This window comes from Anabrus simplex, chromosome 1 (assembly GCF_040414725.1).
Source record: "Anabrus simplex isolate iqAnaSimp1 chromosome 1, ASM4041472v1, whole genome shotgun sequence".
Lineage (NCBI taxonomy): Eukaryota > Metazoa > Arthropoda > Insecta > Orthoptera > Tettigoniidae > Anabrus > Anabrus simplex.
The window spans coordinates 817,246,609-817,390,787 of record NC_090265.1 but is presented as its reverse complement, the minus strand read 5'-3'; the positions used below and the strand labels follow the sequence as shown (position 1 = coordinate 817,390,787).

The window sequence follows — 144,179 nt, the reverse complement described above, 5'->3', positions numbered from 1 at the left end:
GTACAGTTCGTCGTGATGTGTAGAGCGCAACGCCCACACCTTGGACTTGTCGCCCTACAATGTTTTTCCACATGTCCATATCTTTGGCATTTTTTGCAAGTGTTAGGGGCAAAAACATATGGTTCAACTAAATGTACCTGGTACAGTGAAACATACTGAGGAAGTTTCTGTGCCCTAAAGACAACTTTAATAGATCCCATTGGGACATACTTGTTACCCTCTTGGCTAACAATCCTACGATTCAGACGTTCAACTGATTTTATAGTTGCCGTAGACTTTAAATGTTGTAATATAGTAGCATCAGTTAGGGTTTTCTCTACTCCCCTTATAATACCCACGCGCAATACATTGGAGCTGGGTATATACACCCTGAGTTTAAGTTCAGCTAATAAAGAATGCTTAAGGAATGAATTCGCTTGTACGGCATATACAAATTCCAGTTGAACTCTGTTTCTGCCCTTTCGTGCCACAGATTTGATCCCCGGGATTTTATGTTCATAAAAAATTCTACCCAAGGTCATGGGATGCATATGACCAACATTTTGGGATGTGGTAGACTCCACGAAAATAATAAATGTGCCATAATGTGTACTAGGGTAAACTTCTTGTGGCTCAGCCTTCGGAACCTGATCACCAAGGTCTTTATCCTCACACCTATCTTGCCTGTCAGCATTATTCACTTTATCACTATTTTCACTTGAGCTATCTTCTGTATCTTTCTCCATTTGAACTGTTTCTTCACGCTCGATTATTAACTTCGAGGGGTCAGGAGCCTCCTCACCTCCACTGTTCGCTGCCATAGCCCACGTCTTACACTCGTACTATCACACGTCAAGGACGTCCACGGCACCTCGTCACAGCGATTATCCACTCGACCACACGCTATCACTGCTGAGAGGGAACTGATAATAATGAACAGGAGAACTGCCCATCAGAAGAAATGCTCGAAACCGTGATTTCAATTTATTTTACAGAAGTTCGTTCGGGATCTCTGGTGACGAGTCTGAAGGCCGCTGGTGGCGCTGTTATCAACTTGTGCACGTCAAAACAGGGAGAGATGATTCACGTCAGTACCAAAGAGGAGGGTCAGTACTGAGAAGGTGTCTGTACAATTTCGTGACATCAGCTGCAATGATGGCGAAGCGGATTGACCCTTACTGGGAGAGCTACATAACAGCCCTTCTTGGTGCTAAATATAGGTATCCTGCAATCCATGAACGTGCAAGAAGCGGGATCAGTGTTGTATTGAATAAAAAAGGCAAATGCCGACTGGGCTTAATTCCGAAGGGGAAAAAACAGGCAAATCGACGACCAGCCACCAGCCGTACTCCAGAAGTGGTGAGGAAAGTGAAGGCCCTTGTCTCAGTTGGTAACCCTGCCCCACAAAGACCTATCCCACGTAAGTTGGGGCTGTCTGTTTCAACAGTTAACACCATAACCAACAAGAACCTGCAAATAGAAAAGCGGCAAAAGTGCCGAGTTCACAAGCTGTTGCCTCGTCACATTTCGGAACGTGGCACTAACGAAAGAAAGCTGTATGAGGGTTATTTGGCAGGGGACAGATGGAAAAGTGTGGTGACATTAGACGAAGCATATGTGATTTACTACCGCCCTAGAGACAAAAAAAAAGTTGTCAAACATTGTCCAATGCCAGGAACGTTTTCCAGGGGGTTGCATGATCATCGCTGGATACTCCTACATTGGCAAGTTAACCATTCGCCGTGTCACCTAATAATGGGGAGGTGAACTCTACATACTATTTGCAAAATGTGTTAACACCCTTTACAACACACATATCCCAGCACTGAATGGGAGGGCGAAAAATCCGTTATGGCTAAATCAAAATTAAGCATCCAGCCACACGTCTCGTTCGACTCGTCTTTCCTTAGAGAGAATGTAGACGAAAACTGGAATCCTTGCAATTCCTTTTATCGACATTCCGGTGAAGGCACCCGATGTTTCGCCCATGGACTTCTGCGGATTTGAATTCCTAAAAACGGCCTTAAATAGACGTCCACGCACTATCATTGGCCTCTAGGAAGCCTGTCGGAAGGAGTGGGATAAGATAGACATGCTAGCTCTGCGAAAGTTTGCTGCAATGGAAATTACGTTTTCGAGCTATAGCTAGAAATGCTGGCTTTCCAATTGAGCATGATGGTTGGTGGAGACATGGCTTTTCATAAGCTAATTACCCTTCAAACATCGTCTCCAGAGATCCTGAACGAACTTCTGTATTGATTTAGACTGGGTGGCCGTAGCAATAATGTGAGAAAGCTGTATTCTAGTATGGAATATTTAGATTCATATATTTAGGTAAGCAACTGTCAAAATTATAGTGTGGCCCTTCCATTCGTCTTTCCATCAAACCAGGACAGAAATATTGGGAAGATGTCAGTAGTTTTCTGAGATGCATTTATTATTTTATTTTCACCCATTGTGTCAGTTAGGTTTAGAAATAAATAAAACTATGAAATTTATAAATAAAAACTTAACAAAATGTATTTATGAAATAAAATCATTACACGTATAAGTCAACAATAACAAAACAACGGGAAGGCGGTGTGGTTTTAGTGCCCCTTGTGTACAGGGAAGTCAGCGTACCAGCCGAAAGCGCCGTGGTGTCCAGTATGTGCTCCATAGTCGACGTAGTCATGACCGTCTCCACCGCCACCTCCGTGGTGAGCGCCGCGCTCGAAACGTCCTCCGTCACGGTCCTCCAACTCCTTGGCAACTTGCCGCGCGACTCTGACGAGGGGAGCGGAGCCAAAGTCTGCTACCTCCACTAGTTCGATATCCTCCAAGGGGATGGCCAGGAACCGGGGGCGAGCGCTAACTGCTACCACACACACTGCTACAAGGAGGAGCTGCAAAAAAGAAAACGACATTGAAATGAGATTACCGTATGGCTGCCGTAAGTTGGAGGACATATCATAAAAATTAAATAATAGTAAAACTAGCTGGACTACTCGTCCCTGACGGCTGTTGAACAGTTTACAACCGTAGGTTTAGCACAACAACTGTCTCCAATTAACTCGTTACTATGACGGCAGAGAAATATTTTCACATCGGTAATGGTCGCCATTAATGGACTTGGAAAATAAAATATTAGCCTATAGCTCGTCCGGTAAATACTATCATAGAATATAATATTCCCATTCCCTAGTTCCTGTTCGGCTGGAACCGGGGATAGAGTAATAATTTATTGCAATCCAAATTATTTTTGGTACATGCATGATTTACACGTTACATTTAATTTATCTACATATTAGTACATTAAACATTACAATAACGCCTAATCACTATTTAAACCCGTCCAGATCCATAGCTAAGTGGTTAGCGTGGTTGATCACATGGGTCCCGGCTTCGACTCCCGGCAGGATCCGGAATTTTAACCATCATTGGTTAATTCTGCTGGCACGGGGGCTGGTGTATGTGTTGTCTTCATTACCATTTCATCCTCATCACGACGCGCAGGTTGCCTACGGAAGTCAAATCAAAAGACCTGCACCTGGCGAGCCGAACATGTCCTCGGACATTCCCGGCACTAAAAGCCATACGCCGTTTCATTATTTAAACCCAATCTCTAAATTGTACTTTTTAACATTTGATTTATTTTTGTCCTAGACGTTAACAGTGTTATATAATCTAGGACATGATGTATCTCACCCTTATCAATTTATTAGTGTAAGTATTTATTTATGCCAGGGGCTGCCTGGCCGAGGCGGTAAAGGCGTGCTCGGTTCGCCCGGCAGGACGTGGGTTCGAATCCCCGTCAGGAAGTCGCAAAATTTAAGAAACGAGATATCCACTTTCGGAGGTGCATATGGCCCTGAGGTTCACTCAGCCTACACCAAAAATGAGTACCAGGTTAATTCCTGGGGGCAAAGGCAGCCGGGCGTAGAGCGAACCACTCTACCCCATCACGTGCCGAGGTTAACAATGGTGGAAGCCTGTACCTTCCACTTTTCCAAGGGCCTTCATTGCCTGTACGGAGGTGACTTTGCTTTGCTTATTTATTTATGCCCCAATTCTGAACAAATGTATCTTTAACTTACAATAGACATTAGAATTAATGACTGAATGATGAATGAATTGCATGACTAGATTGCGTTCGTGCATGCATGAATAAATAAACACTCGTCTCTCCCAGTCACGGATAGCCGCCAACTGAACAGAAAGCGTTCATTAATGAATGAGAGATTGAATGCTGAATGAATTTACTGCTCTCAGCGTACATCTACAGAACTCCAGCAGATAAGGAGAGAACATTTCAGTGTCAATGAATGATTGAATGAATGAATTAATGAACTGAATTGATGCATGAGAAACTAATAATAATAATAATAATAATAGTAATAATAATAATAATAATAATAATAATAATAATAATAATAAACTGAGTAGACGGGGTTCGATTCCCATTTCAGCCAACCTCGAAGTGTTTCCCACTTCTCCTCCAGGCAAATCCGGGATGGTACCCAACTTGAGGCCATGGCCGCTTCCTTCCCTCTTCCTTGTCTATCCCTTCCAAACTTCCCACCCCCCTACAGCCCCCTGTTCTGCATAGCAGGTGAGGCCGCCTGGGCGAGGTTCTGATCCTCCTCCCCAGTTGTTTCCCCTCGACCCAAAGTCTCACGCTCCAGGACACTGCCCTTGAAGCGGTACATGTGGGATCCCTCGCTGAGTCCGAGGGAAAAACCAACCCTGGAGGGCAAACGGATTAATAAAGGAAGAAATAATAATAATAATAATAATAATAATAATAATAATAATAATAATAATAATAATAATAATAATAATAATAAATTACATCCATCCTAAATGCTAGTTCCTGACAGACACCAGGGTGTCGAAATTTTGTACCGCAGGAGTTTTTTGACGTGCCAGAAGCTAACGACACGGAGGTGTTACCCGTAAGGGAACAGTGACAAAAGTGTACATGTTTCGTTTAAGGGTTGTTGCATTATTCTGTTCTGTGTTGTACGTCTTGGTTATTTGCATTTTACAGGATTTTTCACGTTTATGAAAGTATTTCCGCAGAAATAGGATGACTGGAGTAACAAGCCGAATAAATCATAATTACCTTATTATTCTGAAATGAGTCACCGGAGACCACGGGTCCCTTATACCAATACACTCAGAAGGTACTTATCCCTGAACAACCTCCAATAGTTTGTCGGTGGAGTTCGGCTTCACCCTGTATGTGGAAGTTAGTAAAAAATGTAATAATCACTAACATCTTCGTTTTTATTCCTCGAACGGTAAAAAATCATGGAATGGAATGGATCGAAAATTATATTTTTCACAACTTTTACTGCGTGTAGGTTTTTGAAATAGTTAATATTAACGTAGAAATTTGACATTTTCTGTTTTGATCCCCACGCCACTGCATCATCGATCAAATAATATACAGCCTGGGGCAACCCGGCTATCCCTGACCTTAAATGCCGAGTTTCGACAAATTTCCTCCAGCAGTTTTCCCGTGATATATCCACAAATATACACTGAAAAATCGAGCTGGACCTATTTTAGGCTTTCGTCATAACATCTAACCTGTGTGATATATCATTATGATTTACCCCCCTGAAATTCTTAGGTATAATGTCAACCAAACTGACCAGAATCATGTGCCTAGGGTTGATAATTGTTTGGTTAAAAAGTATCTGTTTGCAAAAATTTGACTAAATATATGTTGTATTGAAGTGACACAAAATTAAAACTATTGATTTAGGAAATATATTTGTGGAAGTGGCCAGTTTTGTGACTGTTGCTTTAATTAAAATATCATTGTGCAAATATATGAATAAATTGTCCAGTTATGAAGTATACGGTGAATATCAATACCTGAACAGCCGCTATTTTGAATAAAAACTAGTGAGTTTGATAATGCCTATGTCAGTACTGAAATTTGTGATTTTATTGTAAACATGTATTTTTTTAATTTAAAAAGTTTCGTTTGCTGTACGTGTAGTAGTGGACTGAGATGACAAATATTTAATATTTAAAATGGCTGATGTTTAAAGGTTGTAACATATTTATAGCAATTCATTTAAACTAGGAATAGTATGGATGTACTATTACGACAATAGATTATAATCTATTACTATACCTTAAGGATGAAGATAAAAAGTAATTCTTCGTATTTTCAGCTTAGAGTGGATATTATGATACACGAATAGCAGATAATTGAGCTGTATTAACACTATGAAGCATTAAATTACAAATAAAATGATGTTTACAGTCATGAAATTCTGATTATCTTGGTGGTTAAGGTATGAATGAAACTTATCCTGAAGAGCGAAAGTCGAGAAAATCGATTTGAAATAAAAGTGAGTTGTACAGTAGAAGAGAAAAGTGCGTAGTTCATTAGGAGCACTTATCGAAAATGACTGGTTAGTTGATTACTCAATTTACTTTTTTCTGATGGATTTCTTTTTTGTTACAATTCATTTACGTCGCACCGACACAGGTAGGTCTTATGGCGACGATGGAATAAGAAAGGTCCAGGAGTGGGAAGAAAGTGGCCGTGACCTTAATTAAGATACAGCCCCAGCATTTGCCTAGTGTGAAAATGAAAAACTAAGGACAACCATCTTGATGGCTGCCGACAGTAGGGTTTGAACCCACTATCTTCTGGACGCAAGCTCACAGCTGCGCGGCCCTAACCGCACGGCCAGCTCGCCCGTTTCTGGGGGATTTAATGAAATATGTAACATCCTATTGAGAAAATTTCTAGGGAAAAACATCCGAAGAAAATAGATATTTGCCGGATGTTTGTCAGTCATTAAGAGAGAGAAATACTTATGATTTATAAAACTGAACTGACATTTCGCCAATTTTTGTCACTGTATTTTGTTCTCTGACCTTATTTATTTATTTATTTATTTATTTATTTGTTTATTATTTATTTATTTATTTATTTATTTATTTATTTATTTATTTATTTATTTATTTATTTATTTATTTATTTATTTATTTATTTATTTATTTATTTATTTATTCCCTTCTGGAAGTCTAGGTGAACTTTTGGAACAGTTGTTTGTAGTCGTGTATCCTCTACTACCTCAAGAACCTTGAAGTTATGGGACCTATAGTTGGAGTAACGATTATGTCTTTCTCAGACTCAGAATCAGCAAAGACATCACCTATGACGTTGCCCTCATAGCGCTGAAGGGAGCCATTCGGATGTTGAGGAACCATTAACATTGATCCTTATATTAACGCACTCAATGGACCTCAAATCACAAATTTATTTATTCTACATTTAAATTTCAGTTTCTTTGATCATAACTGCTGTAGGCTATTCGTTTATAACTCTGCTGTAGGATTTTGGGTTTACCAAGCGAGATGGCCGTGCAGTTAGGGTCGCGCAGCTGTGAGTTTGCATTCCTTGAATCCCACTGTCAGCATCCCTGAAGATGGTTTTCCGTGGTTTCAAATTTTCACACCACGCAAATGCTGGGGTTGTATATTAATTAAAGCTACGGCCGCTTCCTTCCCACTCCTAGCTCTTTCCTATCCCATCGTCGGCGTAAGACCTAGGCCAACCTATGTCGGTGCGAAGTAAAGTAAATTGTAGTAGTAGTATTTTGCATTTCTGCGGTCACCTGTGATTTTACGCATGTTCGTGAATTAAATGCTTTTAAAATTGGCTTCAAGGGAATGGAACATAATACAGTACTGAGAATGTTATTATACGAGGTAAATGTATTGTAATTGTTCCGTCAGTAATAACTTACGTCTGAGAAAGTGAATATTACCACGGCTGCCATTATATTACCCTTGATTTCTTGTGGATTGAGGATCGAATTCATTGCGAACTTTCCATCTCGAATACGGAAATAAGAGTCACTACTTTCAACAGAAAATTATGAACTAATATTAAAAGTCCTTTCACTGTGCCATCGAACGCTTTCGTAAAATTAAACTTTTTCCTCAGTCACACTTTTGTTTACTTTGTATAATTTGAGAGGCTGAGTACATATTTGAATGTCCGGCCCCGCGATGTAGGGGCAACGCGTCCGCCTGTCACCCGGCGGCCCTGGGTTCGATTCGCGGCCGGATAAGGGCTTCTTAATTGTAGATTAATATACCTGGCTCGGGGATTGGGTGTTTGTGACGTCCTTAATCTTCCTTTCCTCACACACAACATTCCACACTACCACCATTCCAATTACACGCAGGTTACAATATGGTGCCAGTAGGGGCAAAAGATCCAAATGGGTCGACGCCCCGAACAAATAGGAAAAAAGCATTTGAATATCGGCCTCGTGAGAACGTGTTTATTAATAGTATATTTTAATAATTCGTATCTAAGCACACCATGGCGTGAACTATGATATTTTCCTGCTGTTTGCCTGGAGAAAGTTTAAAACTCAGGAGTATAGAACCACTTGGGAACAGCCACACTTAAGACAGCCCTTGAAACTCATCGAGGCTTGGCCTTGCCACATAAATGTTGTGGAGCATGTGTTACAGCACCTGCCTCTGAAGAGTCCTGAGTAGAAGCTTTACTTGAATGCATTTCTGCAGATTTTCAATGTTTGGGGGATTTATTCATCCGACATCAACCACTTGCAGAATTCAAACGATTGTTTCTTCTAACTCTAAAACAAAAACGGTCATCTCCGTAGAGGCCACGAAGACCGTTGGAGTAGTGGAAGGTAAAGGCTTCCACTGCCAGTCACCTCTGTACTAAGAGCGAGAGAGTGGTTAGCTCTAAGCCCGTCCGTCTATGCCAGCAGAAATTTACCCGGTGCTCATTTTTGGTGTAGGCTGAGTGAACCTCAGCTCCATAACCTTCCCCAGAAGCAGAAATTTCGTTTCCTAATTTTCGGTTTCCTAACGGTAATCGAATCCACATTCTTCCGAATGAACCGAGAATTCACAGATATTCCAACATTTTAGAGATTCTTGGAAAATGACACACAGATTCCAATTCCTCATTTTTAACATTTATATTATTAGCTTATATTAAACTTCGATCCTCCATTCCACGAATCAGTTGTCGTACTTCCCATTTTGAGGAAATAATACCATGCATTTTTGCCCATTACCATTCCAGTATTCTTGATTTTGAAATGACTGATTCTTGCGAAGAGATGTGTTTCTTATTTACATAGGCTGCACACTGGATTCATTGGCCATTATGGCAATAACACCTCGTTTAAGTCAGCCAAGAAATGATATCCCACAAGGAATCTAAACAGCCTCAGCTGCATTTTGCAGGAGTTTTGATTTGACGTTAATTAGGTTGTCTACATGTGAATTTCGACGTTTTGGTTTACTATACTAGATGGTAGAGAAGTCAGAATTCTATTGAGTTGCTCGTTGCAGCGTTTTTTTTTGTGTGTGTGTGGTAAACAATGAATATGTAACTTTTGTCAACATCGTACCACATGAAGTGCAGAAGGGATCTTTTTTTGCGCCTTCAAATATCTCACTACCTGGAGGCTGACATTCTACCACTGATTCACAAAGGGAGTTTAGATCTGAAAGATTCATGCAAACAGTGACAGAGAAGTAAAATGATGCCAGTTCTTTTTAATGGTTCTATTGTGAAAGTCAAATTACAGGGGAATGAAATCGTCATTGAGTTTTGTCATTGGCATACGTGTTACGAGCGATATGGGTGTAGCATTTACTGGAGTCATTGTCTTCGGCTTTCCAGCGCATTAAGGAACTCACGCGGGACAAAATTCCAATATCTCCGCGTCTCCCAAAAATCTATTTGAAATAAATTTGTGAATATTATTACTTTATTGTTGCTAAGTAACAGCAAATACTTAATAACAGTGACGCAGGGTGGTGCATTTTTTTTGTTAATTCAAACTTTTTAAGGTGGTTATGAAAGTACTCAAACATTAGTGGACACAAAATACTCCCAACTTCGCCCTTGCCCCGTTCATAACTTACGTAACAATTGTTTATTTCATACTGTTGCTCTTTGGTTTCTAACAACTATGTTGTAGATTTGTTTCTGTTTTTCGTAAGAAGGGACGTAAGCTTAGGCAAGAATGAGAACAAATATCGTGATTTTTTTTTCAGCAGATTATTTTAGTCAAGAATAAAATTCGCCCCTAAATGCCAGAAAATATTTCATTGGCATACGATTATTTCAAATAATGTTAGTCATTTAACAATAGCAACTCGGCTATCATTCTGTCCGGCTACATGGCTGAGTGGTCAGTGTCTTGGCCTTCGGTCCTCGGGGTCCCGGGTTCGATTCCCAACCGGGTCGAATGATTTTAATTTTAAACGGTTAATTCCCTTGACTCGTAGACTGGGTGTTTAAAATGTATCCACAATTCCTGTACCATACTTAGACAAGGTTTCCTATACCCAGCAGACGCCTCCTTCCCTGGCCGGAGGGTCTACCTCTTAAGTGCTGCACCAGTCGAACAATATCAACACGAAATATTCTACCGCCAACAGCTAACCTTGTTGGGAATACTCAAAATATAATGCTGTTCGTCTTTAGTGATTGGTTCTTCTGAATGATCCGTAATGTAAACATTATACGAGTTATTAACCTCAGTACAACGGAGCGAAACCTACTTACCACACACTTCATGATGCTGTTGGTTGTTGAGACTCTAGGAGTGTAATACCTCGAAGGCGACAGTCTTCTCCTTTATACGCCTCCCATCTCCCACTTTCTCCAAACATTCGCACACAAGAAACGGAACCAGGCCGATGCGCCTAAAGACGAACAACATTATATTTTGAGTATTCCCAACAAGATTAGCTGTTGGCGGTAGAATATTTCGTGTTGGTATTGTTCGACTGGTGCAGCACTTAAGGGTAGACCCTCCGGCCAGGGAAGGAGGCGTCTGCTGGGTATAGGAAACCTTGTCAAGCAGTGACAGGGCAGGAACAAGCTGTTCTTCTGTTAGAGATGGAATTAGTCGCTTATAAGAAACACTAGTAGGACGCTTTCCTTTTCGTATCGGAGTGATCACTGCTGACAACCAAACGAGATTCCGTACTCCATCTCCAAATTCGTGGGAACTTATTCACCGACGTTAGATTGGACGATTAGTTTATAGCAAGAATACTGCATTAGAATTCAAGTTATTCGCCCATTCAATAATAATAATAATAATAATAATAATAATAATAATAATAATAATAATAATAATAATAATAATAATAATAATAATAATAATAATAATAATTGTACCGGGCGGTACACCTCCACGCCGCTAATTTAAAATTTGCGCCAGTTGAAACTCCTCTGCTGGAGGAAGTCTGAACTTTATCGACGGTATTAATTTTCAAGTTTCTCAGAAGATGTCACTACTTGGAAAGTTTGGAGTTTTTGAACTGTGCCACTTTTGATGTATTTTTGTTTTACCGGTAGTAAGACGTGTGAACTTTCTCTTCTAGAGGACACTACCGAAAAACTGCAATGGTGCACCCTAGTGCGATGTGAAAGAACTGTTTTTTGGAGAAATTTTTATTTCAAAAGTTTGTTTCTTGTTATATTTCTTTCTGTTATTGTTTAAGTTGGCTGTATACCCCTCTCTTTCCCCTTGTTTGTATTTAGCCAATCCCGAATTTCTTTAATTAATTTCTGACCAATCTGATGTATCTTCCCCCAACTTGAATATGCTGCTTATCCCTAACCAATAAAGTTTTGGTGGGAGGGTGTTCTCATTCCAAAAACGCCTCGAACTTTCCGCGAGAGTATATAAACTGCTGATTTTTGGGTCTCTGCGCCACTTCTGTTCCTTCTTTTAGTGTGTAAAGTACATAGCAGGAGGCGGGAAGCGCCTCTTTCTTCGGCAACGGTCAACAACAAGGTAATGACCGATTAATAACTTCTTTCTTTGCTAGCTCAGCAGTTTAACTCTCGGGGCGGGTCCGAAGTTTTTCCATAATGTAACCTTCCTTAAAATGTAAAGACACTTGGTATCTATTCTATCTTTTAAACTGCATATCGGGATAGAGAGTGCTTAACCCTCTCGAGCTCCCACTCCTATTGTTTTGAGGTGAATTTTTTTTCTCAACCTATTCTTCTTTAACGTAATGTAAATTGTTCCTTTCTAAAGTCACCTCTTTAGTATGGGATTAGCCCTTGCATTAGTGGCCTAGAGCCAAATTAGGTTTTAAAACAAATACATTAGGAGTGCAGATCGCCTCCTCTCAAAATGTTATTTTAGAGGTCATGTAATTAATCCTTTTCTCACTTAATAGACCTCAGTAGGTTGGGTATTTTACCCCTGTGTCTATGTCCTGAGAGGACAACTTGAAGGTGGAGTTTGGTATGGCCTTTGAGAGGCTTAAAGTTTGAGAGCGAGTGGCTCTTTCTTGAAAATTGAGTGTTGTATGCCTCGAGGAGGCTTTTCTGTGTAATTTGGAGCAAGTGCTCCTGAGCATGAATGGGGTTTTCTGCCCTTCTGTTAAAACTTATTTTGGAGTAAGGTTGGGCTGATTGCCCAAGAATTGTGAAGTCGGGGCGCGAAGCCCAAATCCGGTAAATATTGTAACTATACTTTTGTTGCCTTGCTACTCTGTACCTGCCATGCTTGTTATTTCTTAATTTTGAAAAGAAAATATAACCTTGTTTAATTTTACATTAACCTTAATTTCGTAGTTTGAGACCCGTTCAAGCCCGCACCTTCTTTCACCTCTACCTACCGCAAAACACGGTAACAATAATAATAATAATAATAATAATAATAATAATAATAATAATAATAATAATAATAATAATAATAATAATAACGTGTAACCTCTGGAGAAGACTGGCGGTTGTCTTTCCAGTTGACGCCTGTATGTGATGATGATGATGCTTGTTGTTTAAAGGGGCCTAACTTCGCAGGTCATCGGCCCAACGCCTATAGGTGATTTGGGTATCTGTGAGGATGGGGCTCTAACTAAGATGAAATATAATGTTGAAGACAGCACAAACACCCAGCCCGCGAGCCACAGGAATTAATTAATGAAAGTTAAAATCCCCCTCCCGGCCGGGAATCGAACCCTGGATCACGTGGGCCAAAGGTCAGCATGCCAACCATTTAGCTGTGGATCCGGGCTTTCATCCAGTTAATCGGTGTGGTGTATAATAATAATAATAATAATAATAATAATAATAATAATAATAATAATAATGTCCGCCTCTGTGGTGTAGTGGTTAGTGTGACGTCAGGAAGGGCATCCGGTCATAAAAACCCGCCACGACAGGTTCATCTCACCTCATACCCGAACCCGTAGAGAACGGTACAAGTGTAGTGTAAGTGAAGTGTGTATTATATAGGTATCAGTGTGTTTAGCTGATCTTGTAAAGAGAAAGGGTATTTCGGCTCGTAGCATTAAGCAGCGAAGATATTGTCAACCATAGTCTTCTGTGTTACAGTGGATTATTTTCAAGCAAGATGATGGCTATGCATGCAGAAGAAGGAAGTGCACTCCCACATGTTAATGCTGTGATTAACATGGAGTAAATCCCTCAATCAGCGGGGATGTAAGCTGCTATCCGGGTATCTCGAGAGTCGTCGGATGGCATTCAGTTAAGATGCATGTGTTATTTATGGCATGATATGTAAATTATGTTAAGGTACTAGGGCAGTGTAGATAGAATTTTTAACTTCATGTAAAGTAAGCCTGACGGCATGTGTTTGTTTTAATTTGTTACTATGATAGATTCGGATACGGGAATAATGCATGTTTATTTTATTTTCATTTTGCTTTATGATTAGATGATTGGGAAAATGAGGGATTGATAGGATTAGTTGTTGTTTATTTACGCATGTTACTTAGTATAGGATATTCCGTTTTTTCCTTATATATATGCTAGAAGGGCTAGATTGACAGGTTCATCTTTATACAATGTTCAATACGTATTAGTTCATTTCATTTCGGTTATTCAGAGAGACAGGTATAGATATTTTGCATGACGCATGATTTTATGGAAGCTGACTGAAGGAGCTGCAGAACGTCGTTGTTAAAATAAGATCTTTGAGTTAAGTTGGATTTTATTTGCCTGATGGTCTGTAAAGGTCATGAACTGAGTCTCATAATGTGCAAGGCCAATGGGATTTATGAGAAATAATGAGATAAAGATTGCATGCTGAATTATAATGTATTGATGCAGGTTGATTGTATGCCTGACAAGAGAAAGAATATTGTGCAGATGTGTGTGCCTGCTAAGTGTCTTCTGAGTGTATATTGTGATCAGAATGGACAGTATTAATACCAGACTGTTGAGTCTGATGATATTCAATGGTAAAAGCATGCTAAGAAGGAATGAATATACGCGAGTTTTCGTGTAGCCGGCGAAAGGCGTTATCTCATGGCAAGCTGATTTCTGGTCTGTGTTTATCTAGGCGTGAATGAGATGATAATTCCTTGTGACAGCCTCGGGAGACAGAATCTAAACTTTAGCATAGTGTTGAGTTCAACATTTCTTTTCAGCTCGTAATCTACCCGGAAGTACATGACGGATGACCGCGCAGTTGAGCGCTCAAATGCAGCAGACGGAGGCAATGTTGCCCATTGCTTTCTTCATGATATCAAGGGTTATTTATATGTCTTTCCCTTACAGGATGATGTTTTACATTGTTATTTGTGATTGTATACCTTGTCTCGTTGTTTTAAAGGGAACAGCCCGAGTGCTGAAGCATTGGTGGTTTATCTAGTTCTGTCTAGATCTTTTGCAGTGAACCGGGATTCACATTAGAATCTGTGTAGCATTTAAGACTTTACTCGATATCCGATGTATATAAATGTGTTTAGTTTGATTATTTAAATTGTTGTAAATATAGTGTAGGATATGCCCCTAGTATTTTACATAACTTACATAGCGTCCCATTGCGTCTTAATTATTTTCCTTTTCGTCGTAACTTTTCTTTATAATGTAACTTTTATTTATCGGTTGTATTTCGGCGACTCTCGTTTTAACTTAATTTGGAAACCGTATCGTTGTGATGCGATAGTGTGTAACTCCATACGGAAATACCACATGTCAGTGTTTGCGTATACTTGTTGCCATACAATATAAACATTGGACTATAAGAAGAAGCTCAGTCTTGATGTATATAAATGTTCTTTGTTGAACTTGATTTTTGATTTCAAATTTTGTATTATCATTCAAGTAACGTTTTAATTTCCATTTATTTTCTATATTTTGAATTCATTTTGACATATTATTTTTCCTTGATCTTATTGTTTTCTCGTAATATGATCGGGGATATTTATCAATAAATCCATCTTACCCCCTATGATTGTTTCTCATTCGTGTTATACCTCCATTTCCTGTCATTGATTGATATTTTAGTGTAGAACTTCGACTTTTTATCCTGGCCCAACCGACAACCAACCCACACTCTGCCCAACCCTGAATTAGTCGGATGTTCATACAGGAATGGAGGCATCGTCCTAGAGGGTATTTACCCTTGGGTACGGTACACGGCCGTCCAGCCACCCTCGATGACCGTGACCGGCGACATCTGAGACGGATTGTCAATAGTGACAGACGGGCAACCGTGCAACAAATCACGGCTCAACACAACACAGGCCGTGCTAGACACGTCTCCCAGTGGACAATCCGTAGGAACATGGGTTCTATGGGGTATGGGAGCCGGCGCCGCACACGGGTGCCACTGTTAAACTAACGTCATCGGGCACAACGACGCGCATTTGTTGGCAGTCACCAGGGATGGACACTGGAACAATGGCGTAACGTGATATGGTCGGACGAATCACGAATTCGACGGCACCATGCCGATGGGAGGCAACGTGTATGGCGCAGACCACATGAAGCGATGGATCCCGCCTGCGTCGAAGGTGTGGTCCAGGGCGCTGCGCTGGTGTCTCTATTATGGTCTGGGGTGCATTTTCCTGGTATGGAATTGGCCCCCTACAGTAGTTGTTCTGGAAGAGACTTTGAATGGTACGCGCTATGTTGAGCTGCTCGGAGACCATCTCTACCCATTTTTGGCCTTCCAGCGCCCAGACGGTTCTGCGGTGTTTCAAGATGATAACGCGCCGCCACATCGCTCCAACGTCGCACGGGAATGGTTCCAGGAACATGCAGCGGAGGTCCATCGACTGCCATGGCCACCCAGGAGCCCCGATATAAACCCTATCGAGCATATCTGGGATGTCCTGGAACGCAGGCTCCGTGCCATGGATCCTGCACCCAAGAACAGACCAGCATTGGCGGCCGCTCTGCAAACGATTTGGTGTCAGCTGCGTCCAGAGGACTACCAGGGACTTGTCGACTCACTTACACGGCGTCTCACTGCAGTTCGCAGGGCCAGAGGAGGCCCCACACGCTATTAGGTGACTATCCCATGACATTTGCTAAGTCAGTGTATATAATCGATTATTACCTGTAAATGTGATATATAAATCCAAGGTAATGTTCTGTAATACAGGGTAATAGTCTAGAACAATGCACATTTGTCATTCGAGTTTTACAGAATGTTCTATCCATTTGTACATAGGTTATTGGAGACTCGAGAAGATATGGGAAAGAATGTTGTGTCATACTTTTCCAAAAGCCTGGTCAGACAAGATATATAAAGGACCGTCTTGAGTTGAGTTGAACTGTTAGCGAAAGTCGTTAGTCGAATTTAATGTGTGAACTCATGTTGTGATTGTGTTGTGTTGGTAGTTGGTTGACATGCAAATGCCACAGTCTTCTTCTTCTTCTTCTTCTTCTTCTTCTGCGATTCAGTTCAAGATGGATGTTCATTAATGTGTGTGTATAATGTGTAGATAATTTGTACACAATTGACAGCATTTAGTGTGTGCGTCTTTGTGACTACGATATGTATAGGTTAATCCATTTTCAACAGATAAATATAGTATATATCGTGAAGTTCGTATTACCTGTATTAATCCAGAACCAGAAGACGACATTTACGATTCTGGTAGCTTAATGGACTGTTCGCTGCCAGGTAACGTTATTTTTTATGTTTTAATGTAATATAACCCCATGTGGGTACATACATCTTATACGTAGTAGAGTCAGAACTGGCCGTCTAATGTAGCTGTGGTGCACTACAGCCGAGAGTCTGTACAACTGGATAGTGCCGTGACAGTTCTCCGCTAGTCCCAGCAAGAAGCAGTTGCGTGCTTACAGTGTAAGCGACCGAGCTCGATAGCTGCAGTCGCTTAAGTGCGACCAGTATCCAGTAATCGGGAGATAGTGGGTTCGAGCCCCACTGTCGGCAGCCCTGAAGATGGTTTTCCGTGGTTTCCCATTTTCACACCAGGCAAATGCCGGGGCTGTACCTTAATTAAGGCCACGGCCGTTTCCTTCCACTTCCTAGGCCTTTCCTCTCCCATCGTCGCCATAAAACATATCTGTGTCGGTGCGACGTAAAGCAAAATAGCAAAACAAAAAAAAAAGTGTAAGCGGAACCATGCTCTCTGTTGTGAAGGGTAGTTGAATGTGAGCGCCGGAAATTAAGAATGTCGTAGTTTGAGCAACATGCAAATTACAAGTTCTGCCAAAAGTTACGCAAATCCGCTAGCGAAAAGTTCGAGGTTATGAAGCCGAAAGCGTCCGTATCACCACGACGGGAAAAAGTTGCGAAAAGGCAGGTCAAAAGACTATGTGATCCTTGAACTGTTAGCGCCTGTCTACCAATATATTGACTGCAGTACATGAGTGTAGCCGTGACGCCTACATTGTAGGCGCCAGTCCACGAACTTATTAACTGTAGTAGTAAGATCTTTCATAGCAAGACACGAGCAACAAAACAAGAACACGTTAATGAATGGATCAAACATGGACGATTTGCGTCGCGACGAATTAAAATTGTTTGTAATTAAATTCATGTAATTTAAAATAACGTAATTCACCATAGTATTTAATAAAATATTGTATACAGCAACCACTAAAGTGATAAGTTTACGTTACTCGTTTCGAAATTCCGTAAACACCTCACTCGTAACGTAAAAGATCACTTTCCGTACCTAATGGGTTAATAATTATTCCCGTCGTGGGTTTAAACTCAATACACCGTCCAGCTCCATGGATAAATGGTTAGTGTGGTCACAGGGGTCCCGGGTTCGATTCTCGTCAGGGTCGGGAATTTTAACCATAATTAGTTCATTCCGCTGGCACGGGGGCTGGATGTATGTGTCATTTTCATCAACATCACGACGCGCAGGTTGCCTACGGGTGTCAGTTCTAAAGACCTTCACCTGGCAAGCCCAACTTGTCTTCGGACGCTCCTGGCACTAAAAGCCATACGCCATTTCATTTCATACTCAATACCCACAAAATTACCTCACTCATTTGGACATAGTTCTGGTTGCAGATTGTGAATGAGTTTCTTCGTATCGTTGATTGTACTGTTAAGTTTATGATACCTACCTTTTTCAACAATATATCTATGTGAAAGTTGGCTTTCATCCATGGTGTACCTAAAATATAAGCACCGCAGTAAGCTAAATTTAGAGCCGGATCTCCAGTCGACAACCACACACCAGAAAAATGTGTAGAGCCATGCAGCCATACCCTTGTCACTGAAAACTTTGATGGTACACAAACTCTCTTATTCGGAGGGCGGGCGAGTGAGGAGGGCGAAGACCCCAACCCCCGCTTTGAGCAGAAAAATTACATTTTTATTCCATTTTAGCCACCTAAAACTACGAATTGTAAAAAATATATACAAAACCTGTTGTCTTATCACCTAATTTTTTTCTTTAAATATTAAAGAGATACTTAGTGGAAATACGTACAAAATATCATTCGACGTAGCTAACCGATTCGTACAGCACCACAAGAAGACGTAGCAGAGACTCGCGCAGCAGCGTGTAGAAGTTCGGTTACTATCTGAAGGCACAATACCTTAGTTGCGCATTAAATGAGTTTTGTATTCGGACGAGTCCATGTGCTGTAGTGTCAGTGAGAGAGGAGGACCGTTCACCTTGCTGGTTCTTTTCTTTTTTTACCGCTTTCTTTTGCTATTTTGCTTTACGTTGCACCGACACAGATAGGTCTTATGGCGACGATGGGGTAGGAAAGGCCTAGGAATAGGAAGGAAGCGGCCGTGGCCTTAATTAAGGTACAGCCCCAGTATTTGTCTGGTGTGAAAACGGAAAACCACGGAAAACCATCTTCAGGGCTGCCGACAGTGGGATTCGAACCCACTATCTCCCGGATGCGAGCTCACAGCTGGGCGCTCCTAACCGCACGGCCAACTCGCCCGGTTTACAGCTTTTTCCACAGCTGTGGGGTGTCGGGTGCGATCTGTATCACACATGTGGATTTGGCCCTGTCTTACGGCCGGATGTCTTTCCTGACGCCAACCCTATATGGAGGGATGTAATCACTATTGCGTATTTCTGCGGTGGTTGGTAGTAAGTGAGTTGTCTGAATATGAAGAGGAAAGTGTTGGGACAAACACAAACACCCAGTCCCCGGGCCAGAAGAATTAATCAAAGGCGATTAAAATCCCCGACCGGGCCGGGAATCGAATGTGGGACCCATTGAACCGAAGGCCTCAACGCTGACCATTCAGCCAAGGAGTCGGACAGTGTATAATATTGAACCTAAGTCTCGAAAAACTATTAATACCACAGTTAAGTGTTAAACTGTCAAAATTTATTTCTCTGTCGATATTAGCTCACAGAGCATCAGAAACTTACCATATTGTAGCTCTTTTTCCAATTTTGTTGTCTAACCACCCTCCGCTCCATATCCCCCAGAACCCCGGTACTGTTTGTTTCTATACATTTTTACTTCCCTTCCCCCCCGCTACTGGTGTTGGTTATTGTTTTGAGAGGAAGAACAGCTGGGCTACCATCCTCTTATTAACACTAATCAGAGGCAAAAGAGGAAGGTGTGTGATACTTCGAAAAATGAAGATATCGGCCAAAGAAAGACAAGGGCTATGAGGGGTTGGAAAATAAAATACCCCTAGGCCTCGCGAAACTAATACCATACGGGTAGGAAAGGAACAAGAGTTGATCAAGGGAAGTCGGATAGGATAGATGAAAAACCTGGCACAAGTAGAAGCAATTTCAGGACTAAGCTGAGGACTTCGTTGTCGCAAACCCACGCTCCCAAGTTAAAAGCTCCAGGGGATATTCGATAATGAGGCTAACGTCTTGCGGATTATGAGCTTTCGCACAAACAGGAAATGTTGTGTTGTTTTATAACTATTGCACAATACTGGATACTGACACAAACTTAAAATTATGGGATGTTTTATAAAATTCACATTTCCTTTCACAATCTCATCTTGTTAATCACAGTGTATTCTTAAAAGAGCCGATTAAATAAACTAAAATTTGCCTTAATATTTCAGGTAGTAATATTTTAAACCTATTATTTAGGGAGATTTTATCGTGGGGGTACATCAGACTTTTAGTTGTGGGTGATGGGTACAGTCTTCAAAATGTTTCAGATATTATTCAAAAACATCCAGATATCTCTGAAAATATTAGTTCTGTATTTAAACATTCTGGGAGATTTGATTATTATTATTATTATTATTATTATTATTATTATTATTATTATTATTATTATTATTATTATTATTATTATTATTATTATTATTATTATTATTATTATTGCAATTTATATGGTTTACGCAAAGAAAACTAAAGCATTCCTCGTCGGGGATAGCTGTACAACAGGAAAATTTCAGAATTACAACAATAGTGCATTATGTAACAAGCCTATAATGGCAATAATTAAGACACGAGTATGTTTACGAAACGAGCGAAACGAGTTTTATAATTTCCATACGAGTGTCTTAATTACTATTATAGGCGAGTTGCATATGACTGTTTATGCTCGACGATAATTATAACTCTATTTTTTAAATATTCATACATTTCTGTCGAGATGTCCCTTGACAGTTGAGTTTACTGAACAGAGCGCATGCGCTGGGTTATTGATTTTTGTGAGTGGATCAGAGACCTTGACAATGTCATATGTTTTCAAAGCTTTGATAGAAGGTTATCATAACCTAGCTTTATTTCAAATACATATTGTTTATTGTACAGTGGTGAAGTGAATTTGCGGGGATGTGCCGTTTGGTTATGGAATATTGGAAGTAGAAGCTGCATTGATGTTAATATGTGTATCCGACATGTTTGATTTTTGAAACAAGTGCGAAGCTAGTGCGTTGAGCGCAGGTCCGATGCTATCCTTACCTAATTGATCAAACAGTTGTATCATAATGAAAATCTAAACTCTGATTGGCGGAGAACCTGTATCATAATGAAAATCTGAACTCTGATTGGTGGCGAATCTGTACCATAATGAAACTTGAAATATAATGAGCCTCATTAAGATTCAGTTCTCTGGCATATAATATTTATATTTCGGTATCGTCGAGTATAAAATATATTAACTAATTTTATCCTATAATTATTGTATGCAAATTTGAATGACATCACAGTACATTACCATCACTTTAATGCTGTTACCTACAGTACACATTGTTTTAGGGCAGCTATGTCTTGTGGATTTTCTCTCTCTCCAAGAATAGTTACAGAAAATCTCATTTCCATGATAATAGTGATTGTTGTGTCCGACTCGTTGGCTGAACGGTCAGCGTACTGGCCTTCGGTTCAGAGGGTCCCGGGTTCGATTCCCGGCCGGGTCGGGGATTTTAACCTTAATTGGTTAATTCCAATGGCACGGGGGCTGGGTGTGTGTGCTGTCTTCATCATCATTTCATCCTAATCACGACGCGCAGGTCACCTACGGGTGTCAAATAGAAAGACCTGCACCTGGCGAGCCGAACCCGTCCTGGGATATCCCGGCACTAAAAGCCATACGACATTTCATTTCAGTGATTGTTGTTAGCTGAAAACCGTGTTGTCCTTAGCCCCTATTGATCAAAATGTAATGAATGGTGACTATCAAAAAATATATTTTTGCTAGTTGTTTTACGGCGCACCGACACAGATAGGTCTTACGGCGACGATGGGACAGGAAAGGGCCAGGAGTGGGAAGGAAGCGGTCGTGGCCTTAATTAAGGTACAGCCTGGTGAGAAAATGGGAAATCACGGAAAACCATTTTCAGGGCTGCCGACAGTGGGGTTCGAATCTACTATCTCCCGAATACTGGATACTGGCCGCACTTAAGCGACTGCAGCTATCGAGCTCGGTGACTATCAAAATGATAATTAAAACTTGAAGGAGCGATCGCTGGGACAATGAGGGGAAAAAGAGGGGGTGGGGGCTTTGAAATCCCTATTATTGTCGATCTGGATGAAAACAAAATGTTATGACCTACAATTTCCCAGCATTATTACAAGAATGATTGAAAATTGTTGCCAGTTCCTTCTACTCCCACTCGTCTTCGTTAGATAGCACTACTGGTGCATTTACAAGAACTAACCCGTCAACGATGGGTATACAAGAGGAAATATAAATAAATAAGTAAATAAATAAATACATAAATACATAAATAAATAAATAAATAAATAAATAAATAAATAAATAAATAAATAAATAAATAAATAAATAAATAAATAAATAAATAAATAAATCGTTCGTCCCTTTAAGGGGACGTAGAATGCTCCATCTCACAGTTGTTAACATTGTTGATTGTCCCTGCAGCTGTGAAATCTCTGAAGATAAAACTTTCACATTTATAGAGCTATCTATTGAAAATTTACTGAAGTAAAATTAAATGCAATGTATAGTGAACCCTTGAGGTCCATATTGAGGGATACCTACCTTCCTTACCTATCAGCAAAGTTCATGAGATCTGTCTCTTTGGTCGTATCGGGTTCTTCGTCACTTGCTGAGGTAAAGGTAGGGTTCAGTAATTCTAATCTATCTACGGGAATGAAAGGTCTATTTAAAAGATTCCTATTTATTCAGGAAAATTCTGAAGCAATCTGATATGTCAACGGTATCATAGAAGTCAACTGTGTCCACTGGACACCACAATCATTTTAACATAATGGTCAGAACACTGGTGTGAGACTTTAACGTAACTGCCTGATGGGCATTCTTACTAGAAACCATTGTCTCAATTATTAATTATTTAAGAAGGGAAAGTCTGGAAATCCTTAAATTCGGCTTCCATGTGAGACCACATGCACCATCATAGTGATTCGTTATGGTCCAGCCCTCGTAACACGAACTCTGGACTCTGGGTATAATTAAGGCAGTCCAATTGGTGTGTGCCACACAGTGGTTCTACGGCATGGACCCTTAATTGAATCGATGTGACCTGCGTCTATGTCATGGACCGACATCTAAACTTCTAAGTTACTTTAAAGTCATTGTGGATGATGACCGCAAGGAAAATGATGCTACAATGGCATATGGACCTAATCTAAGTCACTGAGGTTGATGACCCCCTGACCATCCAAGTTTCTAGGCTGAAGACTAAACACGATTAAGTTACATCGGTTGATGACCCAAGTTTCCACTTTACTATCCCCAGCACATTCACTGCTCAATCAATCAAAGTTCAATAATTACAACAATAGCAATGCTCACAAACTTTGTGGCAGTAAAATCCATTTCCTTCGGATATGTCCCCTTAATCGTTACTTTATATTTTAATATTCCCCCAGAAAAACAAACTAAAATTTCCAGAATGCATCTCCAAGTCATTCGCTTGATTAAAGTTATTTCAAAATGCGGTTTCACTGAATTTAATAATTAAATACATTTAAATGATTTAACGAAATGTTAAAGAACCGTAAATTTTATCTCCGCGGACTCTGGTTTCTTCACAAATTCCTACGCAGCTGTGATGTGAATTCAATCTAGTGATATTTATCTGGCTGGAAAAGAATTGTTACATAATTCATGTCTAGTTTTATATCTTGTCTCATGATTTCACACTTTAAAATCTAATCTAGTCCTAACCGTTATTAACACTTGGATATTCTAAGAATCTACGTACAAACCAAACAACACGCCATATAATTACGATGTCATATATCGTCATACCATTTATGAATTTTGCCCACCCCTCACAGACAAACCAATCATCACGACCATCGCTCTATATTTTGGACAACCCTGAATTTGGTTACTCTGTTCCTTATACTCAAAGTTCGTGATTTCAAATGTTCATTACGTCCACAATTAAACAAATTTTACAGTATTTCACAATGCTCATATCATTACCGGCTATGAATTTCAACTAAATCCAGCATTTTAACGTTTTCCCCGGCCGAGAATACAGTACAATCTCAATTCCACGCCTGTCCCGTTATCACAGCTGAGGCCTCTCGTCCCCAAGTTCGCTTGGCAGTAACCTGAAACACCTGGTTTATTCCAGTTGACTGGCTTCTCAAAACGCTCATCTTTTAAACTCTGCCGACATAAGTAAACAAATACGATATTCTATCCAACAAAATGCACAGATTAAGCTTCAAGATGCCCACACTAATTATACGCGTCGCCAATTAATACCGCTATGGATTTCTATGAATTTCTTTCCATTCCCAACATTATAAAATATACCTCGGGCTATCGTGTCCCGGCTTCAATGACAGGACTCTAACCTGATTCGCACATCTCATCTCAACTCATATAAAACATTCCTCGGGCTTCCGTGTCCCGGCTTCAATGACAGGTCCAACCCGATTCACAAATCTCATATCAACAAAACTAACCTCTGTTTCCCAGCTCCACAATTATCATCGACAAAGAACTGGAATAAAATCCTCACTAGAAATCTCGACGTCTAATATCGCACAATGCATTAATCATGAATAACTTCGCATAAATGATATCGTATTTAATAACTTGATTTTTACGAACAAAATGACTGAAACATGCTACTAGATCTTTTATTGTCAGTCAGACACAGTTTAAAATGGGCCTAGAAAAACGTTTCTCTCAGTGACCAAATTCATCACCCTAGTTTCTCACCCGACAGCGCGCTTCCACTCGATTGAAAATGAGTAACCATGGATTCCTAAATTATTAACGTCAAATTGCAGACAGAAAAATTTTACGTCGAATGAACATCTTAATTTGACATCACAAAATATAGGCAGTACACTCACACGGATGACGTTCTACATTGGACGTGATATCACTTCGAAACCCTATTCAATAACTTTTACAACATTATACGGCACTCGCAAGACTTCAAAAATTTATCCAAGTGGGAAATAAAACAAATGACTCTTTTAGTCGTACTCTCACATTTATAAAACTTTTTAGGGGTGACCACTGCGTCGTATATCCCCATTCAAATACACTTTTAGAGATCATGAGACAAGATATAAGAGGTAGTAAGATGGAAAGTCACCCACCTCATGTAGTCACACCATTGTTCATCATAGGGCTCACCTGCGACCCTGGCATTTTATTTAGCCATTTTTACATTCATTGCTGTACAGATCATTATGTTTCTTCAGGTTTCCTGGAATAAAGCATAAAAAAGAAAATACCCTTCACTTGTTTGCTGAGCGCACACGATGGACTATAATTATTTCCGCACACTTAATCACATTAGAATTTATTCAGTACTTTGACCGTCCTATCTGGTACAATTATTTCACTCAAGAAAACTATCTCCTCATGGAGACAAGACCTAGCCACAATGGCTAAAATCTGCAGTTGAACTCAGTCTACTTTCGTTGGTTTGATTTCGCAGAGCAGCTCAACAATTTTTCGTCCGCTTTGTATCACAAATGCCGGAGAAGGAGACTTCGTCACGGCGTCCCTTCATATTTATAGCAGTTACCCCCTCTCTTCGGATATCTCCCTTTGCCGCCAAGAAAATTTCTATAAATTTTCTGACTTAACTAAACTGTAATTTCAAGAGTTTTGAAAGTGACTACATGCTTGCTACATTTCTGGCGGTAGTGTTCATGGACATTTAAAATTTTTACGGGTTCGATTTGTGAGATGATTGACCCCCTTTGATAGGCACTATATTTTTTGACTTGGCTTGGGTCACGCCATGTACACGCGCTTTGAAATAGTTCACAAAAATGACTTGAGATTCTTCCGCCGTCGACACGTGTGGCTGACGTCACGTACCCCAGAGCGTGGGACCGAAGGTAATCACCCCCTCGTCACGTGTCAAATCCATGCTATCAAGAATCCAACTTTTAGTTTAATTGTTAATTTATGCATAATGTTCTTAGGGCACAAAGGTCATGGGTTCAATAGTTTTAGTTAGATTTGTGTCGTTTTGTTTACTTTACAAGAAGTTGAAGGACAAATACCAGTGGAGTCAAGACGTAACGGAACTTTGGCTGGCTCCGCCTTGCTATATAGCAGGGGTGGCCACTAACCTTAATCTGGGGAGCCGCAAATTTAGGAGCAAATTTAGGAGACAAAACTGGGAGCATGTTTAGAAAATGGTTTATAAAATGAAGAGACGTTTTTCGTTTTATAACAAATGAAGGAACTTTTATTTTCTACACTACACAGAACATTATTGTTCAGGTACACATCAAGGAATGAAAATTTACTTTTGAGAAGTGCTTTTTTGAGTGTTCATTTTTGCTGTTAGTTTTGTTGAAATCTGGCTGATAACTGGTAAGCCCAGTTCGCACAAGTTACTTAAGATCGATATTTAGATTTAATGAATTTAAGCGTTGAGTACACTGATTCGCGCACACATGTAGTCCCAAAGATTGAGATAAGTCTCTTAGCACACTCTTTTGTTAGTGGGTATTTTTCTTCTGGAGCATTCTTCAAAAGTCTATGGTAGAAACGCCACTTCGTTTGAGTCCTTTTAGTCCAGTCCTTCGTCCTCTTGCATTTCTAGTAGCTCCAACTCTACAGCTGCTGTATCCTTTTTTATTGGTGATGAAACAGGACAGCCATCGCCCACAACAGAAAAAGGGTTTTCCAGGAATGAAAATGAAGGTTTATGTGATCTCAAATCATTAAATAACGTTAAGCCGCACATCGCTGCTACTGACTGCCGCCGGCCGCGAGATGATGTTAGTTTTCATTAATTATATAAATTAACTTTACTCTAAGCTTGGTGTCAAGAGCCGCACGAGACTGACTCAAGAGCCGCATGCGGCTCGCGAGCCACGTTGTGGCCAGCACTGCTATATAGCCTAGACAACCGTGTGGAGCAGGACCTCTCAAACGTCCAAAATCTCACGCGTGCAAACTGTGGCGCAGAGGTCCTGTGCACAGTGCATCGGTCCCACTCGGCTCAGCTCGGACCAGCGTGTCGTCTCGAGGCGACTCGGCTAAGCTCGGCTCAACTCGGCTCGGATTTGGAACGCTATGGAGCGAGTGAGGAAGAGGGAGACAGGCGGAGCGAGCGAGACAGGCTTGGGGAAAGAGAGAGACAGCGCTATTGCTCAAAATCGAGGAGTGGGGATCTGCACTCTGGTCAACCAAGCGAAATCGTCTTTTGCACCGTGCATCGCGCAATGCACCGGTGCATGCACCTTGAGAGGCCCTGGTGTGGAGTATTGCCTGTCCCAGGGGAAAGGGAAAGGTCGTGCCTGAAGTGTTTTTCAATATCCAGTGACTGGTATATTTCGAATTCAATCCTGACGGTGGAACTGTCGCTTGGCGTCTTCGTGATGGAGTGCGGGGAGAGTGGCCTTTTTCTGTGGCAAGGACAGAATTTGGTGCTCCGTCACGACAACGCTCCATTACAACAGTCGCTCCAGGCGAGCGAATTCCTAGCAGAGCATGACATGCCTCTCCTTCCTCATCCTCCGTATTCTCTAGCGCAGATATCGTCTGCTAAGAGCGAAATACCTTAGGAGTGAGTCTTCTCGGCGTTCTGCAGAAGCGGGAGCAGTTCAGTGAGGAACGGAGACTAAGTTCATGGCGTCATACGTACCAATGCTCAGTGGTTAGAGATTTAGAGTTGCTTTACGTCGCACCGATACAGATAGGTCTTATGGTGACGATGGGGTAGGAAAGCGGTGGTAAGGAAGCGCTCGTGGCCTTAACACTCCGTTACCCGCAGGGCGGGGATTCCCCGCTGTTTAAACTTTCTCGTGAATTTTGATTTTTAATGAGATACGTGAAGGGTTGTTCTTCAGGACATCATCCGCGCACATCGTCCGCGCACAGTGGAGTCACTGTTAGTCACTGCCGGACCGTGTGACTATTGTAAGTTATATTCTTGATTTTCGTTGGTGTTGCTCTTGTTATACCGTCATCTATTACCCATCGTTCTTTTTTATATTCCTTTTTAGGAATGGTACGCTTTAGAGCATATTATGTATTTTGAAAAGGAAGAACAACGCATCAGGGACATGCTAGCTGGGTTAGATGGCGATGAAGATGGACCGATTGTGTTACATCCAACATTTGGAGCAGAAAATTCTGAAGTCAGTGATGTAGATGAAGAGGAACTGAGAAACAATATAGCACAGGGCAGCGACTCGGAGAAGAGCCTTTGTAGTGATGACGAAAATTCTAACTTGGCTGACGGTCCCACATACTTGGGGAAAGATAATATCAGTCCATGGAGTTATGTACCGATGAAAGGCAAAGATCGAATCAGGCAGTGTAACATTGTTACAAAATTACCAGGGCCAATTCGAGGGGCGCGGAATGTGAAAAGTGTGTTAGAATGTTTAAAATTGTTTTTTTCCAGATAATATGGTGAACAAGATAGTAGAGTATACTAATATCAAAATAAGATCTGTTTAGCGATCCTACGTTCGGGAAAGAGAAGCAAAGGAGACGGATTTCGCTGTAATGGCGGCCTTCCTAGGTCTTCTCTATCTTTCAGGAGATTCACAATCACCCGCCACAACCTACAGGATTTATGGAGGAAAGATGGACTTGAAATTGAATTATTTCGTTTAGTTATGGGAGTAAAGCGATTCAGATTCTTACTGCAAATGATTCGCTTTGATGATACGTCCGATCGTAACAGGCCGCAGAGGAAAGAAGTTGACAAACGATTCTGTGTGAGAGAAGTGTTCGAAGACTTTGTGCATAACTGTAAATCTAACTATAGCGACAGTGCTTTTATGACTGTAGATGAGATGTTACCAAATTTCAGAGGCCGTTGCAGCTTTCGGTTGTTCATGCCAAACAAACCGGGAAAATACGGCATAAAAATTTGGGCTTGCTCTGATGTAAAGATATTTTATACCTCTAACATGGAAATTTTCGTGAGAAACCAGCCTCCAGGTCCATTCCATGTCATCAACTCAACCACAGCTGTGGTGCACCGGATGGTCGAACACTTGGAAAATACTGGACATAACGTGACCTGTGACAACATTTTTTTACATCGGTTCCACTGGCAGAGAGCCTCTTGCAATAAAACCTCACACTGTTAGGGACAATACGTAAAAACAAGGAGATTCCGGAATTTTTTACCGTGAAAAACAAAGACAGGAAATTTCCCAGCCCCATATTCGGGTTTTCTAGTTCAACTACCCTTGTCTCATACAAACCTAAAAGGGACAAAGAAGTTGTACTAATCTCGACTATGCACGATGATGACAGCATAGATGAAACTAGTGGTGATGCTGAAAAACCACAGATGGTCACTTGACATACCAGCACAAAAATTGGAGTAGATACGAGTGACACTTTACAGAAAAATATTTTGTTGCCAGAGTGGCAACCAGATGGCCTCTAACCATTTTTTCTTCATGTTGAATGTAGGAGGTGTAAATGCATTCGTGATTTCCGGGCACAATACATAAGGCAAAGACTCAAGGAAAGACTTTTTATACAGTCTGGGAAAGGCACTGGTGTCTGTCCATTGCAAGCGCAGACTGTATGAATCAAATATTTCAAATACGATGAAGACCAGAATATGTGACATATTTTCTTTCCCAAGGAAACGAGCTCTGAATGAGCCTGAGACAGACCAGCAGACACTGCAGGATGTGAGATGTCACTATTGTCCTTCAAAAAAAGAACCGGAAGACTAAAACTGGATGCCGATCTGCAGGGAACACACCACAACAACAACCTGCAAACAATGCATTGAACCCGGGATGGATGATGATGACTAAATGCAGCTGAGACCATAGCGTGTGTTGCTAGTTTTATAAAGTATGAAACAAACTGTTAGTGGTCTCAACGAATATGAGAATAAATTACAGTGTACATTTTTTTAGTTCTTTTAGCTTTGTGTATTTTACTTTTACTAACTTAGTTTTACTATTTTTTACTATTTTTACTATTTTACTTGTTCTTTATTGATGTGAATTTTACTATAGTGTTTATTACACATTAAAAAACTTGAAAAATAGAAAGGTGTTGTAAAATGAACTCTGCAGGGAATCCCCGCCTATGCTTGTAAGGACGTATAAAATATCAGGAATATGAGTGATAGAATATTATTTCTTATTCTCGTTTATTTTAATTCAGGCCATAACAAAAATTAAATAACTTTAAGGAAGATTTTTAGGCCCTTTCTCCTTCAATAGAACAAAAGAGACACAATTTATTTACTTATGTGTGCATGATAAGGGAATCCCCGCCACGCGTGTAACCGCTATACACTTATTACGCTTGTAACGGAGTGTTAATTAAGGTACATCCCCAGCATTTGCCTGGTGTTAAAATGGGAAACCATGGAAAAACACATTAACGGCTACCGACAGTGGAGCTCGAACGCAAATCTCCCGAGTGCAAACTCACTGCTGCGCGCCCCCTAACCGCACGGCCAACTCGCTCGGTCACCATGGAAGAAGGTTGAAATATATGTTCTTTTGATATTAAATAAACAAATTAAAAATTTGTATTTTCTTGAAATAAATGACAAATGTTCCAAAATCATAGTCTGTAAACGATAGAGAAAATATTATATAATGCTATATTTCTCCTGTATCTGTGAATAATGTTCTTGCCGCGTTATATTCTTTAATCTGTATCATATTCGTCTCGCATAATAATAATAATAATAATAATAATAATAATAATAATAATAATAATAACCTGTACAAACTGATTCATATGATAGCATCACCCCACTCCGTGCATGAAACCTGTCTGCTACTCCATCCTACCGACTGCCGCTAACGGAGCAAATAGTGCCTCCTCCCTACAGCACGAGTTGATAACTTATGCTCCAGTGGATTACTGCCTCTTTACGAAAGTCAATACCCAGCTCGAGGGGCGGAGGTGCTCCTTGGCTGAAGAGGTGATGACGCGAGCCCTGAGGGAAGTCACCAAAGGTGGACTGCAGGACTACTTAGAAAAGCGGCGCGGACGTTGATAGAAGTGTGTCACTGCACAAGGGGCTTACTTTGAAGGTAGTGTTGTGCAAATAAGTTTCATGCCCTCCGTAATAAAAGTTTCTAGACAAGTTCGATTACTTTTTTTGTTACTCTACTGTTATTACGTGTGTTTAACTCGAGAGGTAAGTAAGATTTCTTTGTGATTTTGGTTCAGTGGCTTTTGTTGTCCAATCTGCGAATTTAAATTATCGGTTCAGTAATTCGTGTACAAGTGATAAATAGGGCTCGGAAGTTAAAGACCTAAAAATTGCCTAAAAATAACCTATAAAAATACCCAAATATGTACAAAAATCAGGGCATAAAACTGGCAAAAACGACGTAAAAATGCGATCCAAATTCAAATAATTTTAGGTTTAATTACATATTTAAAGAAGGAATATGTTTGTCCAACTCTTGTACCGTTTCTCTACGGGTTCGGGTATGATGTTAGATGAACCTGTCGTGGCGGGTTTTTATGACCGGATGCCCTTCCTCACGTCAACCTCATTAGAGGAGTTAATGAGATGAAATGTATGACGTGGTTTGTGGTAGTAGGAAGGGAGAGGGTGAAATACGGTGCCGGCATATAGCCTACTCCTGTAGAATAGCACCAAGGGGTCTGCTCAATGCTTAACGTCTCCCTCGGACGGACGAATCACCATCAACAGCGTCATATACCCTCACTCCATATGAGCACTGCGGAGAGGTTTGGAATTTAATCCAGGCTTTTGGCACGCTATCTAGTAATTGGAAATTGTATACCACCACCTCTCCTACCCCGCCGGCCAACATTCTGATGGTGAAATTTTTTTCGACCAACGGGACTCGAACCGGATAACCACTGTGTCAGACCGTTTAGATTTCAACGCCTTAACGATTATGGCCACCACGAGGGAATATAATGTTTAAAAATGCAAAATTCTGGTAGTATGCAACATACAGTGCAAAAATATACGAGTGAAATACTTCTTTCAGGTCCGACTCATTGGCTGAATGGTCAGCGCACTGGCCTTCGGTTCAGAGGGTCCCGGATTCGATTCCCGGCCTGGTCGGGGATTTTTAATCTTAATTGGTTAATTAATTCCAATGGCTCGGGGGCTGGGCGTGTGTGGCGTATTCAGCATTAGGAATCATCCTAGCTAGGGCCCTCATCTTCACAGACATGCAGGTTGCCTACCTGGCCGTCTACGAGAAAAAGACCCGCAGCAGGCCTCTCCGGAGGCCATACGCCATTATTATTACTTCTTTCAGACAGTATATATTTTAAGATTAACATAATTTAAAAAAAAGGAATTCCGTGCTTGTTAAGTAAAGTACTTGCAGAATTTAGAATGAAATAGTTTTTCCACCTAGAATGAGTTCAGCAAACCCTCAATGGATATCATGTACAAAGAAATTGAAATTAGTATAACTGGAATGATATTTGGCTTAACCACAATAGGGTTACAGAAATTGAAATTCCTAAACCTTACATTACTTGGCTTCTCAGTACATCACAATAGTCATCTCCAGGTTCTTAGGTATAAAGGATCGTCAGTTTTCAGACAGCACGTTGCGAAACATCGAGAAACTTCTCTCCACATCAACGGATGTTAAGGGTTCGTATACTGGAAGCAAGTGAGATCTACCTCTTCAAAAACACACCCACACTAAATGTTCTCCTTGCAGTATTTCATTTACCTTGCACATAATTTGATACTCGTGGGTTTTTCAAGCACTAGTTTCATTGTTTCATTTTATTTTATTTCGTTTTTATTTCCTCTCTTTTTTTTTTGCAAGTTGCTTTACGTCGCACCGACACAGATAGGTCTTATGGCGACGATGGGATAGGAAAGGTACAGCCCCAGCATTTGCCTGGTGTGAGAATGGTAAACCACAGAAAACCATCTTCAGGGCTGCCGACAGTGGGGTTCGAACCTACTATCTCCCGAATACTGGATACTGGCCGCACTTAAGCGGCTGCAGCTATCGAGCTCGGTCCTCTCTTTTTAGATATAGTCTAAATACTGTATACGTATTTACTAGAGAGAAGATGTTTAAGAGGTGACAGATGAATTAATGGTGATTCGAATTGAGAAAGGGCAGTAAAAAATGTAGAAGGTGAAGTTGCAAAAAAGGCTACTAAAGGACCAATAATACAAAAACCGCCGAAAGAGGAGAAATGAAACCCACCCACCATTTTCTGTCCTACAATGATCCAGAATGAACATAAATTATTATGGGCCTCATCTTCGGACAATCGAGAAAAAACCTCAACTTCCGAGCCCTAGTGATTATTAATTGCGTATGACTTTCGGTGAAGCCTGGTTCAGGTCCTTCATGCTTGCATCCATGGGCGACCTGCGCGTCTGTGAGAAGAAGGCCCTACCTAGGATGAAATCTAATGTTAAGTACTGGACAAATATACAGTCCCCGAGCCAAAGCTAAATCGAAGTTACAATTCTGACCCGACCGCAAATTAAACCCAGAACCCCTTGGGCCAAAGGATAGCACACTAACCATTTAGCTATGGAGCAGAAGAGTAATCTGTGTGATGTAGGGACACAATACATTAAGGATATCAAATGCTAGACACTGAGATCAGAGTATCTTAAACGTGAAGCTTCTACGGTGTACTGACGACGGCAAACTGTACGGAAGTTAGAGAAAACAACAACACGGTTTAACACGGAAGAAGAACTGAATAAGATCAGAGAAATGTAATACGAAAACACACAATATAAACCACTGAATTGTAGTCCAAATACTGAACTCCAGTCGGTCCTACTTAGTATGACAATATTGATAACTTATGAAATGAACTTCACACTACATATTAGCGGAAAGGTAGCTTTAGAAGTACAGGGTGGGCAAAATAAAACTCGTCCGAAAAATATCTATAATAAGACTGACGCGGAATTGTCTCTTCTTAATGAACATCACAGGAGATGCTAGAAATAGCCTCATCTGATGAAATGAAAAACTGAATATCCAAAAGTCCTAACTCCATTTAACTCAGAAACCACCGGCAGAGCTCAACGCGTGAAGGTTCGTCCGGACGCTTTAACGCATGTACAATAGTACATTTGTAAGGATACAGATGCAGATCTTTTTTGATAATGTCTTGACACAACGATCTCTTCATTCCCACTAGAACATATAAACTGCGTTGAGATTTCGTCGGACTTCGTTCCATGCTTTCCTTTACTCGAGCAATGTTTTCTGGGGTTCGAAATCTTTTAGGATAGTTACAGATTTTATTCGCTACAGAGCCCGTTCCACGCCATTTTTCCACCAAGATTTGCATTGCACACTTTGCTGGAGGTTTTGCAAAAACACTTCCAGTCTTAAACTCTTGCGCAAGAAGTTCCGCGCAGGATTTCCACGAATCGTGTTTCGTATAACACTCGACAATGAACACGCGGTGTTTCATCGTGAGCACCATTTTATGTTATATTCAACTGGTCACTAAACACGTCTAATTCTCTCACTCACACGTTATGACACAGAGACGCACTCGGGAGATGCGGGAGATGCGGGAGACGTGCACGCGCATACATGTGACAGCAACAGATTTGTGCATCGAAATCACGGTTTCCAGCATTTCCTGTGATAGACAGTTCTCCTGTACGTTAACAAGGGCCAATTCTGCGCTAGTCGTATAAATGTTTTCCGGGCCAGGTAGAAATGTTTCAATATATGCATGTCAAATGAGGGGTAAGTTTAACTCAGTAATCTTAAAAACGAATAATTATTTTAAAAGGTTTCTAAACAAGAAATACGGCATCTTAATAAGAAAACGCTCCCCTTTGTTGATTAGTGGTAAATTTTTGGGCCCTGGATCCCAAGATCGCACGTTCAGACCTTTTAGAGTCCGCATATTTGAAGAACTGAAGGAAGTCCATTTTGTACTCCATGCCTTATGGTGTGCACATGTCAATGATTTCTGATGATGATGATGATGATGATGTTATTTGCTTTACGTCCCACTAACTTCTTTTGCGGTTTTTTGACGAATTTCGTCCCGCAGGAGTTCTTTTACGTGCCAGTAAATATACTGACACGAGACTGACGTAATTGAGCACCTTCAAATACCACCGGACTGAGCCAGGATCGAACCTGCCAAGTGGGGGTCAGAAGGCCAGCGCCTCAATGATTTCTAGTGACACTTTCAGGGTTTTTCCCACAAAATTAATTAAAGATCAGCTATAGATCGTCCAACAGAAGCGTTTCTCGGTCATGTAGTAGAGTAACAATAAATATCAAAATTAACACTCAGACAGCTTAAACGGATTGAAATAAAACTGATTGCACACGGTAGTTGAGGTTTGACGGTTATTAGGTCTTACGGCGATGATTGAATAGGGCTAGGAAGAAAGCTACCGTGGCCTTGATTAAGATCATAATTTGAGTGGATGAACATGGGAAAACACGGAAATTCATTTTCAGGCTTCCGATAGTGAGGTTCCAACCCACCATCTTCCGATTGCTAACTTATAGCCATATGACCAGAACTGTTCGGTGCAGCCATCCCGATCGATTTTTTTATTTTTTTATTTTTTACAATTTGCTTTGTCGCACCGACACTAAGGTTATGACTTTTTTATTTTTTGCTCAAAAGTAATGAAAAAGGCCCCAATTTCCTTTAGATTTTTAATAAGTTACCCCAAAACGAAATTTGTAAAACCGTAGTTCAGTCACATGTACAAGATACATCCCTGTTATTTTCCTGAGCCCTGTCAAATTTTCTTCACACACCTCGAACTATTTGGAACTTTACAAGAGTATTCTGGATGTTCGTAAAACTCTCTGAAGCCTCCTAGGACAGTATTGAACATTCTATAATTTAATAGAAATGTCCATAAATTTATAGAATAATCACTAATTTTAAAACTATATAACTATACTAGCAGTTACCCATGGCTTCGCTCGCGGGGATTTCGTAAAATAATAAAAGTAATCGTTCCTCGGTACTGTACTAAGACATTACCTGAAAATCCCTAAAATATAAACATTCATCGACAAACTGAGTTTCATTTACCCCGGAAACTCTTTTTAAACCACGTTTGTGTTATTGCCTTTGGGGCTAAGATGACCATGCAACGTAGAACGGTACATATGAGAAACAGTCTTCTCTCAAATAGAAAAAAAAGTTTATTTTTAAAGCAGATTCCAAATATCTATCTCCACGTCGTAACATTTTCAGTTTTTGAGATAGGCTATAAGATTCCAAATACTAATTTTCGCGTCTGTAACTTCATAAGTGTGTGAGATATAAGTATCCTCATTAAAAAATATTCAGTTCTTTTTTCACTTCTTTTCACCCCCCGTTAAATGCCTTTTCCAAAAACAAAATGTACGTGTTCCTGTATTTTTAAAGGACTTTCCAAATACCAAGTTTCATGTCTGTAACATGTTAAGTTTTTGACATATACTGTAGAAATACAGGTACTCATTTACGAATTTCACCCACTTTTTCAATTCTTTTCAACCCCTTATGTGGATTTTCTGAAAAAAAAAGGACTTGTTTCTTTATTTTTAAAGGAGATTCAAAATACAGTACCAAATTTCACGTCTGTAACATCTTCAGTTTTTGAGATATAAGTATCCTCATAAAATGAATTCAACTTTTTTCCACCCTTTCTCCCTTTAAGTTGACATTCCGAAAACAAAAAGAATGTGTTTCTTTATTTTTAAAGGGAATTCAAAATACCAACATATAAGTATCCTCTTAAACAGAATTCAACTCCTTCTTTACTTATTTCCACCCCTCCTCCCCCCAAGTCGATTTTCCGAAAACAAAAAGTACGTGTTTATTTTTAAAGGAGATTCCGAACACTAATTTTCACGTCTGTAACCATTAGTTTTTGAGATATTAGTATCCACATAAAAATAATTCAATTTTTTCACTTCCTTTCACCCTCCATACTTAAGTGAATTTTTACAAAAAATACGTTTTTATTTATAAAGGAGCTTCTAAATACCCATTATCACGACTGTAACATCTTCAGTTTTCGAGATATGTGTCCTCATAAAAAGAATTTAATTCCTTTTCACCCCCTCGCCATAAAGTTTATTTTCCCCCTAAAACTCACGTTTATTTTAAAGGATATTCCAAATACCAATTTTCACGTCTGTATCAACTTTAGTTTTCATAAGATATAAGTGCCCCATACAAATAATTCAATCAATTTTTCAATTCTTTCACCCCCCTTCATTGGATTTTCCGAAATCAACGGAGTGTGTGTTACTTTACTTTTAAAGGAGATTCCAAACACCAATTTTCATGTCTGCAACATCTATAGTTTTTGAGATATAAGTAGACTCATACAAATAATTTAACTAATTTTTTCAATTTTTTCACCCCCGCCTAAGTGGATTTTCCGAAAACAAAAAATATGCATTTCTTTATGAGATTCCAATCACTAATTTTTACGTCTGTAACGTCTTCAGTTTTTGAGATATCGGTATCCTAATACAAAGAATTCAACCCACTTTTCAGTCCTTTCTACCCGCCCCTCCCCTTCTCCCCAAGTGGTTTTTCCGAAAACAAAAAATACGCGTTTCTTATTTTTGAAGGATTAAGAGTACCAATTTTCACTTCTGTAACATGTTAAGTTTTTGAGATATACTGTAGATATGCTCATTCTAAAAATTCATCCCTTTTTTGTTCCCCTTAAGTGGATTTTCCGAAAAAATTATGTACGTCTCTTTATTTTTACAGGAGATTCCAAGTACCAGTTTTCAAGTCTGTAAGATCTTAAGTGTATGTTATATATTGTAGGCCTAGATATATATTTTTTAATTTCACCCCGTTTGTCAGTCCCGTTTAACCCCTATTCATTGGATCTTTCTAAAACAAAAAATTCGTGTTTCTTTATTTTTAAAGGAGATTCCAAATACCAATTTTCATGTCTGTAACGTCTTTAGTTTTCGAGATATAAGTATCCTCATAAAATTTATTCAACCAATTTTCTCCCCTTTTTCACCCCAGCCCCCCTTAATGGGCTTTTGCGAAATCAAAGAAATACGTATTTCCTCATTTTTAAAGGAGATTCCAAGTACCAAGCTTTACGTCTGTAAACTTTTAAGTTTTGGAGATATAGATACACTCATTTTAAAAATTCAGCCCCCTTTTTACCCCCTTAGCGACGGAATATCCAAAAATCGTCCCTTAGTGAGCATCTGCATTGTAATATGAATGTATTCCGAAAACTTTCATTCCTTTATGTCCAGTAGTTTTGGATCGGCGATGATGAATCTGTCAGTCAGGAGAAGTTATTATATATATATATATATATAAGCTTGTGCTTCTCTGAATAAATGTGCAATGTAGCAAATCCCTTGAATAACTGAAGAAGTCATTTTATTACCTAACTTACGTAATGTGAGATGGAATTTCCGAGATCTTTTGTCTTATATTCTTTTAGCAGAAAGAAGAACCTCACTGTTCAAATTCGGTAGATTTATCTCTTACAGTTTGGCAGATCATTGATTTACTGACTAAATGTACAATGCTGATTATTACCAGAAGCTATGCCGCACCTTGCAGGGCCAAGAAGAAGCATTAAATAGTGTGAAAATATTTGGAATCAAGAACCTTCAAGACTGGAAATTTCCAGATCAAATCAGTGTGCAAAACGGGCAGTCAAGTGTCTTCAAGACCTTTATGACATCTGTAAAAAGGATGATAAGCTAGAGTTTAGATTAATTTTGTCTAAAAATTGATTTTACATTATGCTAGCATTATGCTAAATACTCATTTTTAGCCATTACAGCTGAATACAACTATTGTCACTTGTAGAATCGATATGTAAGATTGTGATTTTGTGATTATGTCTAATTTTGTGTGTTTTTCTAGTGTATAATAATACATTGTTAATTGCTTCAAAACTACGCGTTATACAATCATATAATTTAAATTTAAATATATACCTGCTAAAAATGTTTTGATTTTGTTACCTTATACGCGTGTATAGTAAAACTAAATTTTGGTCTGGGGTGACCTTTTTCAAAATTAATTAAAAATAATATACTTTTCTTTTTTGGGCAAAAGTTCATCCATTTATGGCGTAGGAACATGGGGTCAAAAAAGTAATAACCCTAACCGACACAGGTAGGTGACGATGGGATAAGAGTGGGAAGGAAGCGACCGTGAAATTAAATTATTAAGGTACAGCCCAAGCATTTGCGTGGTGTGAGAATGACAAACCACGGAAAACCATGTTCCGGGCTGCCGACAATGAAGTTCAAACCCTCTATCTCCCGAATGCAAGCTGATAGCTACGTGACTCAAACCGTGCAGCCACCTTTCTCGAACTGATCGGTATTATTATTATTATTATTAGAAATATCTTAAATTATTTTATGAGATCAAACGATAAAAATGGCAATAGTTTTGAATTTTATCATTCCATTTCTCCATACCGACTTGTATAAAATTATTAACTCCCTTCCTGGGAACAAGACTGAACGGAAATGTCAGCAGCATGTTTATTCCATGTGGAGGTGATGTGCTTGGGAACAATTGTTTTCATATATGAAGCAAGTGTATAGCCAGTCAATCAAGGTAGGTCAGCTGACGAGCTGACTTTTGACAAGTACTTGCCACTCTGAGTCATTATTAGAGGTCGATTTTGTAAGTGAAAAGCACGTTCTCTTTTTATATATTTAAAGGTATGCGGTAATGATTTACTTTGTAAATCACACCCTCATAGACATTTTGACCGTTTCAGGTTGCATATACTGTAAATGTATAGCATAAATTTTTAATTCAAATGTTTTCTCTAGAACAGAAAGAATAGTGTCCGCCTCTGTGGTGTAGTGGTTAGTGTGATTAGCTGCCACCCGCGGAGGGCCGGGTTCAATTCCCGGCTCTGCCACGGAATTTGAAAAGTGGTATGAGGACTGGAACGGGGGCCACTCAGCCTCGGGAGATCAACTGAGTAGAAGGGAGTGGTTCGATTCCCATCTCAGCCATCTTCGAAGTGGTTTTCCGCGGTTACCCACTTCTCCTCCAGGCAAATGCCGGGATGGTACCTAACTTAAGCCCACGGCCGCTTCCTTCCCTCTTCCTTGTCTATCCCTTCCGATCTTCCCATACCTCCACAAAGCCCCTGTTCAGCTGCGCAGGAGAGGCCGCCTGGACAAAGTACTGGTCCGCCTTTCCAGTTGTATCCCCCCGACCCAAAGTCTCACGCTCCAGAACACTGCCCTTGAGGCGGTAGAGGTGGGATCCCTCGGTGAGTCCGAGGAAAAAAACAAACCTGGAGGGTAAAAAGATTAAGAAAGAAAGAAAGAATGAAAGAAAAATAGTAATACTGTATAACAATCCACCTAGTCATTACAATTACATCAATTTATAATTTTAAATTGCAAAAACTTTATTAATTAGGAGATGTTTCGTCCTCCATCGGCCATCTACAGCTACACTATATAACATAAAGGGAAGAAATGTACATATTTTCTAAACATTCTGTATATACCGAGCGAGTTAGCCGTGTGGTTAGGGGCGCGCAGCTGTGAGCTTGCATTCGGGAGATAGTGGGTTCGCATCCCTCTGTCGGCAGCCCTGGAAATAGTTTCCGATTTTAACACCAGGCAAATACTGGGGCTGTACCTTAATTAAGGCCACGGTCGCTTCCTTTCCACTCCTAGCTCTTTCCTGTCCCATCGTCGACATAACACCTATCTGTGTCAGTGCGAACTAAAACCAAGAGTAAAAAACACAATAAAACAATGAAAAACCCATAAAAGTATTTTCACAGATCTACAATCGCCATAAGCATGAGCTTACCCTTCTTGATTCGGTCCTCGAACATCAGATGTACAGTCAGTATTGCTGGTGTACAGGTCAATTGAGGGGGTTTCAAAAACCTTAACATGTACAAAATTATCAATTTTGAGATATTGGTGGATCCATATGTTTTAGCTCCAGCTGAATTCATTGGCGTAGTCGAAATTTAGCTAAACTTAACATCTGGTGACATAAAAGGTGGATAAAGTTTTCACAAAACTTAACATTTGCCGGCAACGGTTTTTTTAAAATACAAAAGTGAACTACACTGCACTTACTGAAACTTGATACCTATATATTTAAAACGCAGGGCGGGTTTTATTTCAATTCTTGGTAGAGACTGACAAATATTTGATTTTAAATCTAAATCTCAGGAAATTTTGACGAAGAAGCTTCCATTCAAAATGACTGACATTCGTGTGTGTTACGATATAAGAAGGGACGGGTATCCGTGAAAAAAACATACGCAGGGTCCAGTATTTGAAGTTCTTAAGCCGACAATAAGTAATCCAAAGACCATTGATACAGCTGTGAAACTTCCATTCATAAATCACGTTAGTTAAAAAAAGTGCTGACATAAAGGAGTTACTGTAGTACTTCGATGTGTCTTCACAAGAAACGTTCACATTTATGAAGACGTGTGCCGGGATTGTCAGAAGAATGGTGAGGCGTCTGTGTATTTTGATGAAGAAACTTCACATTAGTTGATAATAGTGTGTTTATTAGTCAAGTGCCCTGTTATTTTTAGGACTTTATCATTGACAAAGATGGCGTAATCGCACACATGGCAAGGTCAAGCAAGTCACTTGGCATAACCAACTAGTCGTAACCCACAGTTAACAGTAAGTTGTACCAATCAAGTCACTGTACTTAAGACATCGAAGTCTCTCGATCTCACAAGCTCGTGCAAGCCAGCTGGCGTAACACAGTGTCTGTCTTTGTTTCGGTGAGTGTGTCTCATTTAGTTGTCACTAAAATTAACTACATAATTCAGCAACAGTAATTTTTTCATACGATCTATAAATATGTAGGGACCTATTGGTATACGATGCCAATTCAGTTTCGCTGTGAGTTACAGGCCAAATGGCGAAAACCACAAAAAGCAAATTTTTCAGGAGAGACGAAAAACAGTTTACAGGAGGGTAATTTATTTAAATAAATCAGGATGTAAAATTTGTGTTTTATGATAGTTTTCTTTTTTTTAATGATCATTCTTTCACATAATATACAACTTACCGTTGTTATTATTATTTGTTCCAATCAGAGTAGTCGAAAATATACATTATTGTAACCAACACTGAAGTTATATCAATCCCAGCCAAATGGCGTAACCCTCAAATTTCACGTTAAAGAATTAATTTCAATAAGCTGTATGATCCCACACCACATATTCCAGTAGACTGCAATCTAAGATGCATTATATAATTCAAATAAACAATAATTAAGATAGATCAATTCCTGTGGTGGGATGCAAACTGTTTTTGTCTCTCCTGAAATATTTGCTTTTTGTGGCTTTCGCCATTTGGCCCGTACACCATAGATAAAGTTCCTACATGTCTTCGTAAGCAAACGTAATCTTTTACAAATTCAATTCGAAATCGTCTATGCATTCTTCTGTAAATAATTCGCAGTAAAATTTTACACGCCTAGAATACAAAACTAGGACATCTACGAGGCAGCATTCATTTTTTGAAATCAAAGTATGAGTACAAAAAGTAAGAAGTCAGCTGCTCGACTAAGCGATGTGTTCCGAGATGTCAATGGAGAGATGGCTTGGAATGACATTTTATTAATGCTATTTGTTCGGGATGGTTCATGTTTGTGGGTTACTGTAGTCACGTCCTAGTTCGTGAACCATGGGCAACGGCTGAGTGGCCTAGTTAAGTGGTCCTGAGAGTTAGGATACCAGTTGCTATGAAATGGGAGTGGGCATCTCGGACATATTCTGAGTCATGGCCCTCCTTGTGCTCAGGCGGCTAGGACTATACAATTCAACGGTGGTCCATAACCCGTTAGAGGAGAGATCCTCACTTGGACTATGTGCAAGTAGGGTAGCATCCTGATTCATGACTTTACCGAGCTCAGAACTTTTTAAGCAAGCCTCGGAGCTATGGGAGTAACGAAGTCCCACTCCCATTTGACAGGCGAGGGACACCTTTAAACAACTTGGCGAACGAAATGGAATTCGATGGGGAGCTATCAATATTAATGGTGCTTATGGAAGAAAGAAAGTAGAACTGGCTGAGTCAGCAAAGAGGATGCATTTGGATGTGCTAGGAGTAAGTGATATTCGGATAAGGGGAGATAACGAGGAAGAGATAGGAGATTATAAAGTGTACTGGACGGGTGTTAGAAAGGAAAGGGCAGAGTCTGGGGTAGGGCTCTTTATTAGGAATACCATTGCACGCAACATAGTTTCTGTTAGGCACGTAAATGAGCGAATGATGTGGGTAGATTTGTCAGTTGGAGGAATCAGGACTAGAATTTTCTCCGTGTATTCACCATGTGAGGGTGCAGATGAGGATGAAGTTGACAAGTTTTATGAAGCATTGAGTGACATCGTGGTCAGGGTCAACAGCAAGGATAGAATAGTGCTAATGGGCGATTTCAAAGCGAGAGTTGGAAATAGAACTGAAGGATACGAAAGGGTGATCGGTAAGTGTGGGGAAGATATGGAAGCTAATGGGAATGGGAAGCGTTTGCTGGACTTCTGTGCTAGTATGGGTTTAGCTGTTACGAATACATTCTTCAAGCATAAGGCTATTCACCGCTACACATGGGAGGCAAGGGGTACCAGATCCATAATAGACTATATCTTAACAGACTTCGAATTCAGGAAATCTGTTAGGAATGTATCTGTTCTGTAGTGAACTAAGTATCTCTAGGCCTAGGGTAGAGAAAGTGAAATCTGTCTGCAAACGAATAAGGGTAGAAAATCTCCCGGACGAGGAAATTAGACAGAAGTACATGGATATGATTAGTGAGAAGTTTCTAACAGTAGGCAGTAAGCAGGTTCAGGATATAGAAAGTGAATGGGTGGCATACAGGGATGCTGTAGTAGAAACAGCAAAGGAATGCCTAGGAACAACTGTGTGTAAAGATGGGAAAAGGTGAACATCTTGGTGGAATGATGAAGTGAGAGCAGCTTGTAAACGTAAAAAGGAGGCTTATCATAAATGGCTCCAAACAAGGGCCGAGGCAGAAAGGGTTGGTACGTAGATGAAAGAAACAGAGCGAAACAAATAGTTGTTGAATCCAAAAAGAAGTCATGGGAAGATTTTGGTAACAACCTGGGAAGGCTAAGTCAAGGAGCAGGGAAACCTTTCTGGGCAGTAATAAAGAATCTTAGGAAGGGAGGGAAAAAGGAAATGAACAGTGTTTTGAGTAATTCAGGTGAACTCATAATAGATCCCAGAGAATCGCTAGAGAGGTGGAGGGAATATTTTGAACATCTTCTCAATGTAAAAGGAAATCATCCTGGTGGTGTTGCGAACAGCCAAGCTCATGGGGAGTAGGGAAATATTGCTGAAATTATGCTGGAGGAAGTGGAAAAGATGGTAAATAATCTCCATTGTCATAAAGCAGCAGGAATAGATGAAATTTGACAAAAGCAGTAATTGCACCTATCTATAAGCAAGGGAACAGGAAGGATTGCAACAACTATCGAGGTATCTCATTGATTAGTATACCAGGCAAAGTATTCACTGGCATCTTGGAAGGGAGGGTGCGATCAGTCGTTGAGAGGAAGTTGGATGAAACCCAGTGTGTTTCAGACCACACAGAGGCTATCAGGATCAGATTTTCAGTATGCGCCAGGTAACTGAAAAATGCTACGAGAGGAATAGGCAGTTATGTTTATGTTTCGTAGATCTAGAGAAAGCATATGACAGGGTACCGAGGAAAAAGATGTTCGCCATGCTGGGGGACTATGGAATTAAAGGTAGATTATTAAAATCAATCAAAGCCATTTATGTTGACAATTGGGCTTCAGTGAGAATTGACGGTAGAATGAGTTCTTAGTTCAGGGTACTTACAGGGGTTAGACAAGGCTGTAATCTTTCACCTTTGCTGTTCGTAGTTTACATAGATCATCTGTTGTAAGGTATAAAATGGCAGGGAGTGATTCAGTTAGGTGGAAATGTAATAAGCAGTCTGGCCTATGCTGACGACTTGGTCTTAATGGCAGATTGTGCCGAAAGCCTGCAGCGTAATATCTTGGAACTTGAAAATAGGTGCAATGAGTATGGTATGAAAATTAGCCTCTCGAAGACTAAATTGATGTCAGTAGGTAGGAAATTCAACAGAACTGAATGTCAGATTGGTGATACAAAGCTAGAACAGGTCGATAATTTCAAGTATTTAGGTTGTGTGTTCTCCCAGGATGGTAATATAGTAAGTGAGATGGAATCAAGGTGTCGTAAACCTAATGCAGTGAGCTCGCAGTTGCGATCAACAGTATTCTGTAAGAAGGAAGTCAGCTCCCAGACGAAACTATCTTTACATCGTTCTGTTTTCAGTTCAACTTTGCTTTACGGTAGCGAAAGCTGGGTGGACTCACGATATCTTATTCAATAGAAGTAACAGACATGAAAGTAGCGAGAATGATTGCTGGCACAAACAGGTGGGAACAATGGCACGATGGTACTCGGAATGAGGAAATAAGGGCTAATTTAGGAATGAACTCGATTGGTGAAGCTGTACGCATAAACCGGCTTCGGTGTTGGGGTCATGTGAGGCGAATCGAGGAGGATAGGTTACCTAGGAGAATAATGGACTCTGCTATAGAGGGTAAGAGAAGTAGAGGTAGACCAAGACGACGATGGTTAGACTCGGTTTCTAACGATTTAAAGATAAGAGGTATAGAACTAAATGAGGCCACACCACTAGTTGCAAATCGAGGATTGTGGCAACGTTTAGTTAATTCACAGAGGCTTGCAGACTGAACGCTGAAAGGCATAACGGTCTATAATGATAATGTATGTATGTTATGTATGTATTTGTTCGGGGCGTCGATCCGTGTGGATCTTTTGCCCCTACTGGCACCATATTGTATGAACCTGCGTGGAATTGGAATGGTGGTAGTGTGGAATGTTGTGTGTGAGGAAATGAATATTAAGGACGTCACAAACACCCAGTCCCCAGGCCAGGGATATTAATCATTACAATTAAAATACCCTGACCCAGCCGGGAATTGAACGCGGGCCGTCGGGTGACAGGTGGACGCGATGTGCCCTACACCACGGGGCCGGACTGGAATGACGTTAGTAGACGAATAAGCTTGAGTGGAGTTTTAAAAGAACATAAGTGGAATTGGGGCAGATACTCCTTTTTAGAAAGAGAAGTTAGGGATAAGAATAATTTACCACGGGGTATGTTCGATATATTTACATTTCTTTGATATTGGTTAAGAAAAGATTTTTTTTTTTTTTTTTACAATTTGATTTATGTTGCACCGACACGGATAGGTTTTATGGCGACGATGGGACAGGAAAGGCCTAGGAAGGGGAAGGGAGCGACCGTGGCCTTAATTAAGGTACAGCTCCGGCATTTGCCTGGTGTGAAAATAGGAAACCACGGAAAACCATCTTCATGGCTGCCGACAGTGGGGTTCGAAACCACTACCTCCCGAATGCAAGCTCACAGCTGTCCGACCCTGAACGCACGACCAACTGGCTTGGTAAAAAACAAAATACTTTGTAAACGAACGATAGGGAATCTTCCATGTGGGCGACAACGCTAAATGCAGATAAGCGGTAACTGATTTTAATTTTGATTGGTTTTGATTTGATAATATGACCACCACCGAAGACATGTTTCAATAAGGAACAATTTTTAACTGACTTTTTATCTTACAGGTTCCTCACCATGGCCAGCGAGAGGCTGAGCGTTATCTTCCGACATCTCCATGGGAACGTGCACAACTGGAATATTGTATCCTTACTCTGAATTATTTGAGTGCATGTCGTACGATTGTACTTTATTTTCTACTTTAGCACAATATACCCCAGATTTTTACTGATACTGAAAGGAAGAAATGCAAAGATTGGTTGTGTGATTCATTAGTGCAGACATCATCCTGACATAACGGTTAACACATATATCCGGATTTATTTTTTTAATTTACTTGTATTTATTTTATTTATTTATTTATTTTGCTATTCGTTTAGCGTCACACAATCAGGTCGAAGGTTTTCAGTGACGCAAGGGTGAGAAAAGGCTAGTATTACAAAGAAAGCGGCCGTGGTCTTTTTTAGGGTATAGCCCCGAAAACGAATAACCACGGAAAACCATCTTCAGGACTGCCGACAGTGGGGTTCGAACCCTCCATCCCCTAAATGCAATTTCAAAGCTACGTGACCCAACGTGCTCGGTGGTAAATTTGCATTTGAGTTCTGATGTTGATCATCTTTCTGTCTTTTTTAAAACCGTTTACCCTCCAGGGTTGTTTCTCCCTCGGCCTCAAGGCCAATGTCCTGGACCGTGAGACTTTGTGTCCAGGGTATAAAACTGGAGAGGAGGACCAGTACCTCACCCAGGGTGCCTCACCTGCTATCCTAAACAGGGGCCTTGTGAGGGTGGGGAGATTGAAGGGGATAGACAAGGAAGAGGGAAGGAAGCGACCGTGGTCTTAAGTTAGCAGGAGTAGTGGGAAACCACGGAAAACCACTTGGAGGATGGCTGAGGTGGGAATCGAAACCTCCTCTACTCACTTGATCTCCCGAGGATGAGTGGACACCATTCCAGTGCTCGTGCCACTTTTCAAATTTCGTAGCGGAGCCGGAAATCGAACCCGGGCCTCCGGCGGCGGCAGCTAATCACACTAACCACTAAACCACAGAGGCGGAATGTTGATCATATTTTCACAATTTATACCTTAAATTATGACCGCTTTCAGACTGTCATCTATTTCTAGTTCTATGATTCGTAAATTTAGCGTGTGATGTTCTAAAAATATACTGGCACAGCAAATTGGCATCGCCGAGTGAAACCAGAATACTTCTTCTTCTTTTATTATTATTACATCCACATAACTATTTTTGACGATTTTCGGAGAGGCCAAGGTGCCGGAATTTTGTCTCGCAGGAGTTCTTACGTGCCAGTAAATCTACCGACACGAGGCTGGAGTATTTGAGCATCTTCAAGTACCACAAGACTGAGCCAGGATCGAACGTGCCAAGTTCGGGTCAGAAGGCCAGTACGTCAACCGTCTGAGCCACTCAGCCCGGCTATTTCTTATTTTAACTTACTGAGTGTTATTCGGTATAGGCCTACTATCTGTTAGGTCATTAAACCGAAGGCCGGTTGGATCTTCAGATAGCACTACCAAAAGTTGCAAGGAAACCTCAAAAACCGATCGCTGTCCCGAAATGTGGTGTATTAGGCAAGATGAGTGAGGCAGTTTGTCATTGTTTTCCTCACTGAGCCAGAAAGTACTATTATACTGTAGCACGGCATATATACGCTACTCGCAGGGTAGGGCCAAGACAATAAGAAATGAAGACATCATAAGCAGTCAGCAGAAAAGCTGCATTGTCACTCGACGTACATACGAAGTGTCGCGCCTGGTGCCAAAATCTGTCATTATCTCGAATAGTGATGTTCTCACTGAATGTCAGGCTAAAAATATTAATGAAAGTAAAACTGAAAGTGTTCAAATGACGAAATAAATGTTGTACCTTTAATGCTGATTTATAAATATATGTACTGTAGATATATTTTATAATCAAGCAGGTCCATATCAATTTACATACTTCTATTCAGTGATTCTCTTGAATTTAAACAGGAAAATGTAGCAGTTGAAAGGTTGATATTTTAACACCCGATTCCCCATTGCAAAATATCACTTCCAAAGCAAAACGTACAAAATGCTAAATGCTAACATTAATAATGCTAGACAGTGCTAATATTTTTGAACGCTAAAACTAGAGGACTCGTGCTGCTCCGCAGTATTCGTTATAAATAGGTCAGATAACTCGTCTTGAAATGCCTGGCGTAGTCATATTGTTTTGCCTGCCCTTTTCAACAGTTTTATGAACATTATTAAGAAGCGCGTTATGGTGTGCCGCAGTTCGTAGTCAGAATTCATCCAGCTTGGCATTGTGTCGCAGAAGGCAGTGGTATTTTAAATCGCAGTTCTTCCATATAGAACGGTTTTCTTGTGAGCTCATAGGTTAGTCTCGAAGAAGCTTTTTTGCCAGGCAGAGAACTTTCTTTTAATATACATGACTTTCATTCTATTGCAGCTAGGTTTTCCTTCGATAGGTGTTCCCTGATAATGTCTAAGGCGTATGTCATGATGGGATCGGTTTGTACGTAGAATTTTTTCTCTTAGCAGCATGTAAGTTATTATAAAGAAAGCTCTGCCATCTGTTGAATATATTTGGATGCTGGGAAAGGTTATAGAATCAAAGAGTATCTAGCAGGGAATAATATTCTTCCGTGATCAAAGGAAGTGTATACTCTCTAGCTTACAGGTAGTAATCAAACATGGCTGCATGCAATGGCATTACTAAGGATGAAAATCAGATATTAGACTATTAGCAACCTGCTAAGTACTGAATGTATTGCGGGTTAGCGTAAGCCTTCGCCTGCAATTATTGGAGTGATCATTTAATGATTTGATTTTATGATTACTCAACGTTGGTTGAACTTGCATTCCTGTATGTGTAGCTTAAGTGTCCCATAATATCATTTTAACCATGTGTACTCGTGCTGATTTCGCTGTTTCATTTTTTTTTCAGCAGCATGTGCCCCTTCCCTCATGCACTAATTTCATTTTTTTCTCCCACAAGCTTTTTATAATTGTGAATAATTTTGATAGTTTCCCTGGCCTTCTCCATTCCCTGTTTATTAATTTGACAAGAGTATAGTACTCAGATTCTCTTTCCATTTTATTTATCTCTTCCGCTTCCAAGTATTTAACCCGTAATGCTCTTGTACTTTCACACTGTCTCAAGAAATGTGCATTTCCTAACTCCTTTTCACACAATAAACATGTATTTGCAACTTCTGTAAATGCCTTATTTTTATAAACTCCCATCAACCACCATATCATTCCCCTGTATTCTCTTTTGGTTAATTTATCATGTATTATTTTCATACCTGGGTATATATTCATGAATTCCTCCAGAGTTCTCCTATTATTACCCTCAGCTCTTAGCCTTTGTATTTCTATATCTGCTACCCTCTGTGCCACTCTCCCACAGACTTTTCTTTCTTCTAAATCGTTGTCCCAATAGTTCCCCATCCCAATTCCTTCTAGTATTTTCTTTAAGTTGCCCGCCCAGTACCCATCCTGATACCTCATTTGGTGTCGGTAAGCTATATCTAGAATTTCTCCCCCTCCTCCCCTTTTTAATCTATACCAATATTTTATTAATCTCTTGATTATATCCACTTTTATATTAATGTCAGTACACATTAATCTTGCTCCACTATTCGCTGTACATATTGGTAAGCCTGTAATTATTTTAATAAATCTACTAGTGACTGAATCGAGCATTACTATTTCCTTTTCTGTGCCCCATACTTCTGAACCATATATCATTTTAGATTTAATCACAGCGTTGTATACATTTCTTTGTACCCTAAAGTCAATATTAGGCATCCTGTTATCTAATATTCTTATACTAGCTAGGGCTGCTGCACCAATCAGTTTTGCTCTCTTGACGTGTTCAGACCAATTTCCATTTCCTGATATGATAATTCCTAAATATTCTAACTTATTAACTACTTCCAGATTTACTCCTTCAAGATACCATTTTTCCTTTTTTGCTAATTTGTTCCCGTTTTTGCACACCATTACTCTAGTTTTCTGTGCGTTAATTTTCATATTCCACTCTTTACAGTACTTCTCGATACCATCAATACTTTTTTGCATTGCAACTGGCGTTAGTGTGAACAGGAGTATGTCGTCAGCAAAGACAAGACCAGGAATATCCTGATTTTCTAAACACGGCAGTGCTAATCTTTCCTCAACTTCAAATTCTAGTATATCGTTAATGAACAATAAAAATAAAATCGGTGACAATTTACATCCCTGTTTCAAACCCATTTTAGAAATAATATCTCCTACTACTACTCCTTCTCTGACTCTCACAGCACACTTTACTTCAGCATATATCTTTTCTATAGCCCTTATCATTTTACATGACACTCCTACTTGTCTCAATCTAGTAACGACTGCCCCCCTGTTCACAGTATCGAATGCTTTTTCTAAATCTATTGATGTAATATAGAGCTTTCCACGTTTTTTCTTTACATATTTGTCAATAAGAGTTCTCACAATAAAAACATTATCTGGTGTTGTTCTCCCTCTTCTGAAGCCACTTTGAAATTTCGAGAGGATTGAATGCCTCTCTGCCCAGTTCCTTAGTCTATTTGCTAGTATACCCGTATATACTTTCCCCAATGTATCTAATAAGGTTATTCCCCTATAGTTTCCTGGATTTAATCTATCCCCTTTATTTTTGTATATAGGGCATATAATCCCCTCTTTCCAAGCTTTTGGAAATATCCCTTTCTCGAATATCTTATTGAATATCTTTGTCAAAATTTCCAACATGCCGCTTCGTTCTCCCACCTCTTTCCAAAATTCATATGTGATACCTGAAATAGCTCCTGATTTTCCCTTTTTGGCTCCTTGTAACAGGTTCCTTATTTCATGAGTCGAAATAGCCTCATCTAATTCAGGCAGAGTGACACTCAAACCCCTCGAAACAGTAATCCCCTCATGCTGAGCTCTCCATTTGTCTTCTTTATTCAATAATTTCTCGAAATACTGGACCCATGTACTATAACTTATATTGGTCCCCCCAGAGCCCGACTTCTTCTTGGTTATTTGATTTATTTTATCCCATACTTTCCTACTGTCATTGTCCTTACACTTTTTATTTATGTCTGCAGCCATCTTTTGTTGCCCTTCCAACTTCGTCTTTCTTAACAATTCTCTGTATTCTTTCCTTTTTTTACAAAATTCGTTTCTAGCTACTTGACCACCATCCACCCTGTATCTCCTAAGTGCCTTCATAACTTGTGACTTTTTCTTTACACATTCTGTATTATACCATCCACCTCTTATCGGCGTTTTACTTAGATTTTGCCTCATACCTTTTCCTGCCATTCCTATTAAATTTTCTATCCTGGTTAGGGCTTCCTCCACTCTATTCTCTTCTATCAATTTTACAATACCTATTTTCCAAATCTCAAAATTTTCTCCATTGAAGTACTCTCTGAATTCATTCCCTAATTCTTCTCTCCAACGATACCTAGCTATTTTCCTCTCCTGTACGCTATCGTAAACGATCTCTTGCGCTCCTATCTCTTGAATAATTAATTTTATAGATACTGGCATATGATTTGCCTCTGCCCAATCCTTAATGCTTATCTCTTTGATAATTTGCAAACTATCCCTACAGCATACAACTATGTCAATTGTACTGCCCCCATTTTCTACTATATAGATTAGTTTTCCACTCTCATCTCCAAACCACCACCCATTCAATATATAAAGCTCCTCTACCGCGCATAACTCTAGTAGTTTTTCTCCATTTCTGTTACATTCTTTATCCTGGCTATTTCTATTAACTAGTAATACCCCGTCCTCAAGTTGACTATAAACTGGTTTCTTGTCCCCTATCCTCGCGTTAAGATCGCCCATAATAATAATGCTTGCCTGATCATACATACTTCTCATTCGCCTAATTTCTGTCGCTAAATTCTCAAAAAAATCATTCTGCGCAAATGGGGAGCTCAAAGGTGGATTATATATAAAAGCTATGCATATTTCATTCCTCCAATTAACCCTATCTAATATTCTTATCCAGATTAATTCTTTAAACTCAGATTCTAACCGCTGTATTCTATCTTTTAAGTTGTTTTTGATAACCACTGAAATTCCGCCCGATATCCTTCCTCTATTGGATCTCCTTGATCCATATTGACTCCATACGATACACCCTTCTATCTTTAAGTCTTTCTTGTAATCAGCCCAAGTTTCTACAAGCCCAAGGATGTCCATTTCTTCCAGTAGCTCTTTAAAGTCTTCGTTACCTATTTTGCTCCATACTCCTTCAATGTTAACACATGATACCTTTAATTCTAGTTATTTTTACCTCTATGTTCTAAACTCCCTGACTTACTTCTAGTTATTCTAGATCTTTCCACTTCCATTATACTTCCCTCCGGAGAGCAAATAACGTCCTTCTCAGATAGTTCTTCTGTGAGTTTTAATCTACTACCTGAACCCATCCCCTTCTTCTGAAAAAAGTCTTTTAGACTCACTGACCTACGTCTGGAAGTATCCTCAGCTCCTCCACGCGGCGCCGCTGTTGACATCCGGCTCGCCTCGTCGTTCCTCCCACTGTTATTTAACTCCGCTGGAAGATCTGACGTAGGCTGTTGAATCACCTGTCCGGGGTTATCAACCCGAGCATCGCACGTATACTCTGGAATCTCTTGTGTCATCACTCCTTCACCATGCACTTCCGCTGATGACCCAAACTGCTTACTTCGTTCCTTAAACATATCACCCAGATCACTGACCGTCCACGTTCTCGCCCAGGTATCTCCCATCACATGCAAGCGGTTTCCTCTTATAAATACCCGTAAATTCGATTTTCTTGCTTGTCGTAAATGGAATTGTAGAACTCTTTGCTCTTGGAGGCTGTTTCTGTCCATATCCCTTTTTATCCAAATTCTGCTGCCCTTCAAGTTCCTCGCACCATTCAAAATTCGGCTTGCCATTAATGAGGAAACAAACTTAATTCTAACAGGTCTTCTTCCTCTATTCTTTCCCATCCTATACACATCATCTATCTCCCTCTCGGTACACTCAATGCCTAATTTCTCTCTCATTAGCTTAAGGACTGAGCTCATCAATTCCATCTTAGATTCTCCTTCCTTTTCAACCAGTCCGTAAATAATAATATTTCTTCTCTTCTCCTCCTCCGTTCTTCTGCTATCTCGCCATTGAAGTACCTGTACTTGTTCTTCTAGCTCCTGTATCCTCTGATTTATTATAGCTCTTTCTTCCTTGTCTTCTCTTATCTTCGCCTTTATTTCTGTTAGATCTTTGGTTATGCTGTCCTTCATATCGTTGATTTGTTGGAACTGTGCTTCGAACATTTCTTTGGTCTGGTCAGCCTGAGAAGCATCGCGGACAACTTCCTTAATTTTCTCAATGTCCTCCCATGTCAATGGGCCTGGGTTCATCTCGACGCCTCCGATGAGTAATAGAGTAGTCACTATAGCTGCCGCCATCAACAATTCTGTCAGTCCTATTACTTTATTAAATCCTGCTTTACACTCCGTCTTGATCCACTTGACCCGGTTGTGCCATCGCCCTATCACACTCCTATACTGCTGCACTGTTACTCCCATATTGCTTTTCCTGCACTTCCGCACCGTTACCACGCACGTCTGCTCCCTAGCTCAGCTCAGCAAAGACTGTTGGTTGAACTTAAAGACCTATCAATGTCACATGATTCATCGGCAGGCAATTCCGAAGAGAATAAAAAATGAAGCATATCGGTCCAGTAGAACGCACGGGCGAATTTGCCAAAGCTGTTTTTAGTAAACTCTTTTAATATATAGATATATCATCTCTACCTATTGCTGGATACCAAATTGTTCAAACTACGATTACTGAGATATACTCTTTAACGGAAGCAGATGCCGGGGGAAGTAGCAGCTACCAACTCCTTCAGATACACTCTCGACGGTCCCATGTTGAGCTGGGACCAGAGACAGTTCTATGAGGACAATGGCTATTTAATCATCACTCAGCTCATCGAGCCTCAGCTGCTACATGAGTGCAGGTAAGTTGCCATTCACTATTAATGTATGCATGCTGTCTAGTAATGAATGCGGTATTCTGCTGGACGATTCTCGGCGGGAGTTCTGATTAGCATTATTGCTTAGCTGATGGCTTTCTAGCCGAACGGTGGAGATTCAAATTCCGGTCGATCCTGGTTTGGAACTTTCACCTGAAAAATCACATACCTTCCACATGGGGTTGGCGTCAGGAAGGGCATCCGGTGGTAGAACTGGGATAAATTAGCCTCAAGTCCCGACCCCAATAAATTGGGGAAAATATCAGGAAGAAGAAGAAGATTTGTCTGACCTCAGCTATCGAGTTAACAGGCCTTCTCAAGTGATGCCATCAAGATGGTCTTCCTATCAATTTTGGCATTCCAATTTTGATGCTGTCTAGCAATGAAGGCGGCATTCTACTGGACGATTATTATGATTGAATTAATTTAATTGTGTCGGATGGCGTTGAGTACGTCTCCAAAGATCCTCAATATGCCAACTATAATGACATGGAATGCCAAGATTTTTGGTCGTCCTTCAAAAATCGACTACCTCAGTGAGGTTTGAAACCCGCGAACTAGGAATCATGAGTCCGACACTCTACCACTGCTATGTATTATTATTATTATGATGATTATTATTATTATTATTGTTATTATTATTATTATTATATTGCTTTTCGTCCTCTAAGGAGCACGTAGAACGATTACTTAGCACTGATTTTCTTGTTCTTCTTATCCTTCTTATCTTCCCAAACCTTCCTCATCCTTTCGCTTTGGGCCTGTCCTCTTTCTTGAGTCCATGCGATTTTGAGTTTAAAATTCCCTCCTGTTGGGTTCTCGGGTATATTATTATTATTATTATTATTATTATTATTATTATTATTATTATTATTATTATTATTATTTCTTTGTTAATATAGATAATGCGGTGAAGGAAATCAAAGAGGAATTTGGAAAAGGAATTACAGTCCAAGGAGAGGAATACAAAACTATGAGATTTGCCGATGATATTGTTATTTTATTTGAGTCTGCAGAAGATCTGGAGAAATTGATGAATGGTACGGGCAGAGTCTTGAAGGAGTACAAGGTAAAAAAAACAAATTCAAGACAAAAGTAATGGAGTGCAGTCGAACGAAATTAGGTGATGCAGGAAATATTAGATTAGGAAACGAAGTCTTAAAGGAAGTAGATGAATATTGTTACTTTGGTAGTAGAATAACTAACAATGGCTGAAGTAAGGAGGAAATAAAATGCAGACTAGCACAAGCAAGGAAGGCCTTTCTTAAGAAAAGAAATTTCCTCGCTTCTAACATTGATATAGAAATTAGAAAGACGTATCTGAAAACTTTCCTCTGGAGTGTGGCATTGTATGGAAGTGAAAGATGAACAATAATTAGTTCAGAAAAAAAAAAGAATAGAAACTTTTGAAATGTGGTGTTACAGAAGAATGCTGAAGTTGAGATGGATAGACTGAATTATGACTGAAGAGGTACTACATCGATTTGGTTAGAGGAGAACGATTTGGCTACATTTGACCAGAATAAGTGATGGAATGATAGGACACATCTTAAGACAGTTCAGTTAGTTTTCTGAGGGAAATGTAGGCGGTAAGAACGGTAGGGGTAGATCAAAGTACGAATATGACAAACAGAGTAGATGTAGGATGTAGTAATTACGTAGAAATTAAAAGGTTAGCACAGGATAGGATGGGAATGAGATCTGCATCAAATCAGTCTATGGACTGATGACCCAAGCAGGAACAACATTATAATTTTTGTTTTTTTAACTGTACATACTCTCTGCATGCTCCACTACATGAGTAGTACTACATTCACTTACAACACAATTTCTTATAAATACACAAACATAAATTACATTTGAATAATTAAATTTCTATATGACTGATAATCTTATCAATATCAATCAATATCAGTCTTCGTTTTTCCTGAGAGCTTGGAAGTGCAGAGCATTAACAAATTTGGAAAATTCCTTTAAATACTCTTTCAAGAGCACAGATTTCTGCATTGGCCAATTATCATCTCTATTAACACTATTTATCAAGAATTTCCTAATATTTTTCACTTCACTGCACACAAAAATTATATGATCAATTGTCTGAGGGCTATTGTTACAGGAACACTCGGAGTTACGTATAATTTTAAGTCTGTATAAGTACGAAGCAATATTTCCATGTCCAGTCAGTATGGTAGTCATATTTGGCGTTAAGTTGATTTTGGAACGTAATCTGCTTGCAACTGTTGGAAAGAATTCATTTGTAAGTGTGCCTTTAAAAGTTTGTTCCCATTCTTGCTGCCATTCATGAATTGATTCTTCTCTGAGATTTTTTTAAATGTTGGGATGGGTATTCTATCGAAACAGATTTCACATAATTTTACAGCCTCCTTTGCAATTTTATCAGCCAGTTCATTGTCTTCAACACCTATATGTGCCTTGACCCATTCAAATTTTATTCTCCAATTATTTCTTTTTAGAGTAGCTGTAGTATTCCTTATATTCTCAATCAGTTGGTTATGATTTCTGAAGTCCGCAATGGAGTCACTTGCTATCTTACTATCTGGGTAAATAATTGTTTTCTTATCTTCGTCATCCTCTGTCCTAGTAGTTACTAAGAATTCCAGAGATTTTAATATGGCTAATTGCTCCGCCTGATTATTCAAACAGTTGTCTTGCAGTTTAAATTTCAATTGATCTATTAATTCATGAGATCTGTATATAGCTATGTCAGCTCTCACTCCTTCTTCACTTTTGCTTCCATCTGTGTAAATTTTCGATGGGATATATTCATGATCTTCGATACCTGGAAACTTGACTGGGTGGAGCCATCTCATAGGTTTTTCTGGGTGATCAATTACATAATTCATAGTTGTTTTGCCTGATTTGATATTTTATAATAGAGTAACAACCTCTCTTGCCTTGATATCTATAGGAATAATTCCTGTAATGATACACAGTGCCTTATGAGATACAGTGCAGTACGATCTTGCTATCCTCGATAGAATAAGTCTTTGAACTCTCACGTATTTAATCAGACTGCATTTCTTTTCTAGGGATTCTATCCAGACTGGGTGTTTTAGACCCCATCCTATTCTTGCCGATTTTGATAATGCGTTCATTAATTTAATACATTTTTCCCTCACTTTATTGATGTGGTCATTGAACTTGAAGCGAGAGTCTATAGTTATTCCTAGATATTCCATTATTCCATCGTGTCTACTTGTTCAAGACGTTTCCGATTCATAAAGATGTCAACTGTCTTCTTTGCTTTTGTTCTTCTTGATATTAACATAACTTTTGACTTACTTTTATTGAAACGGGTTTTGTTGTCTGCTGACCACTTAGTAACTTTCCGTAATTCCATATTCACAATATTTTCTGCTTCAATTTCAGTTTCAGCCCTAACTGCAATTATAAGGTCATCAGCAAATGCTATAGCTTTGGTGTTTTTCCCGTATTCCAAACTGAGCAATGCATTATACTGTACATTCCAGTAACCCGGTCCACAACATGAACCTTGAGGACATCCTTTATTAACTACTGTTTTAACTTGGAATTCATGAACGCCGTTCTATCCTTGAAGTAGCTCTTAGTGAGGTAGTACAAATTTCTCGGGCATTTAAAATCTTTTAGGCCCTTTAGGACACATGGCCACCACGCAGAGTCAAAAGCTCCTTTTACATCAAGACTAACAATAACGGTAGTTTGACCAGTTTTGAACGCCTCAGTTATAAATTCCTTAAGTGCCATAGCTGCATCAGTAGTACACTTTTGAGCTGTGAAGCCATATTGATTTTCGTTCAGTAGTTTACTGGTATAGAGGTAGTGATTAATTCTGTTTATTAGAAGTTTCTCTAATACTTTGCCCGCCACATTTAGCAGGCTTATTGGTCGGAATTTTGATGGATCCTGAAGCTTCTCTTTCGCTGGTTTTGTGATCGGTATGATTCTTGCATTTTTCCATCGCTTAGGGAAACAAGCATTCTTCAAGCAACCATTATATAATGATGTCATAGTTTTAGGGATACTTTCATACGTCCACCATAAAATTTTGCTGGTGATTCCATCTTCACCTGGTGTCTTTTTAAGACCTATATCTTTGATTGCAGATTTTATTTCTTCTTCTGTAAATTCCCAGTCGTCCGGAGTGTCTATTGCTTCCTCTACTTCCTTCCTTCCAGTCCGGCTTGAGCAAGCGAGGAGCGAGGTCGCTTTGTACAGTGCGTGCCATAAATATGATTGGTATCGAGTAGTACCGGGTCGCGATTGAGAGGTGGCAACTGAAGCAGAGCAAGGAGGCCAAGAATGGACTGGCAAACGGAAATGAGGAGGTAAAGTGGGGTGAAGCGTTGCTGGTAGCACCAGTGTTAGCTGTGCTTCTGGTCATGGGGGGTGGGGGGTGGAATTAAACCCAGGCCCAAATACCAGTGGCAAATTCAGCATGGAAGATATGGCAGCACTGAAGGTGGCAGTGAAGGAAATAATTGAAGAAAATTGTCAATGGGATAAGATTCAAGAAATGGAGGACATGATGGAAGAACAGAGAAAGGAGATAGGGAACATGAAGAAATGGTTAGAAACGAAGACTGAGGAATCAAACAAGAGAGCATGCAACAATGAGAAAGAGATAGAGTTATTAAGAGGGAAAGTGAAACATCTGGAAGAGGAGGTGATGATGATGAAGAAGGAATCAGAGGGATACAGGCAGGAGAGAATGAAGAAAGCCATATTTATATATGACGTGGAAGAAGGTGAGAAAGAAGGAAAGATTGATTTAATCTATAAGGTGGTAGAGGTCATACGGGATAGGATGAAGATAAATGTCAATGAAGTGGACATAGACGATGTGGAGAGAGTGGGCAAAGCAAAAGGACGGAGACCAATTAGGGTACAGTTTTCTCTACCCTAATGGCAGAAATTGTGCTAAGAAACGGCAGTAACTTGCAGGGTCAGAAAGTATGGGTGGTGAGGAGGGACATGGGAAAAGAAAGTGTGGAAAACATGATGATTCTGAATTAGTATGAAAAGGGAGAAGTTTGCAGAAAAGGACATGCTGCTATTTGGAGACTGGAACGCGAGAATAGGGGAACAGAGCCCATTATATAGTAGGGAAGACCGGAGTCGCATGTTGAGAAGTAGAAGAAGCGAGGATAAAACTATAAACAGTTATGGGGAGAAGCTCTTAGAGTTGTGGCAGCGGGGAATTTATATATTCTGAATGGATGGAAGGAGGGTGACAGTACGGAGAAATTGACCTATGTTTCAGAGCAGGGGGGTAGTGTGATAGATATAGTTTTAAGCACGGAGGGAGTGTTAGAGGATATTATAAGGATGGAAGTAGGAGACTGTATTCAATCACACCATTTTCCAGTGTGGGTTCTGTTAAAAAGGGGGGAGGAGAGGAATATAAGGAAAGAAGTTAAGATGAAGGACGAACTATGGGGAGGGTATAATAAGTACAAATGGACAGAGAAAGTCAAAAGGGATTGAGACAGGGTAGCAAAAGAAGAAGTACACTTACTGAAATATGGAGGGGAAAGGGCGTTAGAGGAGAATAAGATCGATAAAGCCTTGGAATTGCTGCTACATCCAATAAAGATGATAGCTCAGATAGATAATGGTGTAAGAAGAAAAAAGAAACAGGGAGAGGATTGGTTTAATATAGAGTGTGAAGGTATACGAAAGAGGGTGCTGGGAGCTTTAGGGGAGTATAGAAAAAAGTGGGAGCTCAGAAAGAGACGTTTAATGTAAGTTAAAGTAAGACTACAAAAATAAAATTTGTGAGGTAAAAAAGGCGTGGTTAGAGGAACAGACTGAAGCCATAAATAAAGAATGTAAGTTGAATATACATAGATACATACATACATTATCATTATAGACTATTATGCCTTTCAGCGTTCAGTCTGCAAGCCTCTGAGAATTTACTAAACGTCGCCACAATCCTGGATTTGCAACTAGTGTTGTGGCCTCATTTAGTTCTATACCTCTTATCTTTAAATCGTTAGAAACCGAGTCTAACCATCGTCGTCTTGGTCTACCTCTACTTCTCTTATCCTCCATAGCAGAGTCCATTATTCTCCTAGGTAACATATCCTCCTCGATTCGCCTCACATGACCCCACCACCGAAGCCGGTCTACGCGTACAGCTTCATCCATCGAGTTCATTCCTAAATTAGCCTTTATCTCCTCATTCCGAGTACCATCGTGCCATTGTTCCCACCTGTTTGTACCAGCAATCATTCTTGCTACTTTCATGTCTGTTACTTCTAACTTAGGAATAAGATATCCTGAGTCCACCCAGCTTTCGCTCCCGTAAAGCAAAGTTGGTCTGAAAACAGACCGATGTAAAGATAGTTTCGTCTGGGAGCTGACTTCCTTCTTACAGAATACTGCTGATTGCAACTGCGAGCTCACTGCATTAGCTTTACTACACCTTGATTCAATCTCACTTACTAGATTACCATCCTGGGAGAACACACAACCTAAATACTTGAAATTATCGACCTGTTCTAGCTCTGTATCACCAATCTGACATTCAATTCTGTTGAATTTCTTACCTACTGACATCGATTTAGTCTTTGAGAGGCTAATTTTCATACCATACTCATTGCACCTATTTTCAAGTTCCAAGATATTACACTGCAGGCTTTCGGCACAATCTGCCATTAAGACCAAGTCGTCAGCATAGGCCAAACTGCTTACTACAATCCACCTAACTGAATCCCTCCCTGCCATTTTATACCTTTCAGCAGATGATCCATGTAAACTACGAACAGCAAAAGTGAAAGATTACAGCCTTGTCTAACTCCTGTAAGTACCCTGAATCAAGAACTCATTCTACCATCAATTCTCACTGAAGCCCAATTGTCAACATAAATGCCTTTGATAGATTTTAATAATCTACCTTTAATTCCATAGTCCCCCAGCATGGCGAACATCTTTTCCCTCGGTACCCTGTCATATGCTTTCTCTAGATCTACGAAACATAAACACAACTGCCAATTCCTCTCGTAGCATTTTTCAATTACCTGGCGCATACTGAAAATCTTATCCTGACAGCCTCTCTGTGGTCTGAAACCACACTGGTTTTCATCCAACTTCCTCTCAACGACTAATCGCACCCTCCCTTGCAAGATGCCAATGAATACTTTGCCTGGTATACTAATCAATGAGATACCTCGATAGTTGTTGCAATCCTTCCAATTCCCTTGCTTATAGATAGGTGCAACTACTGCTTTTGTCCAATCTGAAGGTACCTTACCAACACTCCACGCTAATTTTACTACTCTATGAAGCCACTTCATCCCTGCCTTCCCACTATACTTCACCATTTCAGGTCTAATTTCATCTATTCCTGCTGCCTTATGACGATGGATTTTATTTACTATCCTTTCCACTTCCTCAAGCATAATTTCACCAACATCATTTTCCTCCTCCCCATGAGCTTGGCTGTTTGCAACACCACCAGGATGATTTCCTTTTACATTGAGAAGATGTTCAAAATATTCCCTCCATCTCTCCAGTGATTCCATGGGATCTATTATGAGTTCACCTGAATTACTCAAAACACTGTTCATTTCCTTTTTCACTCCCTTCCTAAGATTCTTTATTACTGTCCAGAAAGGTTTCCCTGCTGCTTGACCTAGCCTTTCCAGGTTATTACCAAAATCATCCCATGACTTCTTTTTGGATTCAACAACTATTTGTTTCGCTTTGTTTCTTTCATCTATGTACCAATCCCTGTCTGCCTCGGCCCTTGTTTGGAGCCATTTCTGATACACCTTCTTTTTACGTTTACAAGCTGCTCTCACTTCATCATTCCACCAAGATGTTCACTTTTTCCCATCTTTACACACAGTTGTTCCTAGGCATTCCTTTGCTGTTTCTACTACAGCATCCCTGTATGCCACCCATTCACTTTCTATATCCTGAACCTGCTTACTGTCTACTTCTCACTAATCATATCCATGTACTTCTGTCTAATTTCCTCGTCCTGGAGATTTTCTACACTTATTCGTTTGCAGACAGATTTCACTTTCTCTACCCTAGGCCTAGAGATACTTAGTTCACTACAGATCAGATAGTCGTCTGTATCATCGAAAAATCCTCGAAAAACTCGTACATTCCTAACAGATTTCCTGAATTCAAAGTCTGTTAAGATATAGTCTATTATGGATCTGGTACCCCTTGCCTCCCATGTGTAGCGGTGAATAGCCTTATGCTTGAAGAATGTATTCGTAACAGCTAAACCCATACTAGCACAGAAGTCCAGCAAACGCTTCCCATTCCCATTAGCTTCCATATCTTCCCCACACTTACCAATCACCCTTTCGTATCCTTCAGTTCTATTCCCAACTCTCGCATTGAAATCGCCCATTAGCACTATTCTATCCTTGCTGTTGACCCTGACCACGATGTCACTCAATGCTTCATAAAACTTGTCAACTTCATCCTCATCTGCACCCTCACATGGTGAATACACGGACACAATTCTTGTCCTAATTTCTCCAACTGACAAATCTACCCACATCATTCGCTCATTTACGTGCCTAACAGAAACTATGTTGCGTGCAATGGTATTCCTGATAAAGAGCCCTACCCCAGACTCTGCCCTTCCCTTTCTAACACCCGTAAAGTACACCTTATAATATCCTATCTTTTCCTCGTTATCTCCCCTTACCCGAATATCACTTACTCCTAGCACATCCAGGTGCATCCTCTTTGCTGACTCAGCCAGTTCTACTTTCTTTCTTCCATAAGCACCATTAATATTGATAGCTCCCCATCGAATTCCATTTCGTTCGTCAAGTTGTTTCCAAGGAGTCCCTCACCTGTCAAATGGGAGTGGGACTCCGTTACTCCCATAGGTCCGAGGCTTGCTTAAAGTGTTCTGAGCTCGGTAAATTCATGAAGCAGGATTCTGCCCTACTTGCACATAGTCCAAGTGAGGATCTCTCCTCTAACGGGTTATGGACCACCGGTGAATTGTATAGTCCTAGCCGCCTGAGCACAAGGAGGGCCACGACTCAGAATATGTCCGAAGTGCCCACTCCCATTCCATAGCAACTGGTATCCCGACTCTCAGGACCACTTACTAGGCCACTCAGCCGTTGCCCATGGTTCACGAACTAGGACGTGACTACAGTAACCCACAAACATGAACCACATGTAAGTTCAACACTGAAAAAGTTTGGGGAAGGATAAATAGAATAATTAAGGGTGGAAGGAGACTAGAGAAAACGAGCATTGAGGATGTACAGTGGGTTAGCTATTTTAGGGTATTACTCAGGGGGAAGGGGGAGGTATGGTTGAGTGAGGCCAGGGACGAAAAAATTTGGAGGAATAGAAGAGTGCAATTTACGTACTAGACAAGGAAATCACAAGAGAAGAAACTTTGGGAGTGATAAGAAGAATTAGGGGCAGGGTGGTGGGGGTTGCGATGGTATCAATAATAAATTTTGGAAGGAAATTAGCAAAAATGGGACAATGATAGAGGGCATAGTTAAATAAACTATTCAAAAAGATTTTTGATGAGGGGAAGTACACTTTTGAAAAGAGGAGAGGGCGGAAAATTGTTGCAAGCCGCGTACAATCAACAACTGAAGAGCATGTATAAGGGGCAGTTGAACAGGTACTTATGTGCCATTAAAAAGGAGTGTGAGAGAAAGGTGAGAGAGGAGGAGGCATAGGAAAAATAAGTGGATGTGTAAAGGCTGAAAAGATGGAACTGTGTTCATCTCATTGAAAAAAAGGTGAGTGTAATGTGTTAAGTAGGGAGCTTGTTTGATTTTGTAACTGTATGAGGCCCTATGGATCGTGATATGACAGGTTATTGTGAAACTGTTAACTAACAGTTTATTGGAATTCAGCCATAGTAGGACAGTGGACAAGAATTGCGAACGCAGTAGATAGACAGGCCAGGTCATGTGCTAATAGTTGATGAAACCTAATGTCGGCTGATTTTGTAACAATGACCTGGTATAAATGATACGTGTAGAATATAAGGATAGAGTAGGACCAGACTGGATTTATTTAGGAATGGAATTGTAGGTATTCAATTAGTATTTCATTTGTATGGTAGTTCATTGTGACTATTAATTGTTCATTATTATTTTTCCCCTTATTATTAATTGCAGTACGGTAGCAGGACACTTATTTGTAGCTAAGAAGGCATGTGCGGTTTTCTCACTATTTATGTAGAGGGAGAGGAAGAATTGCTCGTAAGAGGATGGGGTGGCACGGGCCTGCCCCCCAAAAAATGATGAAAATAAATGTGGGATGAGGAGTGAGAGAGGAGAGGAACAGGAGGAGTGCGGTTTCAGCCCTAAGTGGCCGGCCGTAAATGGAATGGTGAGAGAACTGCGCTGTCATCTGGTAAAGATAGAGGGGGTCCTCTTTTTGGCCCCATGGGTAGTGCCTGTCGTGCCATCGCAGGGAGGGTGGCCTTTTTCTCACCAGGGGCGATGGCGCGGCCGGACAGTGGTAGTAGGTTGTTAGCTTATATTATTGATATTATTATATTTTTTATTTTGTTTCTTAATATTAAATGGAGACGATGGACGTGGCATGGGGGACTGAGGATAACTGCCGTGGTGACACTCCCTTGAAGGTGTCACGTTTCCGGAGTATCTGACGGGCCCCATAGCATGCCCAAGGAGTCTCGTGTTTCTTTTCTTTTGGTTGTTAGTTGTCTGTGCATGGAAAGGGGTTGTGTAAATATGTATCGGGGCTAATCGCCTGTTATGTTTAAATAAATACTATACTTTAAATACTATACTTCCTTCTTTATTTGATTTTGCTGAACAGTATTTTCCATTTCATCATCTTTCTGAATGAGATGGTTTAATATACACTGCATCGTTTCCTTTAAATCTCTCGTGTAGTGACCTTCATTGTTCATAAGAGTTGATACAATTTGAGTGTTCTTAATTTTACCTGAAGCTGATTTATAGACTGTGTCCCAGGGATTTGAAGATATATTACTACAGTATTCTTTCCAAGACAGTATCTTTGCATTTCTGATTATTATTATTATTATTATTATTATTATTATTATTATTATTATTATTATTATTATTATTATTATTATTATTATTATTACTATGTATCAAGGAAAAGTTATTTCCTTTCACAGGGAGCGGTTCGTGGATATTTGTGAAGGACGCTTCCCCAAAGGCGAAATGATCCTGATGAAGGATATTTCACTGTTGAAGATGGGTGTGTCGGGAGAGTTCCTGTACAACAAGTTACAGGACATAGTTTGGGACGATGTGCTCTCCAAGTACATCCTTCATGATGGGGTAAGAAAAACTATTTAATAATAATAATTGCCTATATGGTGTCAACTCGAAAGACCTGCACTAGGCCTCTCCAAAGGTCACACGTATTTTAATAATAATAGTAATAATAATAATAATAATAATAATAATAATAATAATAATAATAATAATAATAATAATTCGGCAGACATTATAAATGAGAAATACACTTACTCATTATGATACCCTAGCAACCTCAAAAGGGATAATTAATTTCGTGTGGCTATTTCCAGCCGAGTGTAGTCCTTGTAAGGCAGACCCTCCGATGAGGGTCGGCGGCATCCGCCATGTGTAGATAACTGCGTGTTATTGTGGTGGAGGAGTGTTATGTGTGGTGGATGAGTTGCAGGGATGTTGGGGATAGCACAAACACCCATACCCTGGGCCATTGGAGTTAACCAATAAAGGTTAAAATCCCCGACCCGGCCGGGAATCGAACCCGGGACCCTCTGAACCGAAGGCCAGTATGCTGACCATTCAGCCAACGAGTCGGACACAAAAGGGATGAAAATGAAAGTTAGTGTAATTGTCGTATGTAGCAGGGAAGAAGTGGTGGCTAATGGGAATGTATAAAAGTCAGGGTCAGATAGAGAGAGAAATAATGAAAATCAGTGTCTACTCTATGCAGAACAAATGGAAGAATCGCATCTATTAAGAGTTTGTAGGGCAACCAAAGCATTGAGAGTTAAATATCTGGGAAGTGGATCCTAGCACCATATAGCATTGTTAACATCCTTCACATCACCCCCCCCCCCCCCATGGCACTACAGCCCTGAAAGGCCTTGGACTACAAAGTGACCGCTGCTCAGTCCGAAGGCCGGCAGATTACGAGGTGTCGTGTGGTCAACATGACGAATCCTCTCGGCCATTATTCTTGGCTTTCTAGACTAGGCCGCTATCTCACCGTCATATAGCTCCTCAATTGTAATCACTGTGCCGCAACTCATTACCTTCATATCTTACTTTCTGATATCGCATTCTTTACGATGTCATAGATCAGTCAGTTGTGACTGGTTAGTATTCTCGATACCTAACTTGACGTGTAGTTCTTCCCGATTAGACAGATGGTACCTCATGTAACGGAGGATTGTCACAGCATTTCTTTCTAACTTATGTGATTCGTATGATTTCTGAACGGGGGACAATAATGGCTTTGATAAAAAAAGATGGAGACGTTAGTCTACGAGATCTCATTTAAATGGTACTTTAAAAGATTCATACTTTACCTTGTATGGCTCTCTCAGTTCAGAGTCAATGAACATGATTACTTAGAATCAATGCGATTGATTTCTCCAATCTCCAGGTAATTATCCTATTTATCCTTCCTTGGCTTGCCATAATTACGCTGGTTCTGTTTACTGAGAGATCCCTGTTCTGTGTATTATTCTTTTATTTATTTGCTGCAGACTTATTTCAGTGTCCTTCCTTTTTCTTCATGTCTGCTTATTATGTTATCGTTCTTACATTGGGTGAAAGGTGGCACTGATCCGATTGTTTCATGTGTGTGATGAGTTTGTTTGTGGTTTTTGATTGGAGACCTTTTAATTCTCTTCGGTTTCGACGTTTGGCTTGAGCTCATGTTCTGGTTTAACGCTGATGCTGTACGATTCATGTTCGCCTTGATGTGCGATATGAATGTGTCATGCGGCGTGTAAGTTTGCTTATGGTGTCGACTGGGTAAGCCTGACCTATTTGCGGCGACCCAGATATCTGATCTATCGGCAGCACTGAATATGGTTTTCCGTGGTTTCCCATTTTCACACCAGGCAAATGCTGGGGCTGTACCTTAAATTGGGCCACGGCCGCTTCCTTCCAACTCCTAACCCTTTCCTATCCCATCGTCGCCATAAGACCCGGCAGGGTCAGGATTTTTAACACCATAAGATGGTGTCTTGTTTTATTTGTTCCAGGTGGGCTCGAAAACTACTGGACCGATTGACCTGAATTGTGGTAAAGGATACAGCTTGAAATCTCGAGTCACTTTTGATTTTCATATATATTTCACGCAATCAGACAGTAACATTGCTGCATAATAATATTTATACATGTATTTGTGTTTCACGATTGATGAGATGTCAATCCTTTCTTACTCAAATTCTTCTATACGAGCAAAAAGGGTAATTCTCTCACAAGGAGTGGATTCAAACCCCCCAAAATTGAGGACAGAAAGAGAACTTCGTCTGCCGCGCTGCACAGCCGTTTTAGCCGCCCAAAGTATGGCATTGTAAGAATAATATTGCCGTATTCATAATTTTTCACTGTCTAGACAGCCAAGAATAACAGACGAGAAGATCTGTCGTGCTGACCACACGCCACCTCATAATCTGCAGACCTTCGGGTTGAGCAGCGGTCGCTTGATAGGCCCCGGCCCTTCGGGGCTCTTGCGCCATGGGGTTTTGGTTTGGTTTTTAATTCATAATCTTGCGTCAAACGTACAGTTGTTACAAGGCACACAAGTACTGCCTTGGGAGAAAATACTTCTTTTAATACGCGGTGAATATTATGGATACATGCTTTGTTCTTTTCATTGCATATTATCATAATCTAAGTCTTCTCATTTTATGTTCAATCTTTATTCCCCATAAGATCGTCAATGACTGAATGTAGTAATATGTGAAATCACGCACCTTCGTTATCAATATCATACACACACCTGCGTGAACGGTGCTTCACTTCATATGCTGTTTGCTTATCAAAATCAAAATCAAAATCTCTTTATTTGCAAATGAGGTGTCTACCTCGGTGGCAAATGGTACACTAAAATACATTATTGTCAAGCACTAAATATTAAATTAACAAGAGAATAAAATTTTCCTATAATACAATATTATATAATTTACGCTAACAATTTTTTCTATTAAACACACAGCTCATCCTTAATAAATTTATATTGTTTACTAAATTCTACTTATAATATCTCATGTACTACTTAAAAATATAGTCAACTGATATACAGTATGTGGAATTACTTAAAATGATACTGTACAACTGGTATGAGATTAAAATTTACATTGCATTTATTTACTTTTTCTTTTCTTTATCGGGCCGATGACCTTCGATGTTAGGCCCCTTTAAACAACAAGCACAACAAGCATCTTTTCTTTACCCATTCTGGAACCTAAGTAGTATAACGACCTGCTGCGTCTTAACCAGAGCCCCTTTTACCACCATTTTTCAGAGTTCCTGAAGGGCCTTCACAGCTACCGTAGCGGTCCCAGGGCATGTTCGCGCTTTAGCCCGAGTCAGACTCCGCCTTCGTGGCGTGACTGCTCGAGCTTGCTTCGAACAGGCTCGAACCTCGGGTCGGCTCGATCCCACTCGAACACGAGTATCGTTTGCCCATCACTAGCTTTACCGTCTAGGAGGCCCACCGACCCCTTCAAGGAGAGAATGAAAACTTGTGTAGTAGTGATACGAATATTACGTTAAGACGAACTGACTTTTTTTCATTCTGCTCCGCAGAGAAATTTAAGCTAGCGATGTGCTTGAGCCCGGCTCGAGCTGCTCGAACAGATGACGTCACAGTTCGAACAAGTTCGAGCTTTGCTCGTGCTTTTGGGCGCGCGGCGACCTAGCGGCGTGCTTGTTATCAGCCAGAAACATCAAGAAGGCTGTGTTAGATTACTGAGGTTGGTGATACCGCCTCGTCTTGTGTTTGCTGTGTACTTCTGTGTAGCCTATTCTGAGCGTATAATCCCTTCAAACTGTATCGGCAATTTAGAGACAGCCAAAATCTGTGTATGTGCGACGATTCGTTGCAAATGCTTCCCCAGAATATACAGACTGCCTCCAGAACGTTATTTGAATGTACAGTACAAAGACGACGCGTCACAACAAGTTCATCGTAAAATGTTGCGCCAACATTATTTGCATATACGCGAGTAGTTTGTACAATTGCAGGAACATACATTTGTTACTATCCTCGACACTATTACATCCTGGCCAGAAGTCAGAGGCGCATCAGGGATAGTGGGCGGAGGGAATAATCTATATTATTATTATTATTATTATTATTATTATTATTATTATTGTCTAAACACTTCTAATTTCTATTTCGTATGTTATCTGCTTATGTATATGACCGTACAGCCAGGTGGGTGAGACTGGATGTAGAACACCATATCTCCAAGAACTGCCAAAAGGGCGTTAAATATCTCAATCATACGCACAGTTCGAGTGTGAAGCTGATCTTCCAGGAAGAAAGAAAAGACATAGAAGCAGCCAGGGTAACAGTAAGGTGAAATATAATACAAGAAAATTAGTGAAAATAAGGCAATAATCTTACATATCATTCGTGTGCAAAAAACAATTTTGTCTACCATACTCCCAGACAGTCTATTCCTTTGTTTGTTTAGTATCAGTCCTGTTTATAGAAAATATTCTCTCTGCTGGTACAGACGTAGCCACGCTGAGATACCTTTTCGCCACTAGCGCCAGACTTGGGTACCTTCTTTCATTCTTCTTCCAATAGTCCAGATTGTTAGCGGAACGCGGCAGAAGTACCTCGCCCATATACCTCTGAACCTCTATAATTGCATCGGAAATGGCAGTACCGGTATGTTTGTCGTTGTACTGCTGGACTTCACAATCGAATGGCGTCCAGAGGGACAACGTAGTAGTGGGTGTGGGACTTACACTAGTAGATGGTCGCTGATGATCTTCCAGTGGCCGACATGAGAGATCAGTTTGGGAAATGCGTTCTTCTTTTAAAATCGTTGTGCAAAGTTTTGTGAGAAGCCCTACGTGCTATTTCCCCTTTTCTTTGCTCTTGAACCCTACGTTCTTGAAACGTGGGTCTAATAGCGTTGCAAGTGCCATGTGCTTTACGTCCTCTACTAAAGCAAACCTAGTTTTGCACCGAACCCCTCCTTTTTACATACTATCAGACATATTATGATACGCACAATGGGAGAATCGAGGCGTGGACCCCGACTAGGAAAGGCTAATGACACAGCCCTGAACTGGAAATGTCCCTCATTTCAATGCAGTAAGGGATAAACACTAAGACAACAAACAGTAAAATACAAATTAAATTCAAATGAGGATTTATTGAAAATAATAGAAAAAATCAAATAAAGAACAAATAAGAAATGTAGCCAGCAATCAAAAGGAGATAATACATACTGTGACCGTTCGTGGACGTGAGTGGTTCGGAAAATGATAAATTTCTTCAGTTAGACCTCGGCTAGAATTCAACGGTTCGCATGAAAATCCACTCAAGGGCATGGCCCTTCGGCGAGTACCGGTCACATCTCAACATACATCAGCTGAGAGAAAATGATTCTACGTCCTACCTAATTATATATATATAGGCTCTTAAATTATCACTTAAGAAATGAAAATCATAATAAAAGTTTGGAAGGACATTGTTTAATTAAATAATTCTCAGAAAATATAATAATAATATTCTGAATAGGCAACATGGCGGAGAAATATGATTAATACAAATTATATCACACTCTGTTGGTTTCAAACATTCATCTTCCAAACTTTACTCAACATTAAATTCAAATTTTTGGATAATTCGTGACAGTCTTTAAAATGCTTTTATCATAATGAAATTATTAATCACTCAAGAAAATCTGCCAATCATCAAGTCTTTCACTTTTGTTCATTCATTTGGATCACTTTTGCCCATAGTTTACCTTCCCTGTTCTATCTATTCTGTCATTTAAATGTCTATCTAGCTAAGAAACAACTTGAATTCCCTTGGCGGTTAATTCGCTAACGTAGTATAGAATCATATCTGATAATTGACCAAGACACAAGTAATTCCATAGATAAATAATCACAGGGCCGTTACACTCAACAGGATGTTCAGTATCGTCGCCCCTGGAAATTAACAACTGCTAACTACTGACATATTCAAATAGAACAATATTAGAAGGTCTGCGTCGCATCAGCTTCTTCTCCATATCTGCTGAAAATAATTCTACTGCCCGAATAACTACATCAAGCAATACTTCGAGTGCTAATACACAGTAACAGGTGACATTAATTTCAAATATTTCCTTATCTACTGTTCGGATGTGTTAATTATCGAGGATCCTAACTATTCGTCCGCTAATCTATTTGCTTACTCTACGCTGTACCACAATCTGATATTAGGATGAATCCTATGCGCTCGACATTAATTTCTTAGAAATACCTTCAAATTCCAGCATTACATTACATTGCTTGCCTATCCAACTCTTAAAAAAATGCGGTGAACATCTCATTTAACATCATTTTCCTAAACTCATTAACTTTCTCGAAGATTAATCACATTACCGTATCATGCAATTCAACAAATCTCATTCACAATTATAACCGCACCAATTATCATAACATTCGACGACTGTATACTCGCCATACTTCATCAAAATGTGCACCACATCTGCATTATTATTCGATTATACAAGCAAAGGTATCGAAAATCCTTAACACCACGCATATGAACATCGCACAACTCACAATAAACAAGCACTTCATTAACTCATTCTGCTGAGCGAATTATTTGAGAGGATCACAGCATTAATAACATCACATACGCACACTCATTCACAGACTTACCTGCAAACACTCTATATTACCTTACCATGATTAACTTCCACAATTATTCAAATAGTATAAGAGCAACGGATGAAACATAATCGCGCCTATCCCTATTAAACGCTGACGATAAACCAAAATCCTATCTCGTTAACGGACAGACCAACACTTCACAAAATGAACAACGACCGACACGCTAGGTTATTCAAGTCGTTTTCTTAAAAGTCACCTGCATGTGATGACAAATCTAATAAATCTAATCTACAATAAGCTACTACAAATAGAACAAGGAAAGACAATACTTGGACACTTAACGTTTGGAGACACTGACGTTCATCCCATCCTTCAGGTTGTAATATTTCTGGACATCTGTTTTTATGTTACTTCGGTCATCCCAGCAGAGCTTGGATCCATCAGGATCCCAGTTTAGCTTAAGCGCACATCTCCGTCTTATTGATGTCCTATATCAAAATTATTAACAATCTTGTTGTTCTCCAACCCATAAACTTGTACACATTATATTAGACAGAGTTTAAACAGACTTTACATCCACACTTTCATTTTCTGACACTCGCCTGCATATATCGGCGCCGTATAATCAATTATTATCCTCCTTTAAGCTATATAATATCTTAAAATTCTACTGATTTCCTCAATTCTTCAGAATACGTCAAATCTATTCTCAATATCGACCTTCTATCTGCTTTCCTTCATTCATTGTCAAGGAAAAACAAAATTCCATTTTAATTATCTCACAATAATAATTGGTTCGCATTTCATGATTCATATAAAAACTGTTATCTTATGATCTCCATTACACATGTGTCTGACATTTGAGGAACTTTGATATTACAGTCAATCCCTTCACTCACAGAGCTTCGCAAAGGAAGACATTCTACCATTTATTTATTCTTTCAAACACATGTGCGGCTGAAAGCAACGGGAAATTACAGCCGTAACTAACTCCCGAAGGACATGCAGCTCTCTCTGTGTGAATGATGTACTGATGATAGCTTCCTCCCGGGTAAAATATTCCGGAGGTAAACTAGTCCCCCGTTCGGATCTCCGGGTGGGGACTACACGAGAGTGGGCGATCATCAGGAAGGTGGATACTGACATTCTGCGAGTCGGAGCGTGGAATATTAGAAGTTTGAATCGTTGTGGTAGGTTAGAGAATCTGAAAATGGAGATGGATAGACTAAAGTTAGATGTAGTTGGTATAAGTGAAGTACGTTGGCAGGAAGAACAAGAGTTTTGGTCAGGCGACTACCGAATTATCAACATGAAATTAAACAGGGGAAATGCAGGAGTTGGTTTAATAATGAATAAGAAAATAGGGCAGCGGGTAAGCTACTACGACCAGCATAATGAAAGAATTATTGTCGTCAAGATAGACACCAAACCAATGCCCACCACAATAGTGCAAGTCTATATGCCTACTAGTTCAGCGGATGAAGAGGAAATCGAAAGAATATATGAAGAGATAGAAGATTTAATACAATATGTAAAAGGTGACGAGAATCTAATTGTGATGGGAGATTGGAATGCAGTGGTAGGCCAAGGAAGAGAAGGTCATACAGTAGAAGAATTTGGATTGGGACAAAGGAACGAAAGAGGAACTCGGCTGGTTGAATTCTGCACTGATCATAATTTAGTCCTTGCCAATACTTGGTTCAAACACCACAAACGACGGCTGTATACGTGGAAGAGACCTGGAGACACTGGAAGGTATCAAATAGACTTCATTATGATTAGGCAGAAATTCAGAAACCAGGTGTTGGACTGCAAAACATTCCCAGGAGCAGACGTGGACTATGACCACAACTTGTTGGTCATGAAATGCCATTTGAAGTTGAAGAAATTGAGGAAAGGAAAGAATGGAAAAAGATGGGATCTAGACAAGTTGAAAAAAAAGAGTGTGAGGGATTGTTTCAAGGAACATGTTGCACAAGGGCTAAATGAAAAGGCTAAAGGAAACACAATAGAGGAAGAATGGATAGTCATGAAAAATGAAGTCAGTAGGGCTGCTGAAGAGATGTTAGGAAGGAAGAAAAGATCAAGTAAGAATCAGTGGATAACTCAGGAGATACTAGACCTGATTGATGAACGACAAAAATACAAGAATGCTAGAAATGAAGAGGGGAGAAAAGAATACAGGCGATTAAAGAATCAAGTGGATAGAAAGTGCAAGGTAGCTAAGGAAGAATGGCTGAAGTAGAAGTGCAAGGATGTGGAAGGTTGTATGGTCCTGGGAAAGGTAGATGCTGCATTCAGGAAAATCAAGGGAACCTTTGGAGAAAGGAAATCTAGGTTTATGAATATTAAGAGCTCAGATGGAAATCCCCTTCTAGGGAAAGAAGGCAAGAACATTTCCAACAGTTGTATCAAGATAAAGATGTAGATAATTTGGTTCTGGAACAAGAAGAGGCTGTTGATGCTGATGAAATGGGAGACCCAATTTCGAGGTCAGAGTTTGACAGAGCTCTGAGAGACCTAAATGAGAACGATTCTGAAGGTGATTGGGATCAGATACCGAGAACGAAGAATTATCTACAATCTGTATAAAAATCATTCTGCAGTTATAAGAATTGAGGGCTTTGAAAAAGAAGCAGCAATCCAGAAAGGAGTGAGGCAAGGCTGCAGTTTGTCCCCTCCTTTTCAATGTTTACATAGAACAGGCAGTAAAGGAAATCAAAGAGGAATTTGGAAAAGGAATCACAATCCAAGGAGAGGAAATCAAAACCTTGAGATTTGCCGATGATATTGTTATTTTATCTGCGACTGCAGAAGATCTCGAGAAATTGCTGAATGGTATGGACGAAGTCTTGGGTAAGGAGTACAAGATGAAAATAAATAAGTCCAAAATAAAAGTGATGGAGTGCAGTCGAACGAAGGCAGGTGATGCAGGAAATATTAGATTAGGAAATGAAGTCTTAAAGGAAGTAGATGAATATTGTTACTTGGGTAGTAAAATAACTAACGATGGCGGAAGTAAGGAGGACATAAAATGCAGACTAGCACAAGCAAGGAAGAGCTTTCTTAAGAAAAGAAATTTGCTCACTTCAAACATTGATATAGGAATTAGAAATATGTTTTTGAAGACTTTCGTGTGGAGCGTGGCATTGTATGGAAGTGAAACATGGACGATAACTTTTTTTTTTGCTATTTGCTTTACGTCGCACCGACACAGATATGTCTTACGGCGACGATGGGATAGGGAAGGCCTAGGAATTGGAAGGAAGCGGCCGTGGTCTTAATTAAGGTACAGCCCCGGCATTTGCCTGGTGTGAAAATGGGAAACCACGGAAAACCATCTTCAGGGCTGCCGACAGTGGGGCTCGAACCCACTATCTCCCGATTACTGGATACTGGCCGCACTTAAGCGACTGCAGCTATCGAGCTCGGAAAGAAAGAGAATAGAAGCTTTTGAAATGTGGTGTTACAGAAGAATGCTGAAGGTGAGATGGATAGATCGAATCACGAATGAAGAGATACTGAATCGAATAGGCGAGAGGAGATCAATTTGGCAAAATTTGACAAGAAGAAGAGATAGAATGATAGGACACATCTTCAGACACCCAGGACTTGTGCAGTTGGTTTTTGAAGGAAGTGTAGGTGGTAAGAACGGTAGGGGTAGACCAGGGTATGAATATGACAAGCAGATTAGAGCAGATGTAGGATGCAGTAGTTACGTAGAAATGAAAAGGTTAGCACAGGATAGGATGGCATAGAGGGCTGCATCAAACCAGTCTATGGACTGATGGCTCGAACAACAACAACAACAACAACACATATGATACGTCAGTTCGCACACGCCTTCTTGATGGTTGACCTTGCATTGCTTTAAGTTATTCCATGGCCTCCGCTGTGACGTTTCCCGGACTAAATGTTATGTATGACATTTCCTTTTCACAGCTGTTGACACAATTTCTCCTTACTGGTCTCTATTTGTATTTCAACTATTCTTAACCCAATCCTTAATATACCACGGGGTTCTGAGCTAGATTTTCCTACTTCATTCCATAATATTCTATAGTAATGTGCGAGTTGTCTCGGGTTTTTTTATTTTATACGTGGTTGGACGTATAAACTGGACGTATTTTCCTAGTAAAATCCGGTTGATCTTAGCATAACCTTAAATGGCACAGCAGCTGATTCACATGCCATTGAACGGTTGTAATACATGTTCAACACTCATCCAACTGGAAATCATATCATTGATGTGTGACCACATCTTTTCCTTTTAAATCACCAGGCTGAAATTATTAATATAACGCTCTCAGCTTTTCAACTGCAGTCTCGCTCCATAATGCCGTGATGCAATTACAATCCACACGGATTAATTCAATCATTCTTTCAGCGAGCATAATGAAATTCCAAGCCCACGCGTCTATTATTATTTCACATCGTCTCAACAATTACTACACATCATAATTCCCCCGCAGCGAGGAGCAGATAAAGAATAGTTAACAGTAAACCCAGAGAAACATAAACAAACACGCAAGGTCACATCTTAGCACAGAGAGCAGCATCTCTGAACCATAGAATTAAAATTCAAAAACCAAAGAGAAGCGCAGGCATGCCCATAGCCCGAATGAAAGTAAACAACATGGTGGCCTCCAGGTCAACAAACGAGGAGGACGGACACCAAGGCAAAACAAGAATAGCCGTACCCACGACAAGCATGAGGTGCAGAAAAGATTAAAATATTTAATAAACTGACCGATACGTCATTCTTACTCTCCTTTCACGCGCCCACACACGCAAACAAACACATACACACTGCCAGCATCGGCAAATGACACGAGCAGTTGCACCTGTAATTAAGTTGAACACAAACTCGTATAGTGTGACTCACCTGATCACAAATATGAGGTCTCACGCATGTTACGGATAGCGTGCACGGCTCAGGCAATTAGCAGCAACATACTAGTGACCTAAAGGTCACGCATAAACCCATCACTTATGCACTCCGTACGACCCGAAATGGATTTCCGAGCCGAGACGCAGGGCATTCATTCATACGATGGCAAAGTATTTTACAATGCAGTGCACCAAAATAAATCAATCAGAGACCCAGCCACGAACACATCGCTATCACGTCAACACCGGACACACAACCCATTCTCGCTCTGAGTACAAGGACGCATATCAATCAGCTATGCATGATAGTGAAGAATGTCTTACAAACACCGTAAGGCATGGTTAAAATAAAGATTAACGTACCTGCCATATCAGTAATTTAAATAATGAGAAGCAAGGTAGTATGGGTCATGTTTGAATCTGTTATAAACACATTTATAACATAAGAACGCCGCTCCAATCTGCGATGGCTCCATCTTTATATTCAGCACTCATAACAATGCAAAGATTCACTCCAAAGAGATAAGACAAAAGTCTCGCCGAAAGAACGATCCTACGTGCACACGACCGAGGGAGCTGCCCTCTAGGGTATAATCATGGAAATACATAAGTCAATTGAGGTGGGGCTGACACAAGTTCTTTGCAATATAGAAAACATCAATTTAATGAACATGCCATCTTAGCATGTTTCGGTTTGGATCTGTTGAAGAAGATTATCTTCCAACTTTTCAACAGGGTCACAAGATTCGCTGCTCTGAGGATGGTGGAATGCAGTGTGTAGTGCTTTACTCATCGGAATAACCTTTGAAAGGGAAACTTGTTTTTCCGATGATATTTTGCGTGTGAGAGTTTCAAACGCTGACAGTAATGAAAACACACGTGACACTATTTCCCATTCGTCTGGATTCAAACCTTCCGGTGCGTGTGCAAAACAGGATAAGGTCGCAGCAAGACATTGTTTCTGCTCATAAGGTCGCGAAAACATTGCAAACGTGCTGTTCCATCGCGTCTCCACTTCCTGAATCAGTTTATGGCGTGGTTTATCTAGCTGCTGCTGAACAGCTTCAAGTTTATCTTTCGCCGAACAACTGGATTTGAAAAAGCCAACGATGCGGCGACACTTCTCCCTGATCTTCTCTATTTCGGGAACTGCTGACATTGCTTGCTTTACTATAAGATTCAGAGTATGTGCGAAACAGGGCAAGTGCTGAACGTTCGTAATGCTTCTGACAGCAGCCTTCATGTTCGCAGCATTGTCCGTTACGATATTCGTGACCTTGCAATTTAACTGCCATTCATTCATTGTTTCAACAAATGAGGTTGTAATTAGAGACGAAGTGTGCGCCTCTCTAAACCGTGAAGTTGTAAGTGACAAACTGCGTAAGGTCCATGTACTGTCTATGAAATGGCATGTTATGGCTAAATATGCCTCAGTGTTCGAAGATGTCCACATGTGCGCAGTTAGCGATACGTGGTCGATGGTAGCTATCTCCGTCTCAATTTATTTCCTTCTGCGGTCGTAAGCTTCCTCAGTCATTTGACGCAGCCTCTTCCTCGTTGAAATATTATACAGCGGATCCAATAGAAGAACAAACTCTCAACAACCGGTATCCTCAACTATCGAGAAGGGCTTATGATCTTTCGTTATCATACCAACGAATGCTTTATCCAGTTCCCTTTGCCTCGGAGAAGTTTCTGAAATAAAAGGAACATTATTAAGAAAGGGATAAATAGTGCACTAGAATGTGCTTCGTCTTTTCATTCGACTTCCTTGATATTTCTTAACTAAAGTATTTTGTGGTACACTATAGTCGCAATTCAAATGATCCACAACGACATTCCAGTGGCAGTCGCTCGCCATTAGATGGTGAAAGGCTGAGTATAGCGCTGCGGTTAAATACAACCTCTGTAAGTAAGGGTTAGAATAGACTCACGGTATTGTCTGTCTGCCGTAAAATTTGACTAACAGGGACAACAGGGACTCATGTCTTGTGCGTAGGGGAGTGACATATCCTGGGCCCGAGTGGGTTTGCAGCGTTCTTGCCCTGCTTTGGGGGACAGGTTCATTCCTTCTCTTTCTTGATGTCTTTCTTGGTGCCGGGCTGAGTGGCTCAGACGGTTGAGACGCTGGCCTTTTGACCCCAACTTCGCAGGTTCTATCCTGGCTCAGTCCGGTGGTATTTGAAGGTACTCAAATACGTCAGCCTCGTGTCGGTAGATTTAATGGCATGCAAAATAACTCCTGCGGGACTAACTTCCGGCACCTTGGCGACTCCGAAAACCGTACAAGTTGTTAGTGGGACGTAAAGCCAATCAAATTTATATTCTTTCTTGGCCTTAATGTTTTTCCAGTCCGATATCCCCAGCGCTTTAAAGCGAGGATGTAAGGGGTGTTTATTTCCTGTTTGGGGCTATGGCCGTAGAAGTAAAGAACTCCATTGTTCGTTTCTTTAATAATAATGTTATTGGCTTTACGACCCACTAACTACTTTTTCGGTTTTCGGCATCGTTTTCTTTAATTGCCCATCTTGTTCTTCTTTTTCGTCTTAATCTGTTTACCCTCCAGGGTCTGTTTTTCCCTCGGACTCAGCGAGGGATCGCACCTCCACCGCCTCAAGGGCAGTGTCCTGGAGCTTCAGACTCTGGGTTGGGGATACAACTGGGGAGGATGACCAGTACCTCGCCCAGGCGGCCTCACCTGCTATACTGAACAGGGACCCTGCGTGAGGATGGGAAGATTGGAAGAGATAGACAAGGAAGAGGGAAGGAATCGGCCCGGGCCTTAAGTTAGGTACTATCCCGGCAATAGCCTGGAGGAAAAGTGGGAAACCACGGAAAACCACTTTGAGGATGACTGAGGTGGGAATCGAACCCACCTCTATTTAGTTGACCTCCAGAGGCTCAGTGGACCCCGTTCCAGCCCTCGTACCACTTTTCAAATTTCGTGGCAGAGCCGGGAATCGAACCCGGGCCTCCGGGGGTGGCAGCTAATCACACTAACCACTACACCACAGAGGTGGACTAATTGCCAATCAATGAATAAATTGATGGTTTCATAACATAATGCTTATGCACGTAAAATTGCTATAAACGGTATACCTCAACAGTAGAGTAACTTTGTAGACCCTGTCCAGGCGGACATTCTGAGCCTTTCACCAGTCGAATGCGAGCGCCCGTCCACTGCGCTATTCATGAAAAACAAAACGGACCCTATTAAGGATATTTTACCTGCATATGTCGACGTCGTTTTATGTGGAGGTGTCTCCCCCTCGTTTGGAATCGTGTCATTCGACGGAGGGCAAAGATTATGAATTTTTAAATGTCTTATCATCGTCGATGTATTTTTACTATCGTTTTTTAAATATTTTATCACATCGTGTGCATTTTACTCGTTTGTCTGGAAGCTCTTCAAAGTAGTTCCAAGTCCATGACCTTTTTCTACCGGCCATTGTCTGCTCTGACTGAAGTAATAACAAATTCGTCTATTATAATAATGTATTAGTAATTATTAATGAGAAAATAATAACTCGTAGCATACGAAAAACGTGTTAACTATCCGTACTTGAAAATAATGATTAACAACATTAAGCTTACAAAACACGGCAAAGTTATCCAGAAACGCATTTCTGAAGAGCGGACGAAATGTAAAAGGCAAAGGTACATATTAACGAAATAAATAGTTTACCATAAAATTGCTTTTACCAATCAGTTGTTCGTACTGCCAGAAAGACTTAAACAAATGCTCTTTACGTCCACAGAGAACGTTGTGTTCACCACCCCACACACATAAATATACTGAGTGTACCTAGTAGTAATGCCTTTGCTGGCAGGACCTAGTGTTTACAGTGCACTGTGTCTTCTGGTATGGGCTAGACCAATTTTGTTACTTTCATTGATCTGTCTCTGTCTTATCCTTGGCTTTGACAATATGAAAGTGACTGAGGTATGAGCGATGCTAGTAATGCCAATCCTTATGCAGCCAGTCCCTGCTATGAATGGTGTGAATATGTTGCTCATAGGGTCGGTTGGTGTATGCATTTCAGTGGGCTTGGCAGACTGATATAATAGCAACTCTGGCTCGGTGAGGAAAGCAACGGGAAACTATCTCACTCCTCATTTCCCTAGTACTCCTCCTCAGTGATGCCTAGGCCATCTATGACAGCCGATGGCAGAGCTGTTGAGGATCCCACCAGCGGAATCGCTGACGGACTGAACATACATACCTAGTATAGTAGTCCAATACGACGACTGGTCCGTCCGCGCTCCGCATAGTCGATGTGTGGGGTCGCCTGACAGTTCGAACAGGTTCGATACGGCATCGGGCCTGCGGAGCGTATCGGGCCGACTCGAGCCTGCTCGAACTTCCGTATCATTCGTCCATCATTACCTTTAGTTGTTCAATACCTTACTGAAACTGTGGGAATCCTACAGAAGCTGTTGAAGTTTGATTCAGTGATTGACGAAACATCGAAGACAATTGTAAAGTTTTGTCTAGACACTTTAAGACAACTGCAAATTCCATTAGATAAATTAATAGCTTTTTGTGGAGACAATACCAATACAAACTTCGGACGGCTTCATCGACGCGGCCAGCGGAATGTATTTCACCAAATTAAAGAAGAACTGTAGAATGCCCCGCCCATATTCCACAATACTATATCAAGCGCTGATGGAGTCTTAACTGTCGACATTGAAATAATCGTCATGAAAACATTTCATTATTTTTCAATATACGCGGTAAGGACTGAGAGGCTGAAAGAGTTCTGCCTATACGTTGATGTCAATCGTCAGACTCTTCTATCTCACTCAAAAACAAGATGGCTGTCGTTAATTAACGCAGTTGAGAGAATTCTTAAGCTTTGGATTCCATTAAAACAATTTTTTGACGCCGAAGAGAGAACACCTAAAATAATTTAAGTTTTTTTCAGTAATCCGATCAGTGAAATTTATTTCATTTTTCTGCACTCAAACTTGGCTCAGTTTGAAAAAATATAAATAGCGTGGAGAAAAATAAAGTCTCGATAATTGAAATAATAAATCATCATCATCATCTGTTTACACTCCAGGGTCGGCTTTTCCCTCGGACACAGCGAGGGATCCCACCTCTACCGCCTCAAGGGCAGTGTCCTGGAGCTTCAGACTCTTGGTCGGGGATACAACTGGGGAGAATGACCAGTACCTCGCCCAGGCGGCCTCACCTGCTATGCTGAACAGGGGCCTTGTGGAGGGATGGGAAGATTGGAAGGGATAGGCAAGGAAGAGGGAAGGAAGCGGCCGTGGCCTTATGTTAGGTACCATCCCGGCATTTGCCTGGAGGAGAAGTGGGAAACCACGGAAAACCACTTCCAGGATGGCTGAGGTGGGAATCGAACCCTCCTCTACTCAGTTGACCTCCCGAGGCTGAGTGGACCCCGTTCCAGCCCTCATGCCACTTTTCAAAAATTTCGTGGCAGAGCCGGGAATCGAACCCGGGCCTCCGGGGGTGGCAGCTAATCACACTAACCACTACACCACAGAGGCGGACCGAAATAATAAATACTGTATATTAATCGACACTCAAAAATGTCTGAATGAATGGAAGACTACCAATTTTATTGGCATGCAAACCAAGATGAATGTGAACAAATCAAAGAATGAGAACCCTAACCAAGAAATAATTAATTTGATTTCGAAATATGAGGAAGAGACAATGGTTTTCAATACCATAATATTTGATTACTTAGAGAAAATAGCTATTTCTTTTAATAAATATCCGGTACTTGATTGAATGAGTAAGCCTCCGTGGCTCAGATGGCAGCGCGTCGGCCTCTCACCGCTGGATACCGTGGTTCAAATCCCGGTCATTCCATGTGAGATTTGTGCTGGACAAAGCGGAGGCGGGACAGGTTTTTCTCCGGGTACTCCGGTTTTCCCTGTCATCTTTCATTCAATTTTTTGACGCCGAAGAGAGAACACCTAAAATAATTTAAGTTCTTTTCAGTAATCCGATCAGTGAAATTTATTTCATTTTTCTGCACTCAAACTTGGCTCAGTTTGAAAAAATATAAATAGCGTGGAGAAAAATAAAGTCTCGATAATTGAAATAATAAATTCTCATTTCGTAGCATCTATCATTCATTAATACATCACTTTGGGAGTGGCGACCCCATCGTAATAACAGCCTATATATGATTTATTCATTACATCCCTGACCCGGTCACTGACTGGAAAACAGGTTGTAGGTTTTCATTTTCACTTGAATGATGACGTTATCTGAAACCCCAGATTGGATGATGATTGAAAACACTATTAAATACATGACTGGAAATTGTGTGAAGATTTCAGGTGACAAATGTTTTCAGCAAATATATGCATCTGAAGAGCTTTTCAGAAACTAAGCGTGACTCGGAAGAATGGAAGTCTAAACACTCCGTGGAAGAAATGTGGATTTACTTACTTATGGAAACCGAAATTCATGAACGAAAACTCCAACTGCTAAAATTACGCAAGTATTTGTTTTCTATCCCCGCACACAACGCCACTGTGGAAAGAGTATTTTCGTTGATGTCGGCCCAGTGGACTGATGAAAGAAATCGACTGCTGCCGGGGACTGTGGAGCCAATCTTACAGTGCCAGTTTAACTACAAGCTGACTTGCATGGAGGTTTATCAATACGTAAAAGGGAAAAAAAGACTTGCTGAAAAAAGGTGAAATCTTCCGAAAAATATTGTGTGTCAACTAATTCTGCCGCAACAAGTTCGATGTAATTGTGTTCTAAATAAAAAGTAATGGTATGAACTATTTTTTTAACTTCATTGCTACAACCACATCTCACAGTGTTCCGACGAGGTCCCAGCTAGGTATGGAAATCCTAGGTAAGACCCCAGTTAGAGGATGATTCTAGTGCATGGGAACCTCACCAGGATTACATGATACGAGAACTGGAGAAGATCCAAAGGAAAGCAGCTCGAATTGTTCCGGCTGATTTCTGAGAAAAGAGTAGCGTTACAAAAATGTTGCAAAATTTGGGCTAGGAAGACTTGGGAGAAAGGGGACGAGCTGCTCGACTAAGTGGTATGCTCCAAACTGCCAGTGGACAGATGGCGCGGAATGACATTAGTAGTGGTGTCTTTAAAAGTAGGAATGATCACAATATGAAGATAAAGTTGGATTTCAAGAGGACAAATTGGGGCAAATATTCGTTTATTGGAAGGGAAGTTAGGGATTGGAATAACTTACCAAGGGAGATGTTCAATAAATTTCCAATTTCTTTGAAATTATTCAAGAAAAGGCTAGGAAAACAATAGATAGAGAATCGGCCACCTGAGCGACTGCCCTAAATGCAGATCAGTAATGATTGATTGATTGATTGATTGATTGATTGATTGATTGATTGATTGATTGATTGATTGATTGATTGATTGATTGATTGATTGATTGATTGATTGATTGATTGATTGATTGATTGATTGATTGATTGAGAGGAGTTAGGCAGTGGCGGCTGGTGGTATCTGAAGCTGGGTGTTAAAACAAAGTTTTCAGTGTTTAATTTTTATATAAGGAGCTTACGGAAATAACAAGAAACTCTATTATCGTTAAGTAATGGGCTACATTCCTACTAAAACTGAAATACATCTGGCAGTTACAACACAGGAAATAAGAGGCTAATTATACATTGTAACTACAGTTACTCTTAATAATAATGTTATAGGCTTTACCTCCGGCTAACTACATTTTTACGATTTTCGGAGACGCCGAGGTGCCGGAATTTAGTCCACAGGAGGTCTTTTACATGCCAGTAAGTCTACTGACAAAAGACTGACGTATTTGAGCACATTCAACTACCACCGGAAGGCCAGCGCCTCAACCGTCTGAGCCACGCAGCCTGGCACAGTTATTCTTGCCTCAGTTGAATTGAGAATTCGCCCTCCTGTTTTTCATCGAAGCAAGATGTTGATAATATTGTGGGTGATATTTGTTCGGGGCGTCGACCCATGTGGATCTTTTGCCCCTACTGGCACCATATTGTATGAACCTGCGTGTAATTGGAATGGCGGTAGCGTGGAATGTTGTGTGTGAGGAAAGGAAGATTAAAGACGTCACAAACACCCAGTCCCCAGGCCAGGGATATTAATAACTACAATTTTAAACCCCTGACACGGCCGGGAATCGAACCCGAGGCCGCCGGGTGACAGGCGGACGCGTTATCCCCTACACCGCGGGGCTGGACCTACTGAAGTATACTGCGCCGCGCTGACCGCTAGGGAGTTGCAAACCCCCTGAGTTTGATTCGAAGCCGGCAGATTTTATTGGTCCGTTCTTAATCTGTTTATCGTCCAGGGTTGGCTTTTCCCTCGGACTTAGCGGGGGATCTTACCTCTACCGCCTCAAGGGCAGTGTCCTGGAGCTTCAGACATTGGGTCGGGGGATACAACTGGCGAGAATGACCAGTACCTCGCCCAGGCGGCCTCACCTGCTATGCTGAACAGGGACCTGTCTGTCTGTCTGTCGTATTAGAGTTGTCGTCTATTGAAAGTCCACAAAAGTCATGATCACATTCCTATCCGTCGATAGTGTCTGGACTTTGATAAACTCTTGATGTAGGTATGAAGATCTGTACCGCACATGATTGCCCTTTCTACTTAGTACTCACACAGCTGTTTATCTATGTAATTTATTCTACGATTGGATGGTATATTTTACGTTGCCTGTATAAATGTGTGTTTCTGTAGTTAAGGACGTTCGTTTAGTTCCCTTTCTTGTGTACAAGATAGATTATTATTATTTAGCGTATGATGCTATTTTTTACTTTCTTAATCTGCTTACCCTCCAGGGTTGGCTTTTCCCTCGGACTCAGCGAGGGATCCCACCTCTACCGCCTCAAGAGCAGTGTCCTGGAGCTTCAGACTCTGGGTCGGTGGATACAAGTGGGCAGAATTACCAGTACCTCGCCCAAGCGGCCTCACCTGCTATGCTGAACAGGGGCCTTGCGGGGGGATGGGAAGATTGGAAGGTATAGACAAGGAAGAGTGAAGGGAGCGGCCGTGGCCTTAAGTTAGGTACCATCCCGGCATTTGCCTGGAGGAGAAGTGGGAAACCACGGAAAACCACTTTCAGGATGGCTGAGGTGGGAATCGAACCCATCTCCACTCAGTTGACCTCCCGAGGCTGAGTGGACCCCGTTCCAGCAATCGTACCACTTTTCAAATTTCGTGGCAGAGCCGGGAATCGAACCCGGACCTCCGGGGGTTGCAGCTAATCACACTAACCACTACACCACTGAGGCGGACTATGATGCTATACAACAACAAAATATTAAAAAGGGTAGATTATCGCCACCTGTTCGTCTGGGATCTTTGTTAAAAGAGGCTCTCGAACTATTGCAATAAATATTCTCCTACGCATTTAAGCAGTTATGCAATGATTGAATCTTTACCTTATGTTTTGTGTTTTTAAGGCTATATGTATCTTTTTCCATTTCTTCTTATTATTCTGCTTCGTTTCGGCCGGCTGTGGACCATGTTATTTCAACCGTTTACATCTTTGAACTTTAATTCTACCCCAGCATTCCCGCATTCGCTTTCTGTGAGCCTCCTTTCTGTCATCAGTCCACTTCTTGCCTGTTTTCAACTTTGGCTTTTCTTTGAATCGCTTCACACACAGTACTCCGCACCAATGTACTTCATGGCAACACACACACACACACACACACAGAGAGAGAGAGAGAGAGTACTCTCCTCCGTTGTACACTCACAGTACTCAATACCCTACGGCAGTACACACACAGTACTCCTCTCCGTTGTGCACTCACAGTACTCAGTACTCCACGGCAGTACACTCACTCACTCACTCACTCTCCTTCCGTATTCCACGGCAGTCTTCTTCACTACAGCATTCATTCTGACTGGCTGCCTGTCAGCCTTATATGGGCCGGGCCTAGCAGCCGAGATGGGTCCCGAAAGTGAGAGGTGGCCAGAGTTCTCTGGATAGTGAATATTCTGGGCTAGTGATCAAGGGCCTTCTCGTCAAGTTAGAGCCAGACCAGCATGCCCCACTGCCAGCTCCTCCTTACTGCTGTAAATGTGCAGTGGTGTGACGTTGATGGCTACCGGGTGGTGCCAGAACGTCTCGGTTCTCCCACTCTGCAATCAGCATGTCGGCTAACCCACCACATTATTAATATTATCATTATTATTATTATTATTATTATTATTATTATTATTATTATTATTATTATTATTATTATTATTATTATTGTTACCGTGTTTTGGTGGTAGGTAGAGGTGAAAGAAGGTGCGGGCGTGAACGGGTCTCAAACTACGGAATCAAAGTTAATGTAAAATTTAACAAGGTTATATTTTCTTTTCAAAAACAAAGAAATAACAAGTATTGCAGGTACAAAGTAGCCAGTCAAAGGATAGTCACATTATTTACAGGATTTGGGCATCGAGCCCCGAAAACACAAAGCTTGGGCAATCACCCCAGTTTTACCTCCAAACACAAGTTTCAACAGAGGGGCAGAAAACCCCATTCATACCTCGGAGCCCTTGCTCCAAATTACAACTGAAAAGCCTCCTCGAGGCATACAACACTCTATTTAAAAAGAGCCACCCGCTCTCAAACTTAAGCCACACCAAACTCCACCTTCAAGTTGTCCTTAACGGACATAAACACAGGGGTAAAATACCCAACCTACTGAGGTCTAGTAAATGAAAAGAAGGTTAATAAAATGACCTCTAAGGTAACAATTTGAGAGGAGGCGAACTTGCACTCCTAATACACGTTGTTTTTAAGACCTACTTTGGCTCTTAGGCCACTGATGCAAGGGCTAATCCCATACTACAGAGGTGACTTAGAAAAGAACAATTTGTTTTACATTATCGAAGAATAGGTTGAGAAAAATAAGTTCACCTCAAAACAATATGAGTGGGAGCTCGAGAGGGTTAGCACTCTCTATCCCAGAATGTAGCTTTACAAGAGAATCGAAGAAAAGAGTAGTTACATTTTAGGAAAAGGTTACATGGTAGAACGCTTCGCACCCGCCCCGAGAGTTAAACTGCTGAGCAAGAAAAGAAAGAATTTATTAATCGGCCATTACCTTATTGTTGACCGCTGCCGAAGAAAGAGGCGCTTCCCGCCTCCTGCTATGTACTTAATACACTGAAAGATGGAACAGAAGTGGCCCAGAGACCCTAAAATCAGCAGTTTAAATACTCTCGCGGAAGTTTCTAGGCGTTAGGGGAATGAAAACACTCTCCCACAACTTCTTTATTGGATAGGACCCCGCAACCGATACAAGTTGGGGGAAGATACACCAGATTGGTCAGAAATTAATTAAATAAATTCGGGATTGGCTAGGTTAAACATAAGGGGAAGGAAGGGGTAAATATTGCCAACTTAAACCATGACCGAAAGAAATTTAACAAAGAACAAACTCTTGAAATTAAATTTTCTCTAACAAAATAGTTCTTTGACTCCGCACTAGGTTGCACTATTGTAGATCTTCAGTAGTGTCCTCTAGAAGAGAAAGTTCACACTTCTTACTTCAAGCGAAACAAAAACACATCAAAAGTGACACAGTTCAAAAACTCAAAATTTTCCACGTGGTGACATCTTCTGAGAAAGTAGAGAATTAATAGAGTAGATAAAGTTCAACCTTCCTCCAGAAGAGGAGTTTCAACTGGCGCAACTTTTAAATAAACGGTGTAGAGGTGTACCGCCCGGTACAGACCTCCCCCCCCAAAAGTTCCTCCAGGGGTGACGCAGGAGATCAGTTTGAAACAAAGTCCAAGTAATGATGTTGATATGAAGATAGATAGCAGGAGCATTTACAAGATTTCTTAATTCAGTTTCAAAATGTTGTTGTTGCCGGTGAATGAAAGTCTTTATGTCTGTAGAATTTGAATTTCTGAAGATAAACTTTTAATACTTAAAAGTGAAGAAAATTTTGCAATGTCCACCCAATATTGTTGTTGAATTCCCAAGTGTAATTATTGCTTATGGTGACTGTCCATGTAGTTGATGTAGATTAAGTTGGATGGCCAGACCGGCCGTTGCAGCTTGCGTCCAAAGGAGGCCGCTCGGACCCCTCAAGTACCCTGAGATACCGCTCGCCCGCACTATGAGGGGAGCAGAGGTGTTGAAATACGCCGCGCCCGCGGTGAACATATACAGGCTGCGGGCCAGTAGCAGGTCGTGCGCCGCACATCAGCCTTGGCCGGGAGGAGAGCTCCGGCTCGCCGTGCACATGTCGTCCTCGCTGGAGAGGAGGGGGCCCATCCCCCTCCCCAGTTGCTGCACGGCGCTGCGCGGCTGCGGGGGCACTGAAACATAAAAGCTCGGCGGCAGAATTGTGTTGGACCATCATGTTTCTTTTGAGGGCACAGGCATGTAGATTGAGGGGCCAGCGGCGTGGCGATATCCATGGCATTTCATCTAAGCCAGCCACTGTATTTAGTGGAGCAGGAGACGGGAGCGTGGTAATGGCCGTGACAAGGACAGGATGGCAGCTTAACAATCGGGGGAGGTTTACAAGAAATGCTTACATATAAAATAAAATAGAAGGAGCAGAATGCCTTAAAAGTGAAAACTCAAAAAATATATAACCTTGATATTCCTTTCAAAATAATATGAAGCAAGTTAACATAGAAATTACACCGGTTTCACCTGGGACAGGTGAACCCTAAATATCCTCTCGGTGGCTGGATTACTTAACAATAAGGTAACCGGCGTAAGAAAATCGAGAATGACACAAGGCCCATGAAATCTGGGGGCAAGCTTGCCCGCGGGAACAAAATTTTTGACCATAACTTGGTCACCTACCTTCAAAGGGGTGGGTCTCCGTCCACGATCATACCTTTCCCTAACCTTTTCATGAGATACCTTAAGATTGGCTTTAGCCTTCTTCCAAAGATCTTTAATGTTGTCCGGATCTATTGTCTCCGGCAGAATGTCACTCAGAGACCAGAGGTTCGAGAGCGGCGTGTTGGGAACGAACTTGAACATCAAAGAAGCTGGAGTAAATTTGTGTGATTCATGAACCGCCGAATTCAAAGCAAAAGCTAACCAATGCAGGGACGTGTCCCACCTAGAATGATCTTCATGATGATAGGCAATAAGTGCGGACCTGAGATTGCGGTTAACCCGTTCAGCCAGAGATGGTTGAGGGTAATAAGCAGAAGTGGTTACATGAGAGATGGACAAGTCAAAACAGAATTTACGAAAAAGATTTGATGTGAACGCCTTAGCATTATCAGATACAATGTATTGGCACGGACCAAAAGAAGCAAAAATAGAATTTAGGCAAGTAATGGTTGACTGAGCGGTAGCCAGCTTAGTCGGAAATAACCAAGAAAATCTGGTAAAACCATCTACACACACAAAGATGAACTTGTTGGCATTACCCTTTGACTGGGGGAAGGGTCCTACATATTCAATATACAGGCGTTCCATGGGGCGCGACGCTTGATGCGAAGACAAAAGGCCTACCTTGGTGGACATGGTGGGTTTACTCAGCAAACATGATTTACAAGCCTTTACTAGTTCACGGATTTCACCGTCCATACCTTTCCAGATGAACATTTCACGAATCTTTTCACGAGTTTTAAAGATACCAAGATGCCCTCCTAATGGGGTCTCATGATAATACTTGAAGATCATAGGTACAAGAACCGCTGGAACAACAACCTTCATCATCTTGTCATGCCTCGAAGGGCAACATAAAACGCCATTCCTCAGAACATAAGGGACAACGTGTTCCCCAGAAGAAAGGGTTTCCATTATCGGAGCCAGCGTAGGATCTTCACTTTGGTATTTCTCGATATCTCTAAAGAGCATGGGAGCATCTGTTAAGATGGCACTAACATCAGACAGCCTGGACTCGGGAGGTGATGAACTGTCGACCGGTTCGTGGGTCTCGACCTCGTTTGAAAACATACGGCTGAGTCCATCAGCAACAACATTTTCGGTGCCTCGGATATGCCGGACATCGAATTGGAAGGCAGAGATACGGATGGCCCAACGGGCTATACGACCAGTACGACGCGGCCTACCTAAGACCCAGCTTAAGGCTTGATTATCTGTCTCCAGGTCGAATTTGACATGTTCCAGATAGAGACGGAACTTCTCTAAGGCGAATAAGACTGCCAAACCTTCGAGTTCGTAGATGGAATACTTGGCTTCTTGAGCCGACAATGTCCTAGACGCATAGGCGATGGGTCGCCTCCCTAGTTCAGTCTCTTGAAGAAGGACTGCAGCTACTGCTGACGACGACGCGTCGGTTTGGACGATGAATTTTTTCGAGAAATCAGGCATAGCAAGTACAGGGGCATTACAAAGAGCTAATTTAAGGTCTTCAAAAGCGGCTTGTTGAGAAGGTCCCCACTCGAATTTGATGCCTTTCCTACGAAGAAGGTTTAAGGGCGCCGCTCTATTAGCGAAGTTAGGAATAAACTTCCTGAAGAAATTCACCATACCAATGAACCTGGCGATACCTTTAATGTCCTTGGGAGGTTTGAAATCACGGATGGCCTGTGTTCGAGAATGATCGACTGCTACACCATCAGGAGACACAATATGCCCTAGGAAAGACATAGAGGGCTTAGCAAAGGCAACCTTGGACAACTTAACAGTTAACCCAGCCTTACGAAGGCGATCGAGAACCTCTCGCAGATGATCTAGATGTTCTTCAAAAGTCTCTGAAAATACGACGACATCATCCAAGTAGTGATATAAGTACTCAAATTTGATGTCGGAGAAGACCCTATCTAGTAGCCTAGTGAGCACAGCTGCCCCCGTGGGGAGCCCGAAAGGCACGCGGTTGTATTCGTATAAATTCCAGTCCGTGGCAAACGCTGTAAGGTGTTTAGACTCTTCGGCAAGGGGAATTTGATTATAGGCCTGATTCAAGTCCAAGATGGTGAAGAACTTGGCCTTACGAAACCATGAGAAACAAGAATGAAGGTCAGGAAGGGGCACAGATTGCAACACCACCTTCCGATTGAGAGCCCTGTAATCAATGACAGGCCTGAAGCCTCCTTGGGGTTTCGGGACCAGAAAAATAGGCGATGAATACGCCGACTTAGAGGGCCTAATAATACCATCCTTCAACATCTGATCGATGATTTCTTTCAGAGCCTTCATTTTAGGTGGGGATAGCCTATATGGTGGAAAACGGACAGGAATCGAATCCGTGACCTCAATTTTGTATTCAATAAGATCAGTAACACCAAGAGTATCAGTGAACACCTCTGGAAATGACTGACATAATTTACGAATACTATTCGCCTGCTCCTCAGGTAGATGTCTAAGGTCTAACAACATCTCATCCTGGGTAGGCGAAATAGAAGAACATGATGCAGAATTACACTTTAATAGAGGGATATTACAATTAGAGGCAAATTTGAAAGTGCAAGACCTACTCTGAAGATCGAGCACAAGACCAGTGTGAGAAATAAAGTCCGCTCCCAGTATGATGGGGCAAGACAAGTGCTTAGCCACAAACAGTTTAACTTTCCATGTAAACTTAAAAATACGAATTTTGACCAGTAAGGAACCTAGAATTTCTAATGGAGATGTATTAGCCGAAACATATTTAACAGGAGAAGAGTCATAGACAGGTAGTTTACAGACCGATTTCAATTTCGAGTACCATTCAGCCGAAATAATGGAACAAACACTGCCTGAATCTAATAGAGCTGTTATAGGTTCGTTATTTATCTCAAGCTTAAGAAAAGGAACAGGTGCGGGGGTATCCGCCGCAATCCTAAGACACTCTTTGGGGCATTCAAAGGACGGATTGGCAGGATGAAATTTCCGTGATTTTTCGATCTGCTTACCAGGGGCTGAGCCTCGGGAAGATGGATTAGTTGACTCAGCCAAAGCCACTAGTCACTTCTGATTGTTGTTGGAAGTTACACCAGAAGTTGAGCAGGAGGGGGTGCTATTCGAATTGGGACAATTCTTGGCGATATGTGAGAAAGCCCCACATTTAAAACAGCCTTGTGATGAACCAGCTCCATTATTTGCCCTACTAGATTTGATCAGAGGACACTTATTGCGCAGATGGTCAGGCGACCCACAAGCATAACATTTACGAGGGGTGACTGATCGACGAGGTGGAGGCCGAGTATTACTAAAGGAAGGCGGGGGTTCTTTCGCGACACGCAAAGAATCGGCGTATCTAACTCCTTCCGCTGAGACGGCCAATGCTTCAAGTTCCGAGAAAGTTTGCGGGCATGCCGCGAAACACAAATATGACCTGTAGGGTGGTGAGATCCCTTCAACAATAGCTTGCACGATCTGATCCTCCGGGAAGTGGAGGGCAAACACCCTAGTATAAAATTTAATATCTTGGATGAAGTCTGCCAGGTTTTCATCCAGGCGCTGTACCCGATAATAGTACTTCTGAATCAGAGATGACCTCGCGCGGGCAGGAATAAAATTTGCAAGCAGATGTGCATGGAAATCTTCGATAGATGACTGTTCAGCTATGGCTCTTACTATTTTATCAGAAAGAATACCAATTGCATAAGGATAGATAATTTGCAAAATTTGACATGGCGAAAGAGAAAAAACAAGGGCATGATCCTGAAATTCAACTAAAAACCTTAAGAAAGAAATAACTTCACTGGTGGTGTTGACAGAAAACTTAGAGATACCTCTTAGCAACATTGCCAATGGATGAGGCAAGCTGCTAAACCCGGGCGACATAGTAGGTAAAGGTTTCAATGGCAAGGAAGTTAATTCAGCACGTACATTGTTCAAGGGGTCATGGCGTTCAGACTGGTGGTCTACTGGGGCAGAGATAGTTTGAGCAGCAACGGTTATCCTATTGCCTTCTCCCTTAGGAGGCTCTTCACCACTACTTACGTTCACCGTGGCGGGTTGATCAGTTTTGGGAGGAACTTCGCCAGTTAGCAATTGAGTGACCTTACTAGACAATTCAGAAATAGTTTCAAGGAGCGTATTAGCTTCCTTCTTCTGAACGTCATTCACCTTTAGAGACAACAGATCATTAACTCTATTTGAAAAGTGATATAGTCTGCCTTGCACACGCTTAATTTGATTAGGAGATGGATCATTTTCATCAAAAAAACTAACTACAGATTCTAGCCCAGAAATATTCTCGACGATCGTGGAAAGAGAGTCATCAATTTCTTTCTCTCCCAAATTGGGGATGGAAATGGGCAAATCAAGGGACTCTCTAAGCTTGTTAGTGTCGATAGCAACCGTGCCTCCAGATTGCACGTTTCTAATAGTTAATTCATAGATCAACTCCTCCTTGCGCAAATAGTTAAGAAGGAGAACATCGCGAGGGCCGGGCATGATGACAGAACAATTTTGAAAAGGTCCAAAAAAAAAAATTCCAGCAACTGAGAAAATAGTTAGAGTTCGGATCAAAACAATGTCTAGCCGTCAAAAGGAGCTAAATTGAGACCCATTCAACCACGCTCTGCTACCACTTGTTACCGTGTTTTGGTGGTAGGTAGAGGTGAAAGAAGGTGCGGGCGTGAACGGGTCTCAAACTACGGAATCAAAGTTAATGTAAAATTTAACAAGGTTATATTTTCTTTTCAAAAACAAAGAAATAACAAGTATTGCAGGTACAAAGTAGCCAGTCAAAGGATAGTCACATTATTTACAGGATTTGGGCATCGAGCCCCGAAAACACAAAGCTTGGGCAATCACCCCAGTTTTACCTCCAAACACAAGTTTCAACAGAGGGGCAGAAAACCCCATTCATACCTCGGAGCCCTTGCTCCAAATTACAACTGAAAAGCCTCCTCGAGGCATACAACACTCTATTTAAAAAGAGCCACCCGCTCTCAAACTTAAGCCACACCAAACTCCACCTTCAAGTTGTCCTTAACGGACATAAACACAGGGGTAAAATACCCAACCTACTGAGGTCTAGTAAATGAAAAGTAGGTTAATAAAATGACCTCTAAGGTAACAATTTGAGAGGAGGCGAACTTGCACTCCTAATACACGTTGTTTTTAAGACCTACTTTGGCTCTTAGGCCACTGATGCAAGGGCTAATCCCATACTACAGAGGTGACTTAGAAAAGAACAATTTGTTTTACATTATCGAAGAATAGGTTGAGAAAAATAAGTTCACCTCAAAACAATATGAGTGGGAGCTCGAGAGGGTTAGCACTCTCTATCCCAGAATGTAGCTTTACAAGAGAATCGAAGAAAAGAGTAGTTACATTTTAGGAAAAGGTTACATGGTAGAACGCTTCGCACCCGCCCCGAGAGTTAAACTGCTGAGCAAGAAAAGAAAGAATTTATTAATCGGCCATTACCTTATTGTTGACCGCTGCCGAAGAAAGAGGCGCTTCCCGCCTCCTGCTATGTACTTAATACACTGAAAGATGGAACAGAAGTGGCCCAGAGACCCTAAAATCAGCAGTTTAAATACTCTCGCGGAAGTTTCTAGGCGTTAGGGGAATGAAAACACTCTCCCACAACTTCTTTATTGGATAGGACCCCGCAACCGATACAAGTTGGGGGAAGATACACCAGATTGGTCAGAAATTAATTAAATAAATTCGGGATTGGCTAGGTTAAACATAAGGGGAAGGAAGGGGTAAATATTGCCAACTTAAACCATGACCGAAAGAAATTTAACAAAGAACAAACTCTTGAAATTAAATTTTCTCTAACAAAATAGTTCTTTGACTCCGCACTAGGTTGCACTATTGTAGATCTTCAGTAGTGTCCTCTAGAAGAGAAAGTTCACACTTCTTACTTCAAGCGAAACAAAAACACATCAAAAGTGACACAGTTCAAAAACTCAAAATTTTCCACGTGGTGACATCTTCTGAGAAAGTAGAGAATTAATAGAGTAGATAAAGTTCAACCTTCCTCCAGAAGAGGAGTTTCAACTGGCGCAACTTTTAAATAAACGGTGTAGAGGTGTACCGCCCGGTACAATTATTATTATTCGAAGGTCGATTTTCATTTTCGATATAATTCAAGGGTCAGAACATAATGATGCTCTTGTTTGTAGCTCTTGGATTACGTGCAGTGCTTCACTGGACCTAATATCATGGCGATGAACTCCATGCTCATCAACAAGCCACCTGACTCCGGAAAAATGACGTCACGGCACCCTCTGCACCAGGTAAGAACAAGACTCCTTTGATGAGTACCTAATTTTTATGGACGTGAAAAGTAATCAAATTTCATCTGTTCATTTTTCACTTCTTTGAATAGAATAAGCTTTTCTGAATTTAAAAAAAAAATTTGTAATATGTGTATGTTCCTGTAACAGAAATGTTTGTTAGACCATACCACACGCTGTATCAGAACTATACTGAGAACAAAATCAGGGATGCTCTCCTTGCTATGTTAAGAACGATGGTGCAATCGGATTGACTAAAAATAATAATATTTTCGAGAAAATGAGGTTACTTTGTTACTTCCGGACGCGTAATTCAAATCATTAACGAACTCGCCGTATCTGCTATGCCAAGGCACAAGCACTGCCTTCATGTTGAACAGGCGAGCGCGGGAAAGCAATCAGCTGATCGTTAGGGTGGAAGTTTAGCACGTGAGTTAATTGAGTTACATGTGAATTCTTCGCTGTTTTATCGAAATTTTTATCGTTGGCAGCATGTTTACTCAGATATATATGAAGTGAGTCGTTATCGACTGCATTATTAAGTGAAAATTCCTTAGTTAGTGAAGAAAGTGAGCGTGTACTCATGTGAGGCTATATGTTAATAAGACCGCTCTTCAGTGTATTAATTTCGTATTTTATTTGTGTCATATTATATCCGTAGTATAAAATGAATTGTGTTAGTTCATTCAGTGTTTTATTGTCAACCACGATGTGTATACAATTAAAGGTTATCAGTGAGAAAAATCATCATGCCTAAGAGTTCCTGTGTGCCTGGCTGCAAAGTCAATCATAAACGAGGAGACTACACTCCAGTATTTGTGTTGCCTTCTGATGAAGAAAGAGTTAGGTTATGGAAGAAGGCTATTCCTAGGGAGAATTTAATATTCACAACACAGTTTTGTGCGTCAACCACTTTCCTGAAGACAAAATCCTGAGGAAAATAAGAGTATCTCCTCCTAATGGTGAGTTAAAATGTCTTATTATGTCACAAACATGGGTAACATGACGTATTGTGCCAGGAATGCCTAAGCCTGGAACATAGTTTTTTAATTAGCAGTTTGTGGGTGACTGTAGTCACGTCCTAGTTCGTGAACCATGGGCAACGGCTGAGTGGCCTAGTAAGTGGTCCTGAGAGTCGGAATACCAGTTGATATGGAATGGGAGTGGGCATCTCGGACATATTCTGAGTCATGGCCCTCCTTGTGCTCAGGCGGCTAGGACTATACAGTTCACCGCTGGTCCATAACCCGTTAGAGGAGATATCCTCACTTGGACTACGTGCAAGTAGGGTAGCATCCTGCTTCATGAATTTACCGAGCTCAGAACATTTTAGGCAAGCCTCGGACCTATGGGAGTAACGGATTCCCACTGCAATTTGACAGGCGAGGGACTCCTTGGAAACAACTTGGCGAACGAAATGGAATTCGATGGGGTACTATCAATATTAATGGGGCTTATGGAAGAAAGAAAGTAGAACTGGCTGAGTCAGCAAAGAGGATGCATCTGGATGTGCTAGGAGTAAGTGATATTCGGGTAAAGGCAGATAATGAGGAAGAGATAGGAGATTATAAAGTGTACTTGACGGGTGTTAGAAAGGGAAGGGCAGAGTTTGGGGTAGGGCTCTTTATCAGGAATACCATTGCACGCAACATAGTTTCTGTTAGGCACGTAAATGAGCGAATGATGTGGGTAGATTTGTCAGTTGGAGAAATCAGGACTAGAATTGTCTCCGTGTATCCACCATGTGAGGGTGCAGATGAGGATGAAGTTGACAAGTTTTTTGAAGCATTGAGTGACATCGTGGTCAGGGTCAACAGCAAGGATAGAATAGTGCTAATGGGCGATTTCAATGCGAGAGTTGCAAATAGAACTGAAGGATACGAAAGGGTGATTGGTAAATGTGCGGAAGATATGGAAGCTAATGGGAATGGGAAGCGTTTGCTGGACTTCTGTGCTAGTATGGGTTTAGCTGTTACGAATACATTCTTCAAGCATAAGGCTATTCACCGCTACACATGGGAGGCTAGGGGTACCTGATCCATAATAGACTATATCTTAACAGACTTCGAATTCAGGAAATCTGTTTGGAATGTACGGGTTTTCCGCGGATTTTTCGATGATACAGACCACTATCTGATCTGTAGTGAACTAAGTATCTCTAGGCCTAGGGTAGAGAAAGTGAAATCTGTCTGCAAACGAATAAGGGTAGAAAATCTCCAGGACGAGGAAATTAGACAGAAGTACATGGATATGATTAGTGAGAAGATTCGAACAGTAGATAGTAAGTAGGTTCAGGATATAGAAAGTGAATGGGTGGCATACAGGGATGCTGTAGTAGAAACAGAAAGGGAATGCCTAGTAACAACTGTGTGTAAAGATGGGAAAAGGCGAACATCATGGTGGAATGATGAAGTGAGAGCAGCTTGTAAACGTAAAAAGAAGGCTTATCAGAAATGGCTCCAAACAAGGGCCGAGGCAGACAGGGATTTGTACGTGGATGAAAGAAACAGAGCGAAACAAATAGTTGTTGAATCCAAAAAGAAGTCATGGGAAGATTTTGGTAATAACCTGGAAAGGCTAGGTCAAGCAGCAGGGAAACCTTTCTGGACAGTAATAAAGAATCTTAGGAAGGGAGCGAAAAAGGAAATGAACAGTGTTTTGAGTAATTCAGGTGAACTCATAACAGATCCCAGGGAATCACTGGAGAGGTGGAGGGAATATTTTGAACATCTTCTCAATGTAAAAGGGAATCATCATGGTGGTGTTGCAAACAGTCAAGCTCATGGGGAGGAGGAAAATGATGTTGGTGAAATTATGCTTGAGGAAGTGGAAAGGATGATAAATAAACTCCATTGTCATAAGGCAGCAGTAATAGATGAAATTAGACCTGAAATGGTGAAGTATAGTGGGAAGGCAGGGATGAAATGGCTTCATAGGGTAGTAAAATTAGCATGGAGGGTTGGTAAGGTACCTTCAGATTGGACAAAAGCAGTAATTGCACCTATCTATAAGCAAGGGAACAGGAAGGATTGCAACAACTATCGAGGTATCTCATTGATTAGTATACCAGGCAAAGTATTCACTGGCATCTTGGAAGGGAGGGTGCGGTCAGTCGTTGAGAGGAAGTTGGATGAAAACCAGTGTGGTTTCAGACCACACAGAGGCTGTCAGGATCAGATTTTCAGTATGCGCCAGGTAATTGAAAAATGCTACGAGAGAAATAGGCAGTTGTGTTTATGTTTCGTAGATCTAGAGAAAGCATATGACAGGGTACCGGGGGAAAAGATGTTCGCCATACTGGGTGACTATGGAATTAAAGGTAGAATATTAAAATCAATCAAAGGCATTTATGTTGACACTTTAGCTTCAGTGAGAATCGATGGTAGAATGAGTTCTTGGTTCAGGGTACTTACAGGGGTTAGACAAGGCTGTAGTCTTTCACTTTTGCTGTTCGTAGTTTACATGGATCGTCTGCTGAAAGGTATAAAATGGCAGGGAGGGATTCAGTTAGGTGGAAATATAGTAAGCAGTCTGGCCTATGCTGACGACTTGGTCTTAATGGCAGATTGTGCCGAAAGCCTGCAGTGTAATATCTTGGAACTTGAAAATAGGTGCAATGAGTATGGTATATAAATTAGCCTCTCGAAGACTAAATGGATGTCAGTAGGTAAGAAATTCAACAGAATTGAATGTCAGATTAGTGATACAAAGCTAGAACAGGTAGATAATTTCAAGTATTTAGGTTGTGTGTTCTCCCAGGATGGCAATATGGTAAGTGAGATTGAATCAAGGTGTCGTAAAACTAATGCAATGAGCTCGCAGTTCGATCAACAGTATTCTATAAGAAGGAAGTCAGCTCCCAAGACGAAACTATCTTTACATCGGTCTGTTTTCAGACAAACTTTGCTTTACGGGAGCGAAAGCTGGGTGGACTCAGGATATCTTATTCATACATTAGAAGTAACAGACATGAAAGTAGCAAGAATGATTGATGGTACAAACAGGTGGGAAGAATGGCAGGAGGGTACTCGGAATGAGGAAATAAAGGCTAATTTAGGAATGAACTCGATGGATAAAGCTGTACGCATAAACCGGCTTCGGTGGTGGGGTCATGTGAGGCGAATGGAGGAGGATAGGTTACCTAGGAGGTTAATGGACTCTGCTATGGAGGGTAAGAGAAGTAGAGGTAGACCAAGACGATGATGGTTAGACTCGGTTTCTAACAATTTAAAGATAAGAGGTATAGATCTAAATGAGGCCACAACGCTAGTTGCAAATCGAGGATTGTGGCAACGCTTAGTAAATTCACAGAGGCTTGCAGACTGAACGCTGAAAGGCATAATAGTCTATAATGATATTGTATTGTGACCTTATCGGTCATGTACATATTTATTTATTAATTATTTGGCAGTGAAAAACCTTTGTAAAGCTCCCTCGTACTTGTTACAAAAAATTGCATTAGGTTGCACATGCTTACACAACCTTTGTAACCTGCTAAACACCACTCCGTCTTAACTAAAAGGATACACAGATAGAGAGAGAGGGAAGAAAATCTCAAGCCAGAAAAATCGATAATGATACCGTCACCCGTTGAAAAAATGGCCGAACACGATGTTGCCAGCTCGCGAATCGCATTATTATGATGAGATTTCGAGACATGCATAGTATTTAATATGAGAAACCTCGGGATGTTATATGATTTAATTATAGACATCTGCCAAAATTTTAATTCTTTATAATATATTAACGTGTGGAAGAATACGCAATCGTTGCATTATATAACAAGCTAAGCGTCCCTTGTACGCAGCACCCTCATGGAAGACATTGTAGGGGCATTATTTTGATAATTAATTTTAAATAAATGGCCGAACATTTCAGGTTCCGCACATAACCAGACTACTTAAGAATCTGAGTCACACGTTTGAGTGTATTACCGATGTCATGCGACACGTGGAACTATTAATTTAAAAAAAAGTAGTGGGGACTATCCATTGTCTCTTGCATGGAAGGGGGAAAGTTTATAAAAGGAACCGCGATGATGACAACCCATCCACTTCACGCGAAGGATCCAAAGCAGAACCACGGTTTGATGGTGTTCTGATCTATTTAGTGTTTCAGACTGTAAATGTACAGTTTATACCTTCGAGAATATTGTAATTGTCTACAAACAATAGTATTTAAAAAAAGGTTGAAGTTATGTGATCGCAAGAACGGTATAATTGTAACTTTTTAAGTGATGCAACGAGTATTTTCATTATAGTGAAATAATTGTATGTTTTGTGTTAAAGTGACGCAACAAGTCTTAATCTCATAAAAACTGTTATAAGTGTAGAAGATAACCATTGGATTATGAACGTGCTCAGCGGGAGTAGCAACGGACATGAACCCGTGACCAACGTCAACACCATGGAAGCTTAGAAGATGAAGATGAGGGTCTTACCCGGGACCCGAACCTTGGATTGTTACGACATGATGATAAGTACTAAAATGAAATAATTTTTTAATAAATGCGCGGTTATTCATTATGCAGATCACGTAAATTAGGTTAGACATGTAAATTGCATGTATTTCTTTTTAATTAGAAAGAGAACTTGTGAGTGGTCTTCATATTCATTTATGTTCATTTCATGGAATTTATAGTCTACTCCATGGGCTTAAATATATATATAATTAACGTAATGCATGTATTTGACGTGATGATAAAATATTAGTTAGTCAGAGTGCTTAGATTAGGTAAATGTAATAGATAGTGGATTTGCTTTTGGCACTGAGCCGAGCCGTAATTTTTGTATAATTTATTTACGTGATATCCAAGCTTATTATGATAATGCATGGTGATTATGCTTGTAAAAATGGATTATCGACTGTTAACATTACGATAGCAAGGCACTCTTATTTTCATGTAATTCGCATGATGATATATTTGTAGATGGCTGTATTAATTATATGCGTAACTTGTGACATGCCTAGACATCGAACAGACGCCTTCCTATTGAGATTAGCGTTTTCCTTTAATGTCGAATAATTTCCCTTTCTGAATATGAGAATATCCTTATGGATATGTTTAAAATCCATATTTGACTTTATTGATTTGATTTTAAAATGTAGGAAAAACCTAGGCTGTATTCTGTAATCGGATGGAATCGAAGCTGGTCATTCTGAGTTGATGGATGTGAATATGAGACAATGAACAGTGGATTGATATTGTATTATATAATTGTGGCAGGACAGTGAATTTATAAGCCAGTGGAGCTTTGGAAATATGATATGAGAATATATAATGAAATAAGATTATTTAACAAATATGTGTTCCAAGGGAAACGATTTGCTTTCACCTTGAGATGTTGAAAGGATATTTCTGCCACACCGAGCCATTATTAGCCGGGCTTTGACGTCCAGAGATTTACGATGAGGGGAGAGTGAAAAGGGTTTGGCTCTTGCAGAGGGTTACCGTATGCTGTATTGTTCGAGCTATTCCACTTAGAATGAAAGCTGTACAACACCGATTATTGTTTAAAGGGTTCTTTGACTTTTTCATGTATGATCTTATAAATATATTTAACTAACTGGAACGCCAGTATTATCATTTATTTGTTGACCATATGATTAATTAAGAAAGGCAGTTTTATTAGTCCCGTTTGTCGACGCCATCTTCGATATCATTGGTTCGAGTTTTGAGGCAACCATGGATTATTGTTGTCACATTTTTTTATATATACAGCCAATTGCATGTGTATATTGTTATTGTTTATTTTCATATTGTGTACATATTTTCCTTTTTATACATTCTTTTAGTCGTGTTTCATCTTTATGTGGATGACAAATCGAGTTTTATTTTCGTAATTTTTGTCATTGGATCCATTGGGATGTGGGTTCGATTTCTGGACCCAACATCAGTCATTTTATTTTGATTAGGATTATATCGACTAGCATTCATTTATTCTTTGTTTATTTTTGTAATATAATTAATTTAGCTAGGTGACCACTTCAAGTTATCTTCAATTTATTTTGTTGTATAAATAATTGTTTCTTCTGATAGTGAAGAAAGTTCGTAATGATAACCGTCGCATTTATAAGGATATTTCTGATTTTTTTTTAATTTTGAAAAGTATGTTATACAAATTATGATGTAATATTTATCATCATGTCGGGAAGAAGATAGAAGTAAAGGAGAAATAAATTTTTTTTGACACTTTACAATTTATATTTAGTCCGTTGGACATTGCATATTCAACGTTGATATGCTATAAATATTCAGGATCAACCTTTAATTAATTTGATTTATCAAGGCTCAATAAATAGGTATTTAAATTTTTGTCTGCCTGTCATTTTGCCGAATAACATTGTATCCCAGGTTTCCTTCCGTTCATTTATGCCTTTAAGCTAGTTATGTGTTATTTTCTTTGATCTTCTGCCGCGAACGTACCATGGCCTTGGGAGGTCGGTGGTTTGATTCTTTGGAACGGAAGGGTGCAGTAGACCCTTGCACGGTCGGAAGAGCATTTGCTCACCCATCATTCTGAATTATTTTTGTTCCTTTCTGATGAGGTGGCATTTGACTCTAGACTAAAAAGGTCCCTTTCCATCAGGCGCTTTGGCGTATGGTGCTATATGGCAGTATCCCGATTTTTTTTAGGAATTATCATGCAGTCATTTGGTTCTGTCCGGCAAATGGCGTGGGGTGGAAAGGTAGCATTTGGCGCCCAGCGTTTAGGCATTTTCGGCATTTTAGGCATTTACAATGTTAGATATTTTCGGCATTTTCGGAATTTTTTAATTTTTCGGCATTTTCAGAATTTTTCGATGTTTTCGATAGAGATAATTTCAACTGATAACTTTTGCGAAAATGGGCGTCAGGCATGGTAATGCCATATTTAGGAATATAGGACTGACCAATTATTATATGAAGGAACACGATGGTTGTTCAATTTATGGGATGCTGATAATTGGATCAGTATGCGAAGTGAATGACAGATTAAAATTAATGTGATATTTATGGCAAAATGAAAACATAGTCGTGGTTATAGTCTAAGTGACGATAACCAGGACAGTCATTCATAGTAATTGAGGTACCCAAAATCATGTAGGGATTTAATTAAATCCCGGGAAACAATAAAATGGTTTTCCCAAATCTGAGGAAAAATGAATATCGATACCCTTCAGGTAATCGTATTCATGGGTACTTGTCAGGAGGTACTGGTTGTAACAGGCCTCATTACTCATAGTGAATCATTTATTAAATTTGTGTTAGTGTTTCGCGATAGGTAAAGGTGACCTCAGGCCTTTAGTGTTTGTTGTTAAGTGCCAGTAAGTTAGGATTCATGTGGAAAGTTTTGGGACGATATTACCCAGTGTATTAGGTGTATCTGCCTCAATACTGGAAGGATGGCCTAATTTATTGGCATATACCACCTGTGTTGGTATTTAACTTGCGATATTTTTATTATACGAACTTATTCAAAATTAATAATAATAATAATAATAATAATAATAATAATAATAATAATAATAATAATAATAATAATAATAATAATAATAAATATTATAATGATAGGATACGTATTCAAAATATTGTGATGAAAGGTACCCTTGATAAATTATACTGTTGAATAATTTTGAGATAGCTGTATTCAGGCTATATAATTAATTCAAGTCACATTGTTGTGAAAATTTTATGATTTTGGATTAAGTTGACCTTGAATTGGATTCATTTTCAATTTAATTTCTCCTAATCCGAGGTTCGAGTTAAGGGGGGCCCATTTTATTGAAATATTGTGTAAAATGGATATGGAAGCCATGAGGGCTTTGATAGAGGAAGTTAAGGACATGATTGATCAGAAGATAGATCAGAGTAATAAAAGGTTTGAGGACATGAAAGAGGACATTAATAAAAATATGAAAGTGATTGATCAGAAGATAGGTCAGAATAGTGAAGACATTAAAAATAGTAGTGAAACAGTTAAGGACATGATTGATCAGAAAATAGATCAGGTTAATGAACATATGGAGATAATACAGAAGGAGTGTAAGGAAGGGAGAGATGAAATTAATAAACAGATGGGGAACTTTAACGTACGGTTGGAAGAAACAATTGAACGTTATGATGAACTGGTAGGACAGATAACGGGGTACCAGACACAATGTGAAAAGAACACAGCAGAGTTAGAAAAACGACTGGATAATACGCACGAAAAACAGGAACGGCTAGAAAACTCGTTAGGCACGGTAATTGAGCGCGTCGAACGTGTTGAGGCTCAGACATTAAGTATGGCGGAACAAATCGATGTTCATATTCAAACGGTGACACATCACCAGGAAAGTACAGATAGGATAATAGAAGATGTTAAAAATGAGGTCCATCAAACTCAGGTCGATATGCATGACATTCGGAACCAAACCAGCGCGTTGAAACAGGAAATTGTTACCAACGTTGATAAGCGAATATCTGAGGTCAGAAAACAGGCATTCGATGGAATAGTCACGGTCCAAGAGGAGGTACGGAGGAATGAGGATAGGACGTCAGATATGATCGAGGAATGGTCGCATAAGATGCAAAAGACGAAGATAAAAGTAGATATACATGACGACCTTATACATGAGTTGAGAGAAAAATTGTGAAACTGGAATTACAGGATGACTTTCAGGATTTAGGAATAAAAACAGATCCAATAAAAAAAAGCTACGTTAATCCTTATGATCTTAAGATAGAAGGAGAAGGAATGGGTTTATTCAAGGGTGTGAATAATAGTGCAGATCAGATATCGGCGGCACAGATGCATAATTCTACAACATTGCCGATTGAATCCATACCGTTTTATAATATAATTCGGATGAATGAAGATAAACCGAAGCGATTCAAACCAGGAGGTACTGTAACACCAAAGAAATTTTTGTCTGAGATGGACGGTTACATGGTTGACCATCAGGTAGCTCCGGAACGTAGATTAAGGGTCGTGGAGAAATTCTTAGAGGACCAAGCCTTGGTATGGTTTCAAGCTTTCAAATATTGTTTTGATAGCTACGATACCTTTAAGAGAATGTTTCTCGATAAATACTGGGGAATGGAAACGCAATTAGGATTGCGTTTGGAGCTGTATTCACGTCGTTGTTCCATGACAGGCCCGACACGATTTTGTGAATTTTTCACTGGGCAATTAGTGAAAATGAGGGAGTTGGATAACCCTCCGGCTGAAGTGTAACTTCTATCGGCCATTACCAAACAGTTCCCAGCTGATGTTCAACGAATCTTGATTGCTGCGAATGCAAAGACGGCTGTAGAAGCAGAACAGATCTTACGACACCTCGACCAAACATCGAGTGGACATCAAATTAGGGCTAGACAATCAGAAATGGTGAATACATTGGATTGTCAAGAGAAGCAAAGTACAATAGTAGTCAAAGATCAAGGCACGAATACCATTCAGGGATATGTTGGTAATCGAAATATTAGGGACACCCGATGGAATTTTCGTTCTTGGGGAGAACCTAGACGACAATATGTCGAACAGCAGTACAGGCAAAGGGGCATTAACAGAGATCGTCGGCCCTATTCTAGAAGGCCACGTCGGAACGATCAGAATTTCAGGCACCAGAAAGAGTACTACCAAGGAGATCTCGAAAACAGAAAGAGGGAACCTCAGCAATAAGTTAGAGACGTAAATGGGTCTAGACAAGGGAAAGATATATGGGAACAACCCATACGGCGGCTGACGGAAACGGCGGAATGCCAAGGAGCCGAAAGTCTCGCTTTACAGAATCATAAAGCTAATCAGAACAGGTTAAATCCTCGTGCCCCTGAATATCAGGCTAACGAGGAAATCCATCCAAAAAAAGCGCGATTGCTAAGCGAGGAGATAGTCGGAGTTTCAGAGGTTATCAATCCTCAGACTCATACATGGACTATAGTGACGATCGACACGTGGGTGATACAGCCGGATGAGTTATTAGAAGACAAGATCCAATTCAATTCAAAGGTCGTAAGAGAATTGCCGGTAATCTACTTAAGAGTAAATGGAGTACGGGTTCGATGCTTGGTGGATACAGGCGCAAGTGTCAGCGTCGTATCAAAGGCTTTGTTGGAAGAATTGAAGTTAAAAAACCACATTCCAGTAATTCCAACATCGAATATTAAAGTTCGTGGTGTAATACCCGATCGAACTACGATTTGCAATACTCAAGCATATCTTGATTTGGAACTGGGGGACAATATTATTTCACATCCGTTCATTGTACTAACAAAAATGGAGTACAATGTTATTATTGGGTCAGACTTCCTACGAGAATATAAAGCAAATATCAACATGGACAGTAATGAGATTCGCTTTATATTCGATTCAGTCCAAAAGGAGATGAAATTGAATGACGTTGAAAATTTAGATCAAGAAGAGATGATTTGGCACACTCAATTATGTTCGGAACCAGAAAGGGAAGAAAATTTCTTAGAAATGGAAGGGATAAGTAGGAAGGTCATCGATGAATCTGGAATTATGGTCACGGCGGTGAAAGAAGAAGAAGAAGAAGAATGATTGTTATTTGAATCCTTAGTCCAGAAGAAGATCAGCGAGGCCAAGATCGGAGATGAAGAGAGAATTCGTTTGCAACAAATTATTGAACAACAAAGGGAAGTTTTCGGATCAAGACCTGGGAAGATTCCAAATTTTCAATACACATTAGTGGTAAATAGCTGGGAACCTTTTCGACAGCGTCCTTATCATGTACCAGAGAAATACCATAATCAAGTAAGCCAGATTATTCGTGAAATGGAAGAGAGCGGCCTGATTTCTAAATTCCCCACACCATACCTAAATCCGTTAGTAATTGTAGAGAAAGCGAATGGCTCATTAAGAGTATGTTTAGATGCCCGGGCAATAAACAAGCGCCTAGTCCCCGAGTATGATCAGACTCCTTGTATCAAGGATATTATGAAGAAATTTCATCTTATGAAGTTATTCACAGGGGTTGACTTGACTTCGTCATTTCACCATGTGGAACTTGATCCAAAAACTAAAATATTAACAGGTTTTATGTTTGATCAAACTACGTATGTTTTTAACAGGCTCCCATTTGGGATAGTGAATGCAGGATCTGCCCTCATAAGAGCTTTAGATCGAAATTTGAGTGATGAAGTGAAAGCCTTTACAATAAGATATGTCGATGACATTTTGATTGCATCAGAGACTGTAGAGCAACATCTCGAAAATATCAAGAAATTACTTATAGATTTGGACAGAAACAATTTCAAAATTAATCTCTCAAAATCCCAATTTTGCCAAAGGAGCATTTTATTTTTGGGTCATATTATTGATTCTGAAGGTGTGACCCCAAACCCAGTAAAAATTCAGGCCATTCAGAAGTTTTCGAGACCAATTAGGGTGAAACATGTTAGACAGTTTTTGGGTATTTGTAATTTCTTCGCGGACCACTGTCCAGGGTACACAGAGGTTGTGGCCCCTCTGCAAAATTTGATGAAAAAGAATAATCGATGGAAGTGGGATGATGAATGTGAGGCAGCATTCGTAAAAACGAAGGAACTCCTCACAAACAGCGTAAAGCTCGGGTATCCAGATTATAAAAAGAAGTTCATTGTACAGACGGACGCATCAAATGTAGGAGTAGGCGCCGTCCTGTATCAGGAAGACCCCGAAAAAGAATCGAAGATCTCATTTTTGGCATTCATGAGCCGTAAATTACGAGCACATGAATTGAAATATACCGTAACTGAGCTTGAGATGTTAGCCATTATAACAGCCTTAAGTCATTGGCGGAAATATATTTATGGTTTCCCCATTGTATTGCGAACTGACCATAAGGCTCTTACTTTTATGTTAAAATCAACCATGACTAGCGAAAGAGTTAATCGGTGGTGTTTGTTTGCACAGCAGTATGATTTAACAATAGAACACTGTGAAGGCAAAAATAACGTCATTGCTGATGCACTCAGTCGGAATCCTGATCCTGAGAGTACTTTCGTCCATCAGATCCAGCTTGTGGATGAGGATCGTGAGACATTAGAGAAATTAAAAAGCATCGGTGAGGAACAAGAGAGGTATCAGGAGACGAGTCGGTTGATTGACTTCTTCAAACGAAGAATCCAACCAGGTACGGCAGAATACACAGAGTTGGAGAAGCGAGCGGAGAAGTATAACTATTTCAATGGCATTCTGCATAAGTTCATCGACGAAAATCATACACGATACCGAATTGTGGTACCACCAGTTCTACAGAATGAGTTGGTGTGGTTAGCCCACCGAGCCATAGGTCATGCAGGAATAGATAAAGTGTCAGCAACACTGAAAGAGGCATTCATTTGGCCTAATCTTAGAAAAATAGTCCGCCGAATATTGGTTACTTGTGACACGTGTCAAAGGGTGAAGCCTAATACCTATTTGTTGAAGCAGCTACCACGACCTTTGCTGCCAAGTAACCCTAAGGAGCTCTATGCTTTGGATTTTTACGGCCCGTTACCACGTGCTAGGCGTGGCTTGCAACATATTCTTGTGTGTGTGGACGTATTTTCAAAGTATGTAAAATTATGTCCGGTCCAAAAAGCCAATACCCGAGCGGCCATCAACCAAATTCAAACTAAAATCATTCCTAAAATGGGAAAACCGGAATGCATTTTGACAGACCATGGTTCCCAGTTCACTTCTGGGGTTTTCAAGCGTGACATTGACCAATTAGGGGTGAAACACCATTTAAGCTCTATTCGTCACCCCGAATCTAATCCTGCAGAACGTATCATGAGGGAGATCGGGAAGTTTTGCCGAATCTATTGCCCCCGTCAACATTGGCGTTGGGTAGATGTCCTCCCAATTATTGAAGAGTGCATAAATGGGACTGTACACGAGTCAACCGGCCAGATCCCCAGCGTCATCCACTTTGATGAGATGCCGAAGAGACCATGGCAAAATGCCATACCATGTCCACAAGATCCGCGATTTTCAGCAGAACGTTGTATCCAGGCAACAGCTGAATATCTGAGACAACAAGCAGAGAAAAGACTGCGACGACTTCGAGGTAAGAGATACCATCGACCACTGAGGGTAGGAGAATATGTGTTGGTAAAGAGACCAGCAGTGTCAGATCCCGCCAGCAAAATTTATCACAAATTTGCGGAGTTGTACATTGGACCTTACAGAGTAATTGAAAACCTTGAAAATAATGCCTATAAAGTCCAAAGCATTGATGGTTTAACCGAAACCATATATAATGCAGCCAATTTACGGCCATATTATCCACCAGGAAGCATAAGAGCAAATTTGGACCAGCCAGACCAGAACTCCGAGGAGGAAGGAGAGGATCAAGATGAAGATGATGACAACATTCCACAGGATGAAGAAGATGAGAATCTTGAGGAAGCTGAAGTCCAGATGACAAGGATTGAAAACCAGGAAGACGAGGATATCCCATGGTGTCAAGATTGTGAAAAATTAGAACAACGTCGAGAAATTTTGGGTCAACTTGCTTTTATACTCGAACGGGATAACCAAAGGTTTAGGGTTGAAAACCGAGAGCTCTTGAGAACAATACACTGCCGAAGAGACCACAATTACATATGTAAATGAGAGTTTCTTCAATAAATTGAAATCAGTCAAGAAATTTGTAACCCTTTCCAAATTTCTTGAGTCCGACGGAGAGGCAGATGTGACCTTATCGGTCATGTACATATTTATTTATTAATTATTTGGCAGTGAAAAACCTTTGTAAAGCTCCCTCGTACTTGTTACAAAAAATTGCATTAGGTTGCACATGCTTACACAACCTTTGTAACCTGCTAAACACCACTCCGTCTTAACTAAAAGGATACACAGATAGAGAGAGAGGAAAGAAAATCTCAAGCCAGAAAAATCGATAATGATACCGTCACCCGTTGAAAAAATGGCCGAACACGATGTTGCCAGCTCGCGAATCGCATTATTATGATGAGATTTCGAGACATGCATAGTATTTAATATGAGAAACCTCGGGATGTTATATGATTTAATTATAGACATCTGCCAAAATTTTAATTCTTTATAATATATTAACGTGTGGAAGAATACGCAATCGTTGCATTATATAACAAGCTAAGTGTCCCTTGTACGCAGCACCCTCATGGAAGACATTGTAGGGGCATTATTTTGATAATTAATTTTAAATAAATGGCCGAACATTTCAGGTTCCGCACATAACCAGACTACTTAAGAATCTGAGTCACACGTTTGAGTGTATTACCGATGTCATACGACACGTGGAACTATTAATTAAAAAAAAGTAGTGGGGACTATCCATTGTCTCTTGCATGGAAGGGGGAAAGTTTATAAAAGGAACCGCGATGATGACAACCCATCCACTTCACGCGAAGGATCCAAAGCAGAACCACGGTTTGATGGTGTTCCGATCTATTTAGTGTTTCAGACTGTAAATGTACAGTTTATATCTTCGAGAATATTGTAATTGTCTACAAACAATAGTATTTAAAAAAAGGTTGAAGTTATGTGATCGCAAGAACGGTATAATTGTAACTTTTTAAGTGATGCAACGAGTATTTTCATTATAGTGAAATAATTGTATGTTTTGTGTTAAAGTGACGCAACAAGTCTTAATCTCATAAAAACTGTTATAAGTGTAGAAGATAACCATTGGATTATGAACGTGCTCAGCGGGAGTAGCAACGGACATGAACCCGTGACCAACGTCAACACCATGGAAGCTTAGAAGATGAAGATGAGGGTCTTACCCGGGACCCGAACCTTGGATTGTTACGACATGATGATAAGTACTAAAATGAAATAATTTTTTAATAAATGCGCGGTTATTCATTATGCAGATCACGTAAATTAGGTTAGACATGTAAATTGCATGTATTTCTTTTTAATTAGAAAGAGAACTTGTGAGTGGTCTTCATATTCATTTATGTTCATTTCATGGAATTTATAGTCTACTCCATGGGCTTAAATATATATATAATTAACGTAATGCATGTATTTGACGTGATGATAAAATATTAGTTAGTCAGAGTGCTTAGATTAGGTAAATGTAATAGATAGTGGATTTGTTTTTGGCACTGAGCCGAGCCGTAATTTTTGTATAATTTATTTACGTGATATCCAAGCTTATTATGATAATGCATGGTGATTATGCTTGTAAAAATGGATTATCGACTGTTAACATTACGATAGCAAGGCACTCTTATTTTCATGTAATTCGCATGATGATATATTTGTAGATGGCTGTATTAATTATATGCGTAACTTGTGACATGCCTAGACATCGAACAGACGCCTTCCTATTGAGATTAGCGTTTTCCTTTAATGTCGAATAATTTCCCTTTCTGAATATGAGAATATCCTTATGGATATGTTTAAAATCCATATTTGACTTTATTGATTTGATTTTAAAATGTAGGAAAAACCTAGGCTGTATTCTGTAATCGGATGGAATCGAAGCTGGTCATTCTGAGTTGATGGATGTGAATATGAGACAATGAACAGTGGATTGATATTGTATTATATAATTGTGGCAGGACAGTGAATTTATAAGCCAGTGGAGCTTTGGAAATATGATATGAGAATATATAATGAAATAAGATTATTTAACAAATATGTGTTCCAAGGGAAACGATTTGCTTTCACCTTGAGATGTTGAAAGGATATTTCTGCCACACCGAGCCATTATTAGCCGGGCTTTGACGTCCAGAGATTTACGATGAGGGGAGAGTGAAAAGGGTTTGGCTCTTGCAGAGGGTTACCGTATGCTGTATTGTTCGAGCTATTCCACTTAGAATGAAAGCTGTACAACACCGATTATTGTTTAAAGGGTTCTTTGACTTTTTCATGTATGATCTTATAAATATATTTAACTAACTGGAACGCCAGTATTATCATTTATTTGTTGACCATATGATTAATTAAGAAAGGCAGTTTTATTAGTCCCGTTTGTCGACGCCATCTTCGATATCATTGGTTCGAGTTTTGAGGCAACCATGGATTATTGTTGTCACATTTTTTTATATATACAGCCAATTGCATGTGTATATTGTTATTGTTTATTTTCATATTGTGTACATATTTTCCTTTTTATACATTCTTTTAGTCGTGTTTCACTCTTTATGTGGATGACAAATCGAGTTTTATTTTCGTAATTTTTGTCATTGGATCCATTGGGATGTGGGTTCGATTTCTGGACCCAACATCAGTCATTTTATTTTGATTAGGATTATATCGACTAGCATTCATTTATTCTTTGTTTATTTTTGTAATATAATTAATTTAGCTAGGTGACCACTTCAAGTTATCTTCAATTTATTTTGTTGTATAAATAATTGTTTCTTCTGATAGTGAAGAAAGTTCGTAATGATAACCGTCGCATTTATAAGGATATTTCTGATTTTTTTTAATTTTGAAAAGTATGTTATACAAATTATGATGTAATATTTATCATCATGTCGGGAAGAAGATAGAAGTAAAGGAGAAATAAATTTTTTTTGACACTTTACAATTTATATTTAGTCCGTTGGACATTGCATATTCAACATTGATATGCTATAAATATTCAGGATCAACCTTTAATTAATTTGATTTATCAAGGCTCAATAAATAGGTATTTAAATTTTTGTCTGCCTGTCATTTTGCCGAATAACATTGTATCCCAGGTTTCCTTCCGTTCATTTATGCCTTTAAGCTAGTTATGTGTTATTTTCTTTGATCTTCTGCCGCGAACGTACCATGGCCTTGGGAGGTCGGTGGTTTGATTCTTTGGAACGGAAGGGTGCAGTAGACCCTTGCACGGTCGGAAGAGCATTTGCTCACCCATCATTCTGAATTTTTTTTTGTTCCTTCCTGATGAGGTGGCATTTGACTCTAGACTAAAAAGGTCCCTTTCCATCAGGCGCTTTGGCGTATGGTGCTATATGGCAGTATCCCGTTTTTTTTAGGAATTATCATGCAGTCATTTGGTTCTGTCCGGCAAATGGCGTGGGGTGGAAAGGTAGCAGTATGTATGTATGTATGTATGAATGAATGAATGTATGTATGTGTGTATGTATGTGTGTATGTAAGTATTTGCAACGGGACGGCGCGAACACTTGAGTACAGCGCGCAAGGTTACGGGACGGCACGGAGCTACGGGACCAAGAGTGAGAGTGATAACTACGTCATCGGCTATGACGCAATCATCACTTTTTGCTAGGGGCTTTACGTCGCACCGGCACAGATAGGTCTTATGGCGACGATGGGATAGGAAAGGCCTAGGAGTTGGAAGGAAGCGGCCGTGGCCTTAATTAAGGTACAGCCCCAGCATTTGCCTGGTGTGAAAATGGGAAACCACGGAAAACCATTTTCAGGGCTGCCGATAGTGGGATTCGAACCTACTATCTCCCGGATGCAAGCTCTCAGCAATCATCACGTGAAGCTGACTCGCTCCTCTGGAATGTACTCGAAGCATTTTTATATCTCCTAAACCCTTTGAGATACAGGAAAATGAAGTACGTGTTCGTGACGCCCACTATTTAAAAGTCACCGTGTCAAAATTGCACGCAAATCAACCCACAGATTATGGAGATATTGAGTTGGGAAGAAATCACATTTTCCACGAGCTAAAAGCAGCTGACCTCTAATTTGCGTATAAAAGGAGGGACATTAGAGATTTATAGCCAGTTACAAATTGCAACTCGACCATGACGGATCGTCATACTGTCGCCGCGTACGGGTCGTGAACCTGGAAACTTTGTCGTTCTTTACGTTGTACCAATCGTCGTACTTGTAAAAATTTCAACAATGCATTGGTACTTAGAAAAATCCAGCGTGTTTCAAGACGAACATTTCTCGGTAATAGGTCAGGATTTATAATATTTCAGCGTGTGTTACGGTGAACTTTAACATTTGACACTAATTGCTCGGAACTTATAATATTCTCGATATCTCCGAACTTAGCATTTTCGTAACAGAGTGTGACCAACTTTGTTGTCTTACTTGTGAACAGTGATATTAGATAACCAAGTGAATATTAAGGTTATTTTATAACAAATTATGGAAATAGTAACTCATGTGAAAGGAAATAACACATATTATCTCCTTAATATTTGTGTCATGAACAATTAGGAACATTCAAATTACATCTTCATAACACGACAAACTTTAGTCTTCGTGTTAAATCTTATTTTCAACCAAAGACAATGAGCTTTAGAATGACAGTGGCATTGCTCACCTGTGTAAATAGGATGAATTATTAAGAAACTGTGCTTTGAAGCGTGTTCGAAAAGTAGAATTTTTCGAACTGTGTTTATTTGAACTGTGCTTCGAAACCATGACTATTTCAAAGTGTGCTTTTATTTCAAAGTGTATTCCTAGCTAGTCAAGTTACTTTTTTCAGAACTGTGCTTCTCATTTCAAACTTTACACGATAGACTGTGATTCGAACTGTGATATTACTAGTAAGTGCTGTTTTACTGATTTTCACTTAATCGAATCGTGCTGTTTCGACACTCACAATTTAATCTGTCAATTGAACTTTCTCGTGACACCACAGTTTACTAAGTGATACTAGAAATCTTGACTTAGTGTTTAACTCTCATATCAACCTGACATCTGATACAACGTGGGATTAAACGTGGTACAGCGTGGGAGATAGTACGTGGTACATCGTGGGAGATGGTACGTGGTGCTATTGTGGACATCACGACACCGACGGAGTTCCCAATGCTGTTCGCTGAGCCGCTTTCACCAGTTCCAGTATGAACAATTATTCAGGTGATACGAGTGCATTTCACATCAAACTTTTGAACTGTAAAGACAGTGATTACTTTCAAGTTTGAAGTCATTCAATTTCAAAGTGTTAAATAACACTAGTCAGTTACAAAGTCATACTAGACTTCCTGAAATAGTAACTTTATATCTTCTCTTTTCAAGTGCTAATCTAAAAAGACTTTTAGATATTTCAAGTGATAATTCTATAAAAAATACTTTAGAAATTTCGAGTGATAATACTAGAAAAGACTTTAGGTATTTCAAATAATAATTTTAGAAAGTCTTTAGGAATGTGAAATGCTAATTATAGAAAGACTTTAGGTTTCAAGTGATATTTTTAGAAAGTAGATTTTCAAGTGATATTTCTAGAAAGACTCTAGGAAATTATGAAGCAATATTTATTTTGTGAAATTAAGGAATAAGATTAATTTATTTTCAAATTTCTTTCGTCACAAGCATTTTTCAGGATTCTTAACATTGCTTACAACATGCAATAATAAGTCCCACAGAAGAGAGTAACAATTAATTTCTGATTTCAAATGCGAAATAGTAAATAGGTTATTTATGCATCATATCAGTTAAATAAATTTAATTTTAGAAGAATAACATCTATTATTTCGCACTGCGAACTCCTTTCCGTGTACCGGCTCCTAAGAACTGAACACTCCCTAGGACCATTCTCATACTCCTTTTCCTGTGATTTTTCCTGGTACAGTATATCTGTATGTAATCATACCTAAGGATTTCTTGAATTCAGTATGCAGTGGAACCTTGTATGACGAGCATAATTCGTTCCGGCAACATGCTTGTAATCCAAAGCGCTCGTATATCAAAGCAAGTTTTCCCATAAGAAACAATTGAAACGCGGATGATTCGTCCGCAACACAAAAATATTTATTCGCATACCATTTCTAAAACAAAATATAACGTAAGACAAATTAAACTGCACTTTACCTTACCATAGAATCATTGTTGGTGTGAGGGAGACGAGAGATGACATGAGAAAAGTTACTGTGTAGCACGAATTTCACGAACGGAATCACTGCTATCTGTTGGCTCACTGGAATTATTTCTTTCATGCAACTTTAATGAGGAACCTGTCCAATGACTGTTGCTTTTGCCTCTTTTTGAGGATTTCACGAAAATGTGGCACTGGATTGTCATTGAACTGGTTCATCACTCGCACTACTACAACCTTATTCGGGTGGTGTTTCTCTACAAAATTTTGTACCGTTTCCCACATTTTGCACTTCTCCTGAATCTCAGTTGAAGTGAGAGATTCCATTGACTTTTCCTCTTCCCCGGACGAGATCTCCTCCATAACATCCTCCTGTTGTTCGCGATGCAGATCCATCAGTTCGTTGGTGGTCAGTTCCTGGCTATGTTCTTCCACCTGCTCTTGAATGTCCACGTCATTCACCTCCAGCTCCATAGTCTTCCCTAAGGACACAATTTCATCAACAATCGGCGGTTCACTGTCACCAACAATCCCCTCAAAGTCACGTCTAAAAACACAGTCAGGCCACAGCTTTCCTCAAGCGGAAGTGGAGTTCTCTTGGCTTTATCAATGATCTTCAGGCAGTTCACGATGGGGAAATGATTTCTCCCAAACTCACGGAGGGTAAGGTTTATTCCTTCGGTCACTTCGAAGCATCGCTGAAATAGTGCTTTGGTGTATAGCTTCTTGAATTTCGAAATGACTTGCTGATCCATAGGCTGGAGTAGTGTTGGGAGGAAGGAAGTTACCCTTAACGAGCTTGAATTCCTCCAGTAAGTCGTCCTTAAGGCCTCAAAGCCAGGAAGATGAGCAGGAGCATTGTCCATAACCAGCAAGACTTTGAGCGGCTGATTATTTTCTGAAAGGTATTTCTTCAATACAGAACCAAAGACCACGTTCATCCATTCAACAAAGGCACAGGGGAAGAGAAAAGGTAGGCACACGTGACGCTCGTATTGCGGAACCTCACTCGCTTATCAAGTTACAATTTATTTAAAATGTTTGCTCGTCTTGCAAAACACTCGTACACCAAGTTACCCGCATTCCGAGGTTTCACTGTATTTGAAAATTCAAATCCAATTTATGCATTTTCGAAATGCATTGTGGAATAAGACTGCTGAGATTTGCCCTATCACACTTCATACCATAGGCAATGGTGCAGGGTTATTCAATGAAAACTGAATATGAAAATAATTTTTACACGTTATTTGCTGTTTAAAATCTATATTTTTGACAATAACTTAATTTCACGACAGTGACAGTAAATGTTTTGTTATTGTTGGAGGTTAGCTTGCTCGTAATCTCTCTTGTAGGCACTGGATTGGTGGTAGAGAAATAATTTACATTTGTAGTATATTGTATTGGTAATTGGTTGCATGTTTTCTATCTGTGTGTATGAAATGAATGTTCTAGTTGACTAGAAAATGTCTCGAAGTGTTAGCCTGTGCTCACGGACGCAAACGGATATACGCGATAAATAGAACGTTACAGGGAAGGATATTCATTGTGTATCAGAATTAACAAATATTTATGAATAGTTTTTGGTTTTATAAGGCGTTAACAGTTTCTTAAGTAACTTAAACGAGTGTGTTATACAAGCGGAGCGGATGCATGTCGCCTTCAAGTCCCACCCAAAGCGTGACGTCATCAGAGCTGCAGTACGGCCTGTACTTCACGAAGGCAGTAGCACAAGCCGCTTTCGTGCATCAGGGTAGAGAAGTGAGGGAGGGGAAGTGGGGTGAATGATGGAACAGAGATAATGCTCCGCGCAAATGAACAAGTTTCCTCGTTTGACTCGCACAGGATTGCCCTTGTCTCTTACAGGCAATATCCACAGTTCATTTATTAAATAGCAGAAACTGCACACACAGTACAATAACACACGGTAATTAAGACAAACTTGTCAGTCAAAGAATGCACCAGATCGTTTCACCTCTCGTCTGTTGGTCACAGTAACGTTCTTTATTATTTAACATGCTCGAAGATGCAACGCTGCCGCCCCACGATTGTGTATTCCTTCACTCACAACATTGTAAATGGAATGAAATACTGAACGAATATAACAATAAGCACAATGGTTTGATTACAGTAGATGTTCAAAATGCCCCCGTTCTACTTCAATGCACATTTCACACCGGTGTAGTAGTGATATGTTCAGGATGTGTGGTGTGTCGCGAACGACCTGCACACTGCCTGTATTCTTGGTACAAGTTCATCTTCTCTTTCTACTGGGTTTTCATTTGTGCACAACGAACTGTACACTGCCTACTGGGGCTGGGAAGCGACTATGCAAAACGAACGGGAAACTTGTGCATTTGCGCCGAGCATTACCACTGTCTCCCACTTCCCCTACCTTCCTTTCCCTTCCCTTCCCTTCCCTTCCCTTCCCTTCCCTTCCCTTCCCTTCCGTTCCCTTCCCTTCCCTTCCCTCCTCTGAAGCACTGCGACAGGCAGCGGCTGGCTCTCTGGAATAGCAAATAAGGCAAGTTCGACAATATGAATCGCGTGTTCGGCAGTAACAAAGTAACCTCATTTTTCAGAAAAATAATTCTCCGCCAATTCGATTGCACCATCGTTTTAAACATAATATGAAAAGCATCCCGAATTTTTTGTCCGTATAGTTCTGATAAACCCTATATAGAGAGAAAATATCACGTTTAAGCCCTGAAGACAGTTCTCCGTGGTTTCCCATTTTCACACCAGGCAAATGCTGGGGCTGTACGTTAATTAATTCCACTGCCGCTTCCTTCCCATTCCTAGGCCTTCCCTGTCCCATCGTCGCCGTAAGAGCTATCTGTGTCCACGTAAAGCAAATAGCAAAAGAAAAAACTTCAATATAACTATTTTAAGAGGCCTTATTTATCCACAAATCATATTTTGGAAATGTCTCTTGTATCACGTGGTACTTGAGTGGATGTCTCACAGAATTCTCTAACTCGATACGGTCCAGCTCAACTTCAGTACCGTACTGCATTTTGCAAGAAGTGTACAGCCGATTTTATGAAGCACAAACGTGACACTTGACTATATGACCTTTTACTAGCAGTTACAATGAATTGAATCCACCATTTGAGGCAGTCTGTGGAGTTTATGTCTTTCATTGGTTTCAGGATTTGCACTACTTCTCATTCCGTCCTGCGGACAGGATCGTGGCATCATGGACGGCCATAGACCGCGTGACAGTGGACAATGGATGCCTAGAGGTAATACCTGGCAGTCACAAGGGCATCCTTCTTCGTCACGATTACCCGCGATGGGAGGTGAGTGACTTCAATGTCATTATTAATTGGAAGGGAAAGGCTGGTATTTTATCCAAGTTCGCAGTCTCGGACACAGGAACATTTTCATGAAAGATACTATGACAGTAAGCATTAGAAGGTTATATTACCCATTTCAAAGAAGTTACGAGAAGAAATTCATGTTATCGTGTTTGATCAATGTCTGATGTTTTCTAAGAATGTTACTATGAAAGGCTTGTGTTCTTTCCTGCAGAATGGAGTAAATAAGGCATTCCATGGAGTTCAAGGATTTGACCACTATCCACGCATTCCCCTGGAGATGGAGCCTGGTGACACAGTGTTCTTCCACCCTTTATTGATCCATGGGTCAGGCGTAAACTCCACAAAGGTACTGAATAGTATATTGAATCCATAATTCTACGTTCAAGGATTCAATATTTGAAATTTTTTTGAAGATATAACAGAGCTGTGTATCATAAGATTTATAACATCAATGAGTATTGAATTTTCATGACCGTATTGTAATCTAAATTGACTTTCGACCAATTAGGTCGTGTTACATACATATGGTACGTGTTGAAGAAATGTTGTAGGAAAGTTGTAAGTTCGGATCCCACTGGTGTCCGGGTGGCCACTTTTGTTCTGTGCTTAACATCTCTTCGTGCTTGTCCCGCGGTATAGGGGTAGCGTGCCTGCCTCTTACCCGGAGACCTCGGCTTCGATTCCCGGCCATGTCACGGATTTTTACCTCGATCTGAGGGCGGTTCGAGGTGCACTCATCCTGCGTGATTAGAACTGAGCTATTCATGGTGAGATAGCGGCCCTGATCTAGAAAGCCAAGAATAACGACCGAGATGATTCGTCGTGCTGACCACACGACACCTCGTAATCTACAATCTTTCGGGCTGAGTGGCGGTCGTTTGGTAGGCCAAGGCCTTTCGGGGCTGTTTCACGATGGGGCTTGAGATTAACATCTCTTTAACACGTACTATACGTATGTGACACGACCTAACAGGCTGAGAGTCGATTTCGTTTATAAAATCCTTGCTCCAAAGCACTATCAAAGTTTTATTCATGAACAGAAGAACAAAATAAACCCGCGACACACAGTATCTCTGTGAAGCTAAGACTAGTTAACTGGTATCGCGTACGTAAGATGAAAGAAGTCAGTTTTGCACTTCGTCATATTCAACTTTCGAAAATCTCTGTATTGTTTTAGCTGTCCTCCACGAACGCGTTATCCATCTTTCAATTGTGAATTTTTTACTTCTTCCCTTACTTTGGAAGGCGTATGCCTGACATGCGAACAACATGGCCAGCCCATCGAAGTTGAAGTTTGGTAATCATTTTATCAATGCTCGTGGCATTGGCTTCTACCAAAGATTCTGATTATTTTTCTAAGGTCCTGCCATGTTACTCTTTATTCTAAAACATCGCAGGTATTTTTTCTAGATAGTTCAAGTGTCCTTTATAAGTATTCCAAGTCTCGCGCCCGAACGTCAGTGGCATATAACTTGGTCTGGACTATGAGGCCGAGGTTGTCGAAGACCTTTTCAAAGAAACAACCAAACGCTGCACTAGCGCATTTGATGCGGTAATGTGCATACATCTGCAATTGTCGAGGTAAGGCAACCAAGGTATACGAAGTGTTCGTTATTTTGTTACGTTTTACCGTTGATCGTGATAGAAGAGACTGCCTCGTTCGAATTTGGTGGACATTGGTAAAGAATCTGTGCTTTGTTAATGCTCTGTTCCAATCCGATACTGGTAAATGTTTGGTTATATGAATTCAAAATACTTTGTAGGTTATATACTGGATTGACTAGAACACCTTCTTTCTCAGTTCGATAGCTGATTTTGGTCTTGGCGCGCAGTCTGCTGTGATTAGATAATCCGCCATCAAACCTATACACTATTTCCGCACCAGAAGAAAATCTTCCCTCAACAAGCTGCTGTATCTCATCATCATCATCATCTGTTTACCCTCCAGGTTCGGTTTTTTCCCTCGGACTTAGCGAGGGATTCCACCTCTACCGCCTCAAGGGCAGTGTCCTGGAGCTTCAGACTCTTGGTCGGGGGATACAACTGGGGAGTATGACCAGTACCTCGCTCAGGCGGCCTCACCTGTTATGCTGAACAGGGGCCTATTGGGGGATGTGAAGATTGGAAGGGACAGGCAAGGAAGAGGGAAGGAAGCGGCCGTGGCTTTAAGTTAGGTACCATCCCGGCATTTGTCTGGAGAAGAAGTGGGGAAACCACGTAAAACCACTTTGAAGATGACTGAGGTGGGAATCGAACCTCCTTTACTCAGCTGACCTTCATCGGCTGAGTCGAACCCGTTCCAGTCCTCGTGCCACTTTCCAAATTTCGTGACAGAGTCTGGAATCGAACCCGATCCTTCGGCGGTTGACAACCAATCACACTGACCACTACACCACAGAGGGAAATGAGCACATACGTACGCATTATTTAGTACGGTAACAAACACTCCTTCAGATATTCGATTCTTGCGCGGCATGTTTGGATTCTCGCTTCCTGCGCTGTGCTCTTTCATTCAACAGGGCTGCCGGTAAGCTATTTCCTGCCATTGTTGTGGTTCATCCTGGGAATATAGTGAAATGTTCAATGTATCCTAATTTTAACTGACTCTCCCCTCTAGCATGCATTGTTATATCGTATATTATCTTTCTGCCCTAAATCCATATCAAATTTCATGGCTGCGTTGAATGGTTTATTTTTTGAAATTCTGTGCCGACTGGGCACTAAAGAGAAATGAAAGGACTATTATACCTACAGTCGAACCTCGATATCTCGAACCTCCTTTACTCGAATTTTCAGTATCTCGAAGTAACTTAAGCTTCCCGGCCGTTTGTCCTATTTTTCACGTGTATTTATTTCTCTATTACTCGAAATTCTGTTACACGAATTTCTCGATTTCTCGAAGCAAACGTTTACTGCGTTGAAGCAAAGAAATACTCAGTAACTCGAATTATGTACAACATTAACTGTGCAATACAGCATACGTGGTTTGTGAGGAATAGTGAACAAGTAAAGAAAGGGTTACAGTCATGCTGGGTGCTAATATGACGCGAACCGAAAAATAGACTTCTACTGATCGGAAAATCCGCGAAGCTTCGCAGTTTCTCGGGCGTGAATCATTACCGCTCACGTACGAAAGACGTGGATACAGTAATAAGCACCATTTACGAATCTTGGCTGCGTGGTACTGATGAGAAGTTTCAACGTGAAGGGAGGAAAGTCGTCGACAACTGTCCTGCTTATCACAAGGTGCTCGTTCTGGAGTTAAAGACAGTACGCATGGTCTTCTTGTCACCAAACTAAACATCCGGACTACAGCCCATGGACCAAGGGGTGATTACAAACTTGAAGCATTTCAATAGGAAGAGTGCTGTTCAGAGAATTCTGAGAGGAACTAAATCCGAAGAGTCATTTACGGACATTAATCAGTTACAGTCGATAACAATGCTGAGTAAATCGTGTGCTGATATGAAGCAGGAAACAAGTGAACTGCTTCCGGAAAGCAGGATTTTGAAGGTGACTCAGGAGCTTCATAATACGAAGAGGAAGAAGTCAGTCGTATTCCTGAAGAATGGGTGGTGTACCAGCAGCTTGTTAACTGCGAAGCTGATTTTGAGGCTTGCATAAATGTGGACTCAGACGTTATAGTGGCTGAGCCTCCTATGGATACCGTCAACGTCGCTGAAGAAGAAGAAGAAGAAGGAGGAGAAGGAGAAGAAGAAGAAGAAGAAATTATGCTTGTTGTTTAAAAGGACCTAACATCGAAGAAGAAGAAATTTACAACAAGATGAGTTGGAGCTACCTTCTCCTGTACCGTCAGCAGAACGAGGCGTTAAGTGCAGTGGCTATTCTTCGAACCTACTTACGGAGTCAGTAGAATGTGAATCACAGTGTTTTTCACAGCAATAAATGTTGTTGAGATGTATGTGTAAGAAAAGAACGTTAACAGTAAAGCCAGAAGAGACTAACGGATTTATTTCCAAAGGTGTTACTGTATTCTAGCCGGCCCCGTGGTGTAGGGGTAGCGTGCATGCCTCTTACCTGGAGGCCCCGGGTTCGATTCCCGGCCAGGACAGGGATTTTTACCTGGACCTGAGGGCTGGTTCGAGGTCTACTCAGCCTATGTGATTAGAATTGAGGAGCTATCTGACGGTGAGATAGCGGCCCCGGTCTAGAAAGCCAAGAATAACGGCCGAGAGGATTCGTCGTGCTGACCACACGACACCTCGCAATCTGCAGGCCTCCGGGCTGAGCAGCGGTCACTTGGTAGGCCAAGGCCCTTCAAGGGTTGTAGTGCTTTGGGGTTTTGGTTTTGGTTACTGTATTCTGTCTTCTAAAAGTTACCTATAATTAAAGAGATGTTGTAAAATACGAGTTTGTTAGTGTATTTTGAAATACTGTTAAAAATACGTACAGTGGAACCTCGGATTGCGAATAACTTGGTTTCCGAGTGTTTTGCAAGACGAGCAAATATTTTAAATAAATTGTGACTTGATAAGCGAGTGAGGTTTCGCAATGCGAGCGTCACGATTACGTACGTTTCCACCTCCCCTGTGCCTTTGTTTTCCCCTCCCCCTGTCATTCTCTTTCCTGGGAAAGTGTGTGTAATCATTTCCCGCGCTGGACTTCAGTTGGCGTGCCTCGCTCGCATAGTGAACACCGTACGAGTGTACATGTTTTGTTTCTGTCATTTGTGATATAACTGTTTTGCAGCGATGGGCCCTGTGAACGAAAAGAAGGCTAAAAAGGAATTTGGTCGGAAGAAGGAGAAGATTACAGTGGATGAATCTGTTCAAACCGAACTCGATAGCTGCAGTCGCTTAAGTGCGGTCAGTATCCAGTAATCGGGAGATAGTGGGTTCGAGCCCCACTGTCGGCAGCCCTGAAGATGGTTTTCCGTGGTTTCCCATTTTCACACCAGGCAAATGCCGGGGCTGTACCTTAATTAAGGCCACGGCCGCTTCCTTCCACTTCCTAGGCCTTTCCTGTCCCATCGTCGCCATAAGACATATCTGTGTCAGTGCGACGTAAAGCCAATAGCTAAAAGCTGAATCTGTTCAATGACAATGCAATGTCACATTTTCGTGAAATCCTCAAAAAGAGGCAAAAGCAACAGTCATTGGACAGGTTCCTCGTTAAAGCTGCACGAAAAGGAAACACTTCCAGTGAGCCAACCGATAGCAGTGATTCCGTTAGTGAAATTCGTGCTACACAGTAACTCTTCTCATGTCATCTCTCGTCTCCCTCACACCAACAATGATTCTATTGTAAGGTAAAGTGCAGTTTAATTGTTTTACGTTATATTTTGTTTTAGAAATGTTATTCTAATAAATGTTTCTGTGTTTTGGACGAATCATCCGAGTTTCAATAGTTTCTTATGGGAAAATTTGCTTTGATATACGAGCGATTTGGATTACGAGCATGTTGCCGGAACGAATTATGCTCGCAATCCAAGGTTCCGCTGTATTCAGTATAAGCCGGTAGATTCATATGATTCACTTATGAGCTATACGTGCTCAAAAACGGTATTCTCTATATCTCGAAATTTCGATCATTCGAAATACTGTAAAATGTAGCTCCCGAGGTGATTCGAGACATCGAGGTTCCGCTGCATTTGAGAACAAAGTTCTTAATTTTTTGTGTTTTATGTTCAACAGGGCTGCCGAAAATCTATTTCGTGCCACTATGCTGACTCAGCCTGCGAATACATAGAAGTGCGAGGAACATCCCAGGAGAATGCAGCAAATGAAATTTTAGCCATTTTCAAGCGAAGAGGATTGGATATGGACTACAGGGTAAGTGAAAGAAGCAAGCAACGAAATAAACAAAAGCCAATATTGCAACCGATATACCAGACATAAGGCACAACCAGAATCCAATTTAGTAATTCACCGACCGACCGACCAACAACCAACCAACCCACCCACCCATTTAAACATGTTTCATTCTTATCATCGCCAATATGTTCCAAATGATATTGCTGCTTGAACAATTCAGTAGCTTAGCCAGGATCGGCCGATGGGAGGTGTTATAGTTACAAAATGCTGGTAGAACAGAGTGAAGCTGCGTGCGTGGTGTAGGCCTATGCGTGACTTGTCATTGTAAGGTCACTCATACAAATGAATTATGGAGATATTCAGAATGCAGTACACTACAAAATCTACATTAAAATACAGAATAAAAACACTACGATCAAGTTCAACAGTTTTACAGTGAATTGTATGTTCAGTTTACAATCTAAAATACAATTTTCGAACCTCCTTGGAAAATGGATTCAACAGAACTGTTTGCTTTACAATTATGTCTGTGAATGTTTGTTTATTTAGTTTATTGTTCATTGTCACTTTCTGTTAATTTCCTTTTTGTAAAATTTTCATGGAGGGTATAACCCCCAGTAACTCCCCTTCCCCCTCTGGCTACGCCCTTGGAACAGTTCATGGAAAGACAGTGAAACTTCTGCTTTGGGGATTACAAAATGCCCATTTGTTAAGAAGTGTCCACTGCTCACACAAACTAAAGCAGATTGCATTCTGGACGTATATGTCCTGTTATTAGCTCTACATAGCCATTCAAACGGTAAGTACCTACTGCCAGTCCTGGTGTCCTTACCGACCTCGATAGCTGCAGTCGCTTAAGTGCGGACAGTATCCAGTATACGGGAGATAGTAGGTTCGAACCCCACTGTCGGCAGGCCTGAAAATGGTTTTCCGTGTTTACCCTTTTTCATACCAGGCAAATACTGAGGCCGTACCTTATTTTATTTTATTTTCTTTTTGCTAATTGCTTTACGTCGCACCGACACAGACAGGTCTTATGGCGACGGTGGGTCAGGGAAGGGCTGGGAGTGGGAAGGAAGCGGCCGTGGCCTTAATTAAGGTACAGACCCAGCATTTGCCTGGTGTGAAAATAGGAAACCACGGTAAAACCATCTTCAGGGCTGCCGATAGTGCGGTTCGAACCTACTATCTCCCGAATACTGGATACTGGCCGCACTTAAGCGACTGCAGCTATCGAGCTTGGTGGTACCTTAATTAAGGGCACGGCCGCTTCCTTCACACTCCCAGCCCTTTCCTGTCCCATCGTCGCCGTAAGACATATCTGTGTCGGTGCGACTTAAAAAAAACAACTAGCAAAAACAATCTCCTTTTATTGGCCAGGTTTTCATTGCTATTGTAAGCTCTTAAAATCGTTTCTTTATTCTTGACTTCTACACTAAGGCTAGGGCCACACTTGCGTGATTTCTAGTTGTGTTATTGCGTGAAATCTTGCGTCAAAAATGCACAATATATATTTGGACGGTAACGGCCACACACAGCATGATGTTTCGCCGTGGGACACAAGATAAGGTGCATCTTCAAGGTCGCCCGCTCGAGAATGGGCCGAGGTCCATTTTGTTTGCGTGTTTTCCCGTTCAGTGCAGTGGCTGGCTGTCGTGATGCAATATTGTACTCCTGTTTGAATATTGCGCATGGTCCATCTGCGTTCGTTTTCTACTTTCAGCTCGCAAAATGGAATTAGACCAGTCATTCCCAAGGGGTCCGCAATAATAATGTAAGTTATAAGTATTTACAGAGCGATATTTTATCATTATTCTTAATTTAGGAACTATGTCTTCACTGTTGTATAACTTACATACAGTATATGGAATTCTTGGTCGATAAATGGTACAAGTTCTTGTGAAGACCTTGTATCACAACCCCAAGCCTCTGATCGACTTGTCCATGCTATCTCCTATGGCCTACAATTTCTAGAAAGGAAATACTGCGATGAAATGTCGTATGGCTTTTAGTGCCGAGATATCCCAGGACGGGTTCGGCTCGCCAGGTGCAGGTCTTTCTATTTGACTCCCGTAGGCGACCTGCGCGTCGTGATGAGGATGCAATGATGACGACAACACATACACCCAGCCCCCGTGCCATTGGAGTTAACCAATGAAGGTTAAAATCCCCGACCCGGCCGGGAATCGAACCCTCTGAACCGAAGGTCAGTACGCTGACCGTTCAGCCAACGAGTCGGACACTGCGACTAATTCCCTTCATGACAACATACCTGTGTGACTGTATATTTTCTGCTCTCACACAAATGAAAACGAAGTGCAGAAGCGGAACCTATGTAGAAGCTGATCTTCGATTCGGGTGACTACCGTTGGTCTTTGGAAAACAGCACTATCTATCCCATTGATCCAGCAACAGTACCAAGTGAATTTTCTCAAGTAAGTGTCCAGATTCAGAGTGCTGTAATTGTTAGCCAAGTGTCACATTGTTTTATAATGTCTATACATATATAGCCTAAAGTGTCTTTATGTAAATGAAGTTACTGTACATTTTAATTTAAAGGAAAGTAAATACTAGTGCTAAATTATACGAATACAATCGAACATAGTAACATTATATCTTTTTTTGTTCACTCAATTCTGAATTCTGTGCTTTGGCTAATTGGATATGAATGCGACATGCTGAGGGGGCCTCAGACCCAAAAGTTTGGAAAACTCTGAATTAGACAGTCAATTAATAATTTTGGAGGTACAAAAGTACCCGCACCTTTACGATACAGAGGACCAAGAGTTCAAACAAAGATACATGAAGAGAGATACGTGATTATAAAAAACGGGCTCTGAGTTGAGGGAGACGTCGTGTTTATTTTCCTGATAACATTTTTCAACAAATACCAAAAGCATTTCAGTGACGCCACGGACATTCTGTAATACTCAAAAAATTATCTTGGTTGTCTTCTAGTTTATTGTGTAGGAGAACGAATTGTCCATTTGCTAACCTGTCACTTATTATGGGATGGATCCAATATTTTCTTTGACGACGACGACGAACAACCAGAGCAGTACATAACGCAACAATGGAGTTATTATTTAAGTGAAAACCTTCCATATGCAGAAAAATTGTTCTGCTTTGCTGCTTCACAGTATACAACACACTAATAAAATCACGCCGTGCAAGCACGCAAGTGTGGTCACGCGTCCTGTCGTTCAGCTGCGTGAAAAACGCGCAGAAATCCAGTGTGACAGAACGCAAGTGTGGCCACCCACCTCGCAGGTCACCCGGCTGGGTGAAAACCACGCAGTAACGCAGCTTGACATCACGCAAGTGTAGCCCTAGCCTAACATGCTTTTTCTCTACATCCAAACGAGCGGCTAACTCGGTGCACACTTAGCTCGTCTTTCTCACTCAGTTTTATCTGTAGATGATAATCTCCTTCTGTTTTTAGATATTTTATAAAACTTTTGTTAAGAACTTAAGTACAGAAGTCGTTCAAAGAAGACTGATGTCACTTGAAACAAACGCAGGTGAATGTAAAGTAACTGGCAATAACCAAACTACTGTACCTGATACGCCTACACCCTTCAATTGAAAAATCCGTCGGGAACTTTTACAGCGGACGTCAGAGACATGTCTAGCAACCCGGATTTTAAACGTGCCTGTGTAGATATACTAGGAAAACATGAATCAATCATCTGTTTTAATATCACTTGCGTAGATTATTTTCTTAATATTATTACTTGTGTTATTTTTACCGTGTATTTACTATCTCATTAATTTTATCCTTTGTACTTAATTGCATTAAGTGCAGTTGTTTTAAGTCACTGGTAAGTTAAGACTGGTTACACATATCTACTATCAGGATATATAAACCATCGTATCTTTAGGGAATTTCTATTGTCTACTCTGTTGTCAGTTCCACCAAACACACAGACTGTAGCTTCAGTCTGAAGAGTTTACCAACACTGTAAGTCTCACTCTTTTTAAAATTTCTCTTTGCAGGCATTCTGGGAATTCCGATGTCGCTTGGCAAGAGGAGTACGACTGAATCTATAGTATATTATGCAGTTTATAGCTACAAATATAGACACTTTTTATGTATGATAACCTAATTTTAAAGTCCTGGTCTTTGCTTCAGATGCTCCTAGGTTTGATTCTCGGGCAGGCGGGGGATTATTAGGCACGTTTGATTAATTCCTCCCGTACGTGGACTGGATGTTTGTGATTTTCATTATGGGTACACATCTCATCATTTACGCGCAACACAGCACTTCACACTATTAACCATCGCAGAAACGTTCAACAGTGAACACATATGGTTGGTGATAAAACCGGCCTTCATCAACACCTCCTAGATAAGAAGGCCTAACAACAGCGTGGTGACGTCACGCTACGGAGGCGATGGCAATGCAGAGAAACGCGGAACATAGTTAAACACGGACATGATTTTAATATGTTTTGCCAATGGAATAATTTATTTACTAACAAATAGCGTTTAAATTTTAAAGTATACTGAATACTGTCGTTATTACCGTATTTCAGTGATTCTGCCATTAAAGATAAACAGCAAACAGTTGTAAAACACGACAGCATCTTGCAATGTTAACTTACTTAGGCCGAATTGCCAACAGCACAACAGGATGTTGCAAATATATTTCAATTTAAATAGGCATTACATGATCTTAAAAGAAAACTAGCACGTATAATATTAGCATAGGCCTAACATCTAAGCTGACGTAGCATCACTGGCAGTATTTGCACATGAGCCTACAATGTTTCCTCCCTTGAAGTTCATGTATGGTTTAATGAGAATTTCACCTACCATCGATGTTACCAATTTGTCATTCTGTTCGAAACCTTGAACTTTATGTTTTATGTATTCCAGAAAGTATGTAAGTTTCTGTCCTAATATGGGACTACCATTCAGACCGGAGCCTACTCTTTTAAAAGTACTGACATGTGGCAACATTAAATTGCTACTCTCGTAAATTTGTAAAAGTCGCACGGCGCAAGAGCCCTGAAGGGCTTGGCCTTGGCCCTGCTCATCCCGAAGGCCTGCAGATTACGAGGTGTTTTGTGTTCGGCAAGACGAATCCTCTCGGCCGTTATTCTTGGCTTTCTAGACCAGGGTCGCTATCTCACCGTACGATAGCTTGAAAATGTAATCACGTAGGCTGAGTCGACCTCGAACCAGCCCTCAGATCTAGGTAACAATCCCTGACTTGGCCGGGAATCGAACTCGGAGCCTCCGGGTAAGAGACAGGCATTATATCCCTTCACCACGGGGTCGGCCGTAAATTTGTAAACATGAGGAGATATCAGGCAGAAGGTTGAACAAATAACAAGAAAATCATACACATACTCCTTTATGAACTAAGAAATGTTTTAACTGCGACTATTAAATTAACTGTGGGGATATCATCCTCGGTGTTCAATTCACCAACTAGGACTAGAATTAACTTATTTCTTGAATCTTTCTACACATTGTTACACTCATTCCTTGTAATGTAACTATGATGTTTTGTAACTAAAGAATATACCGCATTTGTATTAGTCATTTTGTTCACATATATATTAGAAATATTTTATAGTTTAATAAAAACCGTTTAGAATAAAGGCCATGTCCTATTAGATGATTACATATGCTATGTAGTATGGTTGCCTTGATGTATCGACGTACAGAAAAATTACTTACGTTCCCTTCATCACAGTACAACAACCATCAGGTAACAACATGTTTATTGTACTTTTAAGCTGTGTAAGATTGTGGATTGAAATTCTGTGTACGGTATGAGATATGTACTATTTTCAACGGCTCTGTTTATTGCTTCTCTTTCTATTCTACTTTTTTGCCTGGTTCTTCTCTTCAGCTGTCAGAATGTGACGATAAATATGATGGGCAGTCATGGTCTTGGAAGAGGAGTAGTTAAAAGTTTTTCCTGACGATCAGTACCAGTTATTTCCCATAAAATATCACCGACTTTGAAATGTCTGTGGCATACCTTAAAATAATGTATCACCGTGAGCGAAATTCATGCATTTACGGAGTGAATCGCCCTACACCAACAGCTCTTGTAGGTGGTATGTTTTAATGCGTATAATAATAATAATAATAATAATAATAATAATAATAATAATAATAATAATAATAATAATAAAAATTATACCGTTGAAATAATGTATTCCATGATTGTGAGCTAACATAACCTTATATCATTGAAGAGTAAATATGCCTACATATCACCAGCTGTTGCGTGTAGTTAAATACGTCATAGGCCTATGCTAATTACGATTGTGTGAGAATGTAATAATAATAGCCTAGTTACTCACCACTGAGTTATTAGTAAATCTGTACAGTAGTCTTGTCTTGGAAGTGCAGTCAGCCAAAATGTATGATGGGAAAACGGTTGTTAAGATAATTTATAGCAGTTTAGTGTTTAAGATACTGCTGCAGTATTTCTCAAGTTCCTTTGTTTTTAATTCTGCTTATACTGTACTGTATGTATTAATAATGTATACAACTTGCTTCTTATTAGGTAAGTTTATTATTGACTGTACTAGTAAATATCCAAGTATATCTCATTGAATATTTTCCTCTCATGACATCCCCTTCACCTCCCTCAAAGATAGCACTACTCTTGAGTTTTAGGAAAAATAACTTTTTTTAATTTACAGTGAATATTCTCCTATAGGCACATTTCCTCATTCACTCAAGTACTGTCGTGCCTCGTGCAAGCCGCATTCCGCTTCCGGACCTACCGAGTGAATTGACTGTGCGGTTAGGGTCGCGTAGCTGTGAACATTCATTCGATAGATAGTGGGTTCGAATCCTACCATCGCTTCGGCAGCACTGAAGATGATGGTTTTCTGTGGTTTCCCATTTTCACACCAGGCAAATGCTGGAGCTGTGCCTTAATTAAGACCACGGCCGCTACCTTCCCAATCCTTCCCTTTCCTATCCTTCCGTCGCCGAAAACCCTCGACGTATTAATGTGACGTTATCCCTCTAGGAAAAGAATGATCGTTTTATGCCTTCATTATAGTTTCAGTCACTGAATTACAGTTGGCTTTAACCATTCCATCCGTTGTATTTTCTAGCGTAAAGCCAGATGTATCAATGCAGCAATCCTGTACAGGAACAGGGACCGATATCTTTAGGTTGTCTATAACCTGCAAGTTAGGTTGTATGAAACTAAAGTATAAAGGGCTGGTGGACCATTCTGTATAAATCAATTCAAAAAGATTAGCAATTAGTTAAACAAAATTGGTTTGTAAACGAAGCAATGAACCCATTGAAAAATTATCACAGATGCAGCACATATACGATGTAGGTCCAATATACGCTTGCATTGCCCGCACGCTTCTTAAGATGGCCATACACGAGCGGTATTTCCTCAAGGTTCGGCCTGAACAGTCCAATCCTTGAGGAATTCCCCAACGTATGTAGCGGCGTCCTTGAGGCCGCGCTGGGTGCCAGAGATCCACAACTCCCGAACAAAATTCAATTCTTTTCCGCCTTGAGGCCAAGCAGGCCGGATTTTCCCAGTCTCTTGCTGCGTATATGTGTTGACGACAGTAGGCCTTGAGGATTTGTGAAGTGAAGTGATTGTCGGGAGCGTCTTATTTCGTCATGTCTCGAAAACTTTTAACAGAATTTATACAAATATACCAGAATAAACCTTGCTTGTGGCAAGTGAGTTCAAAAAATTACCATGATGAAAACTATTTGCAACACCACGTGAACAACCAACCACCACCAGTCAACATAACTGTTGTGTTGACCTGGAGTTGAACCTTGAGAAAATCCCCAAGGCCTTTTCCTTGAGGATTTCCTCTGCGAGTGTTCGGTTGAGGAAATCCCCAAGGAAATCCCGGAGGCTTTTTCCTTGAGAATTTCCTGTACGTGTATGGCTAGCTTAAGGAACATAAACTCACGCCCGCGGCTGACTTCAAGTTAGACAGCCCAAACTTGTATACGCATGCACAGAAATGGTGACCTGACATCAAAAATCAACACTGCCCCACTCCAGTACCTAAAAGGAGGGGAAGGGATGAACAGGTAGTGCTGAAGGCACAGTGTGTGTATTTCTATACATCCAATACTGTGCCCATTTCAATCACAACAGTCTTGTACCGGGCTGTCTTACTGCAGCAATGCGTTAAGCGAGGAGGTGGGGGACCGCCATGCTTTGTTTATATCGGGACACCTTTCAGTGCATGCGTGTGCCATCGAAATCTCATGTCTATACCTTTTTGGCACGTCCTCTTTGAAGTATGAATTTCCATCGATTATTTCTTACTTTTAATAATAATAATAATAATAAAAATAATAATAATAATAATAATAATGATGATGATGATATTTACCTCGCGTCCCACTACCTACTTTTACGGTTTTCGGAGACGCCTAGTTGCCGGAATTTAGTTCCGCAGGAGTTCTTTCGCGTGATAGTAAATTTACCGACATGAAGCTGACGTATTTGAGCATTTTCAAATGCCACCAGACTGAGCCAGGATCGAACCTGTCAAGTTGGAGTCAGAAGGCTAGCGCTTCAACCGTCTGAGCCACTCCGGCCAGACACGAAAAAGAAACGAAGACTGATCAGTGTATTTTAGTGGTATTTACGGTCTAGAGTACGGTAGTATAATCGTGTTAAAATATCCGACTTATCCATTAAACATACATTGAAAGAATGGAAAATAACGTTGATTATCTCCACGCTATTTTTAACATAGAACATTTATAGGTTATGGAGGCTCAAAATATTCTTAAAATAAAACACTCTAAGAGTGACCCATTTCACCTTCTTTTTAAAGTTTTAAAATGAAATATTGATTCACGAAGGAGTATTGTCATTAACTTTCTTCCTTCTTTCTTAATCTGTTTACACTCCAGGGTTGGTGTTTCCCTCGGACTCAGTGAGGGATCCCACCTCTACCGCCTTAAGGGCAGTATCCTGGAGGGTGAGACATAGGGTCGGGGATAAACTGGGGAGGAGGACCAGTGCCCAGGCTGCCTCACCTGCTGTGCTGAACAAGGGTCCTGTGGGGGAGCGGGAAGATCGGAAGGAATGGGCAAGGAACGAGGAAGGAAGCGGCCGTGGCTTTAAGTTAGGTACCATCCCGGCATTTGCCTTTCAGGAGAAGTGGGAAAGCACGGAAAACCACTTCGAGAATGGCTGCGATGGGAATCGAACGCCCCTCTACTCCCGAGGCTGAGTGGACCCCGTTCCAGCCCTCGTACCACTTTTCAAATTTCGTGACAGAGCCGGGAATCGAACCCGGGCCTCCGGGGGTGGCAGCTAATCACACTAACCAGTACACTACAGTGGCGGACATTGTTATTAACACAGTCATAAATGAAGTAATGAAAGATTCAAGAGGTGGCTCTACAACTTGCGAACTTCAAGTTCTGAAACACTAATGATATGGGCGCGGGCTGAGGCGTAAGCAACGGCTCGGGTTAGTAATTATTATCAGTGACATAATTTTTACTAGTGAGATTAATATAATGCTGAATGAATATGTGTATTACTGATCTGTTCTTGTTTATTCGAATATTTTATTCTATTCGTACCGGGCGAGTTGGCCGTGCGCGTAGAGGCGCACGGCTGTGAGCTTGCATCCGGGAGATAGTAGGTTCGAATCCCACTATCGGCAGCCCTGAAAATGGTTTTCCGTGGTTTCCCATTTTCACACCAGGCAAATGCTGGGGCTGTACCTTAATTAAGGCCACGGCCGCTTCCTTCCAACTCCTAAGCCTTTCCTATCCCATCGTCGCCATAAGACCTATCTGTGTCGGCGCGACGTAAAGCCCCTAGCAAAAAAAAAAAATTCTATTCGTGCTACGAACACAATCCATTCATGCAGTCATTCAACTCATTCATTCATTTACGAAATTCTCTCCCAAGTTGGTAGTTATCCGCGAATGCCAGAGAGGATTTTTACTCATTTATTTATGTTATTTTTTCTAGAGGAACTCAGTCCATTTATCCATCCATTCATTCATGCGTTCATTCATTAATACAAAATGGAATGTTCTCTCCTTAACTGCCGGGTTCCACAGCGGTAGGCTGAGCGCATTCATTCATTCATTCATTCATTCATTCATTCATTCATTCATTCATTCATTTACTCATTCATTCTATTACTCATTCAATCACTCATTCATTAACGTATACTCTCTCCCCCCGTTGGTATAGACAAGGAAGAGGGAAGGAAGTGGCCGTGGCCTTAAGTTAGGTACCATTCCGACATTTGCCTGGAGAAGGTGTTGGAAATCACGTAAAACCAATTCGAGGATGGCTGAGTTGGGAATCGAACCCCTCTCTATTCAGTTGACCTCCCGAGGCTGAATGAATCCCGTTCCAGCCCTCGTGCCACTTTTCAAATTTCTTGGCAGAGCCGGCAATCGAACTCGGGCCTCCGGGGGTGGCAGCTAATCACACTAACCACTATACCTCAGAGGCGGACTAAACATGCCATGACGACACGCAGTGCGTTTTCCTTCGTTTTAAGCAGATCAGGAGTGTGTGAGACTCTAATTGAAGCTTATAGCTCGGGTGTTTGCGGCTGCGTACTCTCTACAGCACATGCCTGGGGTGTTTGAACGTGTACGATAGACAACGGCACGTCGGTGCTGAGCATATACCGAAATTGAAGATTCTCTTTTGAACAATTTAAAAAAAAAAATAAGTTGACATGTAAAATTATCTTCTCAGTCCGACTCCATGGCTGAATGGTATGCGTACTGCCTTCGGTTCAAAGGGTCCCGGGTTCGATTCCTGAATGGGTCAGGGATTTTAAGGGGAGTATAAAAGGTGGTATTGGTAAAATTTATTGACTTTATGGATAATTATTATTTGGAGTTTCCTCTTTAACTTGATGTATGTTTCATTGATTTTGGATCACTACAAGTATTTATACATTTTTAAAATATGTGGTACTGCACAAGCCATCTCCCCAGATTTCGTGAGCAGTTGTTCAGTTAGGACAAGATATCTCGGAACTATTTTCTCTAGAAGGCGGTAATTTATGTTGATTTATAGTAAACCTCCTGTTTTGCAAGTTGGCTACATTGGTTGCTGTGATATGACTTCATGTCTGGTGTTTATGTGGTAAGAATCATGGTAGCATCCATGTCTTTTAAGTGGCATTACACTTTCAAGTGTGATTTCTAAAGAACTACTTTTTTGCCAATGTTTCCGATTTTCTCAGAAACTAATTAATTAATGTAGAACTCTGGCATTTGCGCCACTCATTTACAGAGTTTAGTGTGATTAGCTGCCACCCCCCGAGGCCCGGGTTCGATTCCCGGCTCTGCCACGAAATTTGAGAAGTGGTACGAGGACTGGAACGGGGTCCACTCAGCCTCGGGAGGTCAACCGAGTAGAGATGGGTTCGATTCTTACCTCAGCCATCCTGGAAGTGGTTTTCCGTGGTTTCCCACCTCTCCTCCGGGAAAATGCCGGGATGGTACCTAACTTAAGGCCACGGCCGCTTCCTTCCCTCTTCCTTGTCCATCCCTTCCACTCTTCGCATCCCCCCACAAGGCCCCTGTTCAGCATAGCAGGTGAAGCAGACTGGGCGATATACTGGTCCTCCTCCCCAGTTGTATCCTGGACCCAGTGTTTCACGCTCCATGACACTCCCTTTGAGGCGGTAGAGATGGGATCCCTCGCTGAGTCCGAGGGAAACACCAACCCTGGAGGGTAAACAGATTAAGAAAGAAAGATTAACAGAGTTATTGTTTATATATGGATCTACAGTCTGACCACACATAGTTTGATCAAAAATTCTTCTTAAAAATAAATAAATTGAAGAATTAAGAACGTTTTTTAAAAATCCATATCTTGATTTCTAATAAATGCAGAGCCAAGAAATTCCACAGAACCCGGGATGTAAATCTGTTAAATTTATCATTAGCAGGATAGGCCTTTGATGCTCCCCTTAATCGCCTCTGATTAATTCTTCTTGCTCTGGGACTGAGAATTTATGTCTCTCGAACACCCTCCTCCTCATATTCAGACAATACACTCACTACCAATCAGCACAGAAACACGCAATAGTGATTACATACCTTCTATATACAGTTGGCGTCAGGAAGGGCATCCGGCCATAAAACAGGACCAAATCCACACGTGCGACAGAGTTCGCGCCAGCGACCCCGCAGGTGTGGGAAAAGCGGTAGTATATGAAAAAGAAGATTTTATTCTTAACCATTTTACAATGTACGGTAAACAGAGAAGATACAGATAAGTTCGTGATAAACCTTAGAATAAGTATCACGAACTTCCCAATTACAGACTAATCTCTGTCTACTTGCATTGGTCTTCATCGTGCTCTAGCGTACACACGATACTTATTCAAAAATTTAACACGAACTTACCTGTAACACGAACACACCTCCCTTTGCTCTACTTCAACGATTGATTCCCGATATATCGTTACTTAATAAAATATGTCTGTTTTTGTCTCTCCTATCAACCCTAGAAGTTTGGTATGGATTTTCGATACACCTGGCATAAAGAAAGTTTGAAAAATGCAAGTTTTTGGGCGCCTCTTTTCTTAATGGAACTGCTATTTCTTAGAGCATTATTCCATGTGCTCTCTTTTAGTAACATATTTCACTTAAGTTAAGTCAACATTTAGGGGAGGTATGAGTGTCAGGGAAATGAATAAAAACGAAAACATTTTGAACGTATTTTATTTAACATAAGCAGACGAAACCACGAAGTGGAACAGGTACAAAACAGTTCATGGGGAGTACAATGACTTTGTACTAAAATCATTAGTTAACATCAATATAGTGCGTAAATAAATAAACAAATAAATATGTAAATAAACCGATGACTAACCAAACTAACTAATTAACTAATAATAAATCAATAAATAATTCAACTTCGACGTCCATTTGATAATGATCTTAAGAATTAGCAGAGAATGCTAACGAGTTCACTATAGCTTTCATATGGTAAACAAGGTGATGATCAGGACCGGGAGTTTGATGACCTAAAACTGTTTAAAAAGATTTATAAAATGACGACAAAAATCCAGTAAAATGATCCGAAAACTTTTGAAAATGACAAATTTTAAATGAAAATTTACAACCAATTTATTAATCGAGTTGTTAAAGCCTATATTTTTGTTATAGGCATTATAATAAGCTCTTGTGCTTCTACCGTGTCAAGGAAACAAGATTAAATTCTTTACGTTTCGCAGATAACTTTTCTCCGCGCCTTCAGAAGAAAATCTCGTCTGTTCACGAGGAGGACGTCTCCAATAATTGGCGATGTCTCTTCTGGAATGTGGACATTTTCAAGAATTGGCGAACAAAGTTCTTTTAGTCCCAAGATTGACAAAACCTTGTGAATATTCTCAAGTCTACGTATTCAACGTCATTGAAAGTTGCAATAATATCCTATACCACGCGCGTAAATGCTTCAAAATCCTCAAACATGTAAGAGAATGATTCAAACATTAAAAAACAGTCTAATAAATTCCATAAATTAACCAAATAATGAAGTATAATTTTGAATATAAAATTGCAAAAAATTACAAAATATGACCTAATAAATTAGCATTACTACAATGTGAGAACGATGATCAGGATTTCTGTACAAGTTAGTAATGTCTGTTGTGAACCAATTAAAAGATGGCATGTCATCGAAATCCTAGCCCTGGTGATGTTAATTCACAGAGGTTTGCAGACTGAACGCTGAAAAGTATAAAAGTTAACAACTAAGACGTATGAACATATTATAGTTCACATTAGATATCATATAGTAGAGATCTAGAGTGGCAGCTCTTTGTACAAGGTGCATATAGTATAAAAGAGGGAAGGGAAAATGGGTGAGGTACAAGATATGTTCAAGAAGCGGTCACTGTACGTGGTTCTATTTCCAATTATTAATTTGCTAACCGGCAACAAAATGCGTTTCCGAGTTTCGGTGGTTTTCTTCGCGCCACGTTCTTATCTTTCCGAGAATTTCGATACGGCCGACATTAAGCAGCAGAGAATCAGCACTACTTATATGTTGCTCCAGCTTCAATAAAACTTCCCAGCAGGCAACTAAAATGGGCCCCAGGGGCTCTTAACTTGGAGCGAGGATTAACAACCAGGGGGCACTTAGCTGACAAGGGAACTATCGATAAGGTCATACCGAGCCCGATTATGCAATTTCGCTGAGAGGATAAGGAGACCATAAAGTAGCTGTGTACAAACATTTAGCTGCAGTTTCGAACTGGAAGGTGTCGAAATCTTGATTCAAAATCCGTGTGATAAAAACGCTGCTATTGGACAATCCTTGCATCCTGCTGGCGCATCGCACAGTGAAGTGGAGTTGCAGTTGAGCTGGAGAGGGATAGAACGAACTGGCAGGTTACCGCGTGACAAGGTAACTTTAATGTTAGGGAACGAATGTGAAACATAAATGAGGTGTGTTAATCGCATGATAAAAACACACATATTTTTGACACTACGCACAACGAATATGCACTTTAAGGCCACGTTGTTCTTCACAGTTATCCTTACTGTTTACAGGCACTTTGAACGCGAGAAGTTTCTCCGTTGTGTAATTGGATGTATACCATGGAATTTTAATCATGTCCTTGACTCGGAGATAATGCTGGCACCCATGGGATGATTTTCAATTAGTTCGATCACATGTCGACCCATCTGCCTTTCTTCCGAATTTATTTTACGGGAAGAACGGAAACCTTTTCTCGCAAACAACGCAATGTATACTCTAGAAAATTAGCTGGATTCATGATTGCTCTCTCAAACGAACTGCCTGGCACAGAAAGCAAAAGGTAACGTGCTCACCTCAGTGGTCACCAGGGCTGTCCAACCATACGCTAGCGCGTGCCATCTTATTAGACATTTCCGTGTCGATTTCAGGATCTTACAGCTTGAAATGGCACTAAATTTTAGTACATTGCTTCCTTATGGTCCTATCATCCCGTTAGCAAAATGTCATTGTCGGTTTCGATATGGCCATATTGATAGTTCCCTTGTGAGTCCAGGGACTGCTTCCACTTACTTGTGCCAAATTTGTCACTTTCATCTATCCTATCCGACCTCCCTTGGTCAACTCTTGTTCTTTTCCGACTCCGACGGTATTAGGTATCGAGACCTAGGGAGTCTTTCATTTTCACGCCATTCGTGGCCCTTCCTTTGCTTTTACCGATAACTTCAAAGTGTCAGACCTCTCCCACTTTCCCTCCGATCACTGTTAATGGATGTTGGTTACCTAGTTGTACTTCCTCTTGAAATAATCGTCACCGTCGCCTCAGTAAAACTGCTGCTGAAACTCGTCGAATGTAAAAGGGATTTTTTTTTGTGATGAAGCTTTAAGCTTTAAGAACATTTGAGTGATTTAAGCGTTTTAAAGATGGCCAGGAAACTGTGGAAGGTGACAAACATTCGGCTCGTCCATCATCATGTGCAACTCCCCAGATGAACGCAAAAGTGCAAGAAGTTATCAGAGGAAACAGAAGACTAATCATTTATGACACGTTGAGCAACGGGGACTGGTTACTGCATCATGACAATGCGCCAGCGCACACCTCACTCCTTGTGGGGGCGTTCCTAACATAAACATGGCGACCATTCCGCAACCCTCCTACTCGCCCGATTTCGCCCCCTGCAACTTTTGCCTGTTTCCTAAAATGAAACTCCGATTGAAAAGTAGGGGGTGAGGCGTTTTGACTCCACCGAAGATATCCAAGTAGAATCTCAGGAGGTGCCGAGCACACTGAATCCGGAAGACTCCCGTGAGTGCATCGAAAAATGAAAAAAATGCTGAAATAGCCGTATTCAAATCCAAAATAACTATTTTAAAGGTGATGGTGAAAATTAGGTATTAACGTAAGTATTAATTAAAGTTTTTACGAGCGAATTCTCGGAAATTCTGGGTAGCACCTCATACAAAACCATTTCCGACCACTGTAGTAGCTCAAGGGGAACAAGGAGTTTCTCTTACTATCCACGTTATCCACAATAGGGTCTACTTTCCGTCGATCACTCCTTCGTGGTCTTAGTGTATTTGAGATAGCATTTCAGTATAATAATAATAATAATAATAATAATAATAATAATAATAATAATAATAATAATAATAATAATAGCATCATTTTGAGAAAATTTCTAAAACACAAATAAGTTGGTTCATCCAAGTGAAAAAAAAGATTTAAGAGAAATGAAAATTACGAAAGCAGAAATTCTAGATAGACTTACACTTCGCAATAGCATTAGAAAGTTCGCGGAGTTCTTAGGAAGACAGAAAGCGTTCAAGTGTCTGGACGGATGAAAGGAGAAAAGAACACAGCGAATAGTTGAAGAAGTACTTACTGGAATGACCAAAAATCAAGCAAGTATACAAAAATATGAGGAAGTTATTTTATGTGGTGCATAGATGGCCGAAATTGAAGATATAATAATAATAATAATAATAATAATAATAATAATAATAATAATAATAATAATAAAGTGTGAGATACTTTCAATAACTGTTCTTGTCTCGAAAGTCAGTTGCTGAATAAAACCAGATGAAAATACTCGAAGGAGATAAATTATTTACCCTGTAAACTGTAATGAAGTCGTAAGCATCCCTTGTAAAATAAATATTATTTAATGAAAATGATTTATCCTTAGTAATGATAACTTATGCTAGAGGGACGGATACATTTTATAAGCACGCATAAAAACTTGAAAAGGAACGGACACAAACGTTTATGGGAATCGTTTGCAAAACTGGGGCAAAAAAGATCTATGACTCAAATTGTAACTGAATGTAATCTTCTTGCCTGCGATCAGAATTTAACTTGTAAAATAAATGTATGAATGTCTCCTTTGTACCACATTATTATTAATTAATTGATTAATTAATACAATCTATAGTCTCTCCGCTACCATGTGCAGGAATTTTGATTTGGCATCATTTAAGCTACTTGCTTGTCAGGTCAGACGGAAACGCATATTCATACAGAATTTTCTGTTTTTTGTTCCGTCTCCAATCCGCTGGGGACGTGGGTTCCACATATTACGATTCACTCTGTATAGTAAACGAATCTCTTTTAGTTGGGATAATAAACCTCTTGAAATGGCAATGATCATTATAACTCTTACTTTTAGTATGTTATGCGCTATGAGTTTACATTCTGTTTAGAATCCATCCCTCTTTTGACAGTTCATTTGAGCTTAACTTGTAAAATAAATGTATGGAATTAATTCAACTTAGCTAATACACAATGCGTCTTAAATGAATAAGAAAAATCAGATAGCAGGCACATGTTTCGGCCCCATTGCGCTTCTCCAGCCTTAAAATTAAATTTAATAAAACACTCTAAAACATAACACTAGAACTCCTGTTTTAAAGTTCTCCCTCCAACAATTTTCTCTCCCCCACCCCCATACCTCCCTTCCCACAGTTAAAAGCTGACCTACTTGGCAGTATTAGTTCATGTTTTGCTACGATTTCTTTTATTTTACATTTTTTCAATACGCAATATGAAGTGAGTCACATTTATTTCATTTTAAATTTACTCTTCCTCTTTCGTTTTGTTATTCTGCACATTTTCTTTCCTTTTCTTTGTTTTCCTTTCTCATTATATATAATTTTTCTATAGAGAAACTCACCACCGGTTCTTTAAATATCAAGCTTTTTGTTTTCCATGTTGACAGCATATTTCATTTTTCATTTTTTTAAATTGTAACATTTTAAAAGATTTTCTACACGACGTTTTTTAATGTATCTTACAAACCATCTATAACCATTGTTCACACATGTTAAGTCATTTCTTACATCAAGACTTCAATAACGAGTGCCTTCATATGTTCCTCGATGTGGTGTTTTTGGTTGTTTTAAAGATATGACAATATTATTTTTTCATACGACT

General features: G+C 40.4%; 1 protein-coding gene across 2 annotated transcripts; it reads left to right on the top strand.

Annotated features, from left to right (window-relative positions):
• Positions 1-41,676: 41,676 nt before the first annotated feature.
• On the top strand, positions 41,677-132,863 carry LOC136857572 (phytanoyl-CoA dioxygenase, peroxisomal). Of its 2 annotated transcripts, XM_068225242.1 has the most exons (9): positions 41,677-41,810; positions 46,720-46,795; positions 54,536-54,681; positions 65,828-65,993; positions 96,398-96,511; positions 120,343-120,492; positions 120,725-120,859; positions 126,168-126,305; positions 130,284-132,863. In XM_068225242.1, exons 2-9 carry the CDS (start codon positions 46,730-46,732, stop codon positions 130,335-130,337), a joined length of 969 nt encoding a protein of 322 aa, XP_068081343.1. In that variant the 5' UTR covers positions 41,677-41,810; positions 46,720-46,729; the 3' UTR covers positions 130,338-132,863. The 2 variants fall into 2 exon arrangements, with proteins under 2 accessions (XP_068081343.1, XP_068081344.1); XM_068225243.1 differs by lacking the exon at positions 126,168-126,305.
• Positions 132,864-144,179: the final 11,316 nt, after the last annotated feature.

Coding starts and splice junctions, on each gene's coding strand:
- LOC136857572 (XM_068225242.1), top strand. CDS start 46,730: ATGGCCAGCGAGAGGCTGAGCGTTATCTTCCGACATCTCCATGGGAAC. Junction 54,682..65,827: donor CAGCTGCTACATGAGTGCAG/GTAAGTTGCCAT, acceptor TTCCTTTCACAG/GGAGCGGTTCGTGGATATTT. Junction 120,860..126,167: donor CAGGCGTAAACTCCACAAAG/GTACTGAATAGT, acceptor TATGTTCAACAG/GGCTGCCGAAAATCTATTTC.